Source organism: Schistocerca americana, chromosome 3 (genome assembly GCF_021461395.2).
Source record: "Schistocerca americana isolate TAMUIC-IGC-003095 chromosome 3, iqSchAmer2.1, whole genome shotgun sequence".
Classification (NCBI taxonomy): Eukaryota; Metazoa; Arthropoda; class Insecta; order Orthoptera; family Acrididae; genus Schistocerca; species Schistocerca americana.
Window position 1 is genome coordinate 138,540,317 of NC_060121.1, and position 144,179 is coordinate 138,684,495.

The following is a 144,179-nucleotide window of genomic DNA, read 5'->3' on the forward strand; positions in this document are numbered from 1 at the left end:
CGGAAGCTCCGTTTGACCAGCGATATTCCTACGCGCCCTCCGTTTCCTCCGGCCAGCTTCCTCCGATAATACCGGATTACCGGTGATCACCGGATGTGGCGCACTAGTTGCAGACCAACTGAAACGCATACGTCAATTGCAAAGTTTCAGCGGGTGCGGTGAACCTGTTTGGACGCAGCATAGCTTGCTAACCGAGAGGAGAAAAAAAAAAAGTGCACTCATCAGGGCCTGCCGGAGTGGACGTGCGGTTCTAGGCGCTACAATCTGGAACCGCGAGACCGCTACGGTCGCAAGTTCGAATCCTGCCTCGGGCATGGATGTGTGTGATGTCCTTAGGTTAGTTAGGTTTAAGTAGTTCTAAGTTCTAGGGGGCTGATGACCCGAGAAGTTGAGTCCCATAGTGCTCAAAGCCATATGAACCATTTGAACCACTCATCAAGAAACAGTGTCCGCAGTAATTGGAAACTGTACTTGAGTCACAAGGCACTTAGAACCTATACCAATAGAAACTACAGTTTGCCAAGCTGCCTCTGAAAGTCCAATACATGGGAGAGCAGTTAGAGAAATCTTTTTACAAAGGTGCTGGGACAATGCTCTGGCTAAACAATCACATTTCCACAACTAAATGTAAAAAACTATATTTACCACAAAAATTTCTTCGAAGGTGGGTGTTCAACGTTCATTGTCACGTTTAACATCCTCTACATTGGGTACACTTTCATCAGTCGCTGTTCTCTGATCCATAAACTTTAAGAGAGAACCACTACACCAGTGGAATGTAAGCAGCATGTGAACTGGGTCTACGTTTGCTTGTGCTTTACGCATCTGCAATAAACAAAAGTATCTAAAATACTTGTATACTATGTAAATATTATTGTGCCCTGCAAGCATCTACAATGAACAAAAGTATGTATTCCAGATGCCTCGTGTGGTTCAGATGGCTCTGAGCACTGTGGGACTTAACTGCTGAGGTCATCAGCCCCCTAGAACTTAGAACTAGTTAAACCTAACTAACCTAAGGACATCACACACATTCATGCCCGAGGCAGGATTCGAACCTGAGACCGTAGCGGTCGCGCAGTTCCAGACTGTAGGGCCTAGAACCGCTCGGCCACTCCGGCCAGCATGCCTTATGTGATAGAGCGCCTAATCTCTTCACGCATTTCTATTATTTTTGTAGTCGAAGGAACACACCAACTAAATTAGGCAGCGATATTTACAAAAACACGAAAGACGTCAAATAGCGCAGCGATCCTAGCGCTCCAAGTGTTTACATTTCACATTGCTGATTGCAGTCATGAGTGAACAGAAGACGAACGACTTTTATGATCAAATATACGGCCAGAGCCTATATTTGATGATATTTCGTTGAAGAAAGGCGAGATTTGACAAAATTGCGTATTACACTGTCAAACTTTTTGACATATGTATTTAATTATCAACTCTGATGGAGAAATATGATAGCTTAATACCTGCCTAACGGATTGACAGTTGTTTGCAAACAGATCGTTGATTGTTTTGGTGTTCATATGGTTGAGTGAATGGTGTGATGCGGAAGGGTAGTGTAGTGTATTGCTGATTCTGAAGACGAAAGACGAAGGTTGGTTTTAAAGGCGCTCTCAACAGTTTTTAACACATTTGTCTAGAATATATAAGCAATTCTTCGTGTTATTTTTATTAATAAATGACTTCAATGTTCCGCGTAGTAATGAAAAACTCTGGTGCACAGGTACAAGAGGATGTGTTTCGCTTGCTTGTTTTAATGGTCAGGATTTTGATATTATTCAGCAACAACTAGATCTTCCCTCCTTTGAGTCATTTCGATTAGCTGCTGTGCTGCATAATATTTTAATGTGACGCGATGTGTTTTAACATGTCATTAACAGATGCTGAGTAAGTTACTGTGAAACCTACACAAACAATGTTTGTCAGCTTCAGGTCTACGTGAGAAGTTTGACATTATGAGAAGTTGTTTCCAGTAACTTTCTTACATTTATGTTGCATATGTTCACCAACTCTCTTTAAAACCCTGGAAAAATTCCAATTTTCAGAAAATGGTGAGAGGTATTGAAAATCAGAACCCGGTTTTGGATGTCATTATGGATGATTTGCCAAATCACCCTCAGTGCCCACATGGTATGTATTTTCATTACATTTTTCAGTGATTACTTAAATTAGTGTTGCCTCATGTAGCCATGTGCACTTGGATTGTAATTCTAACCTAGTATATTCTACTACCAATTACATGGTACATTTTAATGTAATTTAGTGTATTTTTTAAGACTTATTACATATTTACAAGTAGTTAAGAGATTCCTGAGAAAATATTGCCTAGGCATAAAATTCTGTGCTTTACTGATTCACAGTACATGGTGTATTTGCACATATTACCTGAACAGTTTGGTATGCAAGCCTATAATAACTTTACATTACATTAATACTTGTTTCATAGATCATGAATACGACATTCCGTAATGTTTCCATTACTCAATATAACTTACTTTTTTTAAAGTTACTATTCCGTATCAAAGAATTCATCTATTGAGTAGGAGGAGTTGTCATTCAGAAATTTCTTTTAATTTGTGTTTAAATGTTGTTGGCACTTGCCAGACTTTTAATGCTACTTGGCAAATGACCAGAGATTTTTGTGGCAGCACAGTTCACCCTTTTTTGTGCCAAAGTCAGAGTTAACCCAGAACAGATAAAAAGCATATGTTAGCTCTTCATGTAAATATCCTACAAAAAATTGTATTTCTTTCTTGTAAAGGAGTAAAATTGACTGTGTTTTCCAATCCTATCAAGGTTTTATTTTGTTCATGAGTAACTACGTTAGATTGATATCTTAGCACAGTAAAAAGTGTCACAGTAGAATTTCCAGTTTTTCAACTGTAAGTTCTGTCAAATGAGTTTATGTTACAGTTTGTACTTACACATCTGAGTTTGTCATCAGTAAAGTGATGATTTTGTTGTTCATGTATAATTGTCCTTTCCATAATTATACATTGAAGTGTGACATTTACTGTGGACTACGCAAAGAACTTATCTCGTTGATGAGTTTGAGAAACAGACCTTCTGAGAGACTGATTTGTAGGTAGACAGATACACAACTTACTTTCTAAATTATTTAAAGATATTGTCAGAGCAGAATGTTACAATTAACTTTGTGAGAGTTTCCTGTCTTTGTCAGTCTATACTGTTGATAGCCATTTTGCCTCTAGTCTCAGTTTAGTGTATATTTTCTCTAGTGTCAAAATCTTTTACATTGTTCTTAATATAGGCAATATTAAGAAAAGGCTAGATCCTGTTCACTTTAAAGATGACACGTTGAGTTGCAGACAGGCACAACAAAAAGCCACAGCCCTCTTCAGAAAAGAAAAGAGAACACACACATTCACAAAAGCAACCACATCTCATGCACATGACGGCTATCTCTGGCAGTTCCGGCAGGAGCTGCCAGAGGTAAGTCATATGTGCATGAGGTTTGGTTGCTTGTGTGAATGTGTGTACTATTGCTAGAAAAAGAGCTAGTTCTTGGTGTGTGAATGCTGTGCCATGCTCAACCCCTACTTATTTAACATGGTATCATTCATATGTTTGCCAAAGTATCTTGGGCAGTTTTTAATACTAGAAGATAACCTTTATGTTGTAGCAGACTTTGGGGAATGAATCACTCCACACAGTGTGAAAACAGGAAGAAAGAAAGAAAGTCAGTGCTATGAGAGTGATAGGAGAGTGAAATACAGCTAGATGGAGTGGCTCCACTTACTCTGATACCATTCCTATACTTCAGTTAGTTTTTGGTGTTTTGATGCATCAAGTTATTGGGGCCATTCGATAGCCAATCATAGTTCTTTTTTGAGCACCACATGCTTACTGTGTTACCTATTTGCTAAGTAAATGCAGAGCTTTAATTTACATGGCTGGTTGCACACTGGCAACGCTGTGCCCCCGCCACTGCAATCTGTCAGTCACATAGTTATTTTATTCAAGGAATAATGTAAGTACTATTTTTTACTCCTTTTTTAACTTACCTGTTAGATATACATGAAATATCCAACTTCATTTTCAAGTTGTATTTTCCTAAAGCGTGTTAGTCAGAGTGTAATTTACGTGTATCTGACAACAGCTGTACAAACGTTCTATATATAAAGTTATATTTAATGAAATGTTCAAAGTTTAAAATTTGGGATGACCACATTCAGTTGAAAATTCACCTTGGTTCTGCGGTTTAAGATTTATCCATCTCATTTGAAAGTCCAATTTCTCTACTGTGTAAGGAACTTCTTGTCCTTTTTTCTAAATTTTCTAGTTAAGGAAAGATTACAACTCAATGCTCTTGCATAGTTATTCAAATTTTAGAATGCAAGCCGCTCAAAAAATCTAATGTTACTGGTACTTTGTCGTAGACTGACATTCTAAGCCCTTGGCCATGTACAAAAAAGATATAGGTTCACTCTTGCATAGAAGATAACAGCAACCAGCTGCTTTCTATAATGCTATTTCTTTATTTAAATAGTACTGTTACTGGTTTCGAACCGACAGGTTCATCTTCAGATGGCTAGTTCACACTAAGATACATTTTACATTAACTTTTGTCTTTTATTTACCCAATTGATGAAATTTCCTTGGCGTGGTGGTGCCCTACAACCAAAACAAGATGTGAGACAATATCTTTTTAACTGTAATTGTGTCTGACAATGATTAATAATTTGTTTACATCACTTATAAATGGAAGATGTTTCAGTTACTTATGATAAAAAATCCGCACCATTACTTTCCATTGCAGACTGCTTGTGATCTTGCAGCAGCGAAAACTGTAAGATGCATTTATTTTATATGTATATGTATGCACGCAATCTAAAGCACCATTCACACACTAAGAAGTTTCACCACATGGAGGTATGTATACAAAGAAGGCAATATTGCAACCACAACAGTGCCAGAGACTTCCACTCTCAGAGATATTTCATTAGATACATGTATGTGACAGTAGGAATTAACAAATTACCAATGTTACGTTACTTACTATTTACATTAAAAGAGAACTGATCAAAATGGTGGCAAACAAATAAAGCAGTTAGTTTGTTATAAAGTGTTACTGTAGTGATATTACGTAAATATTATGGTACACATTGAAACTAAAGTAAATGATAAGAGCCAGAAGTACATAAATAAATATTACAACTATGGCTGTATTATGTAAATATTATGGCATACATTGGAAATACAGTAAATTAATTGGGATGGACGTACATATAAAAATATTACAAAAGTGGGCATTTCATTGTGTGTGTGGGGGGGGGGGGGGTGTTCTGTAATTGGAGAGCAATTGAATGAAATTTTGAAGTTGGAAGAAAGGCTGCATTTGCTAACTCGGTCTGTTCATTGAGGAGATTTTGTGGTGATTTGCTTTTATGTACATATATTTCAGTCTCCTCAAACAAATTCATAAAGCTACCTTTCTCAGCATGTTGCAGTACCTGTACATGGTCTTCAGTCCTCTTTATTTCATGATTGTTAGTAGTTACATGCATGGGAAATGTGGATTTTGAAATGTCGTATAAATGTATGGCATGTGCTCTTTGAACCGAGCCTCAATATTTCTCCCAGTTTGTCCTGTATAGTGAAAGGGGCAACTTTGACAGCTAAACTTGTGTCTGCCAGAAAGGGGGGGGGGGTGGTCTTATTCTTTAAGTTGTGAACTGCTCTCTGCTGGAGTGTGTTGTTTGTGTGGAAGCTTATTTTAATGTTTGTGTTTTTAAATAGTTTGCTTATTTTATAGGATATGCTTCCTAAGAAAGGTAGTGCAATATGTTTTCTTCTGTTTTCTACTGTTTTTTTTTTGTGTTAGCTGCATGGTTGTCTGGTATGCAGCTTTGTTGGCTGATGATTTTTGGATTTTTTGTGACAGTTTGTCTATCATGAGAGGGCTGTATCTATTGTTTGAGGCTATGGTTTTAATGATATTGATTTCTTTTTGAACTGGTTTAAGTGGAATTTTATGCAGGCAGATCAATATGGATCTAAAATATGCCATCTTATGCTGGTTTGGATGACAACATGAGCTGTTGACACGCACATCAATAGATGTTGGTTTCCTGTAAATCTCAAAATGATGTTTATGGTTTTTATTGGTGATTTTTACATCTAAGAAATTCATGCTGTTGTTGGTCTCATGTTCAGTGGCGAATTTGATGTTTTTGTGAATTCTGCTCAGATTTGTTGCTAATGTGTCTATTTCCTCGTTGGTGCCATCAAAGAGTATAATTGTATCATCAACATAGCTTTTGCAGTAGATGATTTTGCTGTTGGTGTGCTATTAGCTTAAAAAATTCTGCTTTAAGTGACTTACATAAATATCTGCTAACATCCCAGCTAGGCTGCTGCCAATCCATCTTTCTGTTTGTGTATTTTTTGTTAAAGCTGAAGTGATTGTATGGCAGTATCAAGGAGAGTAACTCAATGAACTCCTCTGCAAGATCACAAACAGTTTGAAATGGAATGTAATGGTGCAGAGTTTTCATCATAAATAACTGAAACATCTTCCCTTTAATGATTTGTTTACATCACTTAAAATTGTTGTGAGGCACATTTACAGTTAAAAAGACATTGTCTCACATCTTGTTTTGGTTGTAGGGCACCACCACCCCAAGGAAATTTCATCAATAGGGGAAAAAAAAGGCGAAAGCTAACGTAAAATGTATCTTAATGTGAACTAGCCATCTGAAGATAAACATGTCAGTTTGAAGTGGGTAACAACACTATTTAAATAAAGGAATAGCACTGTAAAAAGCAGCTAGTTGCTGTTATCTTCTATGCAAGAGTCAATCTGTTCTAGTGTTGCTGTTGAAAATTGCACACTTTTATTAGAAAAACACTTTAGTCTTCAAGATACGAGTTATGATTCTAGAAAATTATTTGCAGGTCTATTACCAAACACTTGACAAAAAAAGTAACCTAAAATCTGCTCATAAAACGGAACACGGTATTAATGCCATTTTAAGGGTATTGTCATGTAGAAGAAGGTGTAATTAGATGAATGATGAACACTAACTTCACTTAACGAAGGTTTATTCAGCACGGCCAGAACACATACGGTATATATACAGCTACTACAGAACATTCCAGTACAATGATTCTTGCCATTTGTGGATACTTCTAGAATGTACTCGAACCAAATATAGAAATTAAAATTTTACAGTTCAGGTGAGTTTTGAACTCACGACCCTCGATGCAACAGGCTAGTCCCATACTATGGTGACAGTGCTTCTCAGCTTCTTCTGCGACATTGCTCCCTCCTTAAGAGAACAGCGTCTCAGTGTTATGTCCTCCTAGTCCGGGAACGAGTCATTGGTCCTGGATACTCCAACTCCTGATGACTGATGTTCGCCCTGGCAGTGATCTTCTTGGAACTTCTTTTGCCGCTAAGCTCTTCGTCACCTTTCTGCTTGTTGCCCGTCGCTGGAGCTTTGAATTTACCCGGGGTTGCAGGGTCCTTATAGGGCTTCATTCGAAGGACGTGGAGCGTATCTCTGATCTTTCGTTGTCTTGTGTCGGGGTCGAAATCTTCAACTTCATAAGTAACGTCAGACAACTCTCTTACAACCTTACAAGGACCAAAGTAGCGCCTGAGGAGCTTGTCAGAGAGACAAACCTTCCAAACAGGAGTGAAGATCCAGATGAGGTCACCAGGCTGATAGACAGCCATGCTGTGGCTCGCATCATACCTTCGGCAATCGTTTTTTTGAGCCTGCAGCATGTGGAGTCGAGCTAACTGCTGAGCTTCCTCAGCTCTGGTTAACACCTGGCTGATGTAGTCATTGTCCACGTCATCAGGGTGTAACGGAAACACAGTGTTGCCTCACACCCATGCACCAGGAAAAATGGTGTAAATCTTATGGTGTCTTGTTTGATGGTGTTGTAGGCAAACGTCACGAAAGATAGCACCTCATCCCAGTTGCTCTGCTCAACATTGACGAACATTGATAGCATGTCGGTCAAGGTCTTATTAAGGCGTTCAGTAAGCTCGTTAGTTTGCGGATGGTAGGCAGTCGTCTTGTGATGAGTAATGTTGCACCGACGGTTTATCTCTGTAGCAAGATTCAATGGAAAAATTTTCCCGTGATCCGTAATTAACGACCTGGGGCACCGTGTTTTAATACAATGTCTTCTATGATGAATTTGGCTACCTCGAGTGCTTCGGCTGTTTTCACTGCTTTTGTAATGGCACAGTGTGTCAGATAATCAGTGCAAACAATAATCCATCTATTGGTGCTAGCAGACATTGGAAATCATCCGAGGAGGTCAATCCCAACATACTGGAAAGCCATTTCGGCTGGTGGAATTGGTATGAGTCGGCCAGGTGGTTTCTGAGGAACTGCCTTTTTCCTCTGGCACTCTCGACAGTGCAACACATAGTGACGGACACTCCTAAAAAAACCTGGCCAGAAAAATCTCTTGCAGACCCTATCGTATGTTTTAATAGATACTAAATGTCCGGCCTCAGCTGTGTCATGGAATTTTTGTAGAACATCTAATTGCATGTGTTTAGGAATCACTGGTAGCCACCTTTTTCCAAACAGATCAAAGTTTTTCTTGCATAGTAATCCATTAACTACCTTAAACTGTCCATTCACATCTTCTGACCGATTTAAGGTTATCTTGGTGTCCTCCTCCTGCTCAGCAGAGTGATCCTGGAGTGCAGCGAGACAGTCACCATCTTCATCAACGTCTTGATGGTCTTGCACAGGGTTTCTTGAGAGACAGTTGGCATCTTGGTGTTTTCTTCCACTTTTGTACACTATGGTAATGCCATACTCTTGGAGACATAGTGCCCACGTAGCTAGTTGTCCTGTTGGGTCTTTAAGTTCTGTCAACCAACAAAGTGAATGATGGTCTGTAACAACTATGAATGGCCTTCCATAGAGATACTGTCAAATTTTGCACATGTCCCAGATCACAGCAAGACATTATCTTTCTGTAGTTGAGTAGTTTCTCTCAGTTTTTGTAAGTGTGCTAGAAGCATAGTCTTTAACCTTCTCTTTTCCATCTGAAATTTGCACTAGAACAGCACTGATCCCATACCCACTGGCATCTGTGTGTAGTTCTGTAGGTGCTCTCTCATCATACAGACCAATTACAGGGTCAGTCATCAGAGTTTCTCGCAGCACATTGAAAGAATCTTGTTGAGCACCACCCCAGATAAATTTAGGATTGACTTTTAACAACTCTAGGAGTGGCCTGGCTTTGACACAAAAGTCTTTGATAAAACGGCGGTAATAAGAACATAATCTGAAGAAGCTTCTCACACCTATAATACTTTTAGGAACAGGAAATTCCGTTATAGATCTCACCTTTTCTGGGTCTGGCCGCACACCTTCGTTTGACACAAGGCGTCCAAGTTTCAGTCCACCTTGTTGGAGACACTTACGAACGGCCCTCAGTCTTTTTGTGTGTTCATCAAATGTCTCTGAGAACACTATAATGTAATCTAAATAACAAAAACACATCCTCCACTTCAGATGCCTTAGAAGATTATCCATCATCCACTCAAAAGTTGCTGGTGCATTACACAAACCAAACGGCATTACCTTAAACTCAGAGGTGATGAATGCAGTTTTCTCATGATCAGCATCATCTACTTAGATTTGCCAGTATCCCGAGTACATGTCCATGGTTGAGAAAAACTTAGCCCCCTTCAGACAATCTAGTGTATCATCAATTCGTGGAAGAGGGTAAACGTCCTTTTTAGGTATCTTATTAAGCTTCCTGTAATCAACACAAAAGCGCCAACAGCCATACTTCTTCCTGAAGAGAACCACTGGTGACAACCATGGGCTCTCCGAAGGCTGAATGATGTCATTCATCATCATTTTCTCTACCTCGGTGAGAATTATCCGATGTTCCGTTGCTGACACACAGTATGCTCACTGGCTTATTGGTTGATGGTCTCCAGTGCTAACCCGGTGCTTCACCGTCAGTTTGTCTAATTTGCTCTCCACCTGTGGATTGAAGTATTCAGAGAACTCTTGAAGAACGGCAAGTAGATTTTTCTGTTGTTCCTTAGTGAGATCTGGTGATGGTCGAGCTAGAAGATCTTGTCTCGTAGTGGTAGTGCTAATTTCACCCACAGACTCGGGATGGGAGGCCCACAGACTCAGGATGGGAGGTTTCTATGACACTCAGCTGTTCTACAATTAACGGCTCAGCAGTTGCTACACACATGCGTCTTGAAAGAAACTGTGGTTCTCGGTGACAGTTAACTACCCACAATCCACCGAATCCGTTCTAAAACGAGATGACAGAGGCTGGGATGACCAAGTTATTCTTCAATGGTATGCTTCTCTTACATTCCACTACAAGATCCGTGGGTTGATGCATGGCATGACACATGACAGTTACCTTTTGTAGCGCTGACTGCAGGAATGATCTCTTCTTCCAGCACACATAGTCTCCACACACTTGGATACGCATTTTCCTGTCCACAGTATTTCATCTTGTCTAGCATAATCTTTGAGCGACCACAATCTATAATTGCCTGAGAAGCTTTCAAAAAGTCCCATCCAAGAATGACGTCATGACTACACTCTTGTAAGATGATGAATTCTAAGAGCTGTGTATGGCATCTTATACCCACATGAATGACACATCTTCCTGTAGGTTTTACGTATTTCCCGTTCTCCACCTTCAGTAGAGATGTTTTGTTGTTGAGGAATATGGTTTTCTGCAACTGCCGACTGTACTTCTCCGAAATGACTGAATATGATGCTCCAGAGTCCACAAGAGCTTGGGCTGGTCAGCCATCCATGAAAATACCCTTCATGATATGGGCAACCTTATCTTCCTCCTTCATTCTAGGATTCACGATTTTATACAGCTCCAAGATATCCTGAATTTAGGATGCTGTCATTTCTCCTGGACTAATGCCCTGCACTTTAATTTATCTTCAGCCTTGCACTTCTGTCGTCTGTCGCCGAAGTACTTGCGCAGTTCTGCCTGGAATACTTCCCAGCTTGTGAACTTCTCCTATTTGTTCTCATACCATTGCTTGGCAGTGCCCTCAAAGTAGAAAATTACGTTAGCCAAACACACGGTGTCATCTCCTTTGTTAAATTTGGCTGTACGCTCTTATACCTTCAGTCACTTGTTTGGATCTTGACCATCGCCACCAGAGAATATCGTCCTCTTCTTCTATCTCCGATAGATTGCGATCTGCTGAATATGGCTCGAACTCGGATTTCTCGCCACGTAAATGGCAGCTCTGTCGTGGCCTGATGGGAGCCACTGTATTGTTGATAATGTGCAGTATTGCAAGTTCCAATACCCAGCGCCTCCACCAAAATAATGTCATCTAGAAGAAAGTGTAATTAGATGAGTGATGAACACTACCTGCACTTAATAAAGCACTTGCACATACAAGAGCATGGAGCGAACTGCCTCTGGCCAGAACACATACGGTATTTATATCGCTACAGAACATTCCAGTACATTTGTGGATACTTCCAGAATGTACTCGAACTGAGTATAGAAATTAAAATTTTACAGTTCAGATGAGTTTTGAACTCGTGACCCTCGGTGCAACAGTCTAGTATCATAACCACTACACTACGGCGGCTGTGCTTCTCAGCTTCTTCTGCAACAGTATATGGTCAACAGTTAAAGGAATTAACTTATTTGCCAGTTGTGTAATAGTGTTATTTACAATTCCTATCTTTTATATTATTATTTAATCCATAACTGATCTGTATTTCAATATTTTGTGAAAACTTTCTTACTCAAGTCTTTAAATAGGCACCAAGAACTGTATTGAGTCAGTCAGCACTGAGCCACACTGTGGGTAATTGATCCTTAGAGTCTCTGTTTAGCCAGCAATATGTGACATTCTATAAAGTAGTTTTGCATTCCATGACTTCCGTTCCATGTGGTGTTATAAATTGCACCTCACATAATTGGTTTAGACTCCTTGAGAGCTTTATGGATTGCTAACCTACTTTGTAATAACCAGTAAGCCATCGATTCTTTAAAATGTCAAACTCTGGTGTATGAAACAGCTTCAAACATCTGATTTCTTTACAAATGACTTAATATGTTAAGTATTTGATGTTAAGCATGTCAGCAAGAAAAAGTTTAGAAAATGTTTGAAATTATGCCTAAAGTTTATTAGAAGTCGCTAAATGCTCTCATTATGAAACAGTGGATGAACATAGTTTGGGTAATTTGCCTCCACTTTAAGCAAAAGGTAGTTTTTTGCACATCTCCGCATTTTCGATGTCATATCTCCTAAACTACACTATGTGATCAAAATTATCCAGACACCCCCAAAAACATATGTTTTTCATATTAGGTCCATTGTGCTGCCACCTACCGCCAGGTACTCCATATCAGCAACTTCAGTAGTCATTAAACATCTTGAGAGAGCAGAATGGGGCACTCTGCGGAACTCACGGACTTCGAATGTGGTCAGGTGATTGCGTGTTGCTTGTGTCATATGTCTATGTGTGAGATTTCCACACTTTTAAACATCCTTAGGTCCACTTTTTCCAATGTGATAGTGAAGTGCAAATGTGAAGGGACACATACAGCACAAAAGCGTACAGGCCGACATCCTCTGTTGACTGACAGAGACTGCCACCAATTGAAGAGGGTCATAATGTGTAATAGGCAGACCTCTATCCAGACAATCACACAGGAATTCCAAACTGCTTCAGGATCCACAGCAGGTACTATGACAGTTAGGTTGGATTTCACAGACAAGTGGCTGCTAGTAAGCCACACATTTCACTGGTAAATGCCAAATGACACCTTGCCTCGTGTAAGGAGCATAAACATTGGCCGATTGAATACTGGAAAAACATTGTGTGGATTGACGAATCACGGTACACAATGTGGTGATCCCATGGCAGGGCTTGGGTATGGCGAATGCCCGGTGAACATCATCTGCCAGCATGTGTGGTGCCAACAGCAAAATTTGGTGGCAGTGGTGCTATGGTGTGGACGTGCTTTTCGTGGAGGGGGCTTACACCCCTAATTGTTTTGCATGGCACTATCACAGCACAGGCCTACATTGATTTTTTAAGCATCTTCTTGCTTTCCACTGTTGAAGAGCAATTTGGAGATGGCGATTGCGTCTTTCAACATGATTGAGCACCTGTTCATAATGCACGGCATGTGGCAGAGTGGTTATCCCTGTAATGGATGGGCCTGCACAGAGCCCTGACTGAATCCTATAGAACACCATCGGGATGTTTTGGAATGACAACTACATCCCAGGCCTCACCGACAGACATAGATACCTCTCCTCAGTGCAGCACTTCCTGAAGAATGGGCTGCCATTCCCCAAGAAACCTTCCAGCACCTGATTGAATGTAAGCCTGTGTGAGTGGAAGCTGTCATCAAGGCTAAGGATAGGCCAACACCATATTGCATTTCAGCATTACCGATGGAGGGCGCCACGAACTTGTAAGTCATTTTCAGCCAGGTGTCTGGATACTTCGGATTACATAGTGTATGTGTTGTACAATGATACAGTTTTGCAGATACGTTTAGTGCTGAATAGAGTTAGTGGTAAAGAAACAGTAAATTAAAACATCATGTGTGATGCTGAAGTTAAACTGCATGAACAGCGAAAATGTAGTAAGTGATGAACTTCTTCCCTTTCATCATTTTGTAGGGGTGTCAGTGAGGAAAAGTTTCATTAAAGTTTGAAATAATTTGTAAAGTTGTTGGAAGTGCTCTCATTCACAAATACTGGATGAATACAGTATGGCTATTTGGGCTCCACCAGTTGACCTGTTTCAAGGAAAGCTCACAGTTTCTAACAGTAATACTTGTCTTATTGTGTCAAACTTTTAACATAACATTATACCTTTTAATGAGTAGATTATAACAGAAATGTAAATTTTTAAATTCAGTCAACAATCGTGCAGAAAATTGAAAATCAAATTTTTGCTATCTCTGGAAGCAATTAGGTAGTGGTTTAGTAATGCAGATAATGAAACTTCTTATCAGAATTCTGATGACCATTAAAGTGTTCTGTGACAGTAAATGTGTGTTGACTGAAACTGAATGTCTTCAGAGTCATCTTGGATATTTTAAATTGTTCTAAGCACCTATATGTACATCTGCTTTACGAGAAATTAAAACCTCAGTAACGGCAATTAAGGTTAGTTACCTGACGGGGGGATTCTTCTTCTTTATCCTAACAAGAGAACCTCCCCATCGCAACCCCCTCAGATTTAGTTATAAGTTGGCACAGTGGATAGGCCTTGAAAAACTGAATACGGATCAATCGAGAAAACAGGAAGAAGTTGTGTGGAACTATGAAAAAAAAAAGCAAAATATACAAACTGAGTAGTCCATGTGCATGATAGGCAACATCATGGATACTGTGAGCTCAGGAGCACTGTGGTCTCGTGGTTAGCGTGAGCACATGCGGAACGAAAGGACCTTGGTGCGATGGGGAGGTTCCCTTGTAAGTGCTTCCTCATTTTGAGTGATGGAGTTTTGTAAAATATTATCAAAATAATATTTAATGGCGAACTGCTCAGCAGTTTATAAGCTTTCTCTCTCTCTCTCTCTCTCTCTCTCTCTCTCTCTCTCTCTCTCTCCTCCCCCCCCCCCCCCTCCCCGCTTCATGACAAGATTATTTCTCTCTTTCAGTTTGTTATGTTCACTTAACATTTTATCTACAGTTAGTTGCTCCACAGCCTGTGGTCTCGTGGCTGGTGTTGCTGCCTCTGGATCATGGGGTCCCGGGTTTGATTCCCTGTCAAGCGTGGGGCTGGGTGTTTGTGTTGTCCTCATCATTTGTGACAGTGACTAGATTGGACTATGTGAAAAAATTGGGTTGTGTAAAAATTGGGACTTGGTTTGGGCGCTGATGACTGCGCAGTTGAGCGCCCCACAAACCAAACATCAATATACAATTAGTTGGCAGAGTCATGTACCATATGTCAGTTGTGAAAGGTGTATTACTTCCAACTAATATCAGAAGAGTTGATGGTAGACATTTATATGTTCTTAGCATTTTCAGGATTATTCTATGAAACCAGTACTATTTATGTTTCCTTTTCAGGTCCAATGCTGCTATTTGCACAAAAGAACAGGAAGTTCTATGCTTGTTCTGCATGCAGAGATAGAAAGTTGTGTCCGTATTTCATTCAGCATGGGACTGAAGTTAGTAAAGCACATCTTTTATCTTGTGCTGCTGAACGAGAGAAATTGGAACCTGCAAGCAATATTGATAGTTTGCGCCAGAAAGTTGTTAAATTGCTAAAGAAGAAAAAGAAAGTGGATTACTGTCATTCTTGTGAATGTTTTGTACTTGGTACTGAGGAACAGGGTCACAGTCATCACGAAGTTACAGCCAACATAACCTTTCACCATTTTACACACCCATCTGAGGTGGGTCATCAACAGAACTTGTATCTTCACCATAAAGGTAATTTATGGTTTCTGCTGAAGTAAGTGTTGTCCTTGAACGATTTGTTGTTACTTAAACTAAAGATGTGTTGTTTTGAATTCATTCATCAGCAATGACTGATAATGTGGAGTATGGGCAGAGACAACAATTTTACATGGTTACATAATTGTCATTAATTTCCATTATCTGTGATAAGTCGAGTGTTTGCTCACAGATGTGATGACAGAAACATTTCATTAGTATCTGATGGGGCAGAGGGAAAGAAATGTGTTAGAGACAAGAATATGGCACCATACACATAGTGTAAAGAGCATGCTCAGAATCAGTCCATGTGATTCACAGATTGGAAGTAGTAATCTTACAAGAAGCAAAAGCAAAACTTAAGAGCTGTAATAAGAGACCTAAACTGTTAACCATTTTAGTATTGCTGTGTTTATGCAATCATATTTGCATAAAAATGTACCGGCAACATTAGTTTTATGGATTGTTATGAATTCGTTGACACCACTACCTTTGTTATCTCTCAGCTTTTTGCAACACAGTGTTTTGGTCCTGTGCTTCTGGGTGTTCTGCTGAGTAGTTTGCATTCATGCGCAATATTTCGACTACCAACACAGCTTTCTCCTATAGGTTCTGTAAGTTTTGCTGTTATGTGTACTTGCGCCTTGGACTCCAGTCAGGTTGTGAACTATTGTTGGTCTTGCACTGCTATTTGTAGCCGACTTCAATTCCTGATGCTCACTACGCCCTTTAATGTTCTTTTGGTTTTTGGAGCTCACACAAATATTCCATGAAATTCAAATTTTCTCAGCATTGTTCAGCTCTGGTGGATGTGATGGCTGGCAGTAGTTTAATAAATTGACTGCCGGACCCCAAGCATTATTTGAATTGAAAGCCCATCTGTGTTTATAATGTTTTCTGTTTCATAGACTCCTTAATTAAGCTATCCCAAAAACTTGGCTTTTGTGCCACAATACTGGTCTCATTGTATTTCATTTCATGATTATATACGAGGTGGTGCCCGGTGAAATCTGATTTGTTGACTGCTTTAGTCAGGTGCGTCACTGAGTTTTTTTCCCTTCTCTCCTCGACTGTTACACTAGTCTTCCCCATGTAAGATGTGGCATATTCACATGGCTTTTGGAGACCTGGACCATCTTTAACATTACAAAGAATACCTTTTATCTTAATTGAAGGAATGGAATACAATGGATACCATATTTCCATAGGAGACTATAGATCTTTCCAGATATTGGGCCAGCACAAGGTAGTAAGTGATATGTGGCTTGTCTTCCTTGATCTCAGTCTCAACCTCTTCTGCAGGCATTCTTGGTTTTCCCTGCATTGTCAGTTCAATTTAATGTTCTGAGTACCCATTCCTTCAGAACACTATTCATAGGTGGTGTATTTCTTTCGTGAGGCTATCGTTGTCTGAAAGTGTTTGACCTCAATGGACCAGAGTCTGTTGCATGAAATATTTTTTTTGCCTGATGGTGACGGCTCGAGGCATGGAGATAGAGATCAGTGTGTGTATGATTTCTGTGTACGTTGTGATGTAGGGATCCATCAATTCTTCTCTTTATTAATACTGAGGAAAGGTAGTTTTTCATCTTTATCAAGTTCCATTGTGAAATTTATATTATGATGGATAGAGTTTAAATGTTGCAGGGACTCTGAAGCTTTTCTGCTCCATGTTGCCATACTACAAATGTGTTGTCTGCATACCAATAGAAACATGTTGGTTTCAACTTGATGGAGTGTAGTGCCTATGCTTCAAAGTGTTCCACGTATATATTAACCATGACAGGCAGCAGTGGACTGTGTATGTGGTTTCACACTTTTCCACGATTCCTTGAGAACGTGTTGCAGATATTTTGAGAGCTGGTATGTAGGTGCACCAGTATTACTAACTTTTTGTCTTAAAGGAGTTTCTTCTTTGTGTACCTTAGGAAGGCCACTTAGTTGTGGTGGCACTGTTGCTTGTGTATAACACTGCCAACTTTGTACTACACTTCAGCCAATTACAACTCCAGGATATGAATATTATCATCACTTTCAGTGTGGCCTCATTGGAAATAAATGCAGAAAAGTTTGAAGATTGTTTCATGCAGCTTTTTATTCACATCCTGACATTAACTTATTTCCTGTTCGTTGGAAAGTATTGTGAAAAATGAAATGGTGCAGCGATGGGTAGTTCGTTGTTGCCTGTCAAGATGAACCTACATTTGGAAAACTTTGAAGTAAAGCCCCTAGAATCCGTCAAGTTGAAACCAACATGTTTCTGTCAGTACATGGACAACACATTTGTAGTATGACCATAAGGAGTGAAAAAGTGTCAATTGTAGTATAGCCATAAGGAATGGAAAAGTTTCAAGAGTTACTGGAATGTTTAAACTCTACTCATCATAATATAAAATTCACAATGGACTGCCATAAAAAGGACCAACTACCTTTTCTGGTGTTAATAAAAGGAAGAATGGACGGATCCCTGAGTCATGATGTAGTCAGGAAACCTACCCACCACTGATCTCCCCCCAAGGTGTTCACAACTTTTTAGTGAGTTTGTGCTTGGCTACCCTGGGGCCGCAGCCTTCACAGCACCCTTTCCCTTTCCGTGCTGCTTCTCTATCCTCCAGCTATTCCGGGATTTTTTGGGAATGTATTCTGAAGTTTTAATAGCCCGATATCAGAACAGTCGCTCAGCGTCTCCCCCCCCCCCCCCCCCCCCCCCTCCATTTTGGCATTTGAGTTTCCCCTTCATTTCTCCTTCCATCCTGTGTACTCCTGAAGGGCGGCCCATGAGTTTGACATGTAACAGGTGACTGGGTAATGCATAATTCCCAGTCCTGGCTCGACAGGTAAGGTTAGTAAGTACTCTCTGGTACAGGCCTGGCTCAGGGATGGGTGATTGCCTGAGCTGTTACCTTGCCGAACTGCCAATGTCCCTTTATCAGGAGTTCGGGAGGTGTGACCTGATGTGTGAACAGTCACCTAAGGTGGGTGAGCTCCTCTCTGAGGAGGGGGGGGGGGGGGGGGGGGGGAAGTTGGAAGGAGCGCACCATTGGAGACTCTGGCAATTGTGGGGATTTTCTTGCAATGAGCTAATTACCATCTCAGTCTACGTCTACTAAACATAAACAGAATGAGGCTAAAGATTCAAAGAATCACCCAGCTGCACCTGGATTCCTCGTGGTATCACGTACTGAAGGATGTCAGTCTTTTGCTACTATTAATCCATTTATTACTCAGAAAGTTTAAGGCCTTGTGAAATTCTGCTCTGGTTTACATAATGGAACTTTGGTTTTGGAGACCAATGGTGAATTTCAAGGCCAACAACTGCTGGCAACTTCAATCATCCACAGCTACACTGTTTGTGTCGAGGCTCATCAAATGCTGAATTCTTTGCGTGGTGTTATTTACACTAGGCTACTTGATGGTCTAACTGAGGGAGAAATCCAGACTTACCTCTCTGATCAGGGTGTCACTGCCCATTGGCTAATGAAAAAGTTGATGCAACATTAATGCCTACACACACTCTTTTTCTCAAGTTTGATCAAGTAGTGCTTCCATTGAAGATCAAAGCAGGCTGTGAAGTCATCACAGTCCGACTGTACATTCCAGACCTGATGTGTTGCTATAAATGTTACTGAAAACTTGGCTGCAAGCTGATGAAGTCCGCGTTATCCTTCCTCGCGTTAGCTTTTCTCTTTGCAATGCCTGCATTCCTCCGTCATTTGTTGTTAACTGGGCAGACTTCCTCCAGCTTATTGATCAACTCCCTCACCCCTTTTTCCCGCTCGGTGACTTAAATGCACACCATCCCCTTTGGGGATCTTCCAGAACCTGTGTGAGATGTCCCCTCTTGGCTGATCCTCTCAATCAACTCAACCTCACTGGAACACCCATGTTACTTTCAGACTCCACACACACCTATTCCAATTAGGACCTCTCGTTCCGCACTGCCCAGCTCCCTCATTGTCTCGAGTGGTTCATTCTGTCTCAAGCGACCACTTCCTGTGTGCTCTCATCTGCTGACTCCTACCCTACTTATGTGTAAACCCAATTGGCAGCTTTCTGAGGCCAACTGGAGGCTTTATTCCTCCCTGGCGACCTTTGACGAACATTTCCCCAGTTGTGATGACCAGGTAGAGTGACTCTTGAAAGTCATTTTTGTTGCCGCAGAACGCTCCATACCTCATCCTTCATCTTTATTGTACAATGTCCTGGTCCCCTGGTGGACTGAGGCGTGCTGCGACACAATTCACACGTGAAGATGTGCTCTCTGCATTTGTAACTGCATCCTACGATGGCACACCGTATTCGACATAAACAGTTGCGTGCATAGCATCACCACATTCTTTTCGATAGAAAAAAAGCTAGCTGAATTTTATTCACTTCCGTGGTGTGGGGAAACCTCTGTCAACGTTCTGTGACCAAGGTCTGTTCCCCAGTTTCCAGCCTGACAGTAGAAGGTGACATCATTGTGGACCCTCTAGATATCTCCAATGCCTCGGGCTGTTATTTTGCAGAGATTTTGAGCTCCATCCACTGTCAACCTTCCTTTCTTCCTTGTAAACAAATGGAGGAGGCTCAGATGATAACCTACAATACCGCTTTTACTATGAGGGAGCTAGGTCATACTCTCAATTCATCCTGATCCTCCACCCCAGGGCCAGATGATGGTACGTTTCCCATACACTGGCATGAAGCCACTGTCATACCCATACCTAAGCCCATTATGGACAAGCAGCTTCCTTCTAGCTACCACCCCATTTCTCTCACCAGCTGTGTTTCCAAGGTGATGGAGCTATAATTCATGGTCGATCGGTATGGTGTCTCGAGTCTCACATCCACTAACTGCTGCACAATGTGGATTTTGGTGTACCTGTAGCGGTTCACCTGCTCTGTTTATCTCTTAGTTTGATTTCCTCGGTGTCGACGTACTGGCCGAAGAAATAGGGGATGGACATGTACTACTGTCTACTGTAAATGATGTAGCCGACAGATGCACATTTGCGTTTCAGTCTTTTACTTTCACTTTTCACAACCCCCAATGTTACACAGTTATATGTGGCCACTGATGAGCAGTAAAAACCTAACCACAAAGTTCGCAGTTCTTGAAGAGTAGAAAGGTACGTATGGAGCAGACACTGTCATTGTTTTTACAAACGGCCTAATTGTTTAACACTTATTCCACAGTTAAATTGAAGGATTGTTGTTGTTGTTCTAACCAACACTGGTTTCTCATCTGGAACTCGGCCGTGGACTGACTGTCTTGTGACCAAAAATCAGGCCCATGTATATCATCACAATAATAAGTACTGAAACTACACATTTTTCGAAGTTAAATCTACAGAAATTACAATTAAAACTTACTTCATTCAGTTAACTGAATACATTGAAAAAATTGTGTCTTTTTAACAGTTTCTTCTACTGCAATAGTTAGGCCAAATTGTTTGTTTAAATCATGAAATTAACATATATAGTTACGCAAACAATACTTTTGACAAAACTGTTAATTACTTTGGGATTAATTAAGGGCTGGCTTTGCTTACATGTTTTTGAATATAGCTAAATAGATACTTTAAGATTAATAGTATTTTGTCTTCCAAATGTTTGTAATTAGTACAGAAATTTTATTTGTTTATACGTCAAGAATAGAATTTAAGTTATGAAACAATTAATGGTTTCACCCTATAATAAAAGATAATAACCAGGAATACTTAAAATAAATTAGAAAATCAGTTACATACGTAAAACTAAGCACAAAATTAGATCTGGTGCTATATTCTGTAAAACTGAGGGCCATTCTTTCTCTTTTATGAAAATGGAGATTAAATTCATGTATGTTAATGGTAAATAGTTAAAAGTAAAAAGAATGAATTTAAGGAGGCAGATTGTAAAACAAGAGGGGAAGTAAAAATATCCCAGCTTGCTTTGTCACATCACCCACTCATTGGATTGACCAGATAGATATTGTAAATGGCTAACTGGGCAATTCATGACCACAAGTGACTCTAGAAATTGGGTTTAAAATTTACACCCAAAAAAATATTACATAAGAAATCTTATCAAAACTACAGTACATATGTTTTTTTTCAAATTTATACTTATGTGAACTGGTCATATGAAAATCCACATATAAAATAACTTCATACAGTGTATTGTACATTTACATAAAATATCCACAAGCTATACTTTTAACAAAAATTCGGCTTCTTCATCATAAGTGATGTCCTTTTTGGGTAAGCGAAGATTGCATTTAAAGATACATATCATTTGATACAAGTCCTGTCTTGCTTCAAATAATAAATCCTCATGGGTTGCAATAGACAGAAAATTTCACTTGTATCAGTATTTTCCACAAGCACTTCCACACTTTTAATGAGCTTTTTCCCACTTTCTCACCAAGTTGCCCATGCAGTTAGCAAGCAAATGCACTGCTATCAGTTCCCTTGGAGGTGGTTCTCCTCCACCACAGTACATGAAAAAAATCAGACAAAATACCCTACTTTAGTACACTTACTTTTTCTTCTGACTGAAGTCTAAGACAAAAAATGTTTAATGCTAATGGCAAATGATAGTCATTACATTATAAATAAATACATTAGATAGTTCTCATAACATTACAATAATTAGCACTAAATTTCACTATAGTACGAAAGATGTGGGCTGAAAAAGTTTAAAATCAAGTGCCCATTACACTTCAAAACATTACTATAAGCCATAACTCTGAAACTGGTTAAACTTGAAAGATTGGGTCACTTGCCATTCTGCTGTTGACCATCTCATCACTTTGTCATGAATGGTTTTCTGCAGAAATACCAGACTGTGACTGACTTTTTATCTGGAGAAAGTGTACAACATGTGCTGGAGGACTGGCCCCTCCATACCCTATACATGTGGGGCTTCCTAGGCCAACTGTCCTGTTTCCTCCAGGAATTTTTAAAGGACTGGGATTTTGAGGTGTGAGTGGGTTTGGCTTTGTCGAACACCTTCTTCCAGGGGAACAGGGTACCTCAAGGTTCTGTCCTGAGCAGCATCCTCTTTGCTATAGCCATTAACCCTATTATGGCCTGTTTCCTCACCAGGCACCTGCGGCTCCCTTTTCATGGATGACTTTGTGATCTATTGCAGTTCTTGATGGACTTGTCTCCTTGAGCAGCATCTTCAGCGATGTCTTGATCATCTGTACTAGTGGAGTATCGACAGTGCCTTTCACTTTTCTACTGACAAAACAATTTGAATGAATTTCTGGCAGTGCAATCGATTTCTTCCACCTTCTGTACATCTTGGTCCTGTTGTTATTCTGTTCACTGAAACTATGAAATTCCTGACACTCATGCTTGATGGAAAACTTTCTTAGTCCTCCTATGTGTCTTACCTGGCAACACACTATCCAGTCTCCCAGTGTCCTATGTGTTCTAAGTTGTGCTTTTTGGGGAGCGGATTGGACCACTCTCCTTCATTTGTACTGATGCCTTGTCCATTCGAAACTTAGACTATGGGTGTTTTGTTTATTCATCTGCATGTTCGTCCATCTTATGTCATCTTAATACAATCCACCATTGTGAAATCCGTTTGGTCATTGGTGCCTTTTACACTAGCCTGGTTGAGAATCTCTTTGCAGAAGCTGCCAAACTGCCACAGTCATACCGGCATAATGTTCTCCTCAGCAGATATGCATGCTGTTTGTCTGCCATGCCTAGCCACCCATCCTACGCCTCCTTTTTTTGATGACTCCCTTGACTTCCAGTATGGGGCATTCCCTCTTCTCTGTTACCTCATGAAGTTTGCTTTCGGCTCCTACTTCAGCAGTTTTACTTCATGCTATCTCCCACGTTCCCAATGGGTGTGAACCCTTCACCACCTTAGCTTCAGGCAGCGGCCTGTGTTCATTCACTAGGAAACTACTGTGGGTCGATCTATTGCAGTTAGTTTCTTGACCTTTGCACGCAACAAAGTGACAGCACCTTCATGCAGAATGATGGCTCTAAGATTGACCATGGTGTCACGTGTGCCTTCATCATTGGCACCAACCATTTTTGGTATTGGCTCAAAGAACTTTCCTCAATATTTACAGTGGAGCTCTTTGCCCTCGATCAGGCCACCCAATACATCCGGCGACACTGGCTTTTTAATTGTGTCATATGCTCCTGTTCTCCAAGCGCCCTTCAGAGCCTCTGTATGCAGTCCACAGTCCATCCCGTAATGCAACACATCCAAGAAACCTTCCATTTGCTCACTGTTTAGGGGCCACTGTGAGGTTCATGTGGATTCCTGGTCATGTTGGTCTGATGGGAAATGAGGCTGCTGACGCTACTTCCAAGGCTGCTGTCCTACCTCTGTCCACTAGCTCTTCGATCCTTTTGGATGATCTCCATGTTGCCATCTTTTGGCAGGTGGTGTTATTTTGGCATCACCACTGGTATTCTCTTCATGGGGACAAGCTCTGGAGAATTAAACCTGTCCCAGCAGCTTGGCCGACCTTATCTTGGCCTATTTGCCGCAATATCGTTACAGCTAGGATGAGTATTGGGCATTGTCGATTTAGCCACCACCATTTGTTAAGTGGTGAGTGCCCACACTTTGTGCTCGTTGTCGTCAACCTTTAACACCTCACCATTTCCTGACCGAATGCCCTTTTTTAACCACTTATGTTCTCATATATGTTTGCTGTCTGCATTGTTGGCTGTTTTGGCAAACAAAGCACAGGTTGTCGACTGCATTTTACTTTTTATCTGTCATAACAATATGGCGAATGACATTTAATATTTGATTCGGGACCTCAGCTGTCTCTACTTCTTATTTTGTGGACCTTTCTGCATGAGGAAGTCCTTGTTCTTACTTCGCTTTCCTTCCGTTGATTGGGCTTAATATATAGTCACTTTTCAGTTCTTTTACTTCTTGATGGTCTAAGCTTATGACATGGGCTCTCATTAACTTAGTTGTTTTTGTGTCCTAAACCAAACAAAACACAACAAATACCACTGATCTGTGTGTCTGTGCCTCGAGCCATCACCATACATCACAAAGAAATTCAATGCTGAAAGCTCTGTTCCATAGAGTATGAAGACTTTCAGACTAGGAGAGCCTCACTGAAGAATTACTACATCTACATTTAGTGTTCTGGAGGAACAGGTACTCTGGTCATGAGTTTGAATGGTTGATGCAGTCAAATCAAGAACACCTGAAAAACAGGTTGAGACTGAAAGTGAGGAAGAGAAGGCAAAACTCACTTATCTATGTTATGCTGGCCCACCACCCGGAAAGATTGGTAAACTCATGTGGGAACATGGTGTTTCACTCCCTTCAACTACTTTTCATCTCACTCTTTGTAAAGTTAAAGACAGTCTTGCCTCCAAAAGCAGGATGTGTATTACATTCCATGTGAAGGTGGCATATCTTACATGGGGCAGACTATCAGAACAATTGAGGAGAGATACAAGGGACATCAGCGTCACATCCAACCTAAACAGTCAAGCAAATCAGGTGTCACCAAGCACTGCATCGAATAAAACCGTGAAATGAAATATGGTGAGGCCAGTATTATGGTGCAAATGCCAAGTTTCTGGAACAGCATTATTGGAGAGTCTATCAAAATAAAGATGTCTGAAAACCTGCACATAACAACTGAACTCAGAACTCACAGCACCTGAAGAAGACAGATGGATTGGTTGTGAAAATATTTTGCAGAAAATGGGAAGAACAACTCGGCAGAACATGTGGAAGCGCACCATTAACCATGGATACCTACTGAGACTGCCAGCAGTAATAATATGATTCATGATTCATATTGAAGTACTATATTCTCTGAGAAGGAAGTGCTGCATCTTCTACATAATATATCTGAGTTCTTCCTCTGAAGAAATAAATAAATAAGTAAATAAATTTGTACTAAATCATGCTAACCCAGAATTAATTTCAAACTCTGTCTGGGGTGCACATTATTATATAAAACTCAATTTTTCAATGTTCATAATAACCCTTGGACTACTGCTCTCGCAGATTCCATAGATAATGAAATTGATCCCTGCACTAATTCCCTTCTTTTCATGTAAACATTAATACTAAATGTCTCTTAATTTCCTAATATAAGATAATTGGCTAAAATAGCAATGGCATTCGATGGCAGCAATTTTGTGTCTCCTGCATGATAAAAACACTTATGGAGGAATAGTATGTCACTGTACAAGCCGAAATAGGAATTATCTGCTTGCAAAAGTGCACCTGTACCAACATCAAGAGGTTTCAATGTATTTTGGGGAAAAAAGAGCATACTGCCTGCTGCTCTGTTCTGTTTTTGTGTCCTAGAGAAATTATTTTATTTATAATTTGCTTCATATTGCTCTCTTCTCAACAATCACCTTCCCTCTACCTACCTCCTTACTATTGCTTACCAGGAAAATCTTACATCTTCACGTTCACACATGTAATTCTCCCCTTTCTTTTGTAAGAATTCATGCCATATTTACTGTCTTAAACACCAAACTTGGGAATGGGGTGGTCCCCACAGTGAATAAATCTGAATTAATAACATGACAGTAAACCTGATCACCCTCAGAATTCAGTCTGGGAATCTGCACAAGCTGGCAGCACTGTAAGTTATGGCTGGTTGAGGGATTGGATACAAAATCAGTAGTTATTTCACTTTCTGACATGTCAGTGTTACCATAAAAATTTGCGAAATAGTTCTCAGCTGGCTGTGAAACTTTGTGTTTGGGAGTGTGCCATTGACACAGTAGGTGCTGGCAACTACATGTTTGCTCCCTTTCAGTTGCAAAGAGCTGTACTCCACAGTATCTACTATTATTCTTATTTTTGAAAATATAAATTTATATATTCTTTTTATGCAAGTTTTCAAGGGATGAGACTTTGTCAATTGACCAGACATTGAAAATGCTTCCAATTGAGCTAGCTTCACTTCTGTTGAAATTTGTACATAAAGTACCTAAGAGGGCCATATAAACTTCTGGCAAATTTGAGCTCAATCTGTTACTTGGTACAGATATTAGAGCTGTTTCCACAAGGTCCAATTGCTTTGGAACTGGAAGAAAATGAAGTGGAACAAATTGTTGTTCATGACCTAACAGAGCTCCAATCCTGCTACTTGCCATCCTGAGACAATTTTTTGTGCAGAATACAGAAATAACATAAATGAAGTTAAGAAAGCAGTAGCTATGGCACTGTCTTTCTTTAACCTTGCCAAAAAAAAAAAAAAAAAAAAAAAAAAAAAGTATTACAACCAATTTTCCCCAAATTTTAATGAGGAATAGGTAATGTGTGATGTGAAGTCAAATTTTCAAAGTTTTGTAAATTACATCCAAAGTGGCGTGTTACTGTAGGTGCAGCAGGTCTACACTTTGTGTGTGTAAAATACATCCCAAGCAGATAATGGAGAATCCACCATAAACTAACATGTATATTAACATAATTATTATTTATTTATCACAAATGCAATCCACATTTTTGCATGTCATTTGAAACAACACCAAAATGAAAATAACTGTTTTTTAGAGGCTTAAATGCACCCTTTTAAGTGGTTGTAACAATTATAAAGTCAGAGGTGTCACTTTTAAAATACTTTTGGTAATTTTAGAGATTGATATCATATTGTACTATTTTGTAGGAAAGTTCATCATTAATTGTTTTTTTGACAGACAGATAGACAGTGCACTGACAAATGATCATGATTCTAGTGCCATTTACTATCTATCTACTACTTTTGAAAAGAGGGGGAAAATTTTCCAGCAAGTGTGAAGACCGATTGTATCACAAGTATTGCTGTCCGACCATCATTCATGTTATTTCTGTATGCAGCACAAAGAGTTCTGTCAGGATGACAAGTATCAGGATCATAGTTTTATTAGGCCAGGAACAATTGTTTACCAAACTTGAGAAGTTCTGAAGAAAGTGAGTCTAATGTAAATGACTCTAGTACCATGTTACAGATGGAGCTGAAATGTGTTAGAAGTTTATATAGGTCTTTTAGCTGCATTCTATATAAATTTCAGGAAAAAAATTTCAGTCCGGAACCGCGCGCTGCTACGGTCACAGGTTCGAATCCTGCCTCGGGTGTGGATGGGTTTAAGTATTTCTAAGTCTAGGGGACTGATGACCACAGATGTTTAGTTCCATAGTGCCTAGAGCCACTTGAACCATCTGAGATGGTAGAGCTCAGACCCCCTACATGACATGGTATGATGACCCCATAGAAAATTTGTGTAATAAACTGAGTGAATACCATGTGATGCTCTTTCAGACAAGTTGTCCGATTTTGACTTTCATGGCTGGATTCATGAAGGACTTAGGCCTAAACTGATCGAAAGTGTCACAATAGGTTTTCTAATAGGTTCATGTTTCTGATGATGTTACGTAGTGTGGAAGGTTTTCTAATAGATTCGTATTTCTGAAGCTATCTAGTGCGGAAGGGAGCAAGAACTTAATGACTGCAAACAATAGTGCCAGAAACTTTTGACTTGCCAAAAATCCCAGGGACCAGTAAGATGATAAACACATTCAATATCGTAACAGACTATTTATATGTGTAGTATTATGTCATAGACAAGTATAATTTCAGAACTGCCATGAATATGTAGAAATATGGTGGTCAGAGTGGACATGTGGAAAAGCTCTGTTAACAGATTACTTGATTTCACACAGAAATGTACTTCATGGAGTATTCAGAGGGAAAATGCAGGTAGGAAGAAGTGTGCATTCAACAATTTAATACATTTTCATTTTCTTAACTATCACAGAGAAATGGTGGTGCCAGTTACTTAGTAATTTTTCTCATGTTGATTGATCCTCAGTTGATGAAAAATACCTGAACCCATACTATCAAAGATCTTTTGAATCTGATACCACATACTTAGCAAGGATTCTAAGGAAGCTCACTAAGCAAAGTTTTTTTGCGGGGGGACTGCGTAATAGTGTGTTGTTCTGGTTGTCTGAAGCTCTGTTGAGGAAGCAAAGGGAAAAAAAACTGGTAAAATACTCTGTTGCTCCACTAAGAATTAAACCAACAGCTAAGGTAACTATCACTTCAGAAGAGCAGCATTACCATTGTTTCATTTCACAGTGAAATAGGATTTGTCATCATCATACGATTTGACATCATCATACAATGAATAGTAAATAGGTCAAATATATGTATACATAAAATATATAGGGATATTTTTATGAGGATGGACAATTGTTATCCTTGATGTTGCTGAAGGAGCCATCCTGGCTTTTGTCTGAAATGGTTTAGGAAAACAACAGGAAACCTAAATCAGGATGACTGAACTGTGCAAACTCTATCCTCCTGAATATGAGGTCAGTATCTTAGTGACTCCACTGCCTCATTTGGTTGGTCCTTGTGGTTCCTTGAATCTTACACAGTTTGCACTATATAACTTACACTGGGTGATTCAAAAAGGAAAAAAAATGAAATTGTTTATTACAGACAAACTATGGCAGATAGAAACAAATTATGCATGTCACTGGATAGAGGAAGGTTCAAGTTTCGACATAGCTGCACTGTTGTGTGTTTGTAGCAACATGGCGACTACACCACAAGAGAAATAATTTTGTGTATTGAAATTTGCACAAAGTCAATTCATTGCTTAAGTGCAACATGCATTATGCTGTCGATTTAGCAAGAACCTCTGCACAAGAAGATTTATGACTGGCACACAAAATTCTTGAAGTTGATTGCATATGAAAAGAGAAGAAAACTGATCAGCCACACACCTCTGATGAAAATTTTGAGCCTATCTGAGATGAATTCACCTGGTGCCCTCAGAAGCCCATAAGGTGGGCAGGCCAGGAACTTCAACTTCCTCAAACAACAGAGTAGCATGTTCTGAAACGACCCCTGCATACGAAGCCTTACTAGTTGCAGTTACTGTAGCAATTGTGTCCTGGTGACTATAACAACAGGTACCAATTTTATGCTTCAGTCCTCCACGTTATGGCAGAGGACACTTTTTTTGAAGGACTCATATTTTTGGATGACTTGATGTTTCAACTGTTGGGTGAAGTAAACTGCCATAATATAAGAATTTAGAGGTTACAAAAGCCTGCCATCATTGTCGAACATAAGAGACTCATAAAAATAAAAACTGAATGTGTTTTGTGCCATTTCTGTTCACAAAGTTTATGGGCCTTTTTTTTTTTTTTAGAAGAAACTGTGACAGGGATGTCATATGTAGGCATGCTGCAAGATTGGTTGCTTCCTCAATTTCGCGGCGAGTCCAGTGATTTCATTTTTATGTAGAGTGGTGCCCCACCTAAGATTCACCTTATTATCGTAACAGTACCATATCACAATGTTCAGTTAGAAGAGGTGGATGACAAGGTCTTGTTCATTGCTTTGGGCCTCCCAGATCACCAGACACCTCACACCTTACAATTTCTTCCGTGGGCATTCTTAAAAGATGGGGTCTTTGTCTCGCCTATGGCAGCCACCCTTCAAGAATTGAGAAATCTAATTATTGAAGCTGTCAATTCAGTAAAAAGGGACCTATTGATTCATGTGTGGAATGAAATTGACAATGATTTTGATGTTTCTTGAGCGACACATGGTGGTCGTGTTGAATGTATGGTATAGTTTCTGTGGAAACATAACTCTTTGAACCTCCCTATATTAAGTAACATGCACAAACTGTTTATATGTTTCATAGTTTCTCTGTAATACACAGTTGAAATCTGTTCTTTCTTTTTGAATCATCCTATATTATAAAACAGAGTTTTTCACTGCATCCACACTATGGACTAAGCTGTAAAGATGGTACTGTAGTAATTACTCTCATTAGGATGGTGGGTAGATTGTGGAGTGAAATATGAGAAAATTTGTAATAGCTGCGTGGGAGTAGCTTCCTTTATTCAAAACGTAAAGTTTACCCACCTTTTGTCACATTTTAAGTGAGAATTATTCAGCTCATTTCATCAAGATGCCAAGAAAGATAAATATTTCCCACAGTATTGCAAAGTTTCAGCTACACTAATTATACAAATAATTTGTTTGCATAGCTAGTCTCCTGCTTAAGGTGGTCTGGACCTCTTTTGCTGCTAGAGAGACTGTTGGCTGGCATTCAAAGACACAGTGTGGTTGGGCAAAAAGAGAGAAAGGTCAGCAAACACCCCAATTGACTTTTATTCACCTATAAGTAGTTACGGTCAGGGGCTAAAGCCAAACCATAGTTAGGAATAATGTTCAGGTGTATTGATGCCAACCTAAATCATAAATTTAAGTGCAGGAGTGTTATTTGCTTGTGTCTACTTTGCCCAGCTATTATAATAGTTTTGTCTGAAGCACAGTGGATATTGGAGAGTTCATTCACCCGAAGAGGTTTGCATTGTTAGACAAAATGACCTTGAACAGTGGACTTCACATAACACTTTGTGTTCTTTAACGCTAAACCATTTGCAAGTACAGCACAGGACAGCTCGAGAAGAAGAGCACTTTTCCTGTACAAACTGCTGCAGGCTACAGTGTTACCACCTTTTACAGATAACTGGTCTTAGAATTGTGAGTGTGATCAAGTTTTCTGTGAAATCAGTCAGCTCAGACTAACAAGGGGACCTTCCATACTGTAAATCATGGATTTTGATGCACTTCAAATATGTTGTAGAGGCACTTACCCTGAGTACCTGGCTATCCAGTTTTTTAGTGACGGCCCTTAGTTTTTGAGAAAATCGATGTTGAAGTTCATTGCACACTTTGTATATCCATAATATTACATATATTCCGAGTACGTCAGTGTAGCGCGGTGGTAAAGGTTCACGGCTACCATGTTCGAATCTTGCTCATGTACTTTTTTTTTTTTTCCAAAATCAACCGAATTTTTCAATTTTATTTCAAAGAATATCAACAAACAGTGTAAGGTGTGCGACATTATAAAGATATATTCATTTATTAATTTTTTCAAATATTCATTCCATTTGTGGTTCGCAGTAGGAGTTCCAAATGTTCGTACAACGGTCGCTTCTTGCATTACCTGAAATCGATCTCCGCCCATTATCGTCCCCTCTCCCGTGAGTACCGTTAGCCATAACGGGAACCTCAGCTCCTAGTTCCGGCCAATGAGGATGGTAGTTGCTTTCCTTTATGTTCGCATCTAACTACAGTGTCAGTTGCTCACAAAGCGTCTCAAGTTCCGCGTGTTAGAAAAATTCTGTGAAATGGAAGAACCAAGTGTTTCTGGAGTAGTGCAGCCAGAAGAAGATCCACAAGTAGAGGAGTTGAATGAAGAATCAAAAGGCAAAATCACAAATGCCATTAAACAGGCCAAAAATCTACTCCGCGATTTGAATCTCGTAACGAATACACTGCCTAACATGATCTCTGCCAATTCCATTGCAATTGGCGATGAGATATGTATCGCAATACAGGATCTCTTGGCCGAAAGACAGATCATTATTGATGATGAATTGATAGATTTCAACGAAGAAGATGAATTAGGAGAATATGATGCAGTAAGTTTTACTTTTTTATGAATATTTTCACTTTCGGACTGACAATAAAAATAAAACTCTTCACTTTGCAGTGTAGGGGGATAGAGGAAGATGGTGATTACTTTTCCGAAGAGTATGCGCCAGAACTGACAGATTGTGTGCCTCTGTCCTACAAGGAAAAAGCAGTTGCTCTTGGTGCAGCACATCCTAAGTGGAGCTTGAAAAGTCTGCAATCTCATCGAGTTTCTTGATTGAAACATAAGTCGATACCATATCGAAGAAAAGAGGATGTAAAGCGAAGTGGAACTCGTCTCAATAAATGGAGAACCATTGATTGTGAGACTTACGAAAGGTTCGTTGAAGTGAGGCAGAATTTGGAACAGGTAAATCATATTGACATGAAATATATGTTGAGTATATCATAAAAAAAGAGAATGGCTTGTGAAAATAATAAAAATTATTTCTGAGCTCAGGTGACAACAAGAACTCTACAGCAGTGGGCGATGAATGCTGGTCTTCCCTTTTTATTGGAAAGCTTCAATTTCATGGCCAGCCATGCTTGGGTTGAGCAGTTCAAGAAAAAACATAAGATTCCACAAAGAAAAATTACTAAGTTCGTCAGCTGTAAAGAATTTGCAACGATAGACGAAGTTTCAGCAGCTGCCGAACTATTCCACATACAAACTAGAATACTCATGGAGAATTTTGACCGTGACTTCGTAATCGACACTGATCAAACTGGCTGCCAGTATCAGGCAACATATAATAGATCACTTTTGAAAAAAGGAATGAAAACCGTTCTCGTCTGAGAAAAAAGCTATTCATTCTTATACGGCCCAGTATACCATAACAGCCTCAGGAAAGGTGATCCCATGTTTTTTTACTTATGCAAGAACCGTCCAGAAAATTTGGTCCTAACATTCAAAAATGAGTAGATGAATTAACTGGGAAATACAGAAATGTAGTTTGTGTCCTGCACGAAATCCAGGAGGTTCACGAAACTGGTGTTCAAAGAATTTTTGCGTTCTGTAATTCTTCTGCACATGGGACAAAAACATTTTTTGTACATTATCGATTTGTGGGGAGGGCAAACCAATTCAACTTTATATGATCATCTATCCACTGATTTAAGGAAAGCGAGCACCTGCAACCTAAAAGTGGTCCCACCAAAGTGCACGCCTTATTGCCAGCCTAGATGTTTATTTTTACCCACAAGTGAAAATCTTCACGAAAATTATTCAGAATGCTCCCGACTTGATGAAAGACAATGGAGAGATTGCTTCTAGGGAAGATTAGATAAAATTACATTCGCTAATCTTACATCAATTCAGCGCACCTAATTTTGAAAGCATGATTAGATACGCATGGTTCGCATTGAAACTACTGGATGAAAGAGAAATCTTTTTTAATGCAAAAGAATTGCATTTCCCGGTATTGCTCATGATGTAACCTTGCACCTGCAAGATGGTTGCTTTCATAAAATACGCGTGGTGCAGCGAAAATTTGTGCTTCAGTTGTTTCTATGGTAAGTATTACCCACAATATTGTTCTGACACATCAAGCAATGTGGATGATGAAAAATAAAATTTTGTAATATTGTATGACAGAAGAAATTAATAACTGAATATATCTTTATAATTTCGCACACCTTACACTGTTTGTTGATATTCTTTGAAATAAAATTGAAAAATTTGGTCGATTTTGGAAAAAAAAGAAAAAAAAAGTACACTAGCAGGATTTGAACACGGTACCTCCAGCGCAGTAGCTGTGAACCTTTACCGCTGCGCTACACTGACTTGTTCAGAATGTATGTAATGTTACAGGTGTACAAAGTGTGCAATGAAATTCAAAATTGATTTTCTCAAAAACCAAGGCCCATCGCTAAAATACTGGATATCCAGGTACTCAGGGTAAGTGCCTCTACAACATATTTGAAGCACATCAAGATCCGTGATTTACAATATGGAGGGTCCCCTTGTAAGTCACTGAGGTGGGTGTCTGTTGGTCAGGTTTACCTTAGAGTGTACATCTCACTTTCCCAGTGAGGAACTATGGGTAAAAATACAGGATCCATGATCAGTAATAATTTGGTTAGATATGCACAATAATTTGAACAGGTATCTTCTTAAACTGAAACATAGCTCAGAAATGAATGTCAGCAGTTTTAAACTTCATATTCTTTCTATTTCTGTCCATTTTTGTAAATCTAGCTCTAGATATTCCTATTGTGGTGGACCCCCTTCTACCAACTTAGCAAAAATATATCTTAATTTATTTCCAGTGTTTACCTTGAAATTTCCATACCAATGATGCTTATATCACTTTTCCTTTTGCAGCTACTGAAACCTTCAGAGAGGGACAAAAAAGAGGCTCAGTACCTGTTTTCCTCCAGTGCAGTATCAGTAATACTGAACTTAGCACAGAAAAATAATTTGAGGAAACTGCTCTGTATTGGGTCACCACGGGTACATGAGTACATAAACAGTTCTGATTACCGGAACATGCACAGTCTGCTTCTTGACATAGACACTAGATATGTAAGTATTTCAGCTTAAGGAGATATACTTGATTTTCATTCTCACATAGAACTTGTCATCTGAGCTTAATAGCTTGAGTGTTGTGTGATAAATAAATGGCTGGTTACATAATACTAGCTGAGAAACCTGGCTTTGCCCAGGGTCTGTTTCTATCTGTCAACGAGACTTCGCATGCATGGAATTTATTTTTACAAAGCTTGTTTCTGTACACCATTTGAAATAGTATGGTTTGGGACATGGATGAAGAGCTCTTGTGCTTCAGTAACATGGGAGAGAGCCAAGTAGAACTGGCCATGGAAAAAGGAACTGATACTAAGGTCCACAACCGCAACATGCAGCACCTGTCCATGTGCTTTATTTGTGGTAGTAATATAGCGTAAGCTCCCCAGGAATTGTAAACATTTAAGTAAAATGGTAAATTGTTAGGAATAAACAGGAGTTGGGGTATAAACAACTCTCACCTATCCCATTTCCCATCAAAATTTGTATGATGTTACTTTGGAGATAAGTAACTTTAAGCCTGTGTGAATCAGGGGGAGATAATACATGACACTCTTGATCAAATTATGTTGCTCCTCACTTGTGGAAGGAGTTTCCAAAGACCGAGTTAAAGCTTGATGTTCTCGAGCCACAATAACCCTCACTTCATGGTCTTTGGGTTCTTGAAACAGTACAGTCCTCACAGTCTTTTAGACGTTCTGGTTTGTGAAGGAAAATTCGACAATTTTCTGGGCATTTTTATTTGTAAACAAACCAAAATTAAAATGTAATGAATAGGCACCAAAATCATAAAGCAGACTTAATAAATTCATTTTTCCTTGCAAAGAATATAAATAAAACCTATTGAAAGAAGCAAAGCAATGGTATTCAGTTTTTAATACACAAAATGAAATCTGTGCATCCAAATACTTTCGTTCTTTGTTTCTATTCATAAAGACAAGATTGTGGGACTTAATTCTGTTGCTCACTCAAACTTCTGAAAATACATGTCAATGAATTAAAAAAAAAAAAAAAAAAAAACAAAAAAAAAACAACGAAACGAAACTGATAACACTATTTATTGTTTCTTTGGTGTATTACAGAACTAACAGCACTATCTGTTAGTTATTTGGTGTAGTATGCCATGATGATTAAATATCTGAACTACTAAACTGAGCAGATGATTTTAGATAAAAGTTTAATTAATGATATCTTTTTTCCACGATATCATTTTTGATGAGATAAGAGGCTTCCATGTAGCCACGAGCTACACTCACGTTGCCTGTGAAAATCTTATGAGATTTTGTCAGAGATTAGCATGTGAAGAATAGAATCTTCACATATTTGATTGTAAGGTATTACTTTATTTTAAAATGTATCGTGGGCATTAAATGTTTATTTTATTAATAGTTTATTTTTGAATTTCAGCATAGCTTTCACAGTCGAGATAAATTCTGCTGGTACAATTCATTTAACAACTACTTCTTTGACTCCTCTTGCTTGGAAGAAGTACTGAAGCCTTTCTTACTAACGGACGCCAATGATGGCATTTTATTGGTACTTGACCCACCTTTTGGTGGCAGAATGGAGCCTTTGGCATACTCTATCAATGAGATGCGCAAACTGCATCAGGAAGTTAATGAGCACCTGCAAAACCCTATGTTTAAAGGTAAATTTCATTCCTCTTGATTTGTCTTGTTTCAAAGGCATTTTATTATAGGTTATAATGTTATGATATAACATATTTTTTTCTGTTTGTAGATATATATCCTCCAATTCATTATGTACTTCAAAGTGCTTATGCAGTATATTTCAACCATTATGTGAAGCAAAGAAACAGAAAATAGGAATGTGGGTGAAATGGGGAACCTCTGTCCATTTCACAATGATTTTTAGTGTCAGCTCACTGTTAATTAAAATATTTAGATACTGAACTGATATTTGGAAGAGATAGATTGCTACTCACCATATAGTGGAGATCTTGAGTCACAGACAGGCACAACAAAAAGACTGCTAGACAAGTAAGCTTTCAGGCAAAAGGCCTTCTACTGATGTAGACAAAACAGACACACACACACACACACACACACACACACACAGTGACAATTATTGAACTATGTGAAAAAACAGCAAATTAGAAATTAGTTTCGAAGTACGGTGTACACTTTATTCAACATGAAAATGTCACTACAGGTATTCAGATTTAGGTTATGACATGTCTGATATGTCTGCCCTCATTGACGATGATGTGGCGCAGATGAATAGCACAATTCTGCATGGGCTACTGAAGTGTCGGAACATCAATGCTGCCGATGACTTCCTGAATAACTGTTTTCAGCTCGGCAAAGGTTTTGGCGCTATTTCTGTACATCTTGTCTTTAATACAGCCTCCCAAAATGGAGTCACATGTGTTCAGATCCGGAGAATATGGCAACCAGTCGTACCCCATGGCAGTGGCCTCTGGGTACCCCAGAGCCAGAACTGTAGTGTAACGACGTAAGTTTTGTATAAATGATTTTCTTTTGACATATGACCATGTGCAGATTTCGTCACCTACGTCAGTTACAACACACTTCAAAATTATTTAAACTCTTTTTTAATTGTCTCTGAATGGTTCTTGAATGAAACTGTAATTAAAACATCATCATTTGAGTCGTATGCGCAGAATTACGTCACTCAGTCCAATTGGTTTGCGCAAACTTTTTCAATTTAGATGTCGTTTGTTTCTCCTCAGAAATTATATTAATGCAAGTTATCTGCTTTAATAGATATTAGAACCACATTGAATAAAGTTTCGAGATTCAAACTCGCAACAAACGTTGTCAAAATTAATGATAAATTAATAATTAATAATAATAATAATAATAATAATAATAATAATAATAATAATTAAATAAATAAATAAATAAATAAATAAATAAATAAATAAATTAATTAATTAATTAATTAAGATAATTCTTCATAAATAAATTCTCAGAACACATATTTAAACTTCAGTAGCATCCACTAGTTTATTGTCTTCGTAGATATAGACGTGAACCTGAGCCTTGACAAGATAGAACTGAACATTTACAACATGATTAAACTTTCTATGACGTCATTGTTGTAGAAACATTAAAAAATCATAATTTTTCAATTTTTAGAAGCACGACGCAACAACTCGGTTTCAGGATCTTCTGTTGCTCTTTGGCTGTCGACCCGCGATGTATAGTGCCCAGCAATTTTCTCTCTGGTCCCGGCAGTGAAGATGCTGTCTCCGTTCGTTGTGCCGCCCTCTCCGTACATGAAACATAAAAAATAAATACAAACTTTAGACAATTCACAACCATTACAAATATTACAAAAAATACATAAACAAAACTAAATTAATCTTATATTCACCTGCAAACTGGGCTGACACTGGTGGATGAGTGACACTTCAATTTCGTGTCCCACTCCAGAACGTGTTCCCCAAAGTGCTCTTTCAGGACATCAAATGTACTCCTACGATGATGGGGTCGACCTCCGTCTTGCATGAACCACATCTTTTCAAAATAAGGATCACTTCGGGTAATGGGGGTGAAATCATCTTCCAAAACCTTCATGTACTATATGGTAGTCACCCTGCCATCAAGGAATATCGCACCAATTATTCTGTCATAACTTCTGACAATTTTATTTCAAATAGTTCAATAATTGTCACACATAACTCCCACAAAAATGACCCCTGCCTGGTTGCCGAGGCCATATCTCTGTCTGGCCTTGGATTGTGTGTGGGAGTTGTGTTTTTTCGTAAATATGTGTGCGTGCGCGCGCGTGTGTGTGTGTGTGTGTGTGTGTGTGTGTGTGTGTGTGTGCGTGTGTGTGTTTTGTGTGCTTCAGAAGAAGGCCTTTTTGCCAAGAGCTTATTTGTTTATTAGTCTTTTTGTCGTGTCTCTCTACTACTCAACATTTCCACCATATAGTGAGTAGCAATGTGTCCTTTTCATTAATTTAAAACGGAAGACTATGTGAAGAAATATGAGGGGTGTTTAAAAAGTCCATGTCAAGTCCGAGAGACGGCACCACTGGCACATATCGAGGTCATGTTTAGTTAGTTGCATCTTCGGAAAGAATGCACACCAAGTTTCAACTATATTGGTCTATTTCTTTGTGTTTGGCATTCGTGTGAATCAAGAAAGTCGAGTGATTGTCAAAAAATGTACGAAAAAGAATTTCATGTGGTGATTAAACATTACTTTATGAAAGGCAAACGCCTCAGGAGACTAAAGAGAAGCTTGATAAACATTATGGTGACTCTGTATCTTCGATTAGAATAGTTTATAAGTGGTTTCAATATTTTCGGAGTGGCCATATGAGCACAAGTGATGCTGAACGATCTGGACACCCTGGGGAGGTTACGAATCCAGAAATCATTGATAAAATCCATGGTATGGTGATGGGTGACAGAAGAGTTAAGGTGTGTGAGATTGCTAGTGCTGTGGGCATCTCAAATGAATGGGTACATAATATTTTGCATAAACTTTTGGACATGAGAAAGCTATCTGCAAGATGGGTTCTGCGATTGCTCACGCTTGACCAAAAACGGAATTGTGTGAAGTGTTGCAAGGGTGGTTCGCAGCTGTTCAGGAAGAATCTGCAGGACTTTAAGCATTGTTTTGTAACTGTGGATGAAACATGAATACATTACTATATTTCTGAGACCAACAACAATCTAAACAATGGGTTACCAAGGAAGAATCTGCACCAAAAAAGGCGAAGACCATTCCTTCGGCCGGAAAGGTTATGGCGACTGTCTTTTGGGACTCACAATGGATAATCCTCATTGACTATCTGGAAAAGGGTAAAACTATTACAGGTGCATATTATTCATTGTTATTGGACTGTTTGAAAAACGAGCTGCAAGAAAAACACCTGCGATTGGAATGCAAAAAAAGTCCTTTTCCATCACGACAATGCACCAGCACACACTTCAGCAGTTGTGGTCGCAAAATTAATGGAAATAGGATTCCAACTCATTTCACCCCCCCCCCCCCCCCCCCTATTGTCCAGACTTGGCTCCCTCAGACTACTATTTGTTCCCCAATTTGAAGAAATGGCTGGCGGGACAAAGATTTTATTCAAACGAGGAGGTGATTGCAGTAACTAATAGCTATTTTGCAGACTTGGACAATTCCTATTATTTGGAAGGGATCAACAAATCAGAACAGCATTGGATGAAGTATATAAGTCTAAAAGGAGACTGTGTCGGAAAATAAAAAAAGGTTTACCCCAAACACGTAAGTAGTTTTTATTTTTGCACGGACTTTTCAAATGACCCTCATAGCTGTTTTATCTAAAAAGTACCTGACCATCATCCAGGAGAAATATGTTACATACCGGAAGGTATGGGGATCTCAGTTCCATTCAAGGTAGACCTCTGCCGTCACCAAGGCTTTGCAAATAGGGAGCTCAGAAAAATCTGGATTTCTTTCTTTTTTTTCCAAGACAATCTGTATCAAGTGGAATGAAGGATATCGAACGCTGTCATTATTCAGTGCTAGCCCCTCCCCTCCCCTCCCCTCCCCCTCCCCTCCCCTCCCCTCCCCTCCGCTCCCCTCCCCCCCTCCCCTCCCCTCCCCTCCCCTCCCCTCCCCTCCCCTCCCCTCCCCTCCCCTCCCCTCCCCTCCCCTCCCCTCCCCTCTTCTCCCCACCACAACTTCCAGAGTACCTGTCTTCCTATGCTGAACTGTATCACAGGGTTGTCAGAAAACCTCTGCATAGATCTCTTTCATTGCTATTTGCCCTTCCACTGTGTATTCTGAATAAACAGTTCCATAGATATTAAAGAAGAAACTCAGCATAAACCTGATTTTGATTCATCCTCTTATTGGATTTCAGTGTATCCATATTTTTCCTAACTCATCTTCAGTTATTGGCGTATAAAGAAATTGGGGATCATTTTTTATTTTCACGGCATGTACCATGAAATGTCAAGATTGGTTTTGCTTCTGTTCCTTCGACGGAACTTGTGCACGAATTCTGCAGACACTGAGCCAGAGTTTAAATATTCATGCAAAACAGTGTGTATAGAAACTTTTCTGCTCTGAACCTTTCCATAAACCCTCCTGTACTATCTTTCAGCATAAGATTTCACGAAGTTTAAATATTCATGCAAAACTGTGTGTATAGAAACTTTTCTGCTCTGAACCTTTCCATAAACCCTCCTGTACTATCTTTCAGCATAAGATTTCACGCCCTCTCAACAACAGCTGCACTAAGTAGCTTGTGTTCTCTCTGAACAGTGTTCACACTGTATTCATGTCCAGTAATTTAGAACAATTAAAGTGCTCTTCTATACGTGTTTCTTTCAAGACATTGTCTCCCGTTGTTTATTGAAAATTGTTTAGCTTGTAGGCTGATTCATATACTGAATAACCAAAACATAATTTGACCACCTGCTTTATAGCATTTTGGTACCTCTTGGGAACACAATAGAACAGTGATTCTGTGTGGCTTGGTTCTAGGAAGGTTTCTGGAGGTATGTGATACAAGATGTCCGCACGCTAGTCACAGGTCAAACAGTTCCCATGAATTACTGGTTGAGGATTTGTGGGGATGGAGCTGATGCCCGATAGCATCCAGATGTGTTCAGATCATGTGTGAGTTCAGATCATGTGAATTTAGTGGCCAAGAGATCAAAATGAATTCACTTCATGATCCTTAAACCACTGTAACTAACTTTTGGCCTTGTAATGTGGACAGTTATCCTGCTGGAATGTGCCATTGTCATCAAAGCTCAGGTGAATTTCCCCATAGCATACCCCCACCATCCTGCATTCATGGTGCCATATATGTTTCGAGCAGCTGTTCCCCTGGGTGATGGCATATTCAGACGTTAACATGAAGTTAGTGTAAGAAGAAATGGGATTCACACAACAAGACAACATTTTTCCATGATCCACACACTAGTCTCAATAGCCTCGTGCAGATGTCGGGTCAACATGGGAACACATAGGTGTCACCCGGTACGGAGCCCCATGTTCAACAAAGTGCCCTGAACAGTGTGCTCCGAAACACTTGTGCCTGGACCAGCATTCTACTGTGTCATCAGATCTGCTGCAGATTACCGGCTACAGAGTGAGCAAGTCTCCGACATCCGTATTTCAACACATGGTCATCTACTCGTGGTTTCACCGTCCTTCAACCACTTTCAGTAGATGCTCATGACAGTAGCTCACAGACAACCAACCAGCTTCGCCATTTTCTTATATGCTCATTTCCAGGTTCCAGACCATATCAATCTGAACTTTGCCACAGTCACTTATCTCAAAAGATTTCCACATTCCTTTATTGTCAGTAGAATGATACCCTATTTATCTCTGCTCCACTTACAAACTTTTCTTACAACATGACATGCCTGTAACACTGTCAGGTGGCATTCAGTCTTGCAGTATGCAAGTATGACATAGTGCGTACTGAGTGAACTCCCCAAGGCTCACAGTTCTTTCGTGAGTTTATGCATGGCACCCACACAGTCCACAGCTGTTGCAGCCTCTCCTTCCTTCCCGGGCTGCATTTCCTCCCCGTGCCCTTCACTCCCCATCCTCACTCCTTCTGCGCTGCGCCTCCTCCCCCTTCCTTGGTCTTCTTAAGTATGTTGATGTGGCTGTCCACCTTGTTTCCTATATTCCTTGTGGTTTCGTTTGCCTTGCTTTTTCTCTTTCATCCTCTTTGGCATTTTTGGTCCTCTTTGGGGTTTGACCTTCACTTCTAAATTTTCTGTCTGTAGTGTGAGCCATGTGGGGAAGAACTCCCTCCCTAGCATCTATGGCATGAATTCCTCTACTCCCTTCCTTCACCTCTTTCTTCTCTGCTATAGCCACCTCCTCCACCCCACTATGTCATCAACATGTGTAGCCAATCCATGTGGTGGGGCTGTTATGTACCCATCTGGCTCATCTCCCTGACAACACAGGGATCGCACTTCTGATACCTGAGCTGTTGCCTCCACCTGTAAGTCTAGGAGTGGTTATTTGTCATTCCAGATCATTGCAACTTTCAGCAATGGCCACGGTGAAAGACTGCCCTTGCTGTGGCTGGGTGGGACCCATGTGATGAGCCCCTGATCCGAGTGGGTGGTATCAGGGCAGATGCTTTTTGCGTGCAGTGTATCAAGCTCCAAAAATTCGGCCATAGCTCCTAAGGCCATCTCTTCGAGGTAACGGATTGAATGCTGCTTCTTATGACCCTTTGGCCTTCCCTCTCCTTGCTACATTCTGGGACAAGTGCAAGGCTCGCCAGCTTGACGTGAAACACTTTCCCCGCTACCTGGTCTGTACTAGGATGGATGGGGACACATTCATCTCCACAAAACCACTATTTTTTGTGGAAAATATCAAAGAAAAGTTTGGCAGTGTGGAGTGTCTCAGATACAGTTGGGTTCCCTGTTGATAAAAGCTTGTTATGCTACCCAATCTGTAGCTCTTTCTGATTGTAATCATCTTGGTGACATCCCCCCAGGGGGTCCACAACTCTTTTGTGGACACGTGTGTAGCGAGCACGGGACCCCGAGCTCATGTGGCCCTCCTTCCTTTCCGGGCTGCATACCTTCCCTTTCCGCAGCCTTCCCCGTCCCCCATCTTCGCCCCCCCCCCTCACCTCTGGCTCTTTCCTTCCCTTTCTCCCCCTCTGGGAGTATGGTTTGTGCCTACGTCCGGAGACAGACGCTCGAAGCTGTTCCAAATTCCTTGCTTTCTACACTTGCAAGTCTTCGTCCTTCCTCTGTCCTTCTCTTTTCCTTCCCTCTTCTCTTTGCCCTTTTCTCCGCTGCGGCGTTTGAGACTCCTCTTCTTTCCTTTCCCTTTCTCTTTCTTCCTCCTTGTGCGTGTCTGAAGGCCGACCCACGCACTTCCATGCGTAGCCGGTGACGGGGTAACGCGTAATTCCCCGCCCCGGGTAGACAGGTAGGACACGTACATACCCCCTGGTAACGGCCAGGCCCAGGGAGGGGTGATTACCCGAGCTGATACCTTCCGAAAGTGCCGATTGGTCCCTCCGTCCATTTGTTGGGAGGTGTGACCTGAGGTGTGAACAATCACCTAAGGCGGGAGTGCCCTCAGTGAGGCCCCCCACAAGGGAGGAGCGCGCCATTGGAGACGCCGGTAATCATGGGGGATTCTTCCGCAATGGTTTCCTCACCTTCCACTATGTCTGCTCACAAACGTAAGTTCACTGAGTCTCAGCCACAGACAGTTCTTCCATCGTTGCCACAGTTCCTTGTTGTTTCTCGGTCTGACGAAGGTCACGACTTCTCCACGGTCAACCCTTTCATTAATCAGAAAGGTGTCGACGCAATTGCAGGTTCTGTAAAGTCTTGTTTCAGATTACGGAATGGCACCCTGTTGTTAGAAACAAACAGTGCCCTCCAGGCACAAAAATTGCTGCGTACTTCTCTGCTTCACACCTTCCCTGTCCGGGTGGAACCGCACCGTACCTTAAATTCCTCGCGTGGAGTCGTTTATACACGCTCCCTCGATGGATTGTCTGACGAAGAAATTCAGCACTACCTGCCTGACCAGGGCGTAACGGCTGTTCATAGGGTTATGAAAAGGGTTGACATGAACATCATTCCAACCCGCACTGTCTTCTTGACATTTGACAAAGTTCAACTCCCATCGAAAATCAAAGCAGGCTATGAGATAATTTCCGTTCGCTCTTACGTCCCAAACCCTACGCGTTGCTATCGATGTCAGTGGTTCAATCACACCAGCCAGTCCTGTTCCAATCCGGCCAAATGTGTTACGTGTGGCAAGGATGCCCATGAGGGTGCTTGTCCACCTCCATCCCCTCGCTGCATCAACTGTATGGGTGACCACGCTGCTTCCTCTCGAGATTGCCCTGTTTTTAAGGACGAAAAGCTGATCCAGGAAATAAGAGTGAAGGAAAAGGTGTCGACCTTTGCTGCTCGAAAATTATTCGCCAGTCGACAGCCCACCGTGCCTCAGATGGGAAAATACAGCACTGTCCTTGCTTCTCCTCGTCCAACAAAGGAGGCGGCCACGCAGACTTGCGACCTCACCTTTAGTGCCACGGTCGTCAGATCGGCCAGCGCAAAGATCGCCCGTTCAACCTCACCACTTTTGCCTGCCCACTCTCTGGCTCACCCTTCGTCGGGTTCTGCTAAATCTCGAGCCCAAAAGTCAGACACCAAGTCTTCGAAAAAAGAGCATACTCGTGAAGAGTTTTTACGAACCGCAACTTCACAACCATCGGTTCCTCCTTTATCTAAACATCATACTTCCAAGAAGGCTACAAAGAAACCCAGTTCCTCTCCTTCTCCGCCAAGGCGTGTCCCATCTACAGCACCACCTGGCGGAAATCGCCCTCGGCCGTCTTCTGTGTCGCCGAGGCGCACTGCTGGTGGCAGGAGCTGCTCCTGACCAACCTATGGATCAGGATCTTCTGCCTTCGGCTGAATGCCATTCCTTGCTGTCGGTCGCAAGCTCTGAGCAGTCGTTGAGTTGACAGCACCCTTGGTCACATTCCTCCATTTTCTTTTCACCCTATGTCCATTATCCACTGGAATATCCGTGGCATTCGAGCCAATCGGGATGAATTGTCGATCCTCTTACGATCCTACTCGCCGGTCATCTTCTGTCTTCAGGAAACAAAGCTTCGTTCCCATGACCGCTTTGCTCTCTCTCATTTTCAGTCCGTCCGATATGACCTCCCCTCTGTTGAAGGCACTCCAGCCCATGGAGGACTCATGATTCTTCTCCATGATACTCTCCATTATCACCCAATCCCCTTAAACAGTTCCTTCCAAGCTGTCGCCGTCCGTCTTTCCCTTTCTGGATACACGTTATCTCTTTGTACTGTATACATTCCATTGTCCACACCAATGGCACGAGCTGATCTCCTTCATCTCCTTCATCTTCTTGGTCAGCTTCCATCCCCCTATTTGCTGGTTGGGGACTTCAATGCCCACCACCCGCTTTGGGGGATCTCCACATCCTTGTCCACGTGGCTCCCTATTGCTAGACGTCTTCCACCAAGCGGATCTGGTTTGCCTCAACACTGGGGTCCCCACATTTTTGTCTGCCTCCACGACAAATTTATCTCATTTGGACCTTGCGGTCGGTACTGTTCCGCTAGCTCGGCGCTTCGAATGGTTCGCCCTTGATGATACACACTTGAGTGACCACTTTCCATGTGTCCTTAGACTGCAGCCTCAACTGCCATATATGCGCCCGCGACGCTGGCAGTTTGCCCAAGCCAATTGGACACTTTTTTCATCTCTAGCGACATTCGATGACCGTCGCTTTCCCAGCGTCGACGATGAGGTCACACATATTACCGACGTTATTCTTACAGCTGTGGAACGTTCGATACCACGCACCTCCGAATTGCCCCGGCGCCCCCCAGTTCCTTGGTGGAACGAGGCATGCCGTGACGCAATACGTGAGCGGCGACGTGTGTTTCGCATTTTCCGCCACCATCCTACTTTGGCCAACTGTATCTGCTATAAGCAGCTCCGTGCGTGATGCCGTCGCGTCATCCGCGATAGCATGAAGGCAAGCTGGAAATTCTTTATTAGCTCATTTAACACCTTCACTCCCTCCTCGGAAGTTTGGAGTCGGCTTCGACGGTTCTCAGGCAAGCCAAGTTTCTCCCCGGTCTCTGGGCTCACTGTCGCGCATGATACCTTAGTGGACCCCGTCGCAATTTCTAACTCATTGGGTCAGCACTTTGCTGAGATTTCGAGCTCTTCAAATTACCCGCCAGCGTTTCTCCCGAAGAAATGTCCAACGGAAGTGCGACATCTTGCTTTCTCCTCTCAAAATCACGAAAGCTACAATACTGGTTTCTCCATGCGGGAACTCCAACATGCCCTCTCTTCTTCTCGCTCCTCCGCCCCAGGACCGGATGGTATCCATGTCCAAATGTTACTGCATTTATCAATCCATAGTCTGCGTTACCTCCTTCGCCTTTATAATTGAATTTGGACCGACAGTACTTTTCCCAGATGATGGCGGGAAGCTATCGTCGTTCCCGTTCCGAAACCTGGAAAGGACAAACATCTCCCCTCTAGCTATCGCCCCATTTCTCTCACGAGTAGTGTCTGTAAGGTTTTGGAGCGTATGGTGAATTACCGTTTAGCTTGGTGGCTGGAATCCCGCAGTCTTTTAACACCTGCCCAATGCGGATTCCGAAAGCATCATTCTGCAGTTGACCATCTTGTTGCTCTCTCCACTTATACATGAACAATTTTCTCCGGAAATGCCAAACGGTAGCAATATTTTTTGATCTGGAGAGAGCATACGACACCTGTTGGAGGACAAGCATCCTCCGCACACTGTTCTCTTGGGGCTTTCGAGGCCGGCTGCCCTTTTTTCTTCGCGAATATATGGCAGAGCGCACATTTAGGGTGCGGGTGAACACTACTCTCTCCCATACTTTCTCCCAAGAAAACGGGGTACCCCAGGGCTCCGTGCTGAGTGTTGTACTTTTTGCCATTGCCATAAATCCAATTATGGATTGTCTCCTTCCTGATGTCTCGGGCTCCCTTTTTGTGGACGATTTTGCGACCTACTACAGCTCTCAACGGACAAGCCTTCTTGAACGACGTCTTCAAGGATGTCTCGATCGCCTCCACTCTTGGAGCACCGAAACCGGCTTCCGTTTTTCTCCCAGTAAGACCATTTGTGTTAATTTTTGGCGACGAAAGGAGTTTCTTCCACCCTCCTTACATCTAGGACCTGTCAACCTTCCGTTTTCAGACGTCGCTAAATTCTTGGGTCTTATGTTTGACAGAAAACTGTGCTGGTCCTCCCACGTTTCCTATCTTTCAGCTCGCTGTCTGCGATCCTTCAACACCCTCCGTGTCCTGAATGGTACCTCGTGGGGAGCGGACCGAGTGGTCCTTCTCCGCCTCTATCACGCCTTAGTGCGCTCGAAATTGGACTATGGAAGCATAGCCTACTCCTCTGCTCGGCCGTCTATCCTTCGGCGTCTCGACTCTATCCACCACCGTGGATTACGTTTAGTGTCTGGAGCTTTTTACACCAGCCCTGTGGAAAGCCTTTATGCTGAGACTGCTGAACCTCCGCTGTCCAGTCGGCGAGCAGTCCTTCTGAGTCGTTATGCTAGCCATCTGTCTTCCATGCCTGCTAATCCAGCCCATGACATTTTTTTCGACGCCTCCTTTGATGTAGGGTATGCAGGCCGCCCCTCCTCCCTACTACCACCGGGAGTCCGCTTCCGTCAACTGCTCCATTCTCTTTCCTTCCGCTTTCCTAAAACCTTCTTGACAACTTGGGGTACAGCACCGCCTTGGCTCCATCCCCGGATCTGCCTGCTCAGAGACCTTTGTCGATTTCCCAAGGATGGTACCCCTTCACTTGTTTATCGTCGGGTATTTGCTGCTCTATGTGCACAAATGACGGACGCCACATTTATTTACACCGATGGCTCGAAAACATCGTTAGGTGTAGGGAGTGCCTATATTGTTGGCGACACCCCAAATCACTTTCGGCTTCCCAACCAGTGTTCGGTTTATACTGCGGAGCTTTACGCTGTTCTCCAGGCTGTCCACTACATCCGCCGCCATCAGCGGATACAGTACGTTATCTGCTCAGATTCTCTCAGCTCTCTCCTCAGTCTCCAAGCTCTTTACCCTGTGCACCCTCTGGTCCACCGGATTCAGGACTGTCTGCACTTGCTCCACCTGGGGGGCGTCTCGGTGGCGTTCCTCTGGCTCCCGGGACACGCTGGTATCTGTGGGAATGAGGCGGCCGATATAGCGGCCAAGGCTGCAGTCTCTCTTCCTCGGCCAGCTATTCAGTCGATTCCCTTCACCGATCTACGGAGCGTTTTATGTCGCAGAGTTGTTCATTTATGGCACGCGCATTGGTCGACACTTCCCCATAATAAATTGTGGGACGTCAAAGCTCTTCCTTGTGCTTGGACCTCTTCCTCCCGAATGCGTCGTCGGGAGGAGATCATTTTAACTAGACTTTGGATAGGGCACTGTCTTTTTAGCCATCGACATCTTTTAAGCGGCGATCCTCCCCCACTCTGTCCCCACTGCTCTCAGCTGTGGACAGTAAGACACCTTTTAATTGAGTGCCCCTATTTTAATCCGTTACGCTCCCGTCTACAGCTATCGCCTGATATATCGTCGATTTTAGCAGATGACACGCGCTCAGCCGATCGCGTTCTCGAATTTATTAGTGCCAGTGAAATGACGTCAGTCATTTGAAGCTTTTTTTTGGGGACAACCAACCCCTTTCTGTAGTGGATTTTTAAGCCTTCCTTCTGCTTTTAGTTTCTCAAATTTTATGACTTTCGTTCCCATTGCTGCTGGTTTCCATTTCCGGTTTTTTATTGTTTCCTAAGTCACGGACCGGGCGCTAATGACCATAGCAGTTTTGCGCCCTAAAAACAAAAAAAAAAAAAAAAAAAAAAAAAAAAAAAAATCTTGGTGACACCTGGTGTCTGTTACACCTCATCAGTCTCTGAATGTGGTCCAAGGGATCATTTTTCATTGGGACCTCATTTTTCAAACTGATTAGGAACTTTGGGCTGATCTGGAACAATGGGGTGTTCATGTTGTTCAACATGTGCAGGAAGGTTGTAAGGACAACCATACCAATACTGGTGCCTTTATTCTGGCTTTCAAGGGAGATACCCTCCCAGAGGAAATCAAGGTTATGTGGTACCAGTGTGATGTGAAGCCACATGTGCTGCCACCCATGAGGTGCTTTTGGTGCTTACATTTTGGACATTTCTTTACTATGTATGGTGGCCCCTCTATGTGGTGACTGTGGACACTCGCACCATGAGGGGAGCCCCTGTGTTACACCACCTGTGTTTGTAACTTGTCATGACCATCACGCTCCATGCTCACCAGATTGGCTGGCTTACAAGAAAGAAAAGAAGATACAAGAGTATAAGTCCCTGGATTGTCTATTTACTCTAAGACTTGTCAAAAATATGACTAACTCCACCCTGTGTCAATGACTTCTACTTTTACCTCTGTTATGTCCTTTCCCCTCCTCCCTCTTCCTCATCCCACCCTCCTCCCTCTTCCTCATCCCACCCTCCTCCCTCATCCTCATCCCAATCCTGTCCCCCTCTCCTCTCCCCCTCCCCTGCTGTTCCCACACCCTCCCCTCCAGGTGTCAAAGAAGTGCCTCTCTTCTGTGGCACCTGTTGGTGATGGGGCTCTCTTCCGGGACCCCTGCCTCTGGCGTCTATCAGGCTGGAGGCCTTTTACCACAACTCAGCCACAGGACTCAAAGTGGCCACGGGACTCACAGTCTGTTTGCCCCAAGGTTGCCTACTCTCTTTTGGTTCTGGATCTCACAGAAGCCTGCTCTCCTCCTGTATCCTGCCCTCCTCTGCCTGTGAAAGGGAAGAAGAAGAAGAAGAAGAAGAAGAAATACGAGTACCAGTTCAGGGCTACTCCAGTGCCTCCAGAGGTGTCATCTCTCCCTTGCAACTTGAGTCTGACATTTATAAATGTCATCCCGTCATCGTTGGTGACGGTTCGTGACCCGTGATGTGTGATTGGCTCCAGCCCCTTTGCTTCCCACTTAAATACCTGCTCTGTGATTATTCAGTGGAACTGTAATGGATACTACTATCACCCCCCAGAGTTGCAATGCCTTATTGCCTTTTACTTGGCAGCTTGTGTCATCCTTCAGGAATCTCATTTTACTGATGCTCACTCACTGACCCTTTGTGGGTTCCATGCTTTGTCGGAACCAGGTCGGCCCTTTGAGGGCCTTCGGTGGTGTCTGCATGTTGGTCTGTATGCGTATTGTTGTTTATGGATTCCACTTCCTACCACATTGGAAGTCGTTGCTGTTTGGGTCCACTTGGACTCTGCCATCACAGTTTGCAGTCTGTCTCCTTCCTGACACACCATGTACATATGCTGCCATAACTGTCCTCCTTCAGCAATGTCCACCTCCCTTCCTCTTCCTTGGGGATTTTATTGTCCATCACCCTTTGTGGGGCAGTGCTTCTTCATCTAGTCGGTGGTTCTTCATTGACCAATTGCTTGTGCACCACGACTTGTGCCTTCTTAATGATGGTTCGCCAACTCATTTTAGTGCTGCACATGGCACTTCCTCTTCCATTGATCTTTCGCTCTCTTCCCCTCCCCTTCTGCTTCTCTTACACTGGTTGCCACTTGATGACCTCTGTGATAGTGTCCACTTCCCGTCAGTTCTCTTGTTCCGTTTCCACCTCCTGATGACTAGGTTTCCTTGCTGGGCTTTCCGTCTTGCTTGATTGTCCTCTGTTACCTCTCATGTCGTGTTTCCACCTTACTTATCAGGTCTTATTGACAAAGTCATCCATGATCATCCAATAAGATAATCTGCACTGCCGGCATTGCCGTTCCCTGCTTGACAGGCCCCGTCGGCCAGTTGTGTGTTGGAGTATGGCGATTGCCACTGCTATCTGTGATCGTCTTGCAACATCCTAAGTGCCACCTGTCCTCCACTGGTCTTATTACTTTTAAACATCTTCATGCCAAAGCTCATTACTTAATCAAAAAGATCAAACAGGTGTGTTGGGAATACTTTGTCTCTTCTGTAGGTTCTTCTGTCTCTTTGTCACGGGTGTGGGATACACTCCGCGCCCTCCAAGGTTGTCAGTGGCTTCTTGCATTCTGGGCCTTGCCCTTCCAAATGGCCTTTGTACAGATCCATCAGTTCTTGCAGATCACCTCGCGACCCATTTTGCGACGGCATTGGCGGCAACCTCGTGTCCAGCTTCCTCCCTCCAATGGAAACAGTAGGCTGAAGCTTCCTGCTCATGTTCACCCCTTGTCATTCAGAATCCTGCAATGAACCTTTTGCCAAATGGGAGCTGCTTCTGGTCCTCACTACTTCTCACGATTCATCTCCTGCTCGTGACTCCATCCTTAACCAACTACTTAAACTCCTCAATCCTCCACAGTGACAATATCACCTCCCAGTGTTTAACAATATTTGACTCCAAGTAATTTTCCCTTCTCAGTAAAGAGTCAGTATTGTGGTTCCCAACCTTAAGCGTGGAAGGAATCTGTTGTTCCTTGATAGTTACTGGCCCATCTGCCTGACCAACATCCCCTGCAAGTTACTAGAATGGATGATGACTCGTCGGCTCAATTTGGTCTTTGACTCTCGGGGTCTTTTTTCTCCTTACCAGTGTGGTAGGAGGGATGATCTCCAATCGATCATCTGCTTCAATTGGAACCTGCAGTTTGGCAGACCTTTTCTCAGCGTGGAGAATTTGTGTCACTGTACTACGGTTCATCCTGATCTGGAGCTCCACCTTGATGCACACAACCTGACTGTGGCCCCCAGTTACATTTCTTGGGTCTTCTTTTTGAATTTGGTTTCCCCGTATCCATCATCTGAAGGTTGACTGTCTTTTCAAACACAGTGTCTTTGCTTCCATGCTCACACCTCTTTGGGTGAAGATCATTTGACTCTTCTCCGCCTATACCTGTCGTCTCTGGACTGTGGTTGTCAAGTTTATGGATCAGCTTTTGCTTCCATGCTGCTCCTCTTGGACCCAGCTCACCATCATGGTGTGTGTTTAGCCACTGGTGCCTTTTGCACTAGCCCTGTTGGCAGTCTCAGAACCTTGTTTCCTGTGCCATCACTATCCGCTGTTCCCCTCCTTACCTGTCTTATTCCATTCCTTTTGTGGCTTCAGGCCATCGCCTGCCTGCTGCCAGCTCTCAGTTGGGTTTACCTGTTGGGATCCACCTTACTTCTCTCCACCATGACTTCCATCTCCCCTCCTTATCCTCTTCCCCATGTTCTCTCCTGACCAACCCTCCTTGGTTAGTTCCTCGACCACAGATTCGGATGGATCTCTTCCGGGTAGCAAAAGTGTCCATTGTTCCAATGGTGTTCTGTTGTTCGTTCTGAATGCTCTTATGGGAGTTTCAGGATGCCATAATTTTTTACACTGATAGCTCTAAATCCAAGTTGGATACCTCTTCACGTCTTCTGTTGGCACAGAACACCATCTCTTGCCTGCCACGTGTGTGGTGTTTTCTGAGGAACTGATGGCCATCCGTTGGGCCCTCCATTTTATTAAAGGTCCTCTCTTACCTGAGTTTTGTTATGTACGGGCAGGCTATCACTCAGTATTTTTTTTCCTACTATGCCTTGGAATCTGACATCCAAGACCTTCTCACTGGTCTAGCTGATGCAGCTTGTTTGGTTGATTTCCTTTGGGTTCCTAGCCGTGTAGGCATACCGGCTAATGATCTTGGTGATCATCTGGTTGGGGGAGGGGGAGGGGGGAGGGAGGGTGAGTAGCTACCCTTCGTTCTCCTTGACCACTCCGGGGGTGGGTTTGTGACTTTACATCAGATCCCTTTTTGCTCAATCATGGGCTGACTCTGGAGAGGCTACCCCTCTGTCTAATAAACTTCTTGCTGTCAACAGGACTCCCAGCATGTGGTGTTCTTCCCTCTGCTGCTTCTGGAGGGAATCTACCATGCTCTGCCATCTTCATATTGGCCATACTATGTTGATCTATGCTTTTTTACTCCACAGTTGGCCCCACCCGTCCCCTCCTTTGTAGTTGCGGGGTTCCGCTCACTGTGAACCAAATTTTGCTGGATTGCTCCCGCCTTTTGGCCCTTTGCACTAAATGTGCCCTCCCCCCTTCCTTGTCACAGGTATTAGGGAATGGCCCTGACATGGTTATGTCTGTCCTTGTTTTCTTTGTGAAAGTGGGTTGTACTGTCAGGTATGCGTTCCTTGGTTAGTGTAGGTGTTGGTTATGAAGGCCTTGACATCGCCTCCACACTGACCAGGTTCTCCCCACCTTTCTCCTAACTTTTTGTCTGATCTGTTGTGATATTTTGTTTCCTTTTTTCTTGTGTCTTCTTCCCGTGGTGTTGTCCCCTTTGTATCATGATAATGGTATCATGTGGATGTCGGAACAGGTCAGTGACAGTGTTGGTGTCCCACCTTGCGTGGTGTTTCTGGGGCACACTTGCTGTCCTCATTCCCACCCACCCTCTCTTGTTCTGTCCTCTTCCTGCTGTGCTGACATCCCTTTTCCTTCTTTGTTTGTGCATTACCCCTTCCTTTCACTGGACTGTGCTGTTTGTGTTGTTCCTCCCTTGATTTCTGACATCCTCGATCATGGGGCCAATGACCTCATTGTTTGGTCCCCTCCCCCAAATCAACTAATCATCCAATACAAAGTGCATCGCCTAAATCTTTCACCGCAAACATTGCAGAAATGGAAAGTGCTATTGATGTGCGGATTTCACAGAATGAATTGATAGTCAGCGACTTGTATTGTTAGCCAACCAACAGATTGTAATGATACTTAGAAAGTGTATTTTTTGTGCAAACAAACACTTTTTTTTAAAAAATGGAACAAACCAAAAATAGGGTAAATTAGAAAGTAAGAGGTGTTTTTTCCATGATAGTGCTGGTTGTTTACAATTTCATATTTTGAAAAGTTGCCACACCAACACTTTTACAGTCGGACCCACATTACTATTATCAGAGTGAAACAAATGAAGAAGAAAAGCACTTCTGACAGTGCATCTGTGCTGTAACTCATAATTCATATACAAGTATTCCTCAAGCATTTTCTGTTTATTTGCGTGTTGTAATTTGGTGCTGAATGCTTTTGTATTAATAAATTTCTGCCAAGAGATATTAAAATGAGCATTTCCCAAAATTTCTGTGTGATGTCTTTGAGACATTCGTCTTATGTAGACTTAAATTTTGTTTTTCAGTTGTCTGGGTATGTCCATATTTCATGGAACCATACATACTTGATGCCTGTCCAAAGTTGCGCATGTTGGACTACAAAGTTTATTATGAGAACCATCCTCTGTTCTCTCAAGGTAACCTTAGGTACATAATTAGTTGCATATATTATATGTACTACTGGCTGTTAAAACAACACCACCAGAAAGAATTCCAAATAACAATATTTTACTTATTATGCTTATAAAGTATAGTAGGAAGGATTCATGACTGAATGTGTAGGTTATATATGATTTTACAGTCTTTAACATTTAGAACACAGAGCTGCTTCTCTGACAGCAACAATGGCTATAGGACATCAGGACATTGGGTCAGAGTGAGCTTGTATGACATGTACAAGTACATCGTTCCATGCTGCTTCATCTCTGAGCTAGAGTTCATCAACCATAGTGTCTGTCAGATGGTGGTGAACCATGACCAAATATTTTCATTGGGTGAGAGATGTACACGCTGGCCAAGGCAACGGTCAAACACCTTCTGTATCGAGCTAGGTCAGGACAGCACAAATAACATACAGTCTTGCATTGTGCTATTGAAAGAGAACGTCACAGGGATCTCAAAAAATGAGGCTTATACATTTCAGAAATCTAACAGCTGCTGTTCAAATTACTGTCTATTTGTGTCAAAGGTGATAGTTTCGTGTACCCAGTTGTACCAAATACTATCAAAGTGTTGGGTCCATATGATGATGGCTAATGCAATCTGACCACCTTTTTCTCGGAGCCTCCACAATGGAGCATCCAGTTTAATGCTGTATGCATAATGAAGACTTCCCTGAAAAAATGCCGTGGTGTCATTCTTGTGTCCACTGTAGTCATTGGCTGCACCACTGTCAGCATGCCTCTCTGCTACTGCTCAAGGGAAACAGTGACAGTGGTCACCATGCTGAAAGTTCATGCTGCTTCACATGTCATTGCGCCATTAAACACAGAGTGATAAAAGTCAGTTGCTATAGGCCATGATACTGCTACTGTCGAATTCCGACACGTGTCAATAGACACTTCTCCTTCTTACACAAGACATGATATGATCTTCTTGGAAGCAGCCAACATTCAGATATGATTTCTGGCTGAGAATCTCACACTTTTTGAATACAGAATGTTTGAGAGGCCCTCAAATGAAAACTGAAAACCCACCACAGTGGGACCATGGTACAGTTCCATTCAAAAGCAGTAACAATACATGTTATGTTTTTTAGTCAGATGAACCATTCCTGTTTCATAGAATGTGGTTGTGCCACTCACAAATCCACAAAGCACCCACTCTAGCACTTCCTCATCCATCTGAAACCAACGTCCACGCTCATCTGTCTTAAGGTTTGCCAAATATGTGAAACTTACATCCGGCTGTACGGAGGATGTTCCAGTGTCCCAAACAAATCACTTTGTCACATTTGCAGTGAGGGGTTGGGTGTAGTTGTGTAAGTAGATGATTCCATCCGACAGCCCAAGGGCTAACAGCAAAGCCAACAGTGGAAGTGTCCCACATCTTCCCAGCCAAAGAAATCCACAGCTGTTCACACAAATTCCAGTAAGGCCATGTTGACTTCCTTCTTTGACTCCAGAGGGTCTCTGCTCATGGAGTTCCTCGAACATGGAACCACAATCAGCGTGCAGCACTATGAAGATGCCTTGAAGAAACTGCGATGTGGCATGAAGTAAAAACACCCAGGAATGTTGTCAAATGGAACTGTCTTGTTGCTTGATAGTGGCCACCCTCACACTGCTAATTGGCTACTCTTGAGCTGTTTGGTTGGGAAATGCTGCAACAGCCCCCATACAGCTGGGATCTTTCACTGTGTAATATTCACGTCTTAAGCGACCTCGAGAAAGATGTGTGAATGTCGGTTTCAGTCAGACAAGGAAGTGCAAGAGTGGGTGTGATTGTGGATCCATCAGCAGCTAACCACATTCTGTGAAACAGAAGTTCATCATCTTGTCTCCCAGAGGGATAAATGTCTTAACCTGTGTGGTGATTAATTTAAAATGAAATCATTTTATGTCCCATTGTGGCAAGCATTTGCTTATCATTTGCTTGTTCCTTATAGATAGTGTTACTACCACCCACTTTGTGCAGTTGTGCTAAAATGCTACTCATTTGTGTGTCCAAGCATGCTAATTTGACATTTGCTCCGTTCTTCCTTCATGATGTTGCAATTTTAATTGATAACATTGCATTATATGTGGTAACTGTTCTTTTTATAAGTCTGAAGCAGTTGAGCAGTTGTGAATATTGTACGTGTCATACCTTTCTTTACGAAGTACTTAATCAATGCTCGAATCTCGATCTCCCCCCCCCCCCCCCCCCCCCCCCCATCTTTGCAAATCACTGCATGGGAACAACAGAGCCACGTCACTGCCACAACTCTCTTTCAAGAGCACTGACGTCGCATGTGTTTACAGGCAACAGTCCAATGAATATCATGTGAACAACTCGTTGCACTAGCGTTGATCTTTTGTGGTGATTTTGAGAACTTTTCAAACCACCCTCAGACATTGGAGCAAATGGAAGTGAACACAAGCAATTGAGTATTCACAGACAATTCGATAGTGATCCGTACCATTTGCTTCTATCTGTGAACAAGCAATTACATCAGAGGGAATGGAAGACAACACAAGATATGAACAGTTGAACTCTGTATTATTGTTTTTTTGGTGCTAATAGGCAGCATTAAGGGTATAACACTGTATAGTTGGAGCCAGAGTTCAGAACTTTGATAGTCAGACAGGATTACTTTGTATGGCAAGTGTACTGTTTTTGATAAAGTCATCAAAATGTCGTTGGAAAAGAAAAATTAGTTGTCTCAATTTGTACCTAAACACAAAATACTTGGAGGTAACACCCTTAACACTGAATTGCAGCTCCAGCTTTCCTTAGCAATATTTCAAAGCTTTGCGCATATTTCAGTTTATGCTTTGTGCTAGCTTCTCATTAAATTTGAACAGGAAATTTAAAAGCAGTTCACTAATTACTGATGACCAACATAACCTGAAAAAAGGGTAGCGTTAACACACTCGTTATTGGCAGCTGTTGATATTTATGGTACTGTAGAGATTGTTTTCTGTTTTAGTATCTGCTAAATCACAGATAGTGTCTTATGTATGCGGTGTAATATGCAATGCACATCAAGAATAAAATATGATTAATCAAATGGAAACATACATAGATGTTTCACAAAGGCTACTTCATAAAATCTGCTTCATAGTTTATTAGAGGGTAGATAGTATTACCCCGAGTAAATTATTTTTGCTTTTCTTCAGATTTCTCTGAACATGGACAGTGACACATTGGTAATGTAATTATAGCTCCCACGAATGTAAGTGATGAGAGTAATCAGGACTTTTTGTATATTTTTAATTTTAATCAGCCTAATAGACACATTTTTGCACTTGTTTACTTTCAAGGAAATTTGTGGTCCTTGTTCTTTTTAACAAAAAGGAATACAGAGTTTGTGTTAATTCAGTCCATTTCCCAGTGTTGTAAGCATCTAATGAATTTATTGACTTTCTCACCCCCCCCCCCCCCCCACCTCCCCAGTATGACCACTGAGTGCTTCTGCAGTATTCTATGAATCCTACTAATTTTCCTTCAAAATTTGTACTCTGGATCTCTTGGATCCCAGAAGCACGTATATGTATATTTTTCTATCAGCAACAATGAACTCTCTTCGAACCACTCCATCGCTCTTGCAAGTCATATCAGCAACAGGAAGTAGACAGGTTAGCAGATGAAATAATCCTGTACTACTGGCACCGAAGCAGAGTGAATGCATGCTTCCTTCGAAAGTTCCCTAAAACGACGAAACCACCAGAACATAAGTAAACACTAGTGAATGAAAGCAAACACGACCAGATGCAGTTCACTTGCACATTAGAGAGAATTCTTGTTTGATGATGCTTGTTTGCTTGTATCTGCTCTGGTGTAAAACAGATTTTAGGGTAGAAGTCCACAGTGAGACCAACACGTGCTCCCATTGCATGCCACGTGTTGGTCTCACAGCGGACTTCTAGACTGAGCCACACACAATTGATTTCTTCAAAGTGTACGGACCTGAAGATGGCATTGACGCAACATCGAAACTACTAGCGAAGTAAATATAAAATGTTAAGTACAGTTGGAGGAATTTCATTTTTAATAAAAATTATACCAGCTGTGTCCCAACTTCATCCTGTTTAAATACGGATGTATGAAGATGCTAAATAATAATTGTGAAGCCCATCAGTTGTGTACGTAGCAGCAATGCCGCGAGTCCTCAGTTATAATTGCAAACTCGTGTACTCACCCTACTTCCTGTGCCATTATAGTCCACTCGTGTGCAACAACAGACTCAAGTAGTGAGTGTTCAGTTAAAATGGTAGAAGTGGAGACTGTCGAGACAAGTGTCCAAGCAAACAGAGCCTGCTTTTTCAGAGATGTAATAGAAGCCTCCAGTGGGCCAAGTATAGATGCCTTGTTTGTGATCTCTAATATGAAGTCCTCAGAAGGACAGATGAAAATTAGATGGGGCCAAGATGGGACTGTTTGGAGGATGACTGATGACAGTGAATCCAAGACATTGGACTGTTGCAGATGTTGCAGCACTCATGTGTGATTTGGCATTGTCATGCTGAAGGAGATGGTGCTCTATGTGTGGACAAACTCTTCAAATTTGAAACAGAATTATAGCACATTATTTTCCGTGTACCAACATAGATCTGTTACACATGACTGTTGTAATGCCGACCGGAACGGTCGCGGGGTAGTAGTGACGGAAATGCGGCGGGACCCGTGGAGTGGCCTGTGAACAACAACACAACAGGAGAGGATGTACACGGCCAACGGAGGACGTTACGACACAACAAGAACAGACAACAGAGTAATGAACCAAACAAGACAACCACGTCCACTGGAATAGAAACACGAAAGTCAATACGCTGTCTGAGGCAATATGTCCTGAGATGCACGTGATGTTAGACTGCTGGCTGAGCGCGAGGCAGGTGCTTAAGTATGCTATCGGGGCACCGCTATTGGCCGCTGGGACCATGTGTTCCACGGTGGTGCCCTCACACTAAAAGCAGACCATGAGGCGTGCGCCGCCACAGCTTACGGCGCGATGGTGCGGAGACCTCTATGGGTCTTCGACGTCCATGGCATCTGGCGCGGATTCAAATTCCGCGGCGCACGGTACCAGGATGACCATGTTACACGCTACAATTCGGAGCTTTGTAGTGGCAGAGGGCTGCAAATACATAGACATGAAGAATAAAGGTGTAGAATATTAGCAACACTTGTTTTATTTAAAATGCTTTAAGAGTTTTCACATAAAAAATTCAGAGGCATTACTTTTCAGTACACCCTTGTATCAACTTGTTTTTAAACATGTTTTAAGCATGCATCAACCACAATGAGAACCATGTTGGGTGTGCTTCACAGTAAGAAACATCCCATGTGAGGGCAATTTAAGCAAAGACTTTACCGATAGTGGCCTTGCTTTAAGTGTGATGTTAAACTATAGGAAAGTGAAGTATAAGTTATTGTATGTAGCAGTGTACACAATCAGTGACAAAAATCTTCCTTTTGAGGAAAAAGTGTTAGAGGAGTGTTAATTTAAACATATATATATTTAACAGCTTACTTTGTTTGTATCTAACCATAAAATAAATTTAATGGTGGAAAATCCAGAATGGAATGTAACAGTATGGTGAAAAGGTAGTTGTTACTTACCATACGTCGGAGATGCTGAGCCACAGAGAGGGCACAACAAAAAGGCTGTCGGAAAGTTAGCATTTGGCCAGTGAGGTCTTTGTCGAAAATAGACAACCCCCCCCCCCCCCCCCCCCCCCCCCCCGCACACACACATATACACATACACGCGCACAACACACACACACACACACACACACACACACACACACACACACACGACCACAGTCTGTGGCAGCTGGAGCCAGGCTGTGAGCAGCAACACATTATGGGAGAGGCAAATGGGTGGGGATAAGTAGGAGACTGGGGCAGAGAGGGGGAGGGATAGCCAGGTAGGGGTGGAGGACAGTAAAGTGCTGCTGGGAGTGTGTAGGGATAAGGTAGAGAGTAGGGCAGCTAGGTGCAATCGGGAGGTTAGATGGAGGGCAGGAGGGGGGGGGGGGTGGGGGGGGGGGGAGGGGTTAGTGGAAAAGGAGATAAGTAAAAAGGACTGTGTGTGTCAATGGAACAGAGGACTTTGTAGTGCTGGAATGGGAACAGGGAAGAGGCTTGACAGGTAAGGACAATGGTTAACAGAGGTTGGGTCTAGGAGTGATACGGGAATGTAGGATATATTGCAGGAAGAGATCCCACCTGGCAATTCAGAAAAGCTGGTGTTGGTGGGAAGGATTCAGATGGCACAGGCTGTGAGCAGTCATTGAAATGAAGAATGTCGTGTCAGGGCAGTGTGCTCAGCAACAGGATGGTCCAGCTGTTTCTTGGTCACAGTTTGTCAGTGGCAATTTATTTGGACAGACAGCTTGTTGATTGCCATGCCCACTTAGAATGCAGCACAGTAGTTGCAGCTTAGCTTGTAGATCACATGACTGGTTTCACAGGTAGCCCTGCCTTTGATGGGCTAGGTGATGTTTGTGACTGGACGGGAGTAGGTGGTGGTGGGAGGATGTATGGGACAGGTCTTGCATCTAGGGCTATTACAAGGTTATAAGCCATGAGGCAAGGGGTCAGAGCAGGGGGTGTGTAGGGATGGAAAAGGATATTGTGTAGATTTGGTGTGCAGCGGAATACCACTGTGGGAGGGGTGGGAAAGATCGTGGGTAGTACATTTCTCATTTCAGGGCACTACAAAAGGTAGCTGAAACACTGACGGAGAATGTAATTCAGTTGCTCCAGTCCTGTGTGGTACTGAGTCACAAGGTGAATGCTCCTCTGTGGCCAGGGTGGTGGAACTTTGGGTAGTATTGGGTGACTGAAAAGATGAGACACAGGAGATCTGTTTTTGTTCAAGATTGGGAGGGCAATTACAAACTGTAAAAGCCTGAGTTAGACCCCTGGTATATTTTGAGAGGGAGTGCTCATCACTACATATGCAATGGTTGCTGGTGGGTAGGCTTTATGGAAGGGACTCCATTGTATGAAATGGGTGACAGCTGTGGAAGTGGAGGGGGTGTTCCTGATGGTTGGTAGGTTTGATGGACAGAGGTACTGATGTAGTCTTATTTGAGGTGTAGGTCAACATTGACAAAGTCCGCTTGATGGGAGGAGTAGGACCCGCTGAAGTAAATAGGAGAGAAAGTGTTGAGGTTCTGGAGGAATGTGGATAGGGTGTCTTCACCCTTGATCCAGATCACAAAGATGTCATACAACTTACTTCCTACGTAAAATATACCAACCATTTTTTTATTGATTGACTCTACACATTTCCTGTTCCTTTATCACACAGTGTCCTGCTCATCACTATCGATGACACCTCCCCCTTACACTAACGTCCGTAATACCCAAGGCCTTACTGCTATTGAACATTCTCAATATCCATTGGATTCCAAACCAACCTCTACCTTCCTAATCGCCATTACCAATTATATCCTCACCCACAATTACCTCTCCTTTGAAGGCATTACCTACAAACAAATCCAGGATACAGCTATAGGCACCCACGTGGCACTATCTTGTACCAACCTATGTATGGGCCATCTGGAGCAATCATTCCTAAACACCCAGAATCCCAAACACCTCACCTTTATTTGACAATGTCTTCATGATTTGAATTAAATGCAAAGACATGCTATCCACTTTCCTCCATTACCTCAGCACTTTCTCTCCCATTTGCTTCAGCTGGTCCTACTCAGACCATCAAGCCACTTTCCTTGATTTTGACCTCTACCTCAAAGATGGCTATATCAGTAATTCTGGCACATCAAATCTAACAACCACCAGCAATACCTCCACTTTAACAGCTGCCACCCATTCTGTACCAAGAAGTCTTTTCCATACAGCCTAGCCAACCAAGCACTTGTCTTCTTTCCAGTCCCCCAATATCTCCCTAGTCCCACCGTCCGGCCACAGAGGGCCATTCACCTTGTGACTCAGTACCACTGAAGACTGAGCAACTGAATTACATTCTCCACCAGAGTTTCGACTACCTCTTGTCAAGCCCTGAAATGAGAAATGTACTACCCACTGTCCTTTCCACCCCTCCCGCGGTGGTATTCCACCACCCATGGAACCTACACAATTTCCTTGTCCATCCCTATACAGCCCCCATTCCCAACCCCTTGCCTCATGGCTCGGATCACTGTAACAGACCTAGATGACAGACCTGCCCCATACAGTATCCCACCACCACCACCACCACCACCACCACCACCACCTCCTACTCTCCTTCTGGTCACAAACATCACCTATCCCATCAAAGGCAGGGCTACCTGTGAAACCAGTCATGTGATCTACAAGCTAAGCTACAACTACTGTGCTGAATTCTAAGTGGGCATGGCAATCAACAATCTGGCTGTCCAAACAAATTGCCACTGACAAACTGGGACCAAGAAACAACTGGACCACCGTATTGCTGAGCTCGCCATCCGACACGACATTCCTCATTTTGATGATTGCTTCACAGCCTGTGCCATCTGGATCCTTCCCACCACCACCACATTTCTAAATTGTCAGGTGGGACCTTTTCCTGCAATATATCTTAGTTCCCATAATCCTGCTGGGCTCAACCTCTGTTGGCCATTGTCCTTACCCATCTAGCCCTTTTCCTGTTCCCATTCCAGCACTACACAGCCCTCTATTCCACCAACACACCCAGTCTTTATACTTCTCTCCTTTTCCGCAATCTCCCCCCCCCCCCCCCCTCTGCCCCCTCCCTCGCCCTTTGCCTAACCTCCCGATTGCACCAAGCTGCCCTACCCTCCACTTTGTCCCCTGCACACTCCCAGCAGCTCTTTACTGTCCCCCACCCCTACCTGGCTATCCCTCCCCCTCCCTGTCCCAGCCTCCTCCTTACCCCCACCTGTTCGTCTCTCCCATAATGTGCTGTTGCTCGCAGTCGGGCTCCAGCTGCCACAGACTGTGGTCGTGTGTGTGAGGTGCGTTTGCGTGTGTGTGTGTGTGTGTGTGTGTGTGTGTGTGTGTGTGTGTGTGTGTGTGTGTGTGTGTGCATGTGCGGTGTCTATTTTTGACAAAGGCTTTGTTGGCCGAAAACTATCTTTCTGACAGTGTTTTGTTGTGCTTTTCTGCGACTCAATATCTCTGCTATGTGGTGAGTAACAACTATCATATTGTTACATAAAATAAATTTGGTGCTGAATGTATTTCATCTCAGACAACATTTATCAAATGTAGCAATAAGTACAACTGGTTTTTGTAAATTAACTTAAATGATGGATTTTTTAAGTCATTGAAAGTTTATTGTAACCAGATGATGCGAAGTTCCCAATACTGTGCTGGATCATTATGAAACCTTGGTTACCGGACATAGATTCAATAATGCATTTTTTTCAACAAATGCATTATTTATTTCCTTTCAATTACAGTATTTTACTTTTCCTGCAGATCTCATTATCTTGCTGCTAGTAAGACTGACTATGGACTTGAATCGACTAAGATATGTACCAAAGGTGACATAATAGACAAAGATAAATAATTCAAAGATATAAAATGAAAATGATTAAGCTGTTGGATTTTACTCAGTCGATTTACTTGCGAATTTTAATGTAATTATTTCAGGTCTTCAGATTTATGTAAATGATTTTATAAAATAAAATAATTTTTTTTAACTTTACATTTTACAGTATGATGATAAACAATTGTTTCATAGCTGACTTGAATGTCACAATCAAGGTGAAGTGTCGGTCATTAGTTACTCAAACATTACTTCAAAAAAAAGACTCTAAGATAATCAGTGTGAACCCCATGACTCCATGTCTTGAAGATGACAAAATGAATCAACAAGTACAGAGTTGTAATAGTAAGTGAAGAGGGCGACACCCAATGAAACGGAGTCCAGTTTCTGTAAAACTGTTACGGGTGGCACTTACTGTTTTTTGGAATTGTGTGTGTGTGTGTGTGTGTGTGTGTGTGTGTGTGTGTGTGTGTGTGTTTCGTTTCACTGTTACCATAAAGTCTTTGTGTTAATTAATTTAAATGTGTTTAGTTATGATATTTGGTTCACTTCTCATGACAAAATTTTAGGTTCTAAAATTATGAAGAAGGGATCACCTGTACGGATTTTCACTGACATCCCACTAGAGAAATGTGAATTACCAGCAGAAGAAGGATACCGGTTCTGCCCCGTATGTAGACAGTGGTCTAGTCAGGAGAACAAGCATTGCACTTATTGCAACAAGTGTACTTCAAAGGTAATGTGTGCAGTAATAGGATTAGAAATTATTCATACGTTAAAAATGAAAGGGGTATCAGAGTTTAATGTCTTTTATGTGAAGTTTGTACTTGATACGCATTTAGGACACATCATACAGAAAATGTTACCATAGAAATATTCTATTCATTATGTGCCTCATTAGGTGCCACTCTCTGTCTGCTTTCTAATTTACAGCCCTTGTGCACCTGTTCTTCACTTGATAAATCTCAGTGAAAAAAATACTGTTTAGCATATAGGAGAAAAACCTATCTTTGTGGCTTTTCCTTCCTTTGAAATAACTACTGAAGTTTCGTAATTTAATGGGACTGTGTGTATCGTCCCTGTTAGTGTAGAATTTATGTTCATGCTCAGCATTTAATTATGTTAAAAGAGAATCTCCTGTTTGTCATTTTGAGCACAATGATTTTTACATTTGTTTCAAAAGGAACTTGACCCCTCAAATCAAGGTCATTGGCAGTTCATTTCTGATTTTTTTTTATGTGTAGTGGTGTCGCAAAGTTCATCTGATATTCCGTACGCTTACGTTGTGTTTGTTGGGCAAGAGTACAGAATAGTATTGAGTGACTTCTGGAAGTCGAGGAACACAGCATCGACCTGAGCATCAGTATTTGCTGCCGTCTGTGCTTCATGGATGAACAGAGCAAGTTGGATTTCACGTGATTGCTGTTTGCAGAACCCATTTCAATTCATATGGAGGAAATTTTCAGCAGTCAGTCAGGTCATAGTACATGAGCATAAACCATGTTCTAAAATTCTGTGACAGACGGACTTCAGCAATATCGTTGTATGCGCTTGTTTGCCACCCTTTCATCAAAACGAGAATGACCCCTGGATTTTCCATTAATTTGGAATGCTTCATTCTTCGGGTGATGTATGGCAGGCTATTGCTAGAATAGGAGTGAGTTCCTTCACATTGTGTATCTAGAATTTTGTAGGTATCCAGTCAGGTGCGGTCTCCTTTCCTTTGTTGCTGTAATTTAGTTGATTTTCTATCATACAGTTGCTTATTTCGATGTCTATCATTTTATTTTTTTGTATGAGAATTGAAAGAAGGTACCACAGTACAGTCTTCCTCAGTGGGATAGTTTTAGAGAAAGAGGGTTTAGTACTGTGACCTTCTCTCTGTCATCCTCTGTTTCTTTACAGTTGATCAGTGGCTTTAATCTGTTTATGGATTTAACCAAGCAACAGAATTTCTTAGAATTTTCCTTAAATCGGTAGATAGAATATTACTTTTGAATTTGTTGAGTGCTTCATGCATGGCTGTCCTTACACCTTAGATTTGCCAGCACCCTCCCCCCCCCCCCCCCCCCTCCCCTACCCCATGAAGCTTTGGCTATGCTTAAACCTGCAATGAAGTTCTCTTTGGTTTTGAAGCTTTCGCGCACACCACAACTTTGTTTATGATGTGTTGTGCAGTAATCTTGAAATTGTCCATTTATAATCATCATTGTCAATCTCAGAGATGTGTTTTATATTGGCTGCTCTACTCAAGTAATCAGAAATATCTCTCTCTCTCTCTCTCTCTCTCTCTCTCTCTCTCTCTCTCCTCTGGTGTGTGTGTGTGTGTGTGTGTGTGTGTGTGTGTGTGTGTGTGTGTGTGTGTGTGTGTAACTGCAAGAAATTATTCTCATGTAATGAGGGACACGATCACAGTAGTATATATGAATTGATGATTTTTGTAGTTGTTCAGTTAACAACTTATAACAGATCACAGTGCCATATGTACTAACATGGTGGCTAAATGTGTAGTACATTGCCTAGCTTTCGGAACTAATAGTCCTTTCTTCTGAGAATCTGTAGGAGCTGCCCTTCATTTTTTACCTTCCCCAACCTACTCCTCTCTCTTCCCCCAAAAAAGGAGTTGTTAGTTTTGAAAGCTAGGAAATGTATGAATTTTTCTTTTTATGTGTGCAAATCAACAGTACTACATGCTTTTGCTCCTTAAGGTAAGTATTCATCAGCAATTGTATCTTATAATTTATCATCTGAATTTTCCTGTGGTGCATGCGTATTAACACAAATGTATGAAAGTAAGCAAAATTGTCTCATACTTCTCAAAATAGTTTGAAAGCTACATTATCCAGATGATGTTGTAAGGATCCAGAGCTGTATATGGAATCACATTTCAGCCTCAGTATTCCACACACTGTTCTTATACACACAGAACGTCAAAATCAACTTCAAAGAGAGATTATATAGTGAGGTGACAAGTCATGAGATACCTCCTAATATCATGTTGGACCTCCTTTTTCATGCTGAATTGCAGCAACTTGATGTGTCATGGACTCTACAAGTCGTTGGAAGTCCCTTGCAGAAATATTGACTGCTGTCCATAATTGCGAAAATGTTGCCGGTGCAGGATTTTGTGCACAAGCTGACCTCTTGATTAAGTCCCATAAATGTTCAATCAGATCGTATTGATCTGGGTGGCCAAATCATTCACTTGGATTGTTCAGAATGTTCTTCAAACCAATCATGAACAACTGTGGTCTGGTGACATGTTTGGGAACATGTACCGTATTTACTCGAATCTAAGCCGCCCTTTTTTTTCTCCGTCCCGAGTTTCGACCACTGCATTTTCATACATTATTCCGTATTGTTCCTCTTCAAACGTAGCAGCATTTCAATGTTCTACGAGAATCCAGCTGGCAAGACTGTTTGGGATATTTGCCAATATGGCCAACTCTGCTTTCTGAATTTTTTCCTAACTGTGAGAAGAAATGGTTGCTAATAGGAACTTTTATGAATTGTGAATCACATGCAGTATTCTCTTCACCATAAGAATAATATGAATATAAACATTTTACCATGTATTCTTTCGTGTTTCCTGCTATCTCATTTAAATCCTGTCCGCCTAATAAACTACGAAACTAGAGTGAGACAACAGCAGATGCGGAAGAATATACATACCATGTCATGTTTATACTCGTATTATTCTTATGCCTAATAGTGATACAGTCAGAAATGAAGCACGACAATTGACTAGATTTTTAAATCTAAGATGACTCTAATTTCTGTGCATAATGTAATGTATTAAAGAGGCGTCTGCAAAGATTTTCAAACGGAAATTTTTTTCGCTAAATTCTCGTTCAGAACATCTTCTATCATAAGCAGTCTATTATTTGGTTCTTGTTGATCATTATCAAAGAAAGCAGCAGTGTAAGTAGCAACAAATAGCAGTCTCTTGCCATTGTTTCACTAATGAGACGATTCCTCTCTTTGTTTTTTTAAATTGTAAGCGGCGGTAGCGTGCACAAAAGCAAGCCATGCCACGAGCGGCAACAGGCCATGAACCCTCATTTTCAGAATGTGACAAAGAATGCATGACACAGTACAGTAATGCATTTTCAGCTTTGAGTGACGGAAACACCTATAACAAAAAGAACTGCACTTGTCAGATCAAAGAAAAATAAACAATCAATTCAAACCAGACGAAGCACATGAAAAAGGAAGGGTACCCGTATAAATACGGACGGAGTGCCTGACGCATAACAACGGCTACCTGGTAAAGCTTAACTGCTAAGCTTACGACTCGAACCAAACTACTACAGCTGTATCGTCATTCATTCAACCTAAATTGTGTCTCATATTACAATGGACCAACTTTGTTTCGATTTGGAAGTGCGGCCTAAGACTTTTCTCTCCCCTTGAATTTCGAGTCTCAGATTTCAGGTGCGGCTTAGATTCGGGAAAATTTGTTTTCCTTGATTTCGAGTCTCATTTTTCAGGTGTGGCTTAGATTCGAGTGCGGCTTAAATTCGAGTAAATACGGTAGTCTATGAATGGCTGCAAATTGTTTCAAAGTACCCAGACATCCAGAGGACACAGTCCATTCCATGTATACACAGCACACACCAGTTGACAGTTTGTATCCATGACTTTGTGGGGTCTGCACTACAGTAGAGTCCTACCATCAGCTCTTACCAGCTGAACTCGGGACTCATCAGACCAGACCACAGTTCTACAGTCATCTAGGGCAACCGATATGGTAAAGACCCCAGGAGAGGTGCTGCAGGTGATCTGCTGTTAGCAAAGGCACTTGCGTTAGCCATCTGCTGCCATTAGGCCATTAACGCCAAATTTCAACATACTCTCCCAGAGGATGTGTTCGTTGAACGTTCCACATTGGTTTCTGCTGTTGTTTCACACAGTGTTGCTTGTCTGTTAGGATTGATAACTCTACACAAATTCCACTGGTTTTTTTCATGAAGTGAAGGTTGTCAGCCACTGCATTGTCAGTGGTGAGAGGTAATGCCTTACATGTGGTATTCTTGGTATACACTTGACACTGTATATCTTGGAATATTGAGTTTGCTAAAGATTTCTGAAATGGAATGTCCCTTCCGTCTAGTTTGAATTTCCATTCTGCATTCAAAGTCTGTTAATTCTCATTGTGTGGTCATTATCACATCAGAATCCTTTACATGTGAGTCACCTGAGTACAAATGACAGCTCCGCTAATGCAGTGCCCTTCTATACCTTGTGTATGTTATACTACCGCCGTTTGTATATGTGCATATTGTTTTTCCATGACTTTTGTCAGCTCAGTGTGTACAACCAGTTGTCAGTGTATAACATATTTGCTCTCTTTTTCTTCTCCAAATACCTTAAAAAACAGTATGTTATGAGAATACTGGAAAACACAAAAAAATACAGTCGGCACCAAGAATTGTTGAAGTATGTAGGAACACATGCTAATTGTTATTTTTTGTTGTTCACTATAAAGTTCATTTAACCTAAAATGATGTTATATAGATTTTGCAACAGCTTGGACACTGCCCCAGTTAGCATTGGCTTTCTGTCTCAACTAAATTTTGCATTAGATCAAAATCAGCAACTTTTTCAATTTCTGAGAAACTATTGTTAGATAAAAATCAGCAACTTTTTCAATTTCTGAGAAACTATTGTTAGATAAAAATCAGCAACTTTTTCAATTTCTGAGAAACTATTGTGTTGTAGGCCTCAAGACTTTTGACCTTGATGTTTTAAAAAATGGGAGACTAGTGATCTAAACCTATTCAAAGGAGTTACTTTATATGGCTCCCTGACTACTGTGTCAAAGCTCAATGGAATCAGTGGATTGCGGTGTGTGGCCTGTCATTGTGACACACATTGAAGTGTTTCTCTGAGTCTTTTACTATGAAATGGCAGTGAATGCTATTGAAGGAATTCTTTATGTTGGTACATACTAGACCTGAACTGACTGAATTATTTTTACTATCACATTATCACACATTTTTTATTGTTCTGTTACAGAATGGGACAACTTATGAGCATTGCTTTAAGTGCAACAGATGTGTGAAACCTTCTTGGAAGCACTGTGGCACATGTGGACGCTGTTGCCTAACTAATCACAAATGTGGAACTTTTGTTCCTTCTGGTGTTTGTTTCCACTGTGGTGGTGAAGGACACAGGAAAGGCAACTGTCCACAGAAAGAGGTATGCATTGGGTTTAAATTGAATTCGTGAGGATAATACATAACAGAAAAACTCTTTTTACAGAATTAAGAAGCTCTTGTTATGTCAGTTTTTTTATTTGTTGTTACTATGCCTTGTGTGTATCTGCTCAGTAACAATAGAATTTTGTACTACTTGCTTAATTGTAATTTTTATTTTCTAATATTCCTGTTACGAGTGTTAGAATGTTCTACACTCATTGACACTGTGGTTAAGGCAGACTTCCCCCTGACCCCATCTCATGGTTTCTGTAAATCACTTCAGGTAAATGCTAGAACAGTTCCATATTAAACACCATGCTGTGACAGTCTTAATCAGTCTAATCTTATAATCTTGTGCTCTGTCACTACTTCTGTCATTGTTAAGAGCACATTAATCCCTGATCTTCTTTCTTTGTTCATACAGTCACAGACATCTGTTTTGTTAGCTCTGGATGATTTATGATCACTTGGTAATGACTAGGATCTGGAAAAATGTAGCTCTATCTTTGATTAAATTCATATTTATTTTTACCAAACTTTGCATATTTTGTCAGAATTCACATCTAACTTTTTTGCTTGCAAATTTAAAAAGATGTCAAGCAACATAAATGAAGAGAAAGCCTTAGTGCTGTGACATTGACTGTTAAAGAATGTGCAGATTGGGGAACTTCATGACTGGAATGTTTGCTTTTGCAAAAACTTCAACAGCTTTTTTTTTTTCTTTCTGAAATAGCCTTTGTTTCTTCTTTTGGCTATATTTCAGCTTTCAACAAAGGATTGTTCTGTTCAGAAGTTGGAGAATTTTCCTACCAATGAATTGAATGCATCTCTGACTTAATGTGTTTCTTGAAGTTATTTTTCTTTCTCCACTCAACTCTATTGCTAAAAAATTTGTGTAATATTAATTTTGAGCTGCTTTGGAGATTCATAGCCATGCAGTCCATATGTGACAACGATGGAGATAGAACTGACAAGGCATGTAGCATGGAAGTAGTACCGAAAAGAACTCCTTTCGCATGTTAGGGGAGGAATTTTGGCACAGTCAAAATACGTGGCGGGTTTCGTTTTCCACTTGCTTTGGTGTAGTATGTGGACGGTGTATACTTAGCAGACAGCTGTGAGCCTAAACTAAACAAACTAGAAAAATGACTTGCAGAGGGAAGATGAGCAGTGTGGGGAAACAAGCCCTGCCTCCCTCTTGCAAGGCAGCCGCCAGCCGACATCCGTGCTCTATTTTTCTGTGGAAGCAGAACTGACACGTTTTCACAGAATCACCGATCTTTCTGGTGTTGTGTGGAAATAAGAAAAAAACAACAGCAAGCAAGATACAACACAAAGCATTCGGAATGGGCAACTCTGCAATTGCATCTTGATGTTGGAAGAGTATATTGCTTATGGAGATTTTCAGAATATTGTAAACCAGGTAGTTCTGGCCCGACATCTAGCAGAATTTGATGTGAACACAGTTCAAAATTCCCACCATCAAAAATTGCCACAGTAAAAGTGGTGAACTTTGGCTAACAAACGTGTGCAACCACCTACTATTTTTTGTTATACATTGCGACAACAGCACTCAAAGCAGTGGATAAGCTATGGTCCTGAATACAATATTCATTGAATGTAAACACTATCATCTATATGAATTTTCATCCTTATATTTATTTATTTATTTGTTTATATATAAAAACAAAGATGAGGTGACTTACCGAACGAAAGCGCTGGCAGGTCGATAGACACACAAACAAACACAAACACACACACAAAATTCAAGCTTTTGCAACAAACTGTTGCCTCATCAGAAAAGAGGGAAGGAGAGGGGAAGACGAAAGGAAGTGGGTTTTAAGGGAGAGGGTAAGGAGTCATTCCAATCCCGGGAGCGGAAAGACTTACTTTAGGGGGAAAAAAGGACAGGTATACACTCGCACACACGCACATATCCATCCACACATACAGACACAAGCAGACACGTTTGTTAGCCAAAGTTCACCACTTTTACTGTGGCAATTTTTGATGGTGGGAATTTTGAACTGTGTTCACATCAAATTCTGCTAGATGTCGGGCCAGAACTACCTGGTTTACAATATTCTGGAAATCTCCATAAGCAATATACTCTTCCAACATCAAGATGCAATTGCAGAGTTGCCCATTCCGAATGCTTTATGTTGTATCTTGCTTGCTGTTGTCTGCTTGTGTCTGTATGTGTGGATGGATATGTGCGTGTGTGCGAGTGTATACCTGTCCTTTTTTCCCCCTAAAGTAAGTCTTTCCGCTCCCGGGATTGGAATGACTCCTTACCCTCTCCCTTAAAACCCACTTCCTTTCGTCTTCCCCTCTCCTTCCCTCTTTCCTGATGAGGCAACAGTTTGTTGCGAAAGCTTGAATTTTGTGTGTGTGTTTGTTTGTTTGTGTGTCTATCGACCTGCCAGCGCTTTTGTTCGGTAAGTCACCTCATCTTTGTTTTTATATATAATTTTTCCCACGTGGAATGTTTCCTTCTATTATATTGATATTTATCTGTTTATTTATTTATGTATTTATTTATTCATGTAATTATTTATTTTTGATGTTGGAACAAACTTGTACTGCCTTTCAGTTGATAAGAGCTGTCTTAATCGGTGGTACTATATTGCATTATGTGGTGTGTAACTTACACAGATCATTCACCTGCTCACAACTGGCATGGCACCAGAGCATTGAGTGCACTGATATGCTATTGAATTCATGCATTTTTTGTTTTGCAAACACATTCTGACACACACTATCTTTTCAAATTGGGATTTGCCAGATGATGTGTAATACCAGTAACCAAAAACTGGTTTCAATATTTATGTAAAGAAAATAAAGCTATTTCAGACAATCTCTGATAAAATAGTTCATCTTTGATACAGTTCGCTGTTTCACGGTGTGTTAGGTAATTTTGCATTTTCGTATTTTGTGGCAGAAATCAAATCTGTATTTGCATTAATCGCAAAACGCAAACTTATTCTGATGCTGGTAATGACATTACTCAACAGCATAACATTTTTAACCTTGCGTACTCTTGTTTTTATGATTTAATGCAAAGTACTGTAACAAAAAATAATAAAAACTGTTATATTCAAAGTCATTTGTTGATCTAGATAAGGCTTATTGTATTGCTGTAAGATTTTTTGTCCTGTTTTATTTTTTCTTTTTGAATGTTCAGTCTATAATTATTATATGCCTTTGTATTGCTAGGCATAGAAACTGCTGAACTCTGTGAGTAATGCATATTCAACAAAGTAATTGGAAAACAAAAGGTTGGTGAAAGCAGTGTTCGAAATATGACATGTTGTTAGTCTGTCATTAGTTGTCAGCATCCATTTGTGATAGCACCATTTTGTACTCTGGAAAACCAAAACCATACATGATAAGGTGGTCTGAGAACCGTAACAGATTTGCATATTATTGAGCAAAAGCAGTTTGCAAATATTTTGTATTATTAGAACATGTAATTCTGACATTTTGAAACTGTGTTAACACTTGAATTTGCTGTGCAGTCACAATTTGAATGTGCTGAGTATCTGCAAGTCATATGCTGAACCAAATCTGTATTGGTCCTGTTATATATGTTGCGGATAATGAGCATTGCTAGTTTCCTGATGGGCTGTAGATGTCAGTGGCACATCCTAACAAATTCCTCTGCTTTCAGTATTCATTGTTCTGTTTTCAGTGTTAATTACATTTCAGACACCATCAGTTGTAATTTGAATGAGTCTAGCCCTCAGGGGATCAGGATTCATTTACCAGGTACAGGCTTTGTGACAACAGTTTTCTGAGCTGGGGACTGGTAAGTGCTGCCAGTCCATTGTCACTGTGGGCCCGAGATGGAACCTTCAATATTTCCTCTTTTTTTCTCTCAGTGGAATGGGTAGGCAGGTCATAGGTATAAACACCCAATATAACAAGAGGGCTCATGTACCCAGTCTTCCTAATTTAGGAATTATTTACGGTGCTGCCATTTATAGAAACAGAATGCTTGCTGCTCTGTCAAACTGTAAAAGGGCAGTTTTAAGAAAGTTTCACCTTTCTGTATCCAGAAAGATTTAGAGGGAATCTATGGCACTTTAAAATGTGTCAAGTGCTTGTGAAATGGGACACTGTTGAAAGATACGTATAGTTGTGAATTTTAAAATTTTCCCGGCGAATTGACTGTTCAAACAAATTTCGGGCTTGCAGCCAGTCGTCCGGACAGTCTGTGATGGCTCGCCTGAAGATGACTGGCAGGTGCCCAGTTGAAATATCGTGCGAAGTATTGAACGACGATCGGCTGCAAGCCCGAAATTTGTTTGAACAGATACGTATAGTTGTCATCAAGTAAAGAGCCTCCACAAAGCTCAATGCCTCGGGGAGTATGCGACCGAAACTGAACTGTGCAACACCATCAACTACAGCAAAGGTGTTGTGCCATGCTGAGATCTGGTCAATATTCCCAAAGATTGAACTGAAAGCTGATTGACCAAAGAAGGCATTGTTGACATGCAAAACATCATGGAAAAGGGTGGATGGCAGTCTGATGAAATCAAACTCTTCTATACTTAACAGTTAACACCATGAAACTTCCAGTGTGTGTCAAAGCAGGTTTACTTCTTCTAAGAATGTGACATGACCCAGTGCAGTGGTTTAAGTGTGTATGCTTTGGACACACTACTGTTAAGTTGTAAGGGAGAAGCCACTTCTGGCAAATGTGGTAAGGCCACCCACGAAGGAGTTGGTTGTTCATCTCCTCTGAAGTGTGTCAGCTGCTCTGGAGATCACCCTGTCTGGAGTAGAGCCTGCAGTGTCTTTCTTGAAGAAAGGAAGATCCAGGAGATAAAAATGACAAGGGCATCCTACTTGGTGAAACCAAAAATATCTAAATGACTATGCAACTACTCACATTTGCTGCCTCTTTTGCTTCCATTCTCAAACAGCCAGTCCCAAAAACTCATACCAGTATTCAAAAGGACGTTCCTAGTGTCTGTAGTAGTATCTGTGTTTCTCAAAGCACTTGCACTGCTGCAGCTATTTCGAAGCCTACATCCCCCCCCCCCCCTCCCCGAACATCAGAAAAGGCTATGATTACCATTGTTGCAGAGCTCCCTGCCCCCTCCAAAAGTTCAGTTCACTGTCCAGCATTGCCACTACCATAGCTGTGGTTGTGGTGGCTGCAATGCCTACCTAGGGCAAAGGCAAAGAATCAGCCACTGATGGAGATGGAAAGTAAGCAGTCTGATGAGGTTGATGTCACTCTGTGATCTCTCTCATAATTCGTCTTCAGAGCTGATGGACCTTTGTGTCAGCCTACGGCAGTCATCTCGCCCCATGACTGAGCATCCACCCATTATGGGCTCTCCTTCTTGGCAGGAAGACAAGATGAAAGTGCAACCTCCACGACAAATGGCTTCCATACTGCAGTGGAACATCAGTGGATTCATAGCACAGGGGAAGGAACTGAAACTCCTATCATAGAAATGTCCCCTGTGCTTGTATTTGTGGGAAACACATTTTAAAACATCTGATGCCTCTGTACTAGGGGGCTGTACCCTTCATTGCAAAGATGACCTGTCTGTGGAACAGGCCAATGGAGGGCTTGCTGTGTTTGTCAATAACACATACCTCTCCTCTGCTCTCTCCTTGGTTACTGACCAACATGCCATAGCTGTTGCAGTTCATGTGGGTCAGATCATCACTATCTGCTCACTGTACCTACCTCCACAGGATGCGATAGACACCGAGGCTCTCACAGACATAGAACAACTCTTCTACCCATTTCTCCTAGTAAATGATTTCAGTGTGTGTAATGTATTATAGGGCTCAAATTGTACTTGCTATGGGGGGTTGAGTGTTGGAGAACATCATATTGTCTCAGGAGCTGTCCATCCTCAACACAGATGGTCCCACTCATTTCTCACCTGCTACTGGGTCATCTTCAGCCATCAATCTCTCTTTCTGCAGACCCTGCTCAGTATGAAGCAACTGATATTCTTCATTCCAGTGACCACCTCCCAATGTGGATCATCAATATACTAAATGAAGCATTACTTAACAGAAGCCACTGAAATGGATTGTCAGCAAGGCTAACTGGACAGTGTTCAGGCTGCTGGTTGTGTTCAGACATCGCGACAGCATACAGGAATGGGTGGATAACATCACAACATTGATCCATCTTGCTGCTGACTTATCTATCCCAAAGTCCTCAGGTTACCTTAAGAGACAGTCTGTACCTTAGTGGACCTATGATTGCTGCTCAGCAACCTGGGACAGGCATTCAGCTCTTCGACAATTTAAATATCGCCCAGCAACAGATAATCTCACAGCGTTTTGAGTCACAAAAGCCGAGGCTCGAGGTGTAATTAAGGAGAGTAAGAGAAAGTCACGGCAAGTTTTCCTGGCTTCCATAAACCATTCCACTTGTTCCACGAAAGTATGGAAAGCCATCAGGAGGGTTTCTAGCAAACACAATCATTTCCCAATAGCAGCAGTGCTGAAACAGGTGCATTTCCAAATAATGCACCAAGACATCGCTCAGACATTTAGAACAACTGCTGCCAAAGCCAGCCAGGATCCGTCCTTCCCTGTCTACCTTGCAGCTGTAGAGAGGGGGCAGGATGGACTTCAGATCCAACAATTCTGATTTTTGCAGCTGCCCTTTCTCCTTGAGGGAGTTGAATTCAGCACTGACTGAGACTTGTGATTCTGCACCTGGTCACGACCAAATCTGGTACTGCATGCTTTGACATTTGCCAACAGCATCAAAGGAAATCCTCCTTAAATATTTTAATTTGATATGGCAGACAGGTCACTTTCCCAACTCATGGAGAGAGGCAATTTTGATACTTGTCCTCAAACCGGGAAAGGACTGCACATGTCCCAGTAGTTACCATATTGTCACCTTAACGATTTTATAGGAAAGGCCCTGGGGTGAGTGATTAACAGTCATTTGGTCTGGTTGTTAGAGATCATGCAATGACTTAGCCACGCTCAGTGTGGATTCCTGAGATTTCAGTCCTGTGTTGACAACCTGACCCTGCTAGAGGTAGCTGTTCAGCAGGCTTTTCTATGTAAACACCACTGTTTCAGTATATTCTTTGAAATCTGGACAGCATTCAATACTACTTGGAGACATAATATTCTCATACAACTCCATCAATGGGGCTTTTGTGGCCACCTCCCAATCTTCATACGGTGTTTCCTGTCTAAGCAGTTTTTAAAGTGTTGAGCTGGTGACACACAGGTGGATCGTTTTGAGGAGGAGAATGGTGTTCCTAAGGGCAGTGTTCTCAGCATTACCCTCTTTGCCATAGCCATAAACAGTATCATGTCTGCAGTAAAGAGTCCTGTAAAACGCTCCTTATTTGTGGATGATTTTGCAAGTTTCTCCTCCAATGTTACAACAGCAATCTGTCAGTTGCAACTTACAATGCACAGTTTAAGAGAGTGGGCTGCAAAGACAAGTTTTCAGTTTCCTGCAGATAAATGTATGTGTGTTCATTTTAATCATTCTTGTCATATTTTTAATTTACTTGACTTGCAAGTGAGTTACCCCATTCTACATTTTAAAAATTTGGTGAGCGTTCTAGGCCACGTTTTTGACTCCAGATTGTCATGGTTACCACACCTGAGAGACTTGAAAGCCAGAACCCAGAAGACCCTGAATATTGTGCTTTCTTAGCCACAGATCATGGGAGCAGACAGAGCACATCAACTCCATTTGTATAGGGCTTTTGTGCGATTGCAGCTAGACAATGGGTGCACGTTATATGGATCGGCGAGGTCCTCTTTTACATCTGCATCCATACTCAATAATATGCTATGAGGTACATGGCAGAGGGTATGTCTCATTATACCACTGACCGTATTTACTTGATTCTAAGCCACACCTGAAAAATGAGACTCGAAATCAAGGAAAAAAATTTCCCGAATCTAAGCCACACCTGAAATTTGAGACTCAAAATTCAAGGAGAGAGAGAAGTTTTGGATCGCACCTCCAAATCAAAACAAAGTTCGTCCATTTTAACATGAGACACAATTTAGGTCAAATGGATGAAGATACAGCTACAGTAGATTGGTTCGAGTCGTAAGCTTAGCAGTTAAGCTTTACCAGGTAGCCATTGCTATGCGTCAGGTGCTCTGTCCGTATTTATATGGGCACTCTTTCTTTTCCATGTGCAGTAAAGGAAACCAAAGAAAAATTAGGAGTAGGGATTGAATTTCAGGGAGAAGAAATAAAAACCTTGAGATGTGCAGATGACATTTTAATTCTGTCAGACCCAGGAAAGGATGTGGAAGAGCAGTTGAATGAAATGGATGATGTGTTGAAAGGAGGATATAAGATGAACATCATCAAAAGCAAAACAAGAAAAATTGAATGTAGTAGAATTAAATCAGGTGGTGCTAAGGGAATCAGATTAGGAAATGAGATGCTTAAAGCAGTAGATGAGTTTTGCTATTTGGCCAGCAAAATAACTGATGATGGCCGAAGCAGAGAGGATACGAAATGTAAACTGACAATAACAAGAAAAGTGTTTCTGAAGAAGAGACATTTGTTAACATCAAATACAGATTTCTGTGTTAGGAAATCTTTTCTGAAAGTATTTGCCTGGAGTGTAACCATGTATGTAGGTGAAACATTGACGATAAACAGCTTAGACAAAAAGAGAATATAAGCTTTTGAAATGTGGTTCTACAGAAGAATGTTGAAGGTTAGATGGGTAGATCATGTAACTAAGAGTAGGTACTAAACAGAATTGAGGAGGCAAGAAAGTTGTGGCAAAACTTGACCAAAAGACGGGATTGGTTGATATGGGAGTGAGAGGGGTGGGGGGTAAAAATCATAGAGGGAGACCAAGAGATGAATAAGCAGTTTCAGAAGGATATAGGTTGCAGTAGGTATTTGGAGATGATGAGGCACACACAGAATAGAGTATCTTGGAGAGCTGCATCAAACCACTCAGACCACAATAACAACAACAACAAAAATGATCTGGAGGGCAAGGTGGGCAGCAATCTGTGGTTGTTTGCTGATGATGCTCTGGTATATGGTAAGGTGTCGAAGTTGAGTGACTCTAGGAGGATACAAGATGGCTTAGAGAAAATTTGTAGTTGGTATGATGAATGGCAGTTGGCTTTAAGTGTTGAAAAATGTAAGATAATGTGGATGAGTATGAAAATCAAACCTGTAATTTTCGTATACATTATTAGTAGGGTACTGCTTGAGAAAGTCATGTTGTTTAAATATCAGGGGCATAATCAAATAGGGGTAATGCAGGAGTAGGTTTAATAATGAATAAAAAGTAGGAGTGCGGGCAAGCTACTACAAACAACATAGTGAACGCATTATTGTGGCCAAGATAGACACGAACCCACCCCTATGACAGTAGTACAAGTCTATATGCCAACTAGCTCTGCAGATGACGAAGAAATTGAAGAAATGTATGATGAGATAAAAGAAATTATTCGGATAGTGAAGGGAGATCAAAATTTAATAGTCATGGGTGACTGGAATTCGATAGTAGGAAAAGGAAGAGAAGGAAACGTAGTAGGTGAATATGGATTGGGGGGTAAGAAATGAACGAGGAAGTGCCTGGTAGAATTTTGCGCAGACCACATCTTAATCACAGGTAACACTTGGTACAAAAATCATAAAAGAAGGTTGTATACATGAAAGAAGCCTGGAGATACTGGAAGGTATCAGATAGATTATATAATGGTAAGACAGAGATTCAGGAACCTGGTTTTAAATTGTAAGACATTTTCAGGGGCAGATGTGGACTGACCACAATCTATTGTTTATGAACTGTGGATTAAAACTGAAGGAACTGCAAAACGGTGGGAATTCAAGGAGATGAGACCTGGATAAACTGAAGGAACCAGAGGTTGTACAGAGTTTCAGGGAGAGCATAAGGGAACAATTGACAAGAACGAGGGAAAGAAATACAGCAGAAGAAGAATGGGTAGCTTTGAGGATGAAGTAGTGAAGGCAGCAGAGGATCAAGTAGGCAAAAAGACGAGGGCTAATTCAAATCCTTGGGTGACTGAAGAAATGTTGTTGTTGTTGTGGTCTTCAGTCCTGAGACTGGTTTGATGCAGCTCTCCATGCTACTCTATCCTGTGCAAGCTTTTTCATCTCCCAGTACCTACTGCAACCTACATCCTTCTGAATCTGCTTAGTGTATTCATCTCTTGGTCTCCCTCTACGATTTTTACCCTCCACGTTGTCCTCCAATACTAAATTGGTGATCCCTTGATGCCTCAGAACATGTCCTACCAACCGATCCCTTCTTCTGGTCAAGTTGTGCCACAAACTTCTCTTCTCCCCAATCCTATTCAATACTTCCTCATTAGTTATGTGATCTACCCATCTAATCTTCAGCATTCTTCTGTAGCACCACATTTCGAAAGCTTCTATTCTCTTCTTGTCCAAACTATTTATCGTCCATGTTTCACTTCCATACATGGCTACACTCCATACGAATACTTTCAGAAATGACTTCCTGACACTTAAATCAATACTGGATGTTAACAAATTTCTCTTCTTCAGAAACGCTTTCCTTGCCATTGCCAGCCTACATTTTATATCCTCTCTACTTCGACCATCATCAGTTATTTTGCTCCCCAAATAGCAAAACTCCTTTACTACTTTAAGTGCTTCATTTCCTAATCTAATTCCCTCAGCATCACCCGACTTAATTAGACTACATTCCATTATCCTTGTTTTGCTTTTGTTGATGTTCATCTTATATCCTCCTTTCAAGACACTGTCCATTCCATTCAACTGCTCTTCCAAGTCCTTTGCTGTCTCTGACAGAATTACAATGTCATCGGCGAACCTCAAAGTTTTTATTTCTTCTCCATGAATTTTAATACCTACTACGAATTTTTCTTTTGTTTCCTTTACTGCTTGCTCAATATACAGATTGAACAACATCGGGGAGAGGCTACAACCCTGTCTTACTCCCTTCCCAACCACTGCTTCCCTTTCATGCCCCTCGACTCTTATAACTGCCATTTGGTTTCTATACAAATTGTAAATAGCCTTTCGCTCCCTGTATTTTACCCCTGCCACCTTTAGAATTTGAAAGAGAGTATTCCAGTCAACATTGTCAAAAGCTTTCTCTAAGTCTACAAATGCTAGAAACGTAGGTTTGCCTTTCCTTAATCTTTCTTCTAAGATAAGTCGTAAGGTCAGTATTGCCTCACGTGTTCCAGTGTTTCTACGGAATCCAAACTGATCTTCCCCGAGGTTGGCTTCTACTAGTTTTTCCATTCGTCTGTAAAGAATTCATGTTAGTATTTTGCAGCTGTGACTTATTAAGCTGATAGTTCGGTAATTTTCACATCTGTCAACACCTGCTTTCTTTGGGATTGTAATTATTATATTCTTCTTGAAGTCTGAGGGTATTTCGCCTGTTTCATACATCTTGCTCACCAGATGGTAGAGTTTTGTCAGAACTGGCTCTCCCACGGCCGTCAGTAGTTCCAATGGAATATTGTCTACTCCGGGGGCCTTGTTTCGACTCAGGTCTTTCAGTGCTCTGTCAAACTCTTCACGCAGTATCATATCTCCCATTTCATCTTCATCTACATCCTCTTCCATTTCCATAATATTGTCCTCAAGTACATCGCCCTTGTACAGACCCTCTATATACTCCTTCCACCTTTCTGCTTTCCCTTCTTTGCTTAGAACTGGGTTTCCATCTGAGCTCTTGATATTCATACAAGTCGTTCTCTTATCTCCAAAGGTCTCTTTAATTTTCCTGTAGGCGGTATCTATCTTACCCCTAGTGAGATAGGCCTCTACATCCTTACATTTGTCCTCTAGCCATCCCTGCTTAGCCATTTTGCACTTCCTGTCGATCTCATTTTTGAGACGTTTGTATTCCTTTTTGCCTGTTTCACTTACTGCATTTTTATATTTTCTCTTTTCATCAATTAAATTCAGTATTTCTTCTGTTACCCAAGGATTTCTACTAGCCCTCTTCTTTTTTCCTACTTGATCCTCTGCTGCCTTCACTACTTCATCCCTCAAAGCTACCCATTCGTCTTCTACTGTATTTATTTCCCCCATTCCTGTCAATTGCTCCCTTATGCTCTCCCTGAATCTCTGTACAACCTCTGGTTCTTTTAGTTTATCCAGGTCCCATCTCCTTAAATTCCCACCTTTTTGCAGTTTCTTCAGTTTTAATCTACAGGTCATAACCAATAGATTGTGGTCAGAGTCCACATCTGCCCCTGGAAATGTCTTACAATTTAAAACCTGGTTCCTAAATCTCTGTCTTACCATTATATAATCTATCTGATACCTTTTAGTGTCTCCAGGGTTCTTCCATGTATACAACCTTCTTTCATGATTCTTAAACCAAGTGTTAGCTATGATTAAGTTATGCTCTGCGCAAAATTCTACCAGGCGGCTTCCTCTTTCATTTCTGTCTCCCAATCCATATTCACCTACTATGTTTCCTTCTCTCCCTTTTCCTACACTCGAATTCCAGTCACCCATGACTATTAAATTTTCGTCTCCCTTCACAATCTGAATAATTTCTTTTATTTCATCATACATTTCTTCAATTTCTTCGTCATCTGCAGAGCTAGTTGGCATATAAACTTGTACTACTGTAGTAGGTGTGGGCTTCGTATCTATCTTGGCCACAATAATGCGTTCACTATGCTGTTTGTAGTAGCTTACCCGCATTCCTATTTTCCTATTCATTATTAAACCTACTCCTGCATTACCCCTATTTGATTTTGTGTTTATAACCCTGTAGTCACCTGACCAGAAGTCTTGTTCCTCCTGCCACCGAACTTCACTAATTCCCACTATATCTAACTTCAACCTATCCATTTCCCTTTTTAAATTTTCTAACCTACCTGCCCGATTAAGGGATCTGACATTCCACGCTCCGATCCGTAGAACGCCAGTTTTCTTTCTCCTGATAACGACATCCTCTTGAGTAGTCCCCGCCCGGAGATCCGAATGGGGGACTATTTTACCTCCGGAATATTTTACCCAAGAGGACGCCATCATCATGTAATCATACAGTAAAGCTGCATGCCCTCGGGAAAAATTACGGCTGTAGTTTCCCCTTGCTTTCAGCCGTTCGCAGTACCAGCACAGCAAGGCCGTTTTGGTTATTGTTACAAGGCCAGATCAGTCAATCATCCAGACTGTTGCCCTTGCAACTACTGAAAAGGCTGCTGCCCCTCTTCAGGAACCACACGTTTGTCTGGCCTCTCAACAGATACCCCTCCGTTGTGGTTGCACCTACGGTACGGCTATCTGTATTGCTGAGGCACGCAAGCCTCCCCACCAACGGCAAGGTCCATGGTTCATGGGGGGGACTGAAGAAATATTGAATTTAATTGATGAAAGGAGAAAATATAAAAATGCAGTACATGAAGCAGGCAAAAAGGAATACAAATGTCTCAAAAATGAGATCGACAGGAAGTACAAAATGGCTAAGCAGGGATGGCTAGAGGACAAATGTAAGGATGTAGAGGCTATATCACTAGGGATAAGATAGATACTGCCTACAGGAAAACTAAACAGACCTTTGGAGAAAAGAGAACCACTTGTATGAATATCAAGAGCCCAGATGGAAACCCAGTTCTAAGCAAAGAAGGGGAAGCAAAAGGTGGAAGGAGTATATAGAGGATCTATACAAGGGCGATGTACTTGAGGACAATATTATGGAAAGGGAAGAGGATGTAGATGTAGATGAAGATGAAATGGGAGATACGATACTGGGTGAAGAGTTTGATAGAGCATTGAAAGACCTAAGTCGAAACAAGGTCCCAGGAGTAGACAAAATTTCATTAGAACTACTGACAGCCTTGGGAGAGCCAGTCCTGACAAATCTCTACCATCTGGTGAGCAAGATGTATGAGACAGGTGAAATACCCTCAGACTTCAAGAAGAATATAATTATTCCAATCCCAAAGAAAGCAGGTGTTGACAGATGTGAAAATTACCAAACTATCAGTTTAATAAGTCACAGCTGCAAAATACTAACGCGAATTCCTTACAGACAAATGGAAAAACTGTTAGAAGCCAACCTTGGGGAAGGTCAGTTTGGATTCTGTAGAAATGTTGGAACACGTGAGACAATACTGACCCTACGACTTATCTTAGAAAATAGATTAAGAAAAGGCAAACCTACATTTGTAGACTTGGAGAAAGCTTTTGAAAATGTTGACTGGAATACTCTTTTTCAAATTCTTAAGGTGGTAGGGGTAAAATACAGGGAGCGAAAGGCTATTTACAATTTGTACAGAAACCAGATGGTAGTTATAAGAGTCGAGGGGCATGAAAGGAAAACAGTGGTTGGGAATGGGGTGAGACAGGGTTGTAGCCTCTCCCCGATGTTATTCAATCTGTATATTGAGCAAGCAGTAAAGGAAACATAAGAAAAATTCGGAGTAGGTATTAAAATCCATGGAGAAGAAGTAAAAACTTTAAGATTCGCTGATGACGTAATTCTGTCAGAGACAGAAAAGGACTTGGAAGAGCAGTTGAACGGAATGGATTGTGTCTTGAAGGGAGGATATAAGATGCATATCAACAAAAGCAAAATGAGGATTATGGAATGTAGTCGAACTAAATCGGGTGATGCTGAGGGAATTAGATTAGGAAATGAGACAATTAAAGTAGTAAAGGAGTTTTGCTATTTGTGGAGCAAAATAATTGATGATGGACAAAGTAGAGAGGATATAAAATGTAGACTGGCAATGGCAAGGAAATCGTTTCTGAAGAAGAGAAATTTGTTAACATCGAGTATAGATTTAAGTGTCAGGAAGTCGTTTCTGAAAGTATTTGTATGGAGTGTAGCCATGTATGGAAGTGAAACATGGACGATAACCAGTTTGGACAAGAAGAGAATAGAAGCTTTCGAAATGTGGTGCTACAGAAGAATGCTGAAGATAAGGTGGGTAGATCACGTAACTAATGAGGAGGTATTGAATAGGATTGGGGAGAAGAGAAGTTTGTGGCACAACTTGACTAGAAGAAGGGATCGGTTGGTAGGACATGTTTTGAGGCATCAAGGGATCACAAATTTAGCATTGGAGGGCAGCGTGGAGGGTAAAAATCGTAGAGGGAGACCAAGAGATGAATACACTAAGCAGATTGAGAAGGATGTAGGCTGCAGTACGTGCTGGGAGATGAAGAAGCTTGCACAGGGTGGAGTAGCATGGAGAGCTACATCAAACCAGTCTGAGGACTGAAGACCACAACAACAACAGTAATATTGCAAAGCAATATGAAATGGAATGAGGATGTGAGAATTGTGGTAAGAAAGGTGTTTGGTCGACTTTGGTTTATTTTTTGAGAATTCTAGTAAAGTGTGGTTCAGCTGTAAAGGAGACAGCATATGGGATGCTAGTGCGACCTATTCTTGAGTATTGCTCAAGTGCTTGGTATCCATACCACCTGGGATTGAAGGAAGACTTCGAAGCAGTTTAGAGGAAGGCTGCTAAACTTGTTACTGGTGGGTTCAAAAACATGCAAGTGGTGGGTTCAGAAATGTGCAAGTGTTACGGAGATGCTTTGAGAACTCAAATGGGAATCGCTGGAGGGTAGGGAACATTCTTTTCAAGGAGCACTATTGAGAAAAGTTAGAGCACTGGCATTTGAAGGTCACTGCAGAATGATTTTGGTGCATCTAACATTCATTGGGCATAAGGACCAAGAAGATAAGATACGAGAAAGTGGGCCTCATATGCAGGCATACAGACACTGGTTTTTCCCTTGTTCTGGTTATGAGTGGAACAGGAAGGGAAACAACTAGTAGTGGTATGATGTACCCTCCGCCACGTGCCATGAGGCGGATTGCAGAATATCGATGTAGATGTAGATGAACAGTGTTAATATGTTTCATGTCTTCCAGCAGAAGAAATGTCCGCCCCCGGTAGCTGAGTGGTCAGAGCGGCAGAATGTCAATCCTAAGGGCCCGGGTTTGATTCCCAGTTGTATCGGAGATTTTCTCCACTTAGGGACTGGGTGTTGTGTTGTCCTAATCATCATCATTTCATCCCCATCAACGTGCAAGTGGCCGAAGTGACGTCAAATCGAAAGACTCGCACCCGGCGGATGGTCTAACCGACGGGAGGCCCTAATCACACGACATTTACATTTTTAGCAGAAGAAATAAACGTTCTTTTTACATAAAGGTTTTATGTTATATGATATTAATGACGTTTTCTTACAGTGTCCCTCTTGTGACAGATTTTAAACATTAGTTCTTTTGTATTGTTTCAGAAACTTGCTGCAAAAAGGAAAAAAAGAAAAATGAAGCATAATCCAAAGGAGACACCTGAAGTTAGTGTAAATACAAATGAAAAGAAAACTAAAGTACAAAATAAAAGGAAAAGATTGTAACATTTCTTTACTGTATTTCAACTTAATTTGTAAATAAAGAGCTTTGTACATCTATCTGTTATTTTTGAAATAACATTTTTAACTTTCAGAAAGCTGTTCAGAACTACTTTCTTATAGAGTGAGTCAACCTGGTACAGGACATGGTGTTGTAATAATATTACAGCTCACCACAGAAGAAATGTGTGTTAAAGTCTTTATTTTGTAATACACTCATAGCCCACAAAGGTGGAAGAATAAGGAATGTTGAACAGTATGAGGATGTTGTTGTTGTTGTGGTCTTCAGTCCTGAGATTGGTTTGATGCAGCTCTCCATGCTACTCTATCCTGTGCAAGCTTCTTCATCTCCCAGTACTTACTGCAACCTACATCCTTCTGAATCTGCACGGTGTATTCATCTCTTGGTCTCCCTCTACGATTTTTATCCTCCACGCTGCCATCCAATACTAAATTGGTGATCTCTTGATGCCTCAGAACATGTCCTACCAACCGGTCCCTTCTTGTAGTCAAGTTGTGCCACAAACTTCTCTTCTCCCCAATCCTATTCAACACCTCCTCATTAGTTATGTGATCTACCCATATAATCTTCAGCATTATTCTGTAGCACCACATTACAAAAGCTTATGTTCTCTTCTTGTCTAAACTATTTATTGTCCATGTTTCACTTCCATACATGGCTACACTCCATACAAACACTTTCACAAACGACTTCCTGATACCTAAATCTATACTCGATGTAAACGAATTTCTCTTCTTCAGAAACGCTTTCCTTGCTATTGCCAGTCTACATTTTATATCGTCTGTACTTCGACCATCATCAGTTATTTTTCTCCCCAAATAGCAAAACTCCTTTACTGCTTTAAGTGTCTCATTTCCTAATCTAATACGCTAAATATCACCCAACTTAATTCGACTACATTCCATTATCCTCGTTTTGCTTTTGTTGATGTTCATCTTATATCCTCCCTTCAAGACACTATCCATTCCGTTCAACTGCTCTTCCAAGTCCTTTCCTGTCTCTGACAGAATTACAATGTCATCGGTGAACCTCAACATTTGTATTTCTTCTGCATTGATTTTAATACCTATTCCGAATTTTTCTTTTGTTTCCTTCACTGCTTGCTCAATATACAGATTGAATAACATCGGGGAGAGGCTACAACCCTGTCTCACCCCATTCCCAACCACTGCTTCCCTTTCATGCCCCTCAACTCTTATAACTGCCATTTGGTTTCTATACAAATTGTAAATAGCTATTCGCTCCCTATATTTTACCCCTGCCATCTTCAGAATTTGAAAGAGAATATTCCAATCAACATTGTCAAAAGCTTTCTCTAAGTCTACAAATGCTAGAAATGTAGGTTTGCCTTTCCTTAATCTATCTTGTAAGATAAGCCATAGGGTCAGTATTGCCTCATGTGTTCCAATATTTCTACAGAATCCAAACTGATCTTCCCCAAGGTCGGCTTCTACTAGTTTTTCCATTCGTTTGTAAAGAATTCGCGTAGAATTCGCGTTAGTATTTTGCAGCCGTGACTTATTAAACTGATAGTTCAGTAATTTTCACATCTGTCAACACCTGCTTTCTTTGGGATTGGAATAATTATATTTTTCTTGAAGTCTGAGGATATTTCGCCTGTCTCATACATCTTGCTCACCAGATGGTAGAGTTTTGTCAGGATTGGCTCTCCCAAGGCCGTCAGTAGGTCTAATAGAACGTTGTCTACTCCCGGGGCCTTGTTTCGACTCAGGTCTTTCAGTGCTCTGTCAAACTCTTCACGCAGTATCATATCTCCCATTTCATCTTCATCTACATCCTCTTCCATTTTCATAATATTGTCCTCAAGTACATTGCCCTTGTATAGACCCTCTATATACTCCTTCCACCTTTCTCCTTTCCCTTCTTTGCTTAGAACTGGGTTTCCATCTGAGCTCTTGATATTCATACAAGTGGTACTCTTTTCCCCAAAGGTCTGTTTAATTTTTCTGTAGGCAGTGTCTATCTTACCCCTAGTGAGATAAGCCTCTACATCCTTACATTTATCCTCTAGCCACCCCTGCTTAGCCATTTTGCACTTCCTGTCGATCTCATTTTTGAGACGTTTGTATTCCTTTTTGTGTGCTTCATTTACTGCATATTTATATTTTCTCCTTTCGTCAATTAAATTCAATATTTCTTCTGTTACCCAAGGGTTTCTACTAGCCCTCGTCTTTTTGCCTACTTGATCCTCTGCTGCCTTCACTACTTCATCCCTCATAGCTACCCATTCTTCTTCTACTGTATTTCATTCCCCCATTCCTGCCATTTGTTCCCTTACACTCTCCCTGAAACTCTGTACAACCTCTGGTTTAGTCAGTTTATCCAGGTCCCATCTCCCTAAATTCCCACCTTTTTGCAGTTTCTTCAGTTTTAATCTACAGTTCATAACCAATAGATTGTGGTCAGAGTCCACATCTTCCCCTGGTAATGTCTTACAATTTAAAACCAAGTTCCTTAATCTCTGTCTTACCATTATATAATCTATCTGAAATCTTTCAGTATCTCCAGGCTTCTTTCATGTATACAACCTTCTTTTGTGATTCTTGAACCACGTGTTAGCTATGATTAAGTTGTGCTCTGTGCAAAATTCTGCCAGTCGGCTTCCTCGTTCATTTCTTACCCCCAATCCATATTCACCTACTAAGATTCCTTCTCTCCCTTTTCCTACTACCGAATTCCAGTCATCCATGACTATTAAATTTTCATCTCCCTTCACTATCCGAATAATTTCTTTTATTTCATCATACATTTCTTCCATTTCTTCGTCACCTGCAGAGCTAGTTGGCATATAAACCTGTACTATTGTAGTAGGCGTGGGCTTCGTGTCTATCTTGGCCACAATAATGCGTTCACTATGCTGTTTATAGTAGCTTACCTGCATTTCCTATTTTTTTTATTCATAATTAAACCTACTCCTGCATTACCCCTATTTGATTTTGTATTTATAACTCTGTATTCACCTGACCAAAAGTCTTGTTCCTCCTGCCACTGAACTTCGCTAGTTCCCACTATATCTAACTTTAACGTATCCATTTCCCTTTTTTAATTTTCTAATCTACCTGCCTGATTAAGGGATCTGACATTCCACGCTCCGATCCGTAGAACGCCAGTTTTCTTTCTCCTGATAACGGCGTCCTCTTGAGGAGTCCCAGCCGAGAGATCCGAATGGGGGACTATTTTACCTCCGGAATATATTACACAAGAGGACGCCATCATCATTTAACCATATAGTAAAGCTGCATGCCCTCCGGAAAAATTACATCTGTAGTTTTTCCTTGCTTTCAACTGTTCGCAGTACCAGCACAGCAAGGCCGTTTTGGTTAGTGTTACAAGGCCAGATCAGTCAATCATCCAGACTGTTGCCCCTGCAACTACTGAAAAGGCTGCTGCCCCTCTTCAGGAACCAGATGGTTTGTCTGGCCTCTCAACAGATACCCTTCCGTTGTGGTTGCACCTACGGTACGGCTATCTGTATCGCTGAGGCACGCAAGTCTCCCCACCATTGGCAAGGTGCATGGTTCATGGGGGAGGAGTATGAGGATGAAGACGGTAATTGAAATAACCACATTAAGGAAATGTAGTTTCTGAAGGACATTATGACAATCTGTCCAGTGGCAAAAGACTCCAGATCAGTGTTCCAGTCAGGTCTCAAGACGGGACTGACAAGGCAGAGGTGAAAATGAGAAAAATGTTAAAAAAAGCAACAAAAGGCTAATATTCTACAAGGTAGGCTGTGGAATGTCAAAAGTGTGAATGTGGTGGGGAAACTAGAACATGTGAGAAGGGAAAGGCACAGACTGAAACTAGTTATGACAGGGGCACTGAAGTGAAATAGGAATAAGATGTAAATGTGTGGTCAGACAAATATAAGGTAATATAAACAGCTGCAGAATATGATAAAATGGGAATAATGTTCATAATGTATAGGAATATGGCACAGAATGAGTTGCTATGAACAGTCCATCAACAGGATTATTCTCATCTGAATCAATGCCAAACCAAAGCCAACAATTACAGTTCAGATAAACAAGGCGGTATCACTAGCAGAACATGACGATACAAAGAGTGAAATTGCGGGAATTGAATGGGTACGTTGGTATGTATAGAGAGATAAAAATCAGATAGTCAAAGTGGACTGGAATGCAAGTAGTAGTGGCACAGTTACAGAGAAATATAGACTAGACCACAGGAATAAGAGAGAGAGAGAGAGAGAGAGAGAGAGAGAGAGAGAGAGAGAGAGATATTCTACAATAATTACGAAGTTGTTAGTAGCAAATTCATTGTTCAGAAAAGACACTAGCTGGATTATATCAATCTGAAATTGGATATCGGATAGTGAGGTGTACACAGGAGTACATACAGACTTGGCTCACAGTTTAGTACTGATGAAGAGTTGACTGAAATTTAAGAGTGTCATCAGCGTACAAGTGGGGTACAGAATTATTGAGGAATGATTGCATTCATTAAAATTCCTCTGAGGCTGCACGTACTGTGATAATACCACAGGTTACTCAGATGACTGGGCATCTCTTAAAAGGGTAATCTTATATGTCGCCACATGGCTGTAGGTATACAAAGGGTGACTGCAAAAAAATTGTGGGTAATAAATGAAATATTTCAGCTGATTGATGAAACAAGGAAATACGGGAAGAGAAAAGACTCTACAGAATAAGTCAGATTAAAACAAAATCAGTTGGAAGTGTAAGGAAATTAATATGAAACTGTTGCAGGGGAAAAAAATCTGGAGGATAGAAGCTTTAAGGAAAGTCAAAATAACTTGCAAAGTCCTCGATATTTGAGATTGCGCAAGAAAGTCCACTTTTAAATGTATAGGAGGCCTCAAATAGGTTAAAGAGTACATTGAGAGCCTTGAGAGGTGGAGGAAATGTCTGCTAATGTGATGGAAGAATTCAATGATGGGAATACCTAGACACGAGGGATAAATATGAGGGCGTGCAGAAAAGTAATGCCTCCAAACTTTTTATTCTTTCTGAATATCGGTTGAGATAGTTCATGTCAGTCACAATACTCAGTCATCTTCCTGTTTTACTGAGAGTAGTTGCAACCTTCTGCTGCTAGAGGATTCTGAATAGTAGTGTATAACATGGTGGTGTGTAATGTAACTATGTTGGTGCTTGAGAAACAGTGTGCTGTAATCGAGTTTCTAACCACAGAAAATTTGCCTCATTTGAAAACCCTAGAAGAATGAAAGCCGTATATGGTGGTGATTGTATCGACATCAGTAATGTGTGGTGTTGAGTTGTTCATGTCTGTAATGAAGAAATGGTGGTGTTAACCTAAGGGTGTGTGACAGAGCTCAGACTGGATTACCAGGTACATCAGCCAATGAGACTCATTGGAATTGCATTGACGAACTCATAAGATTAAATCATCAAAGCATACCTCATGTAAATGTGGCACATCACAAGAGCATGTACAGGCCATCATTGTAAAACTGTGGTACAGAAAAGTGTGTGGGTGGTGGGTGCCTTGAATGCTCAATGTGACATGAAACAGAGGAGACTGGACATCTGACAAACATCTCTTTTGCATTTTAAGTGTGAGGCAGATCGATCCCGTAACAACACTGTGACATGTGATGAATGTTAGCTTCTCCATTCTGCCCCAAAAAAAGGAGTAGAAGTTGGGCTCTGCAACAGAGGATCACTGATGCCAAAAAGTTTCAAGGTCATTCCATCAGCAGGCAGAGTTGTGCTACGTTCACAGTGTTCCGGGATGTTCAGGGTGTGGCACATTTCGAATTCATGCTTAAAAGGCTCCACCATAAACTCTGCAAGGGACTATGAGGGTCTCAGAAAACTGAAGAGTTTGTCGACAAGTGATGCCAGACACACACAAGCACTGTGACATCTGAAACTATCCAATGCCTAGGGCTCACGGTTATTGATCATCCTCCATACAGTCCTGTCTTGGCTCTATCCAGTTTTTGTCTGTTTTCAAAACTTAAAGATTATATTTGAGGATTTCACTTTGAGAGTGCTTGAAGCAGTGGGAGCAGAGGTGAAGTAGTGGCTAAGTTCCAGAATTTTTAAAACCATTGCTGGAAGCAGAAACCAAAGAATTATTTAAACATATTGGGGGAACACTGTTTATAGCAACTCAGCTAAGTTAATGTTTTTGATATTGTGTTCAACTGACTGTATTTATTTTTTGATAATTTTATTTTTGTGATTCAGGACCAAAAACGGTGGTGGTATGTATATTTCCCACAGCCATGTTATGACTTGTTAAACTAGGGTGGTAAATGTGTTTCTCACTTCAGTTTTGTAGCAGACTACCGTAGTGATTTCACGAGAAACAGAAACTGACTGTCCTAGCAGTTATTATGCACCATGTACAGCTTACTACCACAAGATGTCAGGCACATCTAGAAGTGGTAAGATATATTCCAGCGAACATAGTAAAAATATTAAGTTATTGGTAAGTGTGCTACCAAAAGTCCACGAAAGAAACATCAGTTCTGTGCTAAGTATACTTCCCATGCTCCATGGAGACACTACTTCAGTGGTTTGCCTGCTCTTACTTCCCAAACACCTTTAAAACAACGTTATTTGGCTGGCTGTTGCTTCGCAGGGCCCTAAAAGCTATACACTGACATGACAAAAGTCATGGGATAGTGATGTGCACATATACACATGGCGGTAGTGTTGCGTTCCCAAGCTATAAAAGAGCACTGCATTGATGGAGCTGTCATTTGTACTCAGGTGGTTCATGTGATAAGGTTTCCAACATGATTGTCTGCGCAATGGGAATTAACAGAATTTGAGTGTGCAGTGGTAGTTCAAACTAGACGCAGGGACATTCCATTTTGGAAATCGTTAAGAGGATTCAATAATCTGATTCACAGTGTCAAGAGTGTGCTGAAAATACTACATTTCAAGCATTGCCTTGCACCACGGACAAAACAGTGGCCAACAGCCTTCACTTAACGACTGAAAGCAGCAGTATTTGCATAGAGTTGTCAGTGCTAACAGACTAGCAGCTCTGTGTGAAATAACCACAGAAATCAATGTCCATTGTGTGGTAACTGCGACCAGAACGGTTGCGGGGTTGACACGACGGAAAGTGTGGCGTGACCCATGGAGTGGCCCGCGAACCACAACACAAACAGGAGAGGATGGACACATCCAATGAAGGACCTTACGACAACAACAAGATCGAAATAACAGAGTCACAAGAAAACCTAACTAGACAATCACGTCCACTCGTAAACAGAACACAAAAGTAAATACGCTGTCTAAGGCGAGGCGATATGTGCAGAGACGTACGCAAAATTAGACTGACTGGCTGAGTGAGAGGCAGGCGCTTAAATACATGATCGAGGGCGCCGCTATTGGCCGCTGGGACCACGTGTTCCACTGTGGCGCCCTCACACTAAATGCAGGCGAGTCGTCACGGCTTGCGGCGCGATGGTGCAGAGACCTCTAGGGGTCTTAGACGTCCACATCGTCTGGCGCGGATTGAAGTTTTGCAGTGCGCGGTACCAGAGATTGTCTGATGAATGTATCTGTTACGACAGTGTGGTGGTATTAATGGGCTATGTCAGTAGACGTGAGTGAATGCCTTTGCTAAAAGCATGTTATCGCTTGCAGCACTCTCCAGTGCTCATGACCATATTAGTTGCCCAAGATGACTGGAAAACCATGGTCTGGTCAGTTGAGTCCAGATTTCAGCTGGTAAGAACTGGTCATAGAGTTTGAGTGTGGGGAACACGTCACAAAACTATGAACCCAAGTTGTCAGCAAGGCACTGTGAAAGCTGACAATGGCTCCATAATGGTGTGGGCTGCGTCTTCATGGAATGGTCTGGGACCTCTTGATGTATGGCTGTTTGGATACTATTTGCAGCCGTTCATGGACTTCATGTTCCCAAAAACAATGGAATTTTAATGGATGACAATATGCCATGTGACCAGTTCACAATGATTTACAATTGGTTTGAAGAATATTCTGGACAATTTGAGCAAATGGTTTGGTTACCCAGATTGCTGGATATGAATCCCATAGAATATTTCAAACGTAATAGAGAGGTCAGTTCATGCACAAAATCCTGGACTGACAACACTGGGAATTATGAAAGGCTGTAGAGGCAGCATGGCTCAATATTTGTGCAGGAGACTACTAACGACTTGAGTCCATGCCACATCAAGCTGCTGCACTACACTGGGCAAAAGGAGTTCCAACATGACTTTTGTCACTTCGGTGAATTTTGCAACAAACAGAAACTACAGCTGTTGCAGCAGACTCACTAGATGCCAGGAGTGTACAGAAGTTGTATGACTTCCCAAGTTTAAACAAGAAAAAAAAATGTTGACAAGTATACTTCCGATGCCCTGTGAAATGGTTAAAGTTACTGACTACATAGTGTACAAAAGATCATTTAGATTATCAGTTTGCTTTGGGAAAAGTAAAGATACCAAAGAAACACTTCTGATGTTAGGCTTGATAATAAGTACAAGACTTCTGAAAAATCAATACACTTTCATAGGACCAGAATAAACTTTTGAATTCCTATAAAAATGCAGAGATAGGACAAAAATATTGCAACAGAATGAAAGTCATGACCAGAACAATGTTGTGTGTGTTGTGAATGCATTATGTTGGAGCTAAGAGAAGTAGAACATGTACAAGTTGTTGCTGCTCATATTGTGGGTGCTTCTGTAATCAAGGTAGCTGAAATCTTTAATGTTGTAAGAGGCAACATATTGATGATTTATACCACATACAGGGAAAGTGGAGAAACATCACCTGCTAAATCACAATGTGGAAAAAGTGTGTGTTGAGTGATCATGACAGAATGTCATCAAAGAGGATGGTGACAAAAAATAAGGGGACTGCAAAACTGGATGCCACTTCACAAATCCTGTCAACTTCAAAAGAACAATTAGGAAATTCCATAAGTACGGAATTGCAGCGTGTGCTGGAATCTCAAAACCACTCATTAGTGATGCAAATGGCCCATAACTGGAAAACTTGGTACCGAAGCCATATATCCTTGACTATGGAGCAATGTAAAAAGTCACTTCATCAAAAAAGTCTTGTTTTACCCTGTTTCCAACTTCTGGTTGAACTGATATCGCAAGAGTCAAACATGGAGAGGGTTCGATGATGGTTTGAGCAGGCAGATCACAGTATTCTGTGAGCCGCAATGTTGTGTTACTGTCAAGGACTGTATGACCATTTTGACTGAACAGGTCTAGCCCATGGTACAACGCTTGTTCCCCAAAGGTGATACTGTGTTCCAAAATGACAGGGCCCCTGTTCACACAGCTTGCATTGTCAAGGACAAGTTTATGAGCATGAGGATGAGTTATCACATGTCCCCGGGACACTGCAGCCAACAGATGTTAATAATATTGAGGCTTTGTGGTCTGCTTTGAAGAGAAGGATGTGTGTTTGCTATCCACCTCCATAATCATTACCTAATCTTTCCACTATTTTGTTTTAAGAATGCTATAAGTTCCTTTGAAAACAATACAGGACATATATTTATCCATTTTGAGACTTATGGAAGCTGCTTTGAATGCCATGTTGGGCATGGTAATGTGTTTTTTTGAGTTTTCACATTCTTGTCCATCCTCTGTAGGTATATGGTACAGGGAAAGACAATACGTAAAATAATAAGAAAACTATGGAAGTGCTTGGGTTGAAAAAGAGTGAAAATAGGGGATACAGTTTGTCTCCTTGTACTGCTCGAGCCTGCTTATCAAGGAAGCAATAAAGGAAATAAAATAGGTATCTGGAAGTGGAGTTAAACTGTGTATTGAAAGGGTAATCATGCTGAGCTTCACTGATGGCACTGCTGTCTTTTGCGAAAGTGACAAATGAACAGTCTACTGAGAACAGAATATGGATTGAGAGTAATGCAAAGAAAGGCAAAAAGAACTGAAAAGCGTTACAAGTGAGAGTAGCAACAATATTTATTATCAAATCTTTAAAAATGGTGGATCAAGCAGTAGATGAAGTGAAGAAATTCTGCTGCCTTAAAAGCAAAGTATTGCATTATGGATGGAGATACGAAATGTTGTGTTGGTAGTGGATGTGGCCAACAAACAGAACCAGACATATACAGTGTGTGTGTGTGTGTGTGTGTGTGTGTGTGTGTGTGTGTGTGATTTGAGGTTTTCGGGCGCTAAACAGCATGGTCATCAGTGCCCAAACGCATAGGAACAGGAACACATGCGTTGAAGGGACAAAGACGGACAGCAAAAAGGTAATGCATTAATAAGATTTTTTTTTACAATAGATAGAGTTAATAATTGAGATATACGTAACTTTGATGTGCTGTAGGTTCTTTTGTGGGGCACCATTATAAACAAAGAGAATAAAGTTCTTGATTGTGGCAAATAGTCTTGAATGCTGATGCATTTATGTAAATATTAAAGGACATCTAGTATAGACCATGAGCTGCACTAGAAATGGTTTATTTGCCAAATCAATTTTAGAGTTTATAAACCATCTTCAGCGGCATGTCATGTACTCCTGTAGCAATGATATGCTTGTCAGTTAATACGATAGGATCTGAAATATGTCATACACTGAAGAGATAAAGAAACTGGTACACATGCCTATATCATGGAGGGCCCCTACGAGCATGCAGAAGTGCCACAACATGACATGTCATGAACTTGACTAATGTCTGAAGTAGTGCTGGAGGAACTTGACACCATGAATCCTGCAGGGTTTCCCATAAATACATAAGAGTACGAGGGGGTGGAGATCTCTTCTGAACAGCATGTTGCAAGGCATCCCAGATATGCTCAATAATGCTCATGTCTGAGCACTCTGGTGGCCAGCGGAAGAATTTAAACTCAGAAGGGTGTTCCTGGAGCCACATGAGCAAATTCTGGAAGTGTAGGGTGTCGCATTGTCCTGCTGGAATTGCCTAAGACCGTCAGAATGCACAATGGACACCAATGGATGCAAGTGATCAGACAGGTTGCTTGCTTCTGTGTCACCTGACAGAATAGTATCTAAACATATCAAGGGTCCCATATCATTCCAGCTGCACACCCCCCACACCATTACAGAGCCTCCACCAGCTTGAACATTCCCCTACTGACATGCAGGGTCCATGGATTCATGAGGTTGTCTCCATATCTGTAAACGTCCATCTGCTTGATACAATTTGAAATGAGAATTGTCTGACCAGGCAACATGTTTCCAGTCATCAACAGTCCAATGTCAGTATTGACACATGCATATACCAGTTTCTTTGGTGCTTCAGTGTAAAACGTACTACACAGTGTTTCGTGTATGTTATTGCTGTCAGATCTTAGGCAGTGACAATAGTTGGTAACGTTTGACACATCTGTCATGTCAGTAAACAGGTTACTCTATTGACAACTGTGTAGTGAAAGTGTGAAGGAATCAGTCACATAAGCTCATCAATACATGGAAATGACAAGGATGAGCTTTGCGTCGTTCAGTCATTGACAGTGCACGAGTGGGCCTCCGACTTTGAACGCCTATATCGATGATGTTTCGTTGAATGGTTCGCATGCTGACACTTGTTGATGGCCCAGCACTTAAATCTGCAGCAATTTGCGGAAGGGCTGCACTTCTGTCACACTAAACGATTCTCTTCAGTTGCCATTGGTCCCGTTCTTGCAGGATCGCTTTCCAACTGCAGCGATGTCAGAGATTTGAGTTCTACTGAATTTCTGGTATTTACGGTACACTTGTGAAATGGCCGTATGGGAAAATACCCACTTCATCGCTACCTTGGAGATGCTGTGTCCCATCGCTCGTGCGCCGACTTAACACCACGTTCATACTCACTTAAACTTTGATTACCTGCTATTGTAGCAGCAGTAACCAACCTAACAACTGTGCGAGACACTTGTTGTCTTATATAGGCATTGCTGATTGCAGTGCCATAGTCTGCCTGTTTACATATCTCTGTATTTGAATATGCATGTATATACCAGTTTCTTTGGTGCTTCAGTGTAAAACAAAGTACACAGTGTTTCATGTATGTTATTGCTGTCAGATCTTAGACAGTGAAAATAGTTGGTAACGTTTGACACATCTGTCATGTCCAGTAAACATGTTACTCTATATGACAGCTGTGTAGTGAAAGTGGGAAGGAATCAAACACATAAGCTCATCAATACTTGGAAATGAGAAGGAAACCATCACTGTTATTAGTGTTAATTGTACCTTCAAAGTTGGCAAGAATTCTGACCTTCCTTTTCATGTGATCACAAGAGGAGATGATTATTAACTTGCAGAAATGGGTTTCATAACTAATTTGTTGAGTTTAGAAGCAATGCAGTATTGTACGAGAATGTTAAAAGTTTGGTTTTTCAGTGTCACATGTGAAAATTGTTTGCATGTCCCAGTGTGCCATTGAACAAATGTCCTTATTTTTCATACAACTGATGAATACTGACGGGAAAAGTTATGTATCAGTAGCATGTACATAACTGAATATCTAAACCAAATAAATCAAAAGCATCCATGCCAAAAAATTTTGGGATTAGAATGAGACTGAGCTATTGTGAAAGCCACTGATGCAAGAGTATGAGTGGTTGTATTCCTTTACGTTGATTGCATTGCACATGTTCCTTGAACGGAGATACTTTTGCCATTGTATGCCATGAGATGCAGGCATTATTTGTTTAGTTGGGGTTGCTCCAGTTACTCAAAAATATTTTGATTAATTTTCATGACTGAAGCACCTGTATCTAATTGAAATGGTACAGATTGAGTGCAAATCTGCAAAGACATAAACAGTTTGTGGTTTGTCCTCTGAATATGACAATCAGTTCAGACTTGCGGAAGACTGTCTTTGAGCTGTGACTGACGAAGCATTTAGCTGTACGCCTATAGAGGAGAGCTGCTTAGGAGAACCCAAGTTCTGCACCATGTGTTTTGCTGTACGAATGCATCGCTTTCGTCCATGGTGCCAGTGTGGATAGCCAGGAGTAGTTCATACACTCAGATTGAGATATATTTATTTACTGTTTCACAAATCGTGACTTGTTTGGAACAGAATTTAATTTTATTTCTTTTTCATGCACATCATCTCTTTTGTGTCCTGAGTTGTGGCAGCGTGGGCAGTACTCATGGCAGAGAAAGTAGTTCTTATGGTCATGGGTTACATAAAATGTTACGCATGATGGTGGAATGTTTGAGCAAGCTGAAGAAGTGGCTGAGCATACCGCATTGTGTGTTTACTCAGTTGCCTGTGGCAGCAGTTACTATATGCCTGTGAAACTGGGGCAGATTTGAGCTATCTGTGGTTAGAGATGCAACGACAGGCACATTAACACTTTCGCTGCCATGTTGGTGCAAGTAACCTCAGAAGTGGGTTTCTCACAGGCCATGAGGACGTTGCGTCCCTCAGCTTTAATTGCATTCAACTGACTCTCGAACAGGCTGATCTTGCAGGAAACCCATACCTGCCATTTCTGTGGCCTTATGAAGCAATATTGTAATAGTACATGCAGTGGCCACTAGGTCGCAGCACTGATATGAGAGCGCCGGCAACCTTAGATGTGGGTTTGTCATAGGCTGCGAGGATGCTGGCTCCATCAGCTTTAGTTGCATACAATCTACTCTGAAACAGGTTGGGCTAGCAGAAAACTCAATTCTGTATTTTCAATGGCCTTACAGGTAACATTGTAATAGTATGTGCAGTTAGATTACAGATTAATTTTCTTGTGAAACCCTGCCTTCTGTGTGACGTGGTTCTGATACATCGTTTTCATAGTTTAGTTTTAATTGTTTAGAAATACTCTTGTATAACCATGTGGCAGAGTGACTGTAAGTGTTTAAGAAACTGAAGAATATGTCGGGTAACTATTTGGCACATTATGAATTATTCTGCAATGACTTGCTTAACACTAAATGTATTTTGATACTGTTACTTTGCGCTCTGTTGTACAGTAAATGGCGCAGTATAACTAGAGGCCATCGAAGAAGTGTGGCGGAGATACAAACCTCTACCGGTGAACAGAGACGGAAAGAAAAGTCTGATATCTTGACAGAGGAAGAGCTGTTAGAAATTCTCAATGCTCTTGATGGGGAGTTATGTTTGTGATTTGAGTGACGCAAATGATGGTGATTATGCACGCAACAAAACTTCCTCACCCAAGCAACAACTGGAATCTGAGAATGAAAGTGACAAGGAATTGGAAGAAGGTAATGAGCCACCCATTACATGACCTATTTCTCCTCAATTTCTAGAAATAAGTGAAAATGAAAACTAGGCCGAAGTGGACTGTAGCTCCCTGAGGAACGTACAATACAGATTTGTGGAAACCTTTGAATATAATGACCCACATTACCTCGAGAATCAGAAGGATCTGAAACCAGTACTAATCTTCTGAACTTTCATTGAGGTAGGTATTGTAGCGTTAATTGTTACTGAAACAAACAGAAATGCCGTATAATTCTTGTCTACTGCTCAGCTCCATGGTAAAGGAAGAGCAACAGCTTGGAAGGAGACAAACGCCAGTTCTTTGGCATGATTATGCACATGCGGCTTGTTCACTACCCACATATTACCAACTCTTGGAGTACAGGTGTTCATTAAGGAATAACCCAGTTGCTAGAACTGTGTCCTGTAATCGATTTCAACTGCTGTTGAGATTCGTCCACTTCGAGGGCAACACGTCTGCAGATAACAGTGATGGTATATTCAAGATCTGAAAACTTAATATGATCCAAAGTAAATTTTGCTCGCAATATGAACTGGCAGAGATGTTAGCAGTGGATGAGTGGATGGTGTCCTTTCACGGATGACTTTTATTTCGTCATTACATCCCCAGCAAGAACCATAGATATGGAATCTAGGTATTCAAACTTTGTAACCAAGCTGGTTATCGCTGAGAATGATTGTTTACACAGGAGGGCTGTACAATGTCAGTAAAAATCTTGCAGAAAAAGTAGTTTTAGGCCTAATGGAAAAATATGTAGATAAGGAATGCGCCGTTGTTACTGACAATTATTACACAAGCGTGTTATTAGTTAGGCATTTGCTGCTTAGCAATACCAACCTTGTAGGTGCACTGAGGGAAAAAAAGAAAGCATTTGCCCCCCCCCCCCCCCCCCACCACCACCACAATGTCACAAATAAGAAAAGACCAACTGACTGGAAGAAAGTCTAATGGAATAGTAGTAGCAAAATGGCAAGACAAAAGAGGTGTGATGTTTCTCCCTACTAAGCATGACATCGAAATGCGAACCACTGGGAAGAAAAGCAAGAAAACTGGAGAGAAAATATTTAAGCCTGCTGCCATTTTGGATTATAATGCGGCAAAGCAAGGACTCAATGTGTCAGACAAGATGTCAAATTTTTCACCACTTGAGGCGTGGTAAAAATTGCTGTTTTGAAGAGCGCGCCGCAGCGCGTAGTGTGAGGCAGTCGTCCTCCGTTTCTGGCGGTGGCGCCGCTGGTGTCTCCCTCTGGTGGGAAAGGGGAAAGGTTGCCTGTTCACCTGCATTTAAGGGGCGATATGAGCTTGCCAGTCGGTCAGTCTGGGTCAGTCTCTCGTCTGCATTTGTGAGGCAGCTAGTGTCTGTCTGTCATTCGGATCAACCTTTAAAGCCGGCAAAATGAGAGTTTTTCCACTCTGCCAGTAAGAGAACTCAGCGAGTGGTCGCCCGCTTGGGGCTTAGTTGCTGGATCTGAGTCTGCGTGTTAGGCCGCCAGTCTGCTCGAGTTTGCTCAGGCAATGGTCATTGGCGGTTGGATCGATCGGTTGGTCGGTCCCGCACTGAGACACAAGATGACTTGTCCGTCTTGAGCGTCGGCGCATGTGAGGTCGCCACGTGAGTCCAGTGGGCCGCGGCGTATAGTGAGGGGTAGTGACTTCGCGGTCGACACGAGAGCAACAGGAGTCAACCCACGACATCAGTCTGACTGGTGCGAGTTGTGACGCCGTGAGACGGGAGATCGGCGCGCCTTCCTGCGTCCGTTGAAGCAGCTGGCAGCGGACGGGTCGGGAGAGCGGTTCGGGGGTGCTGCGACAGGTCTTCCCGAGAAATCGCAGCTTATTAGAAGTTAAGTGATTGCTGATATATCGTTTGATTTACTCTTGTTAAATTCTACTTGTGTTCTTGGTGAGGTCACCAGCCGTTTTGCTTTGGGGTCGTCCCACCATTCTTCTCTGTTTGCCCACTTGCGAGAAGGTGGTTGTTTATAAATCGGGTGGTCTGTTTTTCCATTGTGGAGTAGGGGTGGGTTAGAGCAACCTGCGGTTCGGGTTGTTCGGTAATCTCCCTATCAATCCACCGTACGTTAGTAGCTGCCTCTGTAGTGTTTGTCGGATTTGGTGTGTTAACGAATTTATTGCTTGGAGTGTAACGGCCTAATACCTGGAATATGTTTTGATCTTTGGAAACTTTGATATTATTGCCTATGATCTTGAGAGGCAGGATCTGTGTACTGTAGAGCATCTTAACTATTATATGGCCAACCTTGTAGAATTTTATATATGATTGCATTTCATGGGCTTTTATTTAAATGATCATTTTAGTATGTAAAGTTGCCACCCTTTCACCGTTAAAATCGAGTTGCAAGGTTAATATTTTAATTGTTAGTGTTTTGTACCATTTCCATCCCTCCTGTGGGGGGGGGGGGGGGTGCACTGTTTGTGTGCTTATGTAAATTGTTAAAACTCTTAGTTTAAAGTTATCTGGTGTGTTGCAGATTTGTACCAGTGTAGTCTTTCAGAGGCTGTTGTGAGCAGTCATAATTACGGCCGTGTCAAAAGGGAGCGGGAAGGTTCTCTGCCCGAAAGCTCATACAGTTAAAGCTTGTTTCTTTCTGCCTCTGAATAAATTGTAACTTTGATATTTAGAGGGTGTTTTCTGATTATAATTTTAAGTCTGTTTCTTTTAAAAAATGCTTGTAGCACTATTGAAGTGAATAAAATTCCCATTTGTTAAAAGGAATTTGGTTATGATTTCATCAGTTACTCCCTGGCAACTACTTCCATGCTTACATAGTATGATTAAATGTGTTAATGTTCTTGTTGAATCGCTAGTAAATAAAATAAATTCTTAAGAATATTCTTTTGAGGAAAACAACAAGATAGTACCGTAAAGTGGCGTTTGAAATTATGTTCAACGCAGCAGTAGCAAATGCTCACATTTTGTAAGAAATATTTACCGAGACAAATATTCATATAAAGAATTTTAGGGAGGAAATACTCGTGAGCTTCTCGGAGAAGAACATCAATACACCGACTCCAAATCAACCTTCTAAAAGTTTCAAGAGCCATACCCTAATAGAGAGCATGCAGAGACACAAGCGAAATATAAAAATCTGGAAGAGGTGCAGAAGTTGCCACTTAAAGATTTGAAGAGGTAATTGAAGAAATGAAGCGCAGAAACTTGTAGCAAAAACAACCACAGTCTGTAAGGAATGTCATGAATTTGTTTGCATTTCCTTTTCTTCAAAAATACGCAAATTGTAAGAAAAACAATTGTTGTTCCTATGTTTGTTTACTGTTTATTACATAACCTAATAAATAACAGTCAATTGGATGCATTTTTATATAAATTATATCCTGTCTGTTAATCACATCCTGTAAGAGATTGAGGTAGCTGGCGTCCTCACGGCTCATAATGACAACCTCTTTGAAGCTGGGCTTCACTTCTAGTAGGCCATGAGGTCGCTGGCTACCTCACAATTTAAGCCCTCTTTTGAAGCATTTCGAGCTTTCATACCTTCGAGGTGCACTTCACAACATTAGAACTTATTCAATATGTGGTTAGAAATAAATATTTTTTGCTTTTTTGGCCTGGGGCGACAACAGTCCCCTATGCCGCATGGCAGCGAAAGTGTTATGTTCAGCGAAGTCTTGAACTTCTTGAGCTTTGGTTACTTTAAGGCCATTGTTGAGAGCGGGATTTTGATGCTTTATAATCTCAGACCATAATTCTTATATTCTCAGCAAGGTTTCGAGTGGTGGCAACACAAATGATTTCTTTTTGAACTGAAACTTCACAAGTGCAGATACATTTGCAGTTCCTAGTCATAATCTTGAGTTCAGCAATCCATTTCTCGTAACAGTGAGATTTACGACAACGCGCATGAGAAAAGTTGTAACGAGCAGCAGCTTCATGAATCTGAGCTTCGAAGTAGTCGTCTAATGCTCGTATAATGTCTTTGTATGCTAGTGTTTAAAGTTCTGAGGGAACAGATTCCTACAACATTGGAAAATATGCGCTCCTATCCAACAAAAAAAGAAAGAGCGTTGTGATTCACCTGATACATTGTAGGCTTGAAACTGCTTTTCTAGTTGATGGCAATATTCTGTCCAAAAAAAAAAAAAAAAAAAAAATGTTCAAATGTGTGTGAAATCTTATGGAACTTAACTGCTAAGGTCACCAGCCCCTAAGCTTACACACTACTTAACCTAAATTATCCTAAGGACAAACACACACACCCATGCACGAATGAGGACTCGAACATCCGTCGGGACCAGCCGCACAGTCCATGACCGCAGCGCCTTAGACCGCTTGGCTAATCCCGCACGGCTATTCTGCCCATTTTTCTTGTGCAACAAAAGAGCCAAAGAGTGTAGGAGTCTGTGTACCTGTGGCCACTGGCATTTTGTGCTTGAGTCGTCGTGCTTTGCTGAGGTTTTTGTGCTTCCATGAATGTGCCAAGAGTAGTGAGCAACGAGATAATTTCTTGGATCTGACACCGAATAAGTGCAGTGAGGAAGTGCTGCCAAGAAGTTTCCATTGCATACACAAATTAAAAACATTTGAAACATAGATGAGTTCCATACAGGATGAAAAAAAAAGTTACTGTATGCTCGTCACTGTTACAGCAAAAACAGACTCATCACCAGTTGAAGGAAAAAAAATCACGCTTGTCGCCAGTTGATTGATGTGTTGGTAGTTGAGGTGGCCAATAAACACAATCAGACATACAGAAAAGTTAACCCATTGATAAGTTTATTTGTAATAGATGTACTTAATAATTGAAATATACATAACTTTGAAGTATTATAAGGTCTTTTGTTGTGTGGAGTTACATGCAAAGAGAGTAAGGTCCTTGAGTGTAACAAACAGTCTTGAATGCTGAACCACGTATATTTTGAGGTAACAAAAGTGATGGGATAGTGATACACATACAGACGGTGATAATATCTTTTACACAACATATAAAAGGGAAGTGCATTACTGGAGCTGTTATTTGTATTCAGGTGATACAAGTGAAAAGTATTCTGGTGTAATTATGGCCGTGGGATGGGAATTAATGGTTTTTAAATGTGGAATGGTAGTTAGTGAATTCAGATCCACAGTGTCAAGAATGTGCTGAGAATATCAAATTTCTGCATTGCCTCTCTCTATCGACAACGCAGTGTTCGATGTCATACACTTAACAATCGACAGCAGCAGCGTTTGCGTAGAGTTGACACCGCTAACAAACAACACTGCTTGAAATAAGCACATAAATCAATGCGAGCTATACGACGAACGTGTCTGTTAGGAGAGTGCATCGAAATTTGGAGCCTATGGTAGCAGATGACCAATGTGAGAGGCTTTGCCCACAGCACCTCTCCTGTGCTTGTGACCATATTGGTTTGACCCTACATGACTGGAAAACCCTGGCGTGGTGAGATCAGTCCTGATTTCAGCTGGTAAGAACTGACAGCACGGTTCGAGCATGACACAAACCCCTCGAAACCATGAACACAAGTTGTCAGCAAGGCGCTGTGCAAGCTGGTGGGGGCTCCATAATGGTGTGAGCTGTGTCTACACGGAATGGACTGGACCCTCTGGTCGAGCAGAACTTGTCATTGACTGGAAATGTTTATGTACGACTATCTGAAGACCATTTACAGCCATTCATGGACTTCATGTTACAAAACAATGCTTGCATTTTTGTAGCCGACAATGCACCGTGTCACTGGGCCACAGTTGTTTACAACTGGTTTGAAGAACATTTTGGACAGTTTGGGCGAATGATTTGGCCATCGACGTAACCTGACATGAATCCTGTCGAACATATATGTGACATAATCGAGGGGTCATAATTATGGACAGCTGCAGACGTATATGGCTCAATATTTCTGCAGGGGACGTAAAGCGATTTGGTGAGTCCACCCCAAGTCGAGTTACTGCACTACACCAGGCAATAGGGGGCCTGACACGATATTAGTAGATATCCCATGACTTTTGCTACCTCAGTGTATAACTCACTGAAAGGTTTGTAGCGTCATGCTATGTCAGTGTACTGTCCTCACTGCAGTATTCTACATCAATGTTACGTCTGTAGATACACAGTATCTGGGTAAGCAGGGGCAAAGCTCTGAGTGTGATTGCTTGAAATGTCGTGCCAGCCAATCGGAGTTGAAGGCCGTGAGGTCCTGTCAACTCAGCGTCCTCTGGTGACATGTTTGTTAGGCACCACCGCTCGGAGAATGGTGAGTGAAGGAAGAGCAAACTTGTCCAGTGGCATGCTGGTGGGAGTTTAAAAGTGCTGCCTCTCGTGTAACTGGGCAAGGCACGCTGGGTGCGGTCGACCAAGATGCCGTCTACACCGCACAAGGCAGAGTACTGCAGGTAAATAGACTATACTTCACCAAAGGAAGTGTGCTAGTGTCAAATCTAGGCCTTAATTTGTGGAAGAAATTTTTGAGACTATGTGTCTGTTACAACTCGGGTTTGAATCATGGGCCGCAAGGATAGCAAAACAGAAACAGGGATTTTGAAATTGGACAGACAAAATTTCAAGCTAGCCAATGGTGGCGGCCGTTCTCCATCTGCCAAACGACTAAAAAGCCATAACCATCCAAGAAGTGATATATTTATGAACAGCGCAAGGAATATGACATTCGTTAAATAGTGGCCCCTGTGTGGGTCACCCCTGACATGACTAACGACATAAAATTAATTCCTCCAAACCCGCAACAAAATAAATGACATGATAGGGAATGAGAATGGGTGTCGTTGAAAAATTGTTAACAAGGACCTATGGTGTCACAAAGAGATTTATTAACTAATATCAAGGTCAAGAGAGAACAAACATATAAACAGAAACTTCATCTGTATAACATTTCATTAACACGAACTCAGGTTGTATAGTATAATAAAATAATGGAATAGATGATAATAAAATGCGTGGCTTTTGAAAATGTATTGAATTAATGAGATTAATTTTTCGGCGTGAATGACAAGCACAATAAGCTGAGCTATGCCTGGAAATAAGTCCGTATTAGTTCATATTATTTTGCAGGGCGGAGTAGTTTCTTTCTCCGCTGTAGATTTGTGCTTACCATTCTTTATAATACTACGTTTGGTCGCCGCGTTCACCTTTGAAGTCTTGACCGTGTTCCTATTAAGCTCATCGGATCTTCGTAATTTTCCAAAGTACACAGGTGGGCTTCAGTTATTGTAATTATTGTACTATTTGAAATAACAACTCACACGTCCTTTCTGTTAATAAAACAATACTGTATTTTTCTAAACGGTGCACATATGAAATCCACACTCCTCACTTATTCATAGCGACCCCAAAATGGCGGTCTACAATTACTCGCTAAAAAATTGACGTGCTTCTCACTCTTTCACTAGCTGAGCGCGAATCCCTCCTTCCTCCTACCGGTACCAGAAAAAAATCCTCTGTTTAACTGAAAGTCAAAAAATACATGACGGTAGGCATAGGCTCTATGATGGGCTACCGCTTCATCTTGTCTCTTTGCCTTTAAGGAAGACGAAAACATAAAGGAAATGCAAAAGGTTTATCACAGTTGGCTGGCAATAGACTTGGGGAACCTATCTGGAATTTACGTGTAGATGAGACTGGCTTCTGTGAGTGGAAGAATGCCAATCTAGTCAAGCACCCTCTTCTGTATCGTTCCACTGATTGTTCTCTCGCATCAGATTATAGTTAAGCATGCAATGGACACCGGGAGTGACTACCACGGGTACAAGGCCACTATAAAAAAAGAGATGGCCGCGAAAACGATTAATAAGCTGCTGAATTTACCGAAGCTGCGCAACATTACCGATGTGGCTGGTGAAAGACGAGATGCTGTCGTCTGCGTGCGTGCGCTGCCGAAGCTGCTAGGTTCGGTGGCGCGTTGTACCGTGGGAGATGACACCACGTCCGCCGGTGATTGTCTCACGTCCGCGAAAATATAAAGTTTCGCCCGGGTGTCCGGACATGTTTGCAACTAACTGCTCTCTCCGTAGAAACGGGAGAGCTCTAGCGACTCTACTCCTCGCCTCTACCGTTGTTCAAAACCTTCCGAAAAACAGCCATCCCCCCCCCCCCCCCCCCACTCCCTGTCGCTGTTCTTGAACAAACCTATCCTGGCCAGGCAGCGGTTACTATTCCAATCATATTTTCTAGCAAGGAGACCCGATCTTCCTCAACCAATCACTGCAGTGCAGTACACATTGTGTTCTCCAAAAAACAGCACACAGTGCCTGGAGGTCATGCAGCCAAACCCCTGGCGCCATCCACAAGATCAGGGAAGCTTCCTAGTGAAAACAAGCTCCATTTTGTCCACAAAACGATTTAGAGGGCGGCGTTTTGGCGAGGCGTGGCATCTAAGAAACACGACAACCGGAGAAATTCGTCGTCCAGTCTCACAGGGTACGCTGTTCTTATAATAACCACATTAGCCGGGCGCCAGCCCGACGCCGCTTTACCTGGACCCACACATGAGATAAGGAGACCAGACTCCCACATCACGCCCACTTTCTAATAAAGCGGTTAAGCCGGCGCCAAGATGCCTGACGCCGCCGGTGTTCCGACCCTCTTGCTTCGGCCGACCACGGAACAAGCCCAACCTCCCGAATGGCAGCCCATAAACTACTACCATGCAGGGTGAACGGCCAGTTTTGGTGACTACAAAGGGAGGCGGACTCGCTTCCTGCTAGACGAAAGTTTTAAAGCTGCCCCTAATGCAATGGTCTCCTGCAGCGTCCAAAAATCTGTCTCTAACGCCAAATTTAATTGTACTAATGCTACTCAAGTCATGGAAGTACTGTGAGATCAATCAGTGGTTTACCCTAACCCGAACAGTCCATCAGATTAATATCAATCAGGGAAAATTTAGATACGCCAAAGGCGGATGACGCTGTATGATAGTCACCGAAACAAAATGAAAGGGGAAGTGCGTGATGCGTATCACCATGACAGTGGCCTGCTTAAAAGGCACCACCGTCTTCCAACAATAAGGAATGAAGAGGTTCTGTGCAGAGGCTGAGGATAGGAATATGTGGACAACACTAGCTTGAAATATGGACACAATTACAAACCAGTGTTAACAGCCATGACATAGGCTCTACGGACATAGAGGGGAAAGATTCCGGGGGAAGATAGATTAGGATTATTATTGTTGTTATTATATACAGCAATAAACACTGTATGTCCCACTCTGAGGTGAAGATAATGCCACAGGAGAGGAAATTGTGGTGAGCCACATAAATCCAATCAGACAAATGGTGACCCGTTCTCACTCCCTCTCCCACCCCAAAAGAAACTAAATTATCTTGAGTTGAGGAACAAATAGTGAAAAGTTTATACTTCAGACATTACGAAATGATGAATGTATCATGTGTCATGAATGTATCTGGTGTGTGGGGTTCATGTTTGTAAACTGCTTTAGTTCTTATAACAAACAGCTGCTGTGAAGTTTTTACAGCGGAGTTTTTATTTGTCAAAGAGTTGAGATATTACACACGTTATGTGTATTAATGTTTTGCGAAAAACACTACTGGCCAATAAAATTGCTACACCACGGAGGTGACGTGCTACAGACGCGAAATTTAACCGACAGGAAGAAGATGCAGTGATATGCAAATGATTAGCTTTTCAGAGTATTCCCGCAAGGTTGGCGCCAGTGGCGACACCTACAACGTGCTGACATGAGGAAAGTTTCCAACCGATTTCTCATACACGAACAGCAGTTGACCGGCGTTGCCTGGTGAAATGTTGTTGTGATGCCTCGTGTAAGGAGGAGAAATGCGTACCATCAGGTTTCCGACTTTGATAAAGGTCGGATTGTAGCCTATCGCGATTGCCGTTTATCGTATCGCCACATTGCTGCTTGCGATGGTCGAGACCCAATGACTGTTAGCAGAACATGGAATCGGTGGGTTCAGGAGGGTAATACGGAACGCCGTGCTGGATCCCAACGGCCTCGTATCACTAGCAGTCGAGATGACAGTAATCTTATCCGCATGGCTGTAACGGATCGTGCAGCCACGTCTCGATCCCTGAGTCAACAGATGGGGACGTTTGCAAGACAACCACCTGCACGAACAGATCGACGACGTTTGCAGCAGCATGGACTATCAGCTCGGAGACCATGGCTGCGGTTACCCTTGACGCTGCATCACAGACAAGAGCGCCTGCGATGGTGTACTCGACGACGAACCTGGGTACACGAATGGCAAAACGTCATTTTTTAGGATGAATCCCGGTTCTGTGTACAGAATCATGATGGTCGCATCCGTGTTTGGCGAAATCGCGGTGAACGCACATTGGAAGCGTGTATTGTCATCGCCATACTGGCGTATCACACGGCGTGATGATATGGGGTGCTATTGGTTAAACGTCTCGGTCACCTCTTGTTCGCATTGACGGCACTTTGAACAGTGCACGTTACATTTCAGATGTGCTACGACCTGTGGCTCTACCCTCCATTCAATCCCTGAGAAACCCTACATTTCAGCAGTATAATGCACGACCGCATGTTGCAGGTCCTGTACGGCCCTTTCTGGATACAGAAAACGTTTCGACTGCTGCCCTGACCAGCACATTCGCCAGATCTCTCACCAATTGAAAACGTCTGGTCAATATTGGCCGAGCAACTGGCTCGTCACAATACGGCAGTCACTAAACTGTGGTATCGTGTTGAAGCTGCATGGGCAGCTGTACCTGTACACGTCATCCAAGCTCTTTTTAACTCAATGCCCAGGCGTATGAAGGCCGTTACTACAGCCAGAGGTAGTTGTTCTGGGTACTGATTTCTCAGGATCTAAGCACCCAAATTGCATGAAAATGTAATCACATGTCAGTTCTAGTATAATATACTTGTCCAATGAATACCCTTTTATCATCTGCATTTCTTCTTGGTGTAGTAATTTTAATGTCCAGTAGTGTATGTAGTCCTTAGAAAGCCAAAGAAATCTACAGAGAAAAGTTAACAGCAGAGAACAGCTGAATTGAAGACATTTACTACCTTACCTGTAGATGAAATCTTGCTGGCCAGGGTATTAAACAATGTTTTTGCACCATCCAGAAGGGTTAGGAAGGAGAAGGACCGCAATAAGCATCGTTACATTTTTGCCCTATGGGATTACGTGAGCTCAGTCAAGACTGATGACAGCGCCCTAGCAGCCTCAGTGATTGTACAATATATTTCAGGGATCACTGAGGCTGTGTGACCAAATAATACAGTATGTGTATGGAAGCAGTCACTGCCTTGTCAATTGCTGTGTACTATATGCTGTTGCTATGAAGTTTATATTGCTTATTTTAATTAAAACTTAAATCTACATTTGTAACAGTTGATTTCATATTCTAAATATAAAATTTAATGTCTTCTACCATTTGTATAATTTTGGCCCCAAAAAATTTTGAGACACCTTGTGTATGGATGATGAATTCCTCTATGACAAAACGGTATCACAAGAGTGCCAACTGAATTTATGTTTTGTTTTGCCGGCCGAAGTGGCCGTGCGGTTAAAGGCGCTGCAGTCTGGAATCGCAAGACCGCTACGGTCGCAGGTTCGAATCCTGCCTCGGGCATGGATGTTTGTGATGTCCTTAGGTTAGTTAGGTTTAACTAGTTCTAAGTTCTAGGGGACTAATGACCACGGCAGTTGAGTCCCATAGTGCTCAGAGCCATTTGAACCATTTGAATTGTTTTGTTGTCATAAGACATCCTGTTTGTCCCAAGACACATGCATCAAGAATCGTAGTAATTGCAACGAAGAAACTTCAGTTCATTGTTAGAACATTGAGAATGTGTAGCAGTATATGAAGAGACGGCACTTATCAACTTTCCAGAAATAGTGCCCAGGTACATCATCCAGTCACGTCAATGTGACCACCAGACAAAACCCTGAATGAAATACCTTCTGCAGTGCAGGCATGCAGGAAGAGAGTCAGTGATGTTCTGGTAGGTACCAACAGGGATATTGAGCAATGCCGACTCCAGTGCTGTGAACAGATGTGATAAGTTTCTCGGTTGAGATACCATGGTGCGAACTGCCTGATCGAGGTAGTCCCATAGATTCTGAATTGGGTCTAAATCCGGCTAATTTGGCAGCCACAGGAGTAAGGTAAGCTCATCCTGGTGCTTTTTCGACCACGCACGTACACTGCGAGCTGTGTGACACATTGCATTGTCCTGCTGGTAGATGCCATTGTGCTGCGGAAAAACAAACTGCAAGTAGGGGTGGACATGGTCCCCAAGAATGTACGCAAATTTGTGCCTTCCAGAATGATGATCACTCAGGGAAAGCAACAAGAATGTTCCCCAAACATTAGCATTCTCTCCTCTGACCTAGACCCTTCTGATGATTGTTGCAGGGCCATACACAACAATGGCCATCTGTACGAGGGAACACAAATTGTGATTCATCTGGAAAGGCATCTTCTAATTTTGGCATTGACGTGCAAATTCCATCCTTCGTCACTGGTCAACAGCAGTCACCGTGGGTGCATGAACCAGGCACCAGCTGCATAGTCCCTACGCAGCAAGATTTGGTGAATGGTCATTGAGGAGACGCTCTTGGGAGCCCCTTCGTTCAACTGGACATTCAGGTGATCATGTCTTTTTGCCGGTACACACTTCCGCAGCCTTCACTTCTGTCATGTATGGCCTATGGTGCGCTGCAGCTGTCTCGGTGCCACTTTTGGATAAGGCCATTCTGCTATGCACAGTATACTTCAACCATGGTGGTACGCGAAAAGTTGACGAACAAAGCCATTTCAGAAGTGCTTCCATCCTTGATCCGAAAGCCAGAGATGATGTGATATAATCGCTCTGTTTCCGCATTATGACAACGATTATACCGTTTTCTGTATCTGCCTGACACGCTTTTTATAACTTCAACTGCTACTGTTGCCACCTGCCGTGTTTGAGTGCTTACTGCATGTTGATATTGGATATAGGCAGGGCTCATATTAATGTGACTGGACAGTGTAGTTACCGTGTGACGTTGATAACCAGAATATAGATGAATATGTAGTATAGATTTAAAGAGAAAAGTAGCACTATTGGATTCCGATTTGTTCAGTTATTCATTTTAATCTTTTCCTAGGGACAGTATTACTAAAAGCACTAAAAAAGCCTGGACTCCAGCTGCCACAATTTCCTAGAACTTGTTGATTATATGAAGACACTGTAACACAGGAGGGAGGTTCCCATACAACTAATCCTGCTAGGGCATGCTGAAAAGTTAGGCTTCTGATGTTTTTTATGCGAAAACGCTTAAAGCTTTTTAAATAAAACAAACGTCACTAACGTCATGTGACCAGATGTGGCTTAAATTCAAAGAAATAGTATCGGCAGCAATTGAGAGATTTATACCAAATAAATTAACAAACGCGTAGCTGATCCTCCTTGGTACACAAAACGGGTTAGAATGCTGTTACAGAAGCAACGAAACAAACATGCCAAATTTAAACAGAGGCAAAATCCCCAAGATTCGCGATCTTTTACAGAAGCTCGAAATTTAGCGCGGACTTCAATGCGAGATGTCTATAACAGTTTCCACAACGAAACTTTATCTCGAAACCTGGCAGAAAATCCAAAGAGATTCTGGTCGTATGTGAAGTATGTTAGCGGCAAGAAACAATAAATGCCTTCTCTGCACGATAGCAATGGAGATATGGAGATACTATCGAAGACAGTGCTGCCAAAGCAGAGTTACTAAACACAACCTTTCCGAAATGCCTTCACAAAAGAAGACGAAGTAAATATTCCAGAATTCGAATCGAGAACATCTGCCAACATGAGTAACGTAGAAGTAAATATCCTCGGAGTAGTGAAGCAAGTCTTCTGGTCCAGACTGTATACCAATTAGGTTCCATTCGGAGTATGCTGATGCATTAGCTCCATACTTAACAATCATATACAACCGTTCGCTCGACGAAAGATCCGTACCCAAGGACTGGAAAGTTGCACAGGTCACACCAATATTCAAGAAAGGTAGTCGGAGTAATCCACTAAATTGCAGGCCCATATCATTAACATCGATATGGAGCAGAATTTTAGAACATATATTGTGTTCGAACATAATGAATTACTTCGAAGAAAACGATTTACTGACACACACTCAACATGAGTTTAGAAAACATAGCTCTTGTGGAACACAACTAGCTCTTTATTCACATGAAGTGCTGAGCGCTATTGACAAGGGATTTCAGATCGATTCCGTATTTCTGGATTTCCGGCAGGCTTTTGACCCTGCACGCCGCGCGGGATTAGCCGAGCGGTCTCAGGCGCTGCAGTCATGGACTGTGCGGCTGGTTCCGGCGGAGGTTCGAGTCCTCCCTCGGGCATGGGTGTGTGTTTTTGTCTTTAGGATAATTTAGGTTAAGTAGTGTGTAAGCTTAGGGGCTGATGACTTTAGCGTTAAGTCCCATAAGATTTCACACACATTTGAACATTTTTTTGACACTGTACCACACAAGCGGCTTGTAGTGAAATTGCGTGCTTACGGAATATCGTCTCTGTTATGTGATTGGATCTGTGATTTCCGGTCACGGAGGTCACAGTTCGTAGTAATCGACGGAAAGTCAGCGAGTAAAACAGAAGTGACTTCTGGCGTTCCCCAAGGTAGTGTTATAGGCACTTTGCTGTTCCTTATCTATGTAAACGATTTGGGAGACAATCTGAACAACCGTCTTCGGTTGTTTGCAGATGACGCTGTCATTTGTCGACTAATAAAGTCATCAGAAGATCAAAACAAACTGCAAAACGATTTAGAAGAAATATCGGAATGGTGCGAAAAGTGGCAGTTGACCTTAAATAACGAAAAGTGTGAGGTCATCCACATGAGTGCTAAAAGGAACTCGTTAAACTTCGGTTACACAATAAATCAGTCTACTCTAAAAGCCGTAAATTCAACTAAATACCTAGGTATTACAATTAGGAACAACTTAAATTGGAAGGAACACATAGAAAAGGTTGTGGGGAAGGGCAACAAAAGACTGCGTTTTATTGGAGGAGGAGGAGGAGGAGGAGGAGGAGATTAGTGTTTAACGTCCCGTCGACAACGAGGTCATTAGAGACGGAGCACAAGCTCGAATTAGGGAAGGATGGGGAAGGAAATCGGCCGTGCCCTTTCTAAGGAACCATCCCGGCATTTGCCTGAAGTGATTTAGGGAAATCACGGAAAACCTAAATCAGGATGGCCGGACGCGGGATTGAACCGTCGTTCTCCCGTGCGTTTTATTGGCAGGACACTTAGAAAATGTAACAGACCTACTAAGGAGACTGCACTACGCTTGTTCTATTTTAGAATGCCCGCCGCGGTGGCCGTGCGGTTCTAGGCGCTGCAGTCCGGAACCGCGGGACTGCTACGGTCGCAGGTTCGAATCCTGCCTCGGGCATGGCTGTGTGTGATGTCCTTAGGTTAGTTCGGTTTAAGTAGTTCTAGTTCTAGGGGACTGATGACCTAAGATGTTAAGTCCCATAGTCCTCAGAGCCATTTGAACCATTTTATTTTAGAATACTGCTTCGTGGTGTGGGATCCTTACCAGATAGGACTGACAGAGTACATCGAAAAAGTTCAAACAAAGGCAGGACGTTTTGTATTATCGCGAAATATGCGAGAGAGTGTCACAGAAATGATACATGATTTGGGATGGACATCATTAAAAGAAAGGCGTTTTTCGTTGCGATGGAATCTTCTCATGAAATTCCAATCACCAACTTTCTCCTCCGAATGCGGAAATGTTTTGTTGACACCGACCGACATAGGGAGGAACAATCACCACGATAAAATCAGGGAAATCAGAGCTCGTACGGAAAGATACAGGTGTTGATTCTTTCAGCGCGCTATACGAGATTGGAATAATAGAGGATTGTGAAAGTAGTTCTATGAACCCTCTGCAGGCACTTAAATGTGATTTGCAGAATATCCATGTAGATGTTGATGTAGATGTCTACATACCTGTTCTCCTTTGTCACTAGAGGGCTCTGAGTAGCAGAGTGCAACATGGCGGTGCGTGAGAGACAGCCGGCTGTAATCGAATTTCGAACTGGAGGAGTTCGTACACAGCATAACAACGCCAGACGACACAGGAGCGCTGCAACAGTACTAAGGTTTGGGTTCACTGTCATCGATTATCCTCCATACTGTCCCGACTTGGCCCTATCAGATTGTCATCTGTTCCCAAAATTTAAAAAACAGGTTAGAGGACTTCGCTTTGATAATGACGAAACCGAACAAGCTGAGGTGAGGTTGTGGATTCGTCAACAAAGTCAGAGATTCTACAATGGCGGTATCAACGAATAGCTCTCTCGTTGGGTGAAATGTGTTCGTCGCCAGGGGGGCTATATTGAGAAATAAATACGTAGACGTGACGGAGAAATACGTAGAATGTTAAGAACATTGGTCTTACTTAAAACGCTTTATAAGTTTTTACATAAAAGTTTTTGAGGCATTACTTCTTAGCATGCCCTCGTAGTTAACCAAGAGACTCAAAAGACTTGCATAGTAGATTTTATATTCGCTGATACTTCAATTCCTTATTGTAGGGAAGGAAAGATACAAATAGGTAAACAACGATCATACGTATGACTAGATATTAAACCGGTTCTGCTGTTGAGGATAAATGTCAACACACGCACACAAGTCATCAAGGAAAGTATCCAAGTGATCAATTACCCCTCGTTTTTACATCGAACTTCTTTCCAGAGAGACCAAGGTAAGACTAAGCCACACCACTTATTTGTGAGCAAGTTAAGTATAGATAACCCCATGATGTGCAAAAACACGGCGTTGAGTTTTGTCACCACTTACCTTTGTCACTCCTAGCGGCATCTAATTCCGAATGTATCAAACTGAATAAATCAGGCTGGCCAGTATAGCCTGCTCCTTTTCAGGAACTTTGTAACTGTATTGGGTGCATCTTTGTGTTGCATCCGGTCACTTTGATAGGGGCGAGCAAATGCACCTCTGCCAGGCAGGCGCCGTAGTGAGCGGTCGGGCGAAGTAGCGTGAAGACTGAAGCTAACAGTCCGCAGCTCGTGGTCGTGCGGTAGCGTTCTCGCTTCCCGCCCTCGGGTTCCCGGGTTCGATTCCCGGCTGGGTCAGGGATTTTCTCTGCCTCGTGATGACTGGGTGTTGTGTGATGTCCTTAGGTTAGTTAGGGTTAAGTAGTTCTAAGCTCTAGGGAACTGATGACCATAGATGTTAAGTCCCACAGTGCTCAGAGCCATTTGAACCAGTTTTTTGAAGCTGACAGGTGTACGTCTCGACCAGCCAAGGGCTGAGACTCGCAAGCGCCTTGCGCTCGTTGTAAAGTATTACAGAATAAACGTATTTTTATGTAACAGGTCTCAAAACTAGAGTGGAAATAGGGAAAGGGCAATGAGTGTTCTTGCACTGAACATTCATAACATATAACTGTACCGATGCAGGACCAGATGCCTGCAAGTGAATTGCGTAAACTTTTGCCCCTCCTGTCTAGATATAGCGAACACGGGGAACAGTTAAGTTCGCGCTTGTTTGTTTCTTCTGGTATTTATGAACATACACTCCTGGAAATTGAAATAAGAACACCGTGAATTCATTGTCCCAGGAAGGGGAAACTTTATTGACGCATTCCTGGGGTCAGATACATCACATGATCACACTGACAGAACCACAGGCACATAGACACAGGCAACAGAGCATGCACAATGTCGGCACTAGTACAGTGTATATCCAGCTTTCGCAGCAATGCAGGCTGCTATTCTCCCATGGAGACGATCGTAGAGATGCTGGGTGTAGTCCTGTGGAACGGCTTGCCATGCCATTTCCACCTGGCGTCTCAGTTGGACCAGCGTTCGTGCTGGACGTGCAGACCGCGTAGGACGACGCTTCATCCAGTCCCAAACATGCTCAATGGGGGACAGATCCGGAGATCTTGCTGGCCAGTGTAGTTGACTTACACCTTCTAGAGCACGTTGGGTGGCACGGGATACATGCGGACGTGCATTGTCCTGTTGGAACAGCAAGTTCCCTTGCCGGTCTAGGAATGGTAGAACGATGAGTTCGATGACGGTTTGGATGTACCGTGCACTATTCAGTGTCCCCTCGACGATCACCAGTGGTGTACGGCCAGTGTAGGAGATCGCTCCCCACACCATGATGCCGGGTGTTGGCCCTGTGTGCCTCGGTCGTATGCAGTCCTGATTGTGGCGCTCACCTGCACGGCGCCAAACACGCATACGACCATCATTGGCACCAAGGCAGAAGCGACTCTCATCGCTGAAGACGACACGTCTCCATTCGTCCCTCCATTCACGCCTGTCCGACACCACTGGAGGCGGGCTGCACGATGTTGGGGCGTGAGCGGAAGACGGCCTAACGGTGTGCGGGATCGTAGCCCAGCTTCATGGAGACGGTTGCGAATGGTCCTCGCCGATACCCCAGGAGCAACAGTGTCCCTAATTTGCTGGGAAGTGGCGGTGCGGTCCCCTACGGCACTGCGTAGGATCCTACGGTCTTGGCGTGCATCCGTGCGTCGCTGCGGTCCGGTCCCAGGTCGACGGGCACGTGCACCTTCCGCCGACCACTGGCGACAACATCGATGTACTGTGGAGACCTCACGCCCCACGTGTTGAGCAATTAGACGGTACGTCCACCCGGCCTCCCTTATGCCCACTACACGCCCTCGCTCAAAGTCCGTCAACTGCACATACGGTTCACGTCCACGCTGTCGCGGCATGCTACCAGTGTTATAGACTGCGATGGAGCTCCGTATGCCACGGCAAACTGGCTGACACTGACGGCGGCGGTGCACAAGTGCTGCGCAGCTAGCGCCATTCGACGGCCAACACCGCGGTTCCTGGTGTGTCTGCTGTGCCGTACGTGTGATCATTGCTTGTACAGCCCTCTCGCAGTGTCCGGAGCAAGTATGGTGGGTCTGACACACCGGTGTCAATGTGTTCTTTTTTCCATTTCCAGGAGTGTATATTAGCTGCGAGAATAAGCACATGTGAGCTGTACTTGTTTTCGGTTCCATCTTTACACTGAGGTGACGAAAGTCATGGGATACCTCTATCGGCCCTCCTTTTGCCCGGTTCAGTGCAACAGCTTGACGTGGCATGGACTCAACAAGGAAGTGTCTAGCGGAAATATTGTGCCGTGCTGCTGCCTCTGTAGCCGTTCATAATTGCGAAAGTGTTGCTGGTGCAGCATTTTGTGCACGAACTGACCTCTCGATTGCGTCCCATAAATGTTCGATGGGGTTCATGTTGGATGATCTAGGTGGCCAAATCATTAGCTCGAATCGTCTAGAATGTTCTTCAAACTAATCACGAACAGACGAAATAAACCTCAGGCGAACAGCTTGGTATGGGTGTGCATAGGAAACAATATTTCGGCAATCTACCACGTTGCCATCACCAGGTGCGCTGATGTACTGACCGGCGGTGGGCCGGCGCCATGTATATATAGGACAATTCCCCTCCCGCTCCTCCCTCAGGCGCTTCCTATGAATCGTCGCGGTCCAGGTACAGCGTCCGTTCTGCCGCCGTCTGGGCGCTGCGTCCTACGTCTTCTCGTTCAGGAGGGTCTGCCGCCACCGCTCTCGTTATTCTCCCCTCCTCCCCCGAAGTCGGTACACTCTGGGGAATATCCTTTTTCTTCTGTACCGGGCGATCGCGGGTTCCCACGCCTTGCTAATGATGTAACCGCTGTCACGATTTAGCGGCTACGTCCTTAGCAAGGCGTGGGAACCCGCCATCACCCAGATTATTTATCACTACAGTTGATAAATATATTGTCTCTATTGAGGTCGAAAATAAGAGAGACAGTGAAGTTATCTGGTCGCATATAACAGGTCTAGGTGAAAAGAAGTTGCTTGTTGGATGCTTTTACCAGCCAGCTTATTCAAATGTGACAGTTCTAGAACCATTCAAAGAAAGTCTACGATCAGCACTGTGTAAGGTAAAGTACCCAAATGTGGCGCATTACCTAAATATGGCCATGCTATCTAAACTCTTTGGCAAGTGGTGCACTCATGCAGAGGCGGTGAGTGCTTGAAAGAAGAAGACCTGAATCTTGTGTTTCCTTTTCAGAAAAAAAGTGATTTTTTGGTACATGCTAGCTAGAGAACGTACTACGAGACCAGTTTTTTAATAACAGAAAGTCAGCATTCTTTGCTTTATATTCATTTGTTGTGTGTATTTTACATCAATCGTGGCTTTGGAAATCACGTGCCATTTGCAATTCAGGTCATTCTCCTAATATAGTCCCCAGGCTGGATCTAATTATGTTCTCATATACATTCTATGACGTACTAAATACCTCAGAGCTTTCTACTTCGGGTTTCAGCCAGCTCTCAGTCCCAAGAATAATTGAGCGCCATGTGGCCATAAATTCGGGATGTTTGTTACGAATACTTCGGCAGTTTACTGATAAAATTTTGGCAGTTGAAGTATCCTTACTGTGAAGACGATCTAATTTCACTATATGCGTATCGACTGGCGAGTGTTCATCAAAGTATTTCAAACTAGAGCCTAGCCTGAAAATCCATGTGCACACCCCACAAGTACTCTGCTACCAAGTAATTGCGTCCTTCGTATAGTGCACCCCTAACCTATCAAGGGGAGTCCTCCCATCCTCCATCCAATAATGCAGGTTCAGAAATCCGCACCCAAGATTGTCACAGATTTGGTGAAACTTTTGGTTGAGATCCTCAACTCGGCTCCAAACCAAAGGATCCTTGTCAACTCTGGGAACAATCCTGCAAATTGCAAGGTCTGGTAGCAGTCGATACACGAGGGCAGCAACCTTCAACACTTCTGCCAGCCACCTTTATGAACTGAGGATGGCCTCACAACGCATACAACAGGTCTCGTTGGCGCCGAAATGAGGCAGAGCTTGCAGATGACTACATCCTCCATGCTCAACAGCCACAGGCAAGGCCGCCTGCACATCTCGAATGGGGAACCCCAGCAGACATACCGAGTGCACATCGGCTTTCTTTCCACCAGCCCTGAATGGTATCTTCGTAAGATGCTCCATAATGTTCCTAATGTTGGAGCTCCTGGTAACTAGAAAAGCCCTTCTAGACGGCCAGGCTCCACATTGGCCCTCCACCTCGAGTGACGCGAACGTGTTGTCACCTGTCACTCACTCTGCTGCGAGTACTAGTACTCTCTAGCAGTTACATTGGATAGTTATGGATCTCGCCGCGTCCTTATGTGTAATACATTACATTCATTCACACTGAAGGCCAATTGTCAGTCGTAGCATTAAGGATCGATTATGTGCAGGTAGTCCTGCATTTCTCTACAGTTTTCTGGCATGGCGACTCTCCTATTTAAAGGCTCATAAAAGTTTTCCATCAACTGCATATTTACAAACATGTTTGCACGAAAATGTGCATCTGTGAAATCATGAATTTACTGGTGGGTAATATTCAGTACCATGTTCCTCGTCTTGTGCATTGTAGCGTGTTTCGATCCTCTTTGCATACTGTTCACAAGTAGTGATGGGAAATGGGAACAACCAAATGAGAACAATTGATTCCATGGGTTGTGGGAAAACAATCGACTCATTTTGTTGTAATTTTATGTATCGATTGAATTATTCACCCATTCTTTGAGTGAATCCAGTCTGTGGGAGCAACCATACGGAAATTATTGATTCAGCAGGTTGTAGTTCTTCCTATATGTAGGCTTATTATTCATTCATTTCTTTCAAGTGAGATCAGTCTGTGAGAACAAGCCACATTGTCCCATTAACGATTGAAGATACATCGTGCTCTGGTCAACTGCTTTGAGTATGCAGACTTATTTTTGCCTCCTGCACACCGATGGTTTTACATAGCGGTTTGCAGACAAAAGCGTGTTGAGAAAGGGGTTTCTAATAAAAAGACTCTCATAAACCTAGCAATCAATGAGGCTGGTGCAAACAGCTTTTTGAACTTGATCTGCAAACAGCCTGACAGTGCTTTAGACGATATCTGCCACATTACACAAGAGCTGTCCCAAAAGTAAGGTCTCCTATCTTTTTTAGGGATGTAGAGAAACTGTTAATTCCATTGTTGTTCACACCATTGTGGGCAGTCCCGCCTCTGCTCCCAAATACGAACGTACGCGCTCTCAGTCTTGACTTGGCAGCCATTCGAAATGGTGCTCCTATTGAACGCTACTGCCATGGTTATTCGATTTTTGAGCCAAAAGGCATTAAACCAGTTGAAATTCATCACCTGTTTGACACTCGTGCATGGATATTAAGAAAAAAATCGCAGGTGATGTAGAAAGTTTACAGCCAGTCGTATTGAACTTCACGACGAAGAAAAGGGCGGTTGGCCATCACTTTCTGACGAGACAGTCAAGAAGGTTGAGGATATCACGTTTAAAGATCGGATGACCACTCAGGATCCCCTCTGCAATTTGGTTCCTGAGATTTTCCGAAGCACCATCCACAAGATTTTAACAGAAAAGACGCTGTCTTGGAAAGTATGTGCAATATGGGTACTTTGTATGGTGGACAGAAGACCACAAACGGCAGTAAGGTGACTAGCAGGGAGATGGGGGTGCTGGCGCAATTTTGATATAAAATTTTTATCAAATTGATATGTAAATTAATTAAATTGAGCAATTAATTATCCACCAAGCACAACCGCCCCACACCCACCACCACCTCCGGATGACGTTCTGTGTTTTCCTCAGCCTGCACGTGGGTTTCCCCGCCATTTCCCTTCCCTAGCCCTCCCCCTCCCCTGCCCCACCTATCCTATTAGCGGAAATTTCGAATTTTGGCCGGAATTTCGAATTTTGGCGGCAATTTCGAATTTTTGCTGTACAACTAAATTGTCAACTCGGAGGATGTAATATTAACGGAAATTTTTGAAGCAAATTGTTTATAAAAAGGAAATCTATCTATATCCGAATCACGCTCCAGCTACTGCCGGGTCTGGGTGCTGACGAGTCCCATCCATTTGGCTCGGTCCTCCCACCACTTTTCTTCCTCCACTTGCTGCCAGGTCACACCTCTCCTTTCAACAGATATTCTCACTCCCATTTTCCATTGTGTTCTTGGGCGCCCTCTAGGTCTTTTCCCATCCATCTTTAGTTCTTCCATAATTTTGGGGAGTCTCTGCCCATGCATCCTCTTAACATGCCCATACCATCTTAATCTCTTTCTTTCAATTTCTTCTCTCATACTTTTTTGTTGGAGGTCGTTTCTATCTCTACATTCTTTACTCTGTCCATTCTTGTTTTTCCCTTAACTGCTCTGAGAAATTTCATTTCCCCTGCTTGCAGTCTGCTCCAGTCCCTTTCTGTAATTTTCCATGTTTCTCCACCATAGGGATGTAATAATTCTTATACATAAGGAGTTTTGCTCTTTCTGAAACTTCATTATTCCAAATCAAATGTTTTATTGTTTGGTAGAAATTGCCTCCCTTCTGTAACCTCCTATTAATTTCGTTAGTTATTCTTCCATCCCTAGATATTTCACTCCCTAAATAAGTGAAACTTTCTACCACTTTGAGGGGTTCTCCATTCAAGGTAATATTTCCGTTGATTCCTTTCTCCCTTCCAAATACCATTACTTCACTCTTATCTTTATTTATTTTTTATCCATACCTTTTCATTATTTCCTTCCACGCATCAAGCTGTAACTGTACATCTACCTCTTTATCACCCCATATTACCGTATCATCTGCAAAAATCATCTTTTTATCTTTTTCTTTTACTATATCTTTAACTGCCCTATTCATTCCCTCCATCACAACATTAAAAAGAGCAGGAGATAGAATACTTCCTTGCTTAAGTCCTTGTCTTATTTCGAAGTATTCAGAGTTCCCCAATGGTGTTCTAATTCTACAATTGTGGCCTCTGTACATTGTCTTCATAACATTAATGTATCCATCTTCTATATCTATCTTCTTCAGTTCGTCCCAGAGTCTTTCCCTGTTAACTGAGTCATATGCCTTTTCTATGTCTATAAAGACCATTATCACCCTTTTGTTATATTCCCAACTTTTTTCCATCAGTTGACAGATGGAAAATATCAGGTCGATCGTGCTCCTTCCTTTCCTAAACCCATGCTGTTCTTCACTCAGCTCCTTTTCTATCTTTTCACTTATTCGATTTAGTAAAATTCTTTCAAAAATCTTGGCTGTATGGCTCATGAGGGTTATTCCTCTGTAGTTTTTACAAAGTCTTTTATTGCCTTTCTTGAAGATGGGAACAATGTCTCCTGTTCACCAGTCGTCAGGTATTTTACTATTTCTCCACACGCTTGATAGTACTCTATACAGCCACTGCATTCCCACTGGACCTGCTGCTCTTATCATGTCCACTGATACTTCATCAGGTCCTGGGGCTTTCCCCCCATTCATCTTCTTCCCAGCTTTTTCCATTTCTTCCCGTGTAATTTGTCCTAATTCTGCTTCCCAACTTCTCTCAATTTCTTCATTATTTGTTGTTTCCTCATGTACCTGCTCCTCAGCGTTTAACAGCTTCTTAAAATGTTCTTTCCAGAGATCTTTTATATTCCCTGGATCTTCAATAATGGTACCGTCCTCTGTTTCCATCTTTACTGGTACTTCAGAAGCCTTCCTTTTATTTTTCATCATTTTATAGAATATTTTCTTATTGCTCTTCACATCTTCTTTAAGTTTTTTTGTAAACTCTTCCCATACCTTTTTCTTTGCTGTTTCCACTATTTCTTTGCACTTCTTCTTTTCCCCTATATATCTTTTATGGTCTTCGTCATTTTTAGTTTTCCACCATTTTCTCCATGCTCCATTTTTTTCTTCTAACTGCATAACGTTCAAAAAGGAAATAGGTGGTAGAAATCGAAAAAGAAAATTCAGAGGACGGGAAATCGGTGAATTATGCCTAGAGAAGGACATAATTTGCGTTTTGTAGGACAGGGATGCTCTTGTTTAACTTCCAGTCACTTCATCGTTTAGTATAGTGCGTTCACAAAGTCATTAAGACATTCCGCAGTGTGGCGCCAGGCACGAGCGCACCGCTGGTGTGCCTGGCTCTGACCCTCCCCCCCTCCCCCCCCCCCCCTGCCACCCTGCATCACATAACCTTGAGGGGTTCAGTCCATCCCCCACCAACCGCTTTTATGAAGATTGCTGCAGCTGCCTCGCATCGCATGACGTTAAGGGACCTACCTACCCCCGCCCTGCTCGGAAGGCTTGAGATGAAAGGGCACCACACCACGCACGTTCATAACTCTCCACAGGCTTTAGATGACACAATCTGCGCCATTGCATTGGTTTGCTTGGTGTCCGGCGATCTGCAGGATGACCACCCACACTTGCAGCCCCTTGGCTCCCATGTCACAGGGAGCGGAAGCCAGCAGTTGGAGATTGGCAGAAGACTGTAATGTACAATGTCGTTCTCGAGGTGTGCTTTGTTGGACACTTACCACTAACAGTAGATTTGCTTGTAAAGGTTAGCGCCTTTCCCCGCAGCTCTGTCCTAACAACAACAAATATTTCGAGGGATGCAGCTGGCATTGGGTGTCTCAGAATGACCAAAAAGATAGCAGATGCTTCCAATTTTCCTTCCACTTGGTGGCAAACAAAGGATGTTTTCAGAAGGAGCACCTGTTTCACAGCGTCCTGTCCCCACAGCTATAGCCTGACTATCAACATGTACTTCGAGGGATGCAACTGACATCAGGAGTATCTCAAGCTATCTATTTGCCTCAGAATGAACAAAGAGTGTTTTTCTAATGCTTGCATCTGCGTCCAATTTTACAGTCACTTGCCAGCAAATAAAGGATGTTTGTTGCAGATTTTTTTTATTCACAGCTGCAATCTGTACCTCAAACACCTGCCCCAAGCCTGATTGAAGGAAAAAAAGAAAGCAAGTTATAACTTGCTGGTATGGCACTCTGAGTTCCTATTTGTCCTCTGCAAAATAAAGGAAGGGGGTGGGGGGGGTCTGAACGTATATAAAGCCCACCTCCCACCACAATCATCATCAGTTTTTGACAGTGCCTTGTTGTGTCAGTGTGATTCCTACAATATGAAACGGTCAGTCAGCAGTGATGCCAGCTGTAGTGGTGGTGGGAAACGGCCAAACTTGAGTCAATTGCCATATAAGTGATTATAAAAAAGTTATGAGTTCAAATTGCGATAGCTACAAAATTTCGTAGCGGGTGGTATATTTTCGTAACAAGTGGTTGTTAAAGTTCTTTCTTCTTGCTATTGCAGCATCCATTCCCGAAATTCTGGCAGAACTAGAACGCCAGCTGGAAGCTGAAAGTCGCCAGCAAGCTGAAGAGGTTGTGTTACCATCATGTAAGTACATCTCCAAATTCTGTGTGACAGTTTACATGTTGAGGAAACGGCTCTTGACGTATTCAGATCGTAACGAGTGTTTATAAAATTTTTGTCCTCGCTGTTGCATCATTAGAGCAGCAGCTGACTGACATTGAGCTGCTGCTGGAGTTCGAAATGCAGGCTAGAATGTAAGTACATTTGTAATGTATTTCAATTAGACTTTTTTTCATCATATACAGTTGTGTGATGCATATATTGTCCATTATTGTAGATACTGCTAAAGACAAGAAGATAATGACATTCTAATAGGGATATTTAGATTAGATTAGATTAGATTAATTATTCATTCCATAGACCCATAAATAGGGAATCCTCCTGGGTGTGGAACATGTCAGATAAACACATTACAGAAATGTAATTAGAAAAAACTTGAGTTTTATTAATTTTAATGATCGTCAGTCAATAAACAGTAAAATTATGTACATGAATTAAATTTAAACTACTAATATTTACCGGTTTAATACTTACACCTGCTTTCATGAAACCCATCATTCAGACATTTGCTAGTTTCTTGGCTATTACAATCAAGTATTGTCAAAAATTAAAGTAAATTATTCATTTCAGTGATCCTCAGTTAAGAACAGTCAGATTATGTACAAGATTTAAAATTAAACTTGCACTATTTACAGACTTAAGACTTACATCTGCTTTCCATACATCCATCATTCACACAGTAGGTAGTTACTTGACTGTTACAACCAAGTATTGTCAAAAATTAAAGTATAATAAATTTTCATTAAAATGGTCTACTGCACTAGTTGAGAAACTCATGGATGGAATAGAAGGAGTTGGCCACCAGAAATTCTTTTAAATTATATTCAAATTGTGCTTTGTCTGAAACTAAACTCTTAATGGTTGCTGGTAACTTATTGAAAATACGCGTTGCTGAACATTGGACTCCTTTCTGGGCAAGAGCAAGTGATTTTAAATCTTTATGTATATTGTTCTTATTCCTAGTATTGACACTGTGTACTAAGCAGTTATTTGGAAAAAGAGATGTATTATTTACAACAAACTTCATTAAGGAATAAATATACTGAGAAGCTGTGGTTAATGTGCCCAATTCTTTGAATAGGTTTTGACATGATATTCTTGCATTTACACTACTCATTACTCTTATTATACACTTCTGTACTCTAAAAATTTTTTCTTTGTTTGGGGAGTTACCCCAAAGATGATACCATGTGACATAATGGAGTGAAAATTAGCAAAATATGCCAGTTTTTTAATATTTATCTCTCCCATGTCTGACATCATTTGCATTGCAAACACAGACTTGTTTAGGCGCTGTAGCAGTTCGTTAGTATGTTGCTCCCAACTGAATTTATCATCAAGTTGTAATCTCAAAAATTTTACACTCTCAACTTCTCCTATTTCCATGTCATCATATTTTATACACACACCAGAATCTCTTGGAAGTTCTGAACTGCATATAGTGGGTCTTTTCAAAGTTTAATGACAGTGAATTGGCTATGAACAACTTATTAATGTCAGTAAAAATTTGATTAGCTGCCCTTTCTAAATTTATAATTGATTTACTATTTACTGCAATGTTTGTATCATCTGCAAATAAGACAAACTTGGCATCTGGTAATGTAACAGATGACAGGTCATTAATATACAAAATAAACAGTAGTGGACCTAGTATGGAACCTTCGGGAAAACCACATGTAATTTCTTCCCAGTCAGATGATGTCAAGTATGATGATCAGGCGTCATCACTTCCATCTGGTATGAAATTCTTACTTATTTATTTTTTCGTAATTATGTGTAATCAGTATCTCACTGCAGGCAAATTCAGTGCAAATTTGTTGTTGTTTCTTCTAATCAATATCTTGTTGTACACGACTTCATGTGAGATGGATCGGTGGCCCCACAACATCAACAATTCCGGCGAGGGTGAAATACTGGAGTGGGAGCGTGAAATGGTGGCTGCTGAAAGGCAATGTGATCTCTCCCTTCTGGAATAGGAGATGGAGATATTTGACTGGATGGAAGAACTAGCAGAAAGATAGACTGAGCTGCTCAATCCTGAGAACCAGAGTGTAAATAATGTGACCTTCATTGTTACAGCATATAATTATTATTCTGGAATGCTGATGTACTTAATCGTTGTTATTTGTTTAAAGCATATACAGGGTGGTCCACTGATCGTGACCGGGCCAAATATCTCACGAAATAAGCGTCAAACGAAAAAACTAGAAAGAACCAAACTTGTCTAGGGGGAAACCAGATGGCGCTACGGTTGGCCCGCTACATGCCGCTGCCATAGGTGAAACGAATATCAACTGTGTTTTTAAAAAAATGGAAACCCCCATTTTTTATTACATAGTCGTGTAGTACGTAAATAAATATGAATGTTTTAGTTGGACCACTTTTTTAGCTTTGTGATAGATGGTACTGTAATAATCACAAACATATGGCTCACAATTTTAGACGAACAGTTGGTAACAGGCAGGTTTTTTAAATTAAAATACAGAATGTAGGTACGTTTGAACATTTTATTTCGGTTGTTCCAATGTGATACATGTACCTTTGTGAACTTATCATGTCTGAGAACGCATGCTGTTACAGCGTGATTACCTGTAAATACCACATTAATGCAATAAATGCTCAAAATGATGTCCGTCAACCTCAATGCATTTGGCAATACGTGTAACGACATTCCTCTCAACAGCGAGTAGTTCGCCTTGCGTAATGTTCGGACATGCATTGACAATACGCTGACGCATGTCGTCAGTCGTTGTCAGTGGATCACGATAGCAAATATCCTTCAACTTTTCCCACAGAAAGGAATCCGGCGGCGTCAGATCCGGTGAACGTGCGGGCCATGGTGTGGTACTTCGACGACCAATCCTCCCCTCATGAAGTATGCTATTCAATACCGCTTCAACCGCAAGCGAGCTTTGTGCCGGGCATCCATCATGTTGGAAGTACATCGCCATTCTGTCACGCCGTGAAACATCTTGTAGTAACATCGGTAGAACATTACGTAGGAAATCAGCATTTAGATTGCCATCGATAAAATGGGGGCCAATTGTCCTTCCTCCCATAATGCCGCACCTTACATTAACCCGCCAAGATCGCTGATGTTCCACTTGTCGCAGCCATCGTGGATTTTCCATTGCCCAATAGTGCATATTATGCCAGTTTACGTACCGCTGTTGGTGAATGACGCTTCGTCACTAAACAGAACGCGTGCAAAAAATCTGTCATCGTCCCGTGATTTCTCTTGTGCCCAGTGGCAGAATTGTACAAGACGTTCAAAGTCGTCGCCTTGGAATTCCTGGTGCATAGAAATATGGTACGGGTGCAATCGATGTTGATGTAGCACTCTCAACATGACGTTTCTGAGATTCCCGATTCTCGCGCAATTTGTCTGCTACTGATGTGCGGATTAGCCGCGACAGCAGCTAAAACACCTACTTGGGCATCATCACTTGTTGCAGGTCGTGGTTGACGTTTCACAAGTGGCCGTACACTTCCTGTTTCCTTAAATAACATAACTATCAGGCGAACGGTCCGGACACTTGTACGACGTCCAGGATACCGAGCAGCATAGACAGCACACGCCCGTTGGGCATTTTGATCACAATAGCCTACACCAACACGATATCGACCTTTTCCGCAATTGGTCCATTTTAATACGGGTAATGTATGATGAAGCAAATACCGTCCGCACTGGCGGAATGTTACGAACTTATACGTTTGTGACTATTACAGCGCCACGTATCACAAAGCGAAAAAAGTGGTCCAACTAAAGCATTCATATATCTTTACGTATGACACGAATATGTAATAAAAATGGGGGTTCCTGTTTTTAAAAACGTAGATGATATCCGTTTGACCTATGGCAGCGCCATCTAGCGGGCCAACCATAGCACCATCTGGTTTCCCCCTTCAAGCTAGACGAGTTTCGTTCTATGTAGTTTTTTCGTTTGATGCTTATTTTGTGAGATATTTGGCCCGGTCACTATCAATGGACCATCCTGTATTTAAAAGATCTTGAGTATTGTACTTAATTTTTTTCCATTATTCGTGTGTTACAGAGGTGCCACCAACACCGTCACAGAGACAGCTTGCTGTGGCACATGCACCAACAGCGGTGGTTGTGAGGGCAGGTATCTAAACACTCAGCTGAGCGACATGCACTGCTCTGCAAAGCGCCGCTCATTGTCATGCCAGAGTCCACCACGGCTACTGCAGTGTCGGCCCCTGCACAGTTGTATACCCTCTGGCGCCTGTGGGCGGTTGAGTCAGAGCAACGATCTCCCACCCCCTCAGGCTGGCGATGGTGATGCAGCAGCATCAACGAGCGCCTTCTCCACAGCCTCGGTGCTCCCACCGGTGCTCGCCACTGCTACATCCTCCTACTCTGGCTCTGGCAGTTCGCCCTCACCGGATACAAAAGGTATGTATGCCGGGGCGCATATCCCTCCGCCCTGAAGGTGTCTCCTCACCAGCGTCCTTATTCCGCAGTTGGACACAGTCGTCTCCCAGGCGTAGTATTAATGATAATGAACCTGTGGCTAGCGGTAGTGCTCTATCCCATCCTGATACTGAAGGACATCAGATTAGCGGCGTCATGACCCCTCCAGAATACTTGGTGGTTGCTAGGGCCTTTGAGGGGCGTATCTCGTTTACTAGAATTGAGAATCCTGGTGAGGTTTCTAGAAGTGTGTCTCCCAGTGCTGGAGGCAGAGCTCCTCAAAGCCATTGACAATCCGAGATATAATGCCATTAAACATAGCAAAATACTCTGCTGTGAGTTGACTCACCTTCCCAAACAGCAGGGTGCTACTGAAGAGAAAAGCCTTCACTCCATCTTGGGTGATAATGGCGTTGTATCTCAGTGTACATCAATTGCTGAGTGGTATCGTGAATCCGCCTTTGGTGCTATACTGGTCCAGTTTCCCGAGATGGAAGTGAGAGGGTCAGCTAAACACTATGCCAAACACCACACCTCTACATCCATATTCATGTCTATGACCCGTTAAATGGAGAGTCCAGTTATATCAAACTCCCTAAGGATATATCTGATACGAAGGCATGATTTGTCGTTCAAAATGAGCAGGATAAAGCTTGTTTTGCATGTCAATCCTGGCTTGCGAAAGAAAATCCAGAGTGCACAGAATCCAGAGTGCACATCTCGATACAGAATAGGTCTTAACATTTGTGGATGTTATAACTTTGACGGTATCAAGTTCCCCGCAAAGGTTCAGGACATACCAAAATTTGAGGCACAAAATCCTGGAATATCAGTTCACGTTTATGGCCTAAGCAGAAGCAGAAAAGGAAGCCAGATAAGCACAACAAGCATATTGTAATTGGACTACTCCATTTTTCGAAATATTCAGGTGAGTGTCATCTTCATGTAAACAAGCTGCTCTTCTTTGACGGTGTAATCAGCATTACGTATGGATCAAAGACATGTCCCACCTCCTTGACATGCAATAAACATAAATATAAGTAAAATATTTGCTTTATGTGTCTAAATACCTTTTTAGAAGAAAAGTATTTACTTACGGCATGTGGAGGACTGTGACTCCAAGGAACTGGTACGTGTTGTTACGTCTACAGAAGAAAACAAGTTCATTAAATTCAAGAATGCCCACCATCAGGAATGATGTCCACTTGTTGTATGGGCAAACTTCGAATGTCTTCTTGCCCCTATCACCTGCTGTGTAGGGATCCCCTTAGCCTCACATACCACCTTCACAAAAAAGTACCATATGTGGTAGTATACCAAACTGCATGTTCATACGTTTCACGTCTTAACTGCTATGAATCTTATGTCGTGGCTAATCCTACAGTTTGGTTGCTCACTGAGCTTGAAAAACTCTCATAGGATGTTGATAGGTTTTACAGCACCAACATCCCCATTACCGAATCGGAGGAGGATAAAAAATTATACAATGATGTGAGTAATTGCCATATTTGTGAGATGCCGTTAGACAGAAAAGCTGAAGCTCCTCTAGAGATCATTATCATCTTACAGGGAAGTTCCACAGTCCAGCTCACAACACATGCAATTTGAAGTATCAGTTACCACGACACATTTACCATAGTTTAAATGGATATGACGCTCACTTTCTTGTTGAGCAATTGATTAATTTCGGTTGGGACAAAAATCAGTCAGTGTCCTGCCTCAGAGTGTTGAAAAGTATATTTCATTCTCCAAAGGAATGACGCCAAAAATTACACTGCACTTCCTTGACTCGCTACATTTTATACAGGCGCCACTTCAGAAACTCTTTGAAACTCTACCTCAGGGGGATATGCATATCACCCAATCTGCATACCCCGATGAGGAAAAGTTTCAGCTTGTGACTGGGAAAGGAATGTTCCCTTATGAGTATCTGGATAGTAAGGCGAAACTCGACTAAACAAGGCTACCCGACATATCTGCATTTATTAGTTCTCTCACAGGCGACGCCATAACTAGTACAGACAACTAGCATGCCGTGAATGTCTGCCGGGAATTCAACATTACAAATGTAGGTGAATACGCAAGATTGTACATGGACAGCGCCGTGCGCTTGCTTGCGAATGTTTTTGAAAAGTTTCATAGGCTATGCATAGCCACATACTCTCTGGACCCCGCCTTTTATTACGCGGCATCTGAGTGGTCCTGGGACGCAGTGCTCAAGGAAACGAGGCACAGCATCGAATTTTTGACTGATGCTGATATGCTTATTATTCTCAAGTTATATTCTGTATTTGGATGTGAATAACTTATACGAGCACGCCATAATGCAGCCATTGCCAATTTGTGGGTTTCAGTGCGTGCCCGAATACGAATTAGAGGGTTTAGGTGGAAAAACATTGGGTCTGGCGGCTGATTCTGATGTTGGGTATGTGGTGGAGGCAGACTCCATATACCCTGTCAGTTTGCGTGAAATGATAGGCGACTTGCCGTTGTGTCTAGAGCAGGGCTTAACAACTGGCCGGTTTTGAGCGCGAGTACTCGCGTCTGCTCAGGCACGTGCTCGCGAGCAGGTGCAAGGTCGCGGAGTAGGGAGGGAGGGGAGGGAGGGGAAATGCGCGCGCACGTTTGAATAGGGCCGTAGCGTGCCTATTGAATTCGCGCCGACTGTGTAACGTTTAAAGTATTACGATCAGCTCTTAACAGTCACTTCGCTGGTTAAGAATCATGTGAAGTCGCCGTTGTGTAAACCCAACCATGCTTTCGCAGTTCAACCCACATTGGGAGGAATTGTATCTGTTTACTGAAAAAGATGGTGTTGCAAAATGTTTAGTATGTCACAAAACGCTGAATTCTTTTACGAAATTTAATTTGCAGCGACATTATATGTCGTACCACGCGAAAGACTACGGACGTGGAAAATGTGATTGACCAGATCGTGCACAGGAAGTTATTAAACTTAAAAGGAAGTTATCCGAAGAAGATCTGGACGACGAAGAAAAATCAACTGAGGCAGCTCTCAGAGTGGGTTACAAAATTGCTTTGCTTTTAGCAAAATCCCTGCGCCCCTTAACTGATGGCGATTTAATAAAAGAATGTTTGGTAGTTGCAGCGGAACATTTGTGTCCATCTCAAGTTGATCAGTTTCCGATTGTGCCATTATCTAACATGACCATTATGCGTCGCATACAGGACATCGCAGACGACGTCCAGAGCCAGCTTGCAAATATCTGTAAAGATTTTATGGCGTATTCTCTAGCTCTGGACGAAAGTGTTGATATCACTGGAACAGCGCAGCTTGCCATATTTATTAGAGGTGTTAATAGAGATCTTCAGGTGAGGGAGGAGCTCCTCCATGTAGTAGCCATGAAGAACACTACAACCGTAGGTGATATTTTAAGTAGTGTTGAAGAAAGTGTTGAAAATATAGGATTGTCGTGGAATTCTTTAGTTTCAGTGTCTACAGATGGTAGAGGCATACACTAAGCTAATAAAATTATGTGACACGTGTACATCCTCCTTTATTTGTTTCATTTGTCGCAGTAATAATTCGTGAGTGATATCCCTGCAGATGGCCGCGGATTTACATCGACTGGCGGCAGCTGTTGTGTACCCCACGTGACTCTCCCCACTCTCAGCTCTGGTCCGGTAGTGGGGGTAGCGTGCTCGCGCTGCTCCGTGCTCGCGCCTTGCTGCTCATGTGCTCGCGCCTTGCTGCTCACAGCTTGCTCCGCGAGCACGTATATTGTGAAGCCCTGGTCTAGAGCAACGAGTTCCGCAAGGAAGTACTATCCTCAAACTGACGACCACTGTTAGATACAAGCAGAGGTATGTAATTCATTAATCTCCAGCATTGTCTCAGCTTAGGGTTGGAGCTAGGTAGACTCACCTGCTACCAGCTAGGTAGAATCACTCCTTCAATCAGTCCCCATGGTTGAAAGAGTATATATCAAATTAAATACCGAAAAGAGGGCGGGCGCGACTAGCGATTTCGAAAAAGATTTTTACAAATTGATGAATAATTCCATTTTCGGTAAAACAATGCAGAATGTAAGAAACGAATGCGATATTTTGATTATGAGCAAACGCGATGGGCCGTGGGGCGTAAGAAAGTGCAATGCCAGACCAAATTTTAAGTGGGTCACTATTTTCAATGAGAACTTTGTTGCTGTGGAGATGTCGAAGGTTTCAGTAGAGTTTACAAAACCAATCTATGGTATTTGGGTATGTGTATATTAGTCATCTACAAACTACACTATGTTGCTGTTGTTGTTGTTGTTGTTGTGGTCTCCAGTCCTGAGACTGGTTTGATGCAGCTCTCCATGCTACTCTGCAAGCTTCTTCATCTCCCAGTACATACTGCAGCCTACATCCTTCTGAATCTGTTTAGTGTATTCATCTCTTGGTCTCCCTCTACGATTTTTACCCTCCACCCTGCCCTCCAATACTAAATTGGTGATCCCTTGATACCTCAGAACACGTCCTACCAACCGATCCCTTCTTCTAGTCAAGTTGTGCCACAAACTCCTCTTCTCCCCAATTCTATTCAGTACCTACCTCCTCATTAGTTATGTGATCTATCCATCTAATCTTCAGCATTCTTCTGTAGCACCACATTTCGAAAGCTTCTATTCTCTTCTTGTCCAAACTATTTGTCGTCCATGTTTCACTTCCATACATGGCTACACTCCATATACATACTTTCAGAAACGACTTCCTGACACTTAAATCTATACTTGAAGTTAGCAAATTTCTCTTCTTCAGAAACGCTTTCCTTGCCATTGCCAGTTTACATTTTATATCCTCTCTACTTCGACCATCATCAGTTATTTTGCTCCCCAAATAACAAAACTCCTTTACTACTTTAAGTGTCTCATTTCCCAATCTAATTTCCTCAGCATCACCCGACTTAATTCGACTACATTCCATTATCCTCGTTTTGCTTTTGTTGATGTTCATCTTATATCCTCCTTTCAAGACACTGTCCATTCCGTTCAACTGCTCTTCCAAGTCCTTTGCTGTCTCTGACAGAATTACAATGTCATCGGCGAACCTTAAAGTTTTTGTTTCTTTTCCATGGATTTTAATACCTACTCCGAATATTTCTTTTGTTTCCTTTACTGCTTGCTCAATATACAGATTGAACAACATCGGGGAGAGGCTACAACCCTGTCTCACTCCCTTCCCAACCACTTCTTCCCTTTCATGTCCCTCGACTCTTGTAACTGCCATCTGGTTTCTGTACAAATTGTAAATAGCCTTTCGCTCCCTGTATTTTACACCTGCCACCATCAGAATTTGAAAGAGAGTATTCCAGTCAACATTGTCAAAAGCTTTCTCTAAGTCTACAAATGCTAGAAACGTAGGTTTGCCTTTTCCTTATCTAGCTTCTAAAATAAGTCGTAGGGTCAGTATTGCCTCACGTGTTCCCATATTTCTACGGAATCCAAACTGATCTTCCCCGAGGTCGGCTTCTACCAGTTTTTTCATACGTCCGTAAAGAATTCGCTTTAGTATTTTGCAGCCGTGACTTATTAAACTAATAGTTCGGTAATTTTCCCATCTGTCAACGCCTGCTTTCTTTGGGATTGGAATTATTATATTCTTCTTGAAGTCTGAGGGTATTTCGCCTGTCTCATACATTTTGCTCACCATATGGTAGAGTTTTGTCAGGACTGGCTCTCCTAAGGCTGTCAGTAGTTCTAATGGAATGAGTTTGCTAAAAGTCATTTGGTGGAACTTTATATGGATGCAGATAGCTTCGTCTATTGGGTGAAGAACTGTGATCCATATGAAATAATCAGGTGTCACGGTAGGGATTTCGACACATCGGGATATGCATCTGATAATCCTTACGGTATTGTTCCTCAGAACACGAAGGTTATCGGCTTAATGAAAGATGAGGCGCAGAGACTGCCAATTGTGGAGTTTGTGGATCTAAGATCCATAATGTATACATATCGCGCAACAGATAGAGCCACCGAGAGATGGGATAAGGATGTACGACATGCAGCATCACGTGTCCTCACAGTCGAAGACTACTTGCAGTGCTGTACGGTTGTGTTCGCTCCAACCTCTGAATTTGGTACACCAAACTAGTATTCGATCGTGAGGCCACGAGGTGTACATTGCGCTGCAATCTAAAGTCGGATTGTCACCTCATGATGATAAAAGAGCCATTTGTGATGACAATATCGAAACCCTCCTGTACTCACACTATTTACTTGAAGCGTGAGACGGAGTAGGGGACTCCGACGGAGAGAATGAGTGGGAATGAGTGAGTGACTGGCTGAGTGTGAGCTTGTACCTAACAATATGTCTCTTTTATCACAGTTTAAATATTCTATGTGTGATGTATGGCGTGCCTGCATGTGTGAGTGGTTATGTGTGTCTGTGTGTATGCTTGTGAGTGCGTTTGAGTGTGGATGTCTGTCTAAATATGTGTGCATGTGTGTAAATATATTCTGTTTTTTGTTTTCCTTTTGAGTAAGTAGCATAATCCAGGTATGAATATAGAAGCAGTATGTGTCGGAAAAAATTATAAAAATTATTAAAAAAGTTAAAAAGTGTAATAAATATGAAAGATTTAAAAAATTAAACTAAATTATTAAAAAAGTTAAAAAATTGTAAATTAAGGAAAGAAATAGTTTACCGTAGTTCTCGCTTTTGCACTATAGTTTACCGTAGTTCTCGCTTTTGCACTTCATGTGAGTGTGGGTGTATGAGTGCATGGGAAAATAGATTAGTTTTTAAGTTTCAGCTGTCGCTAGCTGTCCAAGTCATACTAGTTTTAAGTGTGATTTCCACCCAGTTCATTTTAGTGCAGCTGTTTGGGATGAACATTTTAGGCCCATCCGCTTCACTGTCTCGATAAATTATTTTAGCCGCTTGAGATGGAAAACGTTTAGAGTCACCCAGTTCAAAGTATAAATTAACTCTTCTGTTTGGGTGGAATTTCACTAGTAATAGTATTAGTGTAAGAGGAACTGTACCTCTGCAATAGTTGTAAACAATATTGTAATGTAAAGTAATTTTTTTCAGTCAGTACTATTATTTTTTAAAAGCGAGAACTGTAAATAATAATTACAAACAGTAGAAAGAACTGTGAATATAAAAGCAGTAGTACTTCGTGTATTGTAAACAACAAGATTTGTGGATGTAAAGCTGTATTACTGCTGTGAGTATTCATGTCTGAATAAAAAATTGTTATTCTGTACCATACGTCTTTGTTGTTACTTCATAATCCCCTACCCTTACAAATGTATGTAAAGGCTGTGCAAGATGCGCAAGATATGAGTTTAAAGTATGAGGGAGGTGACGTTTAAGACGGAGGAAAATAAAATATATATAATGATTGCGTGGGATTTCGTCTATCGTGCTGCACGTATAGGTTTCTGAGAACAGGCGGCGCGTGTTCGTGTCCGCTTCCAAAGAAATACAGCAAACATGGATGAAATTATATCTCCTACGCTTGAACAAAGCCACAGCCATAGGACCTGGGCAAAGCTGCATACTGTATAAGGAGGAGCTAGGTAAAAAGATAAACACAGGCGAGGTAAAAAATTCATTATTTTCATTAATCCAACTTAAAAGTAATTTTATATTTTCATAAGCAGACACAACACTATTTTCACACATCTTCTTCTTCTTTAACTTATGGATAGCAGGACACCCATAGAATACCAGCTCTTGAATATATGCAAACTTGAAGATTCGGTTCATCCATGTGATCTTTTCCTCGCCTTTGACGTAGATGATAGCCCCAGAATGAATTCGAAGTGACGTCATAATTTCTTTATGAGATATACCGGGATCGTCCCAATGGAGTCCATGAAAGAAATATGCTAGCCACGTTGCACTCCTCCATGTTTTGGCACAATTCACATCCTAGAAAAGCCTCGGTGATGCAATTCTTGCTGAGAACATCTCTATTCTACCAACATCTCCTGTATATGCTATGAGTGCAACATCTTTAAATATGAATGGTCTGCAGTCATCATCATAGAAACCTTGAATGTCGGCAAAAATGTTCACACTGCAAGTTGTCATTGTCAAATGCTCTGGGTATGCCACAGCACTTGGTCATTGATACAGCACGCTGCACAACACTAGTAACTGGGCAATAGATAATCACACGGTCTGTAGAACTAGAGCATACGCTACAGCGTGTTCGGGGAAATTTGATGAGGATTCAAATTCGATTTCGTACATCTATTGGTCCCTATTTAATAATCTCATTCTGCTTAAAACAGTCTGTTTCGATAATGGGTGCATGCTACTTGAATTTCCGTGAACTGAGTAGACATCGTTCCTCTTCAATACCTTCATAGTAAGAAGCACGGAACCTTGCATACATGTCAAATGCTACACTGTATACATTCTGATCCCACTGTAGCAGTAAATTCTCACACGGATAGGATTCTAAATTGAAATAGACTCTGGCATTAGTTAAATTACAGTTGTCAAATATGGTGGAATCATTTGCTAAATTCCCCGTTCTATTGGTGTGCAATGCAAATATGATGAATCTCGGTGTTTTCAGTTCACGGAGGTTTTAATAGCCCATGTTGGTCTGCTCGCTGTCAGTAGCACCGGGTACTCAAAAAACCTGGTAGTTTGTCGAGAATACCACCTTCTCCTCTAATGCGTCTTCTCCCACGCAGGTTATGCTAGTGCGTTAGTTGTGGTCTGCCCGCCCTGTTATATAGTAAATCGTCAGCGTCGATCCAGCTGTTTTGTGATGCGGGATAACCAAGCCATTTAACTAAGACTCTATGCCGTCGACGCCATATGACACTCTCTACGAGATACACATCTGGTTCCGAACTCTTCTGTAACTCTTCTGTGTAAAAGCATCCTGCAATTTCAGTGTCACTGCTGTCCTTTAAGAGGTAGGTTATAGGACTAGTTCTCTGCACTTTGAAAACTGTGAATACCTCGGGTGACGAGTTTGGTATGTATGACTTCTCAACTGCTGTCTTATGTTTTGAAATACGTACAAAATGACCAACATTAAATAGCTGTCTGCTAGGATCTTACATTTTAATACAATTGTATACTTTATCTAGAAGACTATTATCACGAACATTGATTGGTCTCTTTTTTTATTGCGCGATGTTTAGTTCGCTTATACTGTGCAGTTATCTGCGGGAGGATATCTGTCCATTTGTGTGAGCCACGAAAATTGAATCGCATCCACATTTGGGTTTTCACTGTTCTGTTCAGATGTTCCATGATATTCGCCTTTAGGTGGGTGAACGTCGAGTATTAACGTATTTCACACCGCTCCATCACAGTTTTGAAGTATCTATTGTAAAACACGCCGTGATTTGTTTGAAAGTTGTCTGGGCTTCGATTCGTGCCCGTCTGCAGCAACCTGTCAACACATGTCCCTTACCTATTTTCGTCTTCACGGGTAATGCCCAGGCATATTTAGAATAAGTATCAATGACCATTAAAATATTTCTGACTCCGCGATTCACACGTGAATATTCCGTCATGTCGACAAGATCCGCAAATCGTTCAAATAATTGATACACCTTCTTTAAATAGTGGAACGGCGAGAGTAGCTATTGCTATGACATGATATTCCAAGAAAACGATTTTAGAATGAAGTATGTATTCAAAAAGACAGCGTAAAATTTCGCGTGATCTTCACTCTACGTGTTTCTGTATGGAATCGGGCCCAAATTTACCTCCCATTCTATAAAAAGTCTATGTATTACCAAAACTATATACCCACAAACTGTTACCCAAAGCCAACTCGTATACTAACCTTTGACTGAACTATAACTGCTTTGAATACAACTTGTCTTTACATTAAATGTGCATCTAAAGTCAAACAGTTATCTGTCCATAATCAAAATTTCCACTTACCTCACGTCTTGACTACATTGCTGCAGATTTCTCGAAAGAACAACAGCAAACAGCAAGCAGGCAATAGCTAAGCTAGATTTCTATTTTTAAATAAAATTTCCAAACAGTATTCAAACTGTTGCGTACCCTATGGTGCAATGTGGTTATGCGTAATGATACACCTTCTTTAAATAGTGGAACGGCAAGAGTAGCTATTCCTATGACATGATATTCCAAGAAAACGATTTTAGAATGAAGTATGTATTCAAAAAGACAGCGTAAAATTTCGCGTGATCTTCACTCTTAACATTGGTCTGAACAATACTATGCTTAAGAAAGCGAACAATGATTTTTAAAAAAGGTACAATGTTAACAGAGAACCAAACAGCTTAATCAGTTGATGTCATATTGCATGACACAGGGAAGTGGGGTTGTTTTTCTTTCAGGTCTGAGCAAGTTAACTAACTGACGATAATCATTCTGATAAACTAATCAAAAAATAATAGCATTATTCTAAATATGTGCAAACATGCTCATAAATTAAGGATAATTACAGAATGTGGTGCCACACAACGTGGCACTACACAAAACTGGCGCTAATAGCATAGGCACATAGGGAACACACACGACACAGATCTGTAAGTCCACGGTATTGGTGATAAGTTGAGAAAACCGTCTCGAAACACATGTGCTACAAAACGCTACTGTTTCCTGCGCATGTACTCGGCCATCAGTATGGGATGTGATCACCATGCACACATACACAGGCCGCACAACGGGTTGGCATACTCTGGATCAGGTGGTCGAGCAGCTGCTTGGGTATAGCCTCCAAATTCTTGCACCAGTGCCCGTCGGAGCTCCTGAAGTGTCGTACGGGTTTGAAGACGTGCAGCGATATGTCGACCGAGAACATTACAGACGTGCTCGATGGAGTTTAGGTCTGGAGAACAGGCAGGCCACTCCATTCGCCTGATATCTTCTGTTTCAAGGTACTCCTCCACGATGGCAGCTCGGTGGGGCCGTGCGTTATCATCCATCAGGAGGAAGGTGGGACCCGCTGCACCCCTGAAAAGGCGGACATACTGGTGCAAAATGACGTCCCGATACACCTGACCTGTTACAGCTCCTCTGTCAAAGACATGCAGGGGTATACGTGTACCAATCATAAACCCACCCCACACTATCAAACCACGACTTCCATACAGGTCCCTTTCAAGGACATTAAGGGGTTGGTATCTGGGTCCTGATTCATGCCAGATGAAAACCCGGCGAGAATCACTGTTCAGACTATACCTGGACTCGTTCATGAGCATAACCTGGACCACTGTTCCAATGACCACGCAATGTGTTCTTGACACGAGGCTTTATGGGCTTTCCTGCGACCAGGGGTCAGTGGAATGCACCTTACAGGTCTCCGGGCAAATGAACCATGTCTGTTCAGTCGTCTGTAGACCGTGTGTCTGGAGACAACTGTTCCAGTGGCTGCGGTAAGATCCCGAGCAAGGCTACTTGCAGTACTCCGTGGCCGTCTGCAGGCACTGATGGTGAGATGTCGGATGTCCCGTACTGCAGCGCCTGGACACGTTTCCTGTCTGCTGGAATCGTTACCATAATCTTGAGATCACACTTTGTGGCACAGGGTAGGCCTGTGCTACGGCCTGCTGTGTTTGACCAGCCTCCAGTCACTCTAGTATTCTACCCCTCATAATATGTGTTCTTTGAGCCATTTTAAACACACAGTCACCATTAGCACGTCTGAAAACGTCTGCATACTTAGTCGCTGCACCGTACTCTGACATGCACCAACACACCTCTGCATATGTGGACTGCTGCAAGCGCCACCGTGCGACGACCGCAGGTCAAATGCACCGCATGGTCATACCCCGTGGTGATTTAAACCCGCGAACCGCCCATCTGAGCGTTGTTTCACCATGTTTCAGCGTCATTCTTAATTTATGAGCATGTGTGTATATATCTTTTCGCCTTCCAATATATACATCATATTCATCTTTGCTATCCTTTGCAATGAATTTTTCTTCTTCTAATAGATACAATGGCAAGTCAACACGCTTACCAAATTTCAAATAAGAATGTATCAGACTCCGGAGAGGTAAAGCCTGCGCCACAACGAGACCAAAGACTGTTTAACAGTAACATAACTTTCTCTCTCTATAACGTGCACATCGATAAAAACAAAAAAGATGGTCAACAGCGCAATTTTAGTGTCTTTCTACAGCCACAAAACCATTTGTAGGAGGAGTATCAAGATTCTTGAAAATGTCTGACGTAATTATACTTACTGTATTTAAACTTGGCGTAAGTCGTCCCTGTTTGATCAGGCCATTTTCCCCTCAAAACTAAGTCCTCGAAATGGATTTTTCCACCGACTTTCCAGCACACATTTACAATCTGGTATGTTTGTATCGTTGGAGGAGCCTGCTACTTAGTCCATATTGCTTCAACAATCCAACTTCACCCTTGCGCAGAAACTAATTCAAAATAATAAAAAAATATACTTGTTCATTAATACTATAATGAATGAATAAGGATATGTACTAAAACACTACGGAACACTAAAATATACACCCTGATTTATATCTGAACACTTTCAGCACTGTAGCGTGCAAAAGAATAGCTCTCGTCTCTTCAAAAGAACTAGAGAATCGTAGGCGCTAACACGATTATCAACTGCCTTTTACAGCTGCACAGCTCTATCAGAAGGAAGAGGGGAGATGAACCTTTCAGAGGGATGCGCGCGCACCGTTAATGGCTGTTGCTGAGAAGTTAACAGGAGTGTAGCGTGTAGCTGACCAGTCCCTGTGGCTTCCGAATTGGCGCCCGCCACACTGCCGGCCGCAAATGTCTTAAATGCTCCGGATTAACAGTGCGTTTTGTAACGATGAAGTATGTCCGCAACTGAAATTGTAGAAAAAGAATAATATCAAAAATGTTTAAATGTGAAAAATGCGTCTTATCTGTAACTGTAATTGGCGATTACAGAAGTTACTAGCACGCCTCACCCTTGGGTTGCGGAGTTTCAAAATATGTTCT

At 42.0% G+C, this 144,179-nt stretch overlaps 1 protein-coding gene across 1 annotated transcript; it reads left to right on the plus strand.

Moving 5' to 3' along the window:
* The first annotated feature begins 1,290 nt into the window (after positions 1-1,290).
* On the plus strand, positions 1,291-86,361 carry LOC124605789 (rRNA N6-adenosine-methyltransferase ZCCHC4). The gene is made up of 9 exons (XM_047137680.1): positions 1,291-1,600; positions 2,052-2,136; positions 15,074-15,402; positions 34,198-34,398; positions 35,806-36,046; positions 54,113-54,223; positions 64,305-64,471; positions 69,754-69,936; positions 86,188-86,361. Exons 2-9 carry the CDS (start codon positions 2,055-2,057, stop codon positions 86,305-86,307), a joined length of 1,434 nt encoding a protein of 477 aa, XP_046993636.1. The 5' UTR covers positions 1,291-1,600; positions 2,052-2,054; the 3' UTR covers positions 86,308-86,361.
* Positions 86,362-144,179: the final 57,818 nt, after the last annotated feature.

What these genes read in the sequence shown, in the direction of transcription:
- LOC124605789 (XM_047137680.1), top strand. Translation starts at nt 2,055, where the DNA reads ATGGTGAGAGGTATTGAAAATCAGAACCCGGTTTTGGATGTCATTATG. An exon ending in GCAAAACCCTATGTTTAAAG is followed by an intron (nt 36,047 to 54,112) that starts GTAAATTTCATT and finishes TTTGTTTTTCAG; the next exon opens with TTGTCTGGGTATGTCCATAT. An exon ending in CCATCCTCTGTTCTCTCAAG is followed by an intron (nt 54,224 to 64,304) that starts GTAACCTTAGGT and finishes ACAAAATTTTAG; the next exon opens with GTTCTAAAATTATGAAGAAG.